The sequence below is a fragment of the Lutra lutra genome, chromosome 8 (genome assembly GCF_902655055.1).
Source record: "Lutra lutra chromosome 8, mLutLut1.2, whole genome shotgun sequence".
In the NCBI taxonomy this organism is placed as follows: Eukaryota; Metazoa; Chordata; class Mammalia; order Carnivora; family Mustelidae; genus Lutra; species Lutra lutra.
Window position 1 is genome coordinate 11,358,776 of NC_062285.1, and position 144,179 is coordinate 11,502,954.

General features: G+C 41.0%; 1 protein-coding gene and 2 long non-coding RNA genes across 3 annotated transcripts; 2 read left to right on the forward strand and 1 right to left on the reverse strand.

Moving 5' to 3' along the window:
- The first annotated feature begins 6,233 nt into the window (after positions 1–6,233).
- Positions 6,234–9,684, forward strand: LOC125107854 (uncharacterized). Its single transcript, XR_007129671.1, has 3 exons — positions 6,234–6,302; positions 8,985–9,204; positions 9,412–9,684. It is a non-coding gene; the product is annotated as an uncharacterized LOC125107854 (long non-coding RNA).
- Positions 9,685–24,867: 15,183 nt separating this feature from the next.
- RAB18 (RAB18, member RAS oncogene family) lies at positions 24,868–64,474 on the forward strand. The gene is made up of 7 exons (XM_047743321.1): positions 24,868–25,098; positions 30,893–30,948; positions 50,557–50,618; positions 54,221–54,293; positions 55,913–56,031; positions 56,104–56,170; positions 60,242–64,474. The coding sequence occupies exons 1-7, from the start codon at positions 25,031–25,033 to the stop codon at positions 60,415–60,417; spliced, it is 621 nt and encodes a 206-aa protein (XP_047599277.1). The 5' UTR covers positions 24,868–25,030; the 3' UTR covers positions 60,418–64,474.
- A 28,943-nt stretch (positions 64,475–93,417) lies between these two features.
- On the reverse strand, positions 93,418–107,593 carry LOC125107856 (uncharacterized). Its single transcript, XR_007129673.1, has 3 exons — positions 107,381–107,593; positions 107,139–107,232; positions 93,418–95,208 (listed from the first exon to the last, which is right to left on the reverse strand). It is a non-coding gene; the product is annotated as an uncharacterized LOC125107856 (long non-coding RNA).
- Positions 107,594–144,179: the final 36,586 nt, after the last annotated feature.

The window sequence follows — 144,179 nt, forward strand, 5'->3', positions numbered from 1 at the left end:
ATTTTTGGTAAAACAATATAATATACAGATGAAATATTAGAGTTGTGTTTTTGGTAAAACAATATAATATACAGATGAAATATTAGAGTTAACAAGGAAGTTGAATGAGATAGAGCTATATAAAATCAATACACAAGTTTCAGTTGTGTTTCCGTAAACCAGAAAATTCTTTTTTGTTGCTCCTAGTGTTCTTTTTTAAAAAGATTTTTATTTATTTATCTTAGAAAGAGAGCGAGTAAGAGAGAGCATGAGAGGGGACAAGGAGCTGGGAGCCCGATACAGGACTCAATCCCAGGACTCTGGGATCGTGACCTGAGCCAAAGGAGGTTGCTTTACCAACTGAGCCACCCAGGTACCCCAAACCAGGAAATTCTTAAAAATATACGATTTCCAATAACATCAGACAGAGTCAATTTTCCAGGAATAGATCTGACTAAAGCTATAGAAAGGGTGTATGTATAGCAAAAATAGCAAACTTAAGAGATATTCACAGATTTAAATATATGAAAAACACCGTGTTCACAGATTAAATCAATAATGCAAAAAGTAAAATTTTCACAGATTTATTTACAGATTTTAAAAAGTCAGTAACTTTTTTCAGTGAAATCTTAAGGAAAGTTCCAAAAGCTTTGTGTGTCTGTGTCTGTGAAACGTGATGAATGGATTCTAAAATGTATGCAAAAAAGACATTTAAAATTCATATGGAATTTAAAGGGCCGAAAGTAGCCCAGATATCCTTGAAAAAGATGTACAAGATGGTAAGATTTCCTCTCCTGGCTATCAAGACATTTCTAAAGCTGTAGTAGTTAAGATTGTCTGATATTAGTAATGCAACGGACAATTAGAGAGTTCAGAGAAGGCTGTGCACGTACACGGACCTTGCTATACGGAAAAAGTGGTAGACAGACTAGTAGGAAAGTTCTTACAATAAAAGTGTTCAGGTAATGGGATGTCCATATGGAACAGAATGAAACTGAACCTCTAACCTCATATCAGATACAAAAGTCAAAACCAATCAGATTAAGGCCAAAATGGAAAGGCAGAACTATAAAGTTTTAGAAGACAATATGGGAGGATCTCTTCCCTGCTGCAGGAAAGGGAAGAATTTCTTAAACATGACCCCCTCCAAAAACGCATAAAAGAAAACACAAGTTGCATTACTCGAAATGAAGAATTTCATTTAAAAACATCATAAAATAAGTGAAAGCACAAGCCATCGTGTATTTTTTTTCTTTTTTCTTTTTTAAAATTTATTTACTTATTTATTTATTTATTCGTTTGACAGACAGAGATCATAAGTAGGCAGAGAGGCAGGCAGAGAGAGAGAGAGAGGAGGAAGCAGGCTCCCCGCTGAGCAGAGAGCCCGATGCGGGGTTCCATCCCAGGACCCTGAGATCATGACCTGAGCCGAAGGCAGAGGCTTTAACCCACTGAGCCACCCAGGCACCCCGCCATCGTGTATTTCAATCGTCACTGACAGAGGACTAGTATTCAGAGCATTTTGAGAACTTACACAATGTAAAAACGATCGAGAACCCTAAAAATAGGCAGAAGACCCCAAATAGGCACTTCACCAAAGGGGAGATCCAAATGCCCATAGATGTGAATAGGTGCTCAATCTCATTAGTGATGGGGGGGTGTAAATTAACAGCATGAGATACTACTTTAGTGTTATTGAACTGGTGCTTTTCTGTTTCATTGTTTATTAGCTTGACTTGTACCTTTTAAATATCTAGACGAGGATGTGGAACTCCACTTGTTGGAAATGTTAGCTGGGATGAAGTGATGAAGTGATGAGACTTTTTTTTAAAGATTTTTTATTTTGGGGAGGGAGGGGCAGAGGGAGAGAGAGAGAGAGATAATGAGAATCTCAAGCTGACTCCTGCTGAGCACAGAGCCACTTGGGGCTCAAATCCTAAGACCCTGAGATTAGGACCTGAGCCAAACCAACAGTTGGACCCTTAACCGACTGGGCCACCCAGACGTCTGGATGAGGACTTTTGGATAAACAATTCTGAATTTCCAGAAAACTTGAAAGAATGGTATCCCCAAAACATTTTTTTTTCCTTGAACCATTTGGTTGCAACAAGTATGTTGCTACATGATTGAAAAAATGTTATGGTCTCACAATATACCAAGAGTTGGCAAAGATGTGGAACTACGAGAACTCATATGTAGCATAAATGAGTGTCTAAATTGGTAGAACTGCATTGGCAGATGGTTTGACACTGTAGGATAATGTTCACAATATGTCTACCCTATGACTCAGAGATTCCACTCCTAGTTATACCTGAGATGTATGTACAAGAATGTTCACAGCAGTTGTTGTATCACAACATTGTTGATAAAATTACCCCAAACTAGGAGCTCCTGGGTGGCTCACTCAGTTAAGCTGCTGCCTTCAGGTCAGGTCCTAATCCCAGTGTCCTGGGATCTAGTCCATCATCTGGCTCCTTGCTCAGTGGGAAACCTGCTTTTCCCTCTGCCTGCTGCCCCCCCCCTCCGCCCCCAGTTGTGCTCCCGCTCACGTGCTCTCTCTCTCTGTCAAATAAATAAATAACATTAAAAAAAATTACCCCAAACTGGAAACAGCCCAAAGAGTCATCATTGTCAGAAAGGATTAATGAAGTGTGGTATTTTTACAAAGTAGAATCTTAGCTAGCAATGAAATTGGATGAATTATAGCTACATACAATATAGATACAGGTTATAAACAAATTAAGAAAAAAAGCAGGACTAAACAGATCATTCCACCTAAGAAATTTAAAGACAGGCAACACTAAACACTTATTTATGGATGGAGGCTTACAGGGTAAAAATATAAAGGAGAATAGGAAATGATTAGCATAAAAGTCCAGTGGGAAGTGATTAGCATAACAGTGGAGATGAGCAGAGCTCTCTCTGGGGGAAGCAGGGTTTAGGGAGTAGGAAGGTCGGCTGGGTGGGTGCTAGTTTCGGAAATTTCTATTTTGTAACCTGTAGGATGGCTGCGCTGGCATACTTTTTTTTTTGCTATTTGTTCAACTATGCACATACCTTTTACATGTGGTAATATTTCACAATAAAGTGTGTGTGCAAGAGAGAAGGAGGGAGGGAGAGAGTGAGGGAGAGGGGGAGAGAGAGGAATGGAGGGAGGGATAGTTGATGGATTCTTGGTTTGATTTAATGTGGTCCCAATAAACTTGTTCGCTGAAGCAGGCATTTGCCAACCACGATAAAATTTTTGCTATCTTAAAAAAAAATGGATTGAGGATGTAAAAATAACCATGTAGTTATGAGAAGTCATTATTGTATAGTTCAAAGATAGGACTGAAATGTTACAGAGTTGGTGAGCTAAAACAAATTGGTTTCATCCAATGACATTCTTGCCTCTCTTGATCTGTGCTAAAGTTTTGTGAGTTCATAGGGACTCCTGAAATGTCTCCCCATTTTCTCCTAGAAGTAAATGATCCCAGAGCAAAATACTTCTGTCCAGCTGCAGCCCCTCTGGGTTAGAGGAAGTGAATGAATCACATCCACTCATTCAGAGTTTTACTCTGTCTTTGAAGTTATGACTTTTCAAAGTATAGTCGTAAAAAGCAGTAACAATATAACTGAATTGTGCTTGTAGAAGTTTAAATGAATATCTTCTTAATTCAGAGCCTATCTACTGCTAGGGGAACACTGCATTCTTGGTTTTGTCCTTCACAGTTAGAAAGACAAGCTATAATTGTGTAGCTATATATAAAAAAAAAAAAAATTCTACCTTTAAATAGTACCAAGAGTTAGTTGCAAAACTTTTAGCTTCCCTGAAAACAAACAAAATGAAACCAGAATGACCTCTGTACACAAAAACACACAAAACCCTCATCGAAATGACTTCCTCTAAGTGGAACAAGTAGGGCTCCACATTCTCAGAAAGAAAAAAAAAAAAAGATCTGTACATTCTGTATACAAACAATTGCGTGAGTATTCAAGTAACAGGAAGTTAAGGGAACTCAAAGATCCTTTCAAGGGAGAATGAATAGTTCAGAGAGTCAATGCAGGGAATTAGTATATGTATTCAGGTCATGACATTGCTCCTTTAGAACAAGCTGTTTTCATATGTTTTTAAAATAATCATCTGGAAGAAAAGCACATTACATCGCAGTAATATAGTTTAAATTAGAGTGCCAGGGTAAAATTAAGCAAGAAAAAATTTGTTTATTATTTTATTTAAAGACTAATTTTGAAAAATCCTCCCAGGATGATTGATTATGGTATGGAAATGACTTTTTAGGAAATAAATGCTTTCCCCAAATATTTTTGTAGGGCTGGTCTTTTTTGGTATGGAGAATACCAGCCGGCTCAAATGTTGTTCTGCAGGAAGATTTCTGCCCCTTTTCTGCAGACTGCAGGCCTGGCTACAACCAGGTTGTATCCCCCAGTTTTCCTTTGTGCTCCTACAACTAAGACAAATCCAGGTAACTGGAAGGAAAGGACCTTAAGGTAGGGTTGATAGTGTGCTTACAGGGTACAGAACTCTGTATTAAGAGCTAGATGATCTGGATCACAGACATTTAATAGTTGAATAATTTAGAGCAAGGCACTCAAACTTTATTGGTCTGGGGATTTTTTGTTTCTTCGTTTCTTGGGGTTTCTTTTTTGTTTGTTTGTTTTGTTTTGCTTTGTTTTGGTTATTTGTTTTTTTCATCTATAGCCTAGGATGAAATTACTTATCTTGCTTACATCACTGGGTTGTTAAAAGGATCAAATAAATAACGTTTTGAAAAATGACAAGTTATGTCTAGAATCTTTTTTTTTAAAGATTTTATTTCTTTATTTGCTAGGGGAGAGAGGACACAAGCGGGGGAGTGGCAGGCAGAGGGAGAAACAGACTCCCCACCGAGCAGGGAGCCTGACAAGGGACTTGATCCTTTGACCCTGGGATCATGACCTGAGCTGAAGGCAGTCGCTTAGCCGACTGAACCACCCAAGCGTCCCTGTAGAATCATCTTTACTGCACTCTAGAACAATTCTGTGCTGCTTGTTCCCCACTCTGTGCCGGCATCCTTTGCCCTTGGCTTGGCTCTGACCTTTCTGTTGAACCTGCAGAGCCTATCATGGAGCCAGTGATAGGATGGCAGCAGTAGAGGCACAGACAATGGGAGAGGAGGAACCTGAACAGAGCAGTCCCAGCCACTCAGTTGCTCCAGGTTATTAGCTACGCTCTTTGTTAGAGACCTAGCTGCTGGGGGGAGGGGGGAGGGGGGGCACACACACTTTCTGAAAAGTAGTGTGCCATGTCAGAAATGTGTCTGAACAATTGTTTCTTCTAGCTCCAAGTCCTTTCACTCTGATCTCTAAAATTAAGATTTAGGGTTGGTATGGAGGAGGGTCTCTTACCTGGGGCAATCACCAGCTGTGCCAGAAAGAGCTCCATCCACATCATGGAATCATGAAATGAGTTGACTATGTTGGAATTTGGTTTACTAAGCGGTGCTTGAGACAGGCGGGACTGTATCAATTTCAAAATGGTAGCACTTGACAGAATGTAATGGATGTTTTAATGGGGTATGGGGGGAGAGTGTGTAGTGACAGTGTTTTCTAGGCTTTTCTGGGGGCAGATCACAAGCTTTGCATTGTTATTACAAGTGCATGGGTTATATGCCTGAACATATAATCATAGGGGTCACTTTAGAGGGGAATTTTCTCATTCTTTATGAGGGTTCACAAGCTAAGGAAGGAATACTTGAAGGTTAAAGAATGTTAATATGTGCGTAGGCATCAATAAAGTTGAAACCAGGACTAACCAGAATAACTTGCCTTACCACCAAAATGGGGTTTCTCAACAATGGTGCTTTTGACATTTTGAGCTGGACAGTTGTTGCAGGAAGCTGTCTTGTGCCTTGAAGGATATTCTGTAGGATCCTTGGCCTCTTGCTTACTAGGTGTTGATAGCACTATCCGGCATTGCCAAATGACCCATGGGGGCAAAATCACTCCAGCTGAAAATCACCGCACTTAAAACCACTAATTAAATTCACTGCACAAAAATATTATTTTGCTCCTGGAAATCTGCTCTTATGAAGGAACATACTTTTCGATAATCAACAAATTTTAGTTCTCAATAATTTCACAAATAATTTTTATGGCTTTATAATTTACAAAATATTTCTATATACAACATTATGGAATTAAAAGAAGGAATCATTATTTATTATTTACCATATGTGATCTGGTGAAGGACTTACTTCAAATACGTTCTTCCATTTAGATCATGGAGTGTTTCTACATGAGAGTCATTTCCTCCATTTTATAGATGATCAACAAGCTTAGAGGTGGTAAGTGGCTTTCCCAAGAAATGTAGTCAGTCCTCTGACTTCAAGTTTTACTACTCTTTATCCCACATCACAGCTGCTAAGGAGGCACTGATCTTTTACATCCCAAGGTGAAATAGCAATTATGATCTATGTGTCAGAATTAGCTATCTCATAAGGGGCCCAAGTCCTTCTTTATAGGAGTGTCACACTTTTCTATTTGGAGTTTGACAGCCCCAAATCTGCCAAGTATCACCATTCAAAGAAAATTCAGTTCTGTGTTTTGCACTGGGCTAGTTAAAATAACCAAATCACTCACGCTCTCTCTGGGTCAGTCAGTTACACTAGCTCTCTATCTGGCTGGTTTGGTTTTATTACAGGGTATGTGGGTAGCAGGATAAGTAGGGTAACAGACATTACTGAGGATTGGGGCAAAGGAGGGTGATTTCCTTGCAGTTGATAAACAATTTGGAATTAAGTATTAGATACTTTCTTTCTTTCTCTCTCTCTCTCTCTCTCTTTTCTTTCTTTCTTTCACATATAATGTATTATTTGCCCCAGGGGTACAGGTCTGTGAATCATCAGGCTTACACACTTCACAGCACTCATCATAGCATATACCCTCCCCAATGTCCATAACCCAGCCACCCTATCCCCACCCCCTGACTCCCCAGCAACCCTCAGTTTGTTTCCTGAGATTAAGAGTCTCTTATGGTTTGTCTCCCTCCCCAGTCCCATCTTGTTTCATTTTTTTCCTTCCCTACCCTCCACAACCCTCTGCCCTGCCTCTCAAATTCCTCATATCAGAGAGATCATATCATAATTGTCTTTCTCTGATTGACTTATTTAGCTCAGTGTAATACCCTCTAGTTCCATCCACATCATTGCAAATGGCAAGATTCCATTTCTTTTGATGGCTGTATAGTGTTCTATTGTGTATATATATGTATACCACATCTTCTTTATCCATTTATCTGTTGATGGACATCTAGGTTCTTTCCATAGTTTGGCTATTATGGACATTGCTGCTATAAACACTGCTATAAACACATTTTCACAATATTTGTTCCAATCCATGAGCAATGGAACATTTTTCCATTTTTTTGTATCTTCCTCAATTTCTTTCATGAGTCCTTTGTAGTTTTCTGAGTACAGATTCTTTGCCTCCTTGGTTAGGTTTATTCCTAGTAGATACCCCTTTTCTTAAAAGTCCATCAGTCACTACATTTCCAGAATGCACCCCATTCTTTCCGGCTTTTGCCCTGTCTCCAATCTGCCATCACACACAGCTTCATCAGTCCTTTCCCTCTAGATACCTTCATCTTTAGCTCTCCCCTAAATTAGATTCCCTTCCCTTATAGGGCAGAGCGATTAGCTCTCCACCCCCTCCTCAGGTTGGGGTCCTCCCCCACCTATGAGAAGATGCATTCATCCCTCTGCTGAACAAAAGGCCATCTCCTCAAATGCTCACCCTTGTGCAGCACTTAAGGACTGGCAGGCTTTACAATTTCTGCTTTTCCTTAGTCTCCACCCCACCCCCATTCTCCTCCTCCCAAGCTCTGTGAGCAGAAGAGGTCAATATAACGTTTATTTTCCCATTGATAAGAACTGTCTAGCCACCCCCATGCACATCTTGGAAGGAAGCAGTAGTCTGTTTTTTAATCTTTTAAAATGCTTTCTATTGAAAAGTACACAATTTCCAAGTGTATATCTCTATTAATTTTTATAATCTGATCACACCCATGTAACCAGCGTCCAGCACAAGACGCAGAACATAACAAGCATTCCGGAAGCCTCTTTGTTCCCTCTACGAACCAGTGTAGGATTTTCTAATAACAAAGTCTGTGCCTGGTAGCACGTGCTCTGTAACCAAGAGCATTGCAGTGAGTAACTGAGTTTTATTACTGTGTTGACATACAATCAGAAGAAGTCACCACATGAACCACGATTGCCTATGTTATTGGTACACAAGTCATTGAGAATGTACTGATGGTGTTAATATCGTGGTTCAGGGGTTCAAGAAGGGGGAGAAACCCCTCATATCCCATTCCTGGGCTTTTTCAGGGCCTTTCCTTTCCTAGATGGAGTTCTCTCCTAGACACCCAAGAAACCCCAATCTTCTTTGGGTTCTACAGATATTACCTATTCTGATAAGTGATTACAGCTCTCCTAGCAGAGTTCACACTACTGCAGGTGAAAATATTACTTTAGAATCACCAACACTGCCACTTGCTACTGTAATGTGTCAGTACATAGGAGACCTGAAGTCATAGAATTCTCTGGCAGCACATTAATACTGAAGAATTCAAACCAAACCAAACCAAACCCAAAACTAACCAGAAAAACTCCCACCAACCAGCCAAAGCTACAGCCCCCACCCCAACTCACATGCACCAATTAGATCAGAATCTCTTGAGGGGTAGGGTCCAGCACTGACATTTCTCATCTTCCAGATATTTCTGAAGGGTTGAACTTTTCAACCTCTCCTTGTAGCACGCCTCTATTTCACTTTTAGGCCTATCAGCAACTCTAATTACGTTCTCAAGGTGATTGAAGATTTACCTCAGACTTGATTCCCTAACTAGCTTTCAAACATAGGGTAGGGCATTTTTTCTTTCTTTTTTCTTTTTTTTCAACCAACGGACTTAAGTTATTGGAAACTGGCAAAACACCTCCACTACCTCCCAGTTTCCTTCCATTGGCCAGATCCGCTGGGATCCCTGTGATGAAGATCTGACCGCTAGAAGCCCTTGCCAGCGGAAGCGGAGTCTACTCTAGCGCGGGAGGTGCCCTCATCGGTCGCTTTCAGTTGGGGACACAAGGTCTCCCTTCACAGACCACGTGTATAAGTGACTCCTGAGTCTCCGAGGGCAGTTTTACTGTCACTACTCACCAGTCACTCACCAGCTACCTTCTGATGGCTTTTGTGAGTCGCACTGGTGATGTGAGGGGGTCCAAGCTGGTGGGAAGGGGCAAGTATTACAGAAATTCAGTTCGGCGAAAGTCTGGTGGGGAGGAGAGGGGTAGGTGTTGGCCAGGCTGTAGAGGATTTCTCTTACAGGAAATAAATCAGTCCCTGTGTCCTTTCATGTCCTCATGTGCCTGCTTTTTCTGACTTTTTCTCCTCCCCTAGGAAGTATTGTGTCCAGAAGATCTTCCTTGGAACCACACCTGGCCTCCACCACCTGAATGCTGCAATAATTAAAGGATGCTCAGTGATTGGAGAAGACATCCCAGAGGTGATTTGTCACCGAGCCTTGTTGGCGGGAGGGGCACACTCAGATATGAAATTAGCCCCAAATGTCTCTGACTCCTATTATACCCTTCTCCCTGAGTTTCAAGTAATTGGAAATTCCACCTTTTCTTTTTGCTCCCTTCTCTTCATACTGACCTAAAAATAATTTTTTTTAAATTTATTCCCCCTTTTCAGTAGTTCTTCATATTCCTTCTTTTTTGGGGGGGGGGGTAGGGAAGGAGGGCTGTTAAAAAGTGGTTTTATTAAAGCACGGGGACAGGGCCTGTGGGCAGAATGAGCTTTCTCTTTCTGTTTCTTCAAACCTAATATTTGAAGGGTAGGAGGATGGAGGTTATCCTGAAGAGTTTGGTCCAAATTCCAGACTTCTAAGAGATGTCTTTGCTGGAGAACAAAGCGTACCCCTTAATAAACTTAAAGCGCCAGTTTTGAAACTGGGCCCCAAGCAAATAGTCCTCAACTCATCCTTCCACAGTAAAATCCCTGGGGAGTTGCCAACTCTAATGGTAGTCCTAACTGATGAGACCGGCTGGATTAATGATAATCATCATCATCATCATCATTATTGAGGATCTGTTGTTCACCAGTCACTGTATATTCATCATGTTACATGATTAACCCTTAAAGGCAGTATAACTCATGTCATTTTACAAATGAAGAAATCAAGGCTTAAAAACTTGAATGACTTACCTCTGATTGCACAGACAGTAAGTGACTGGATGAAGCTTTGAAACCAGGTCTGGCTGATTAGACCCTTGTGGCCTTTCACAGACAACACTGATCTTCCCCATTTCCCCCTGTAAGACGAAGCTGCTAAGCCCTCTCGGGTGCCTGGTGCTCTTAGGCTAAATCTGAATTCAGAATTTCCCCCAGTTATGACCCATTTCAGGCCTGCTGTCCTCCTTCGTAGTCCCATGAAGACAGCTATGTACTGTTCTCCATTTAAAGCTCTTTTTAAAAAAGAAATAGCTACCAAAGTAGGAACAGTTCCATGTTCTATGCAAAATGTCATGAGTTCATTTTTGGTTCTTCTTGGAAAATACCTCTAGTTTATGAGAGCCTTCCAAAAGCAATCCCTTAACCAAGATTGATGCTGATAGTTGGGATTTTAGGCACCTTCAGAAAAGAGCTGTATCTGGGGGAACTTTAGAGGTTTCTTGAATGTGTCAGTTAGGACCCTTTGGTTGGCAAGCAAAGAAAATGCAAACTCAGCGTAGCTTGAAGGAAAAAATGGCATTCTAGTCAAATACCGGAAATATTGGAGAGAGAATGGTGAATACATAGTTTTATGGAATTTAGAATACAGCACTTTAAATGGACTTTAGCTATGCCTCAAAACATAGGTAAATCTCTAAAACAACACTGAATGAAAGTGTCAAGTTGCATTGAGTACCTCTGTAATTTGATAAAATTATAAAGTTTAAAAATCTATAAAACAGGTTTAGGGATATATAACTATGTAGTAAATATATAATGTCATGTTAGGCATGATAAACACTAAATTTATGACAGTTATTATCTGTAGGTCGGAATTGGGATCTAGTAGGAGCATACAGATTGTCTCAAATCTGCAATGTTTAATGCCTTACACGCAGAACACCTAAATTATGATGCTTAATGTATTTGATAAAACTGTATGTTCATTATATTATTTTCTACTCTCATCTGCATGTTTAAAATAATTCATAATTGGGACACCTGTGTGGCTCAGTCAGTTAAGTGTCTGACTCTTGATTTCTGGCCCAGGTTATGATCTCAGGGTCATGAGATCAACCCTCACATCGGGCTCTGTGCTGGGTGTGGAACCTGCTTGATATTCTCTCTCTCCCCCTCTTCCTCTGTCCCCCTCTGCTGTGTTCACTCTCTCTCTCTCAAAAAAAATTAATAAAAATAAAATAATTCATAATTTTCTTTAAAAAAAGGAACCTACTGGCTCGTGTAAGAGAAAGATCTGTGACCATCTGGCTATAAGTCTGACTCAATGCAGAGGATCAACTGGTGGTGGTAGGAGCTCTCTGTCCCTACTTTTTGGCTTTACCTTCTTCCCTTTGGGCTCTGTTCAAATTCTTTTTTTTTAATAATTTTTTATTTTTTTAAATTTTTATATAAACATATAATGTATTTTTATCCCCAGGGGTACAGGTCTGTGAATCGCCAGGTTTACACACTTCACAGCGCTCACCATAGCACATATCCTCCCCAATGTCCATAACCCCACCCCGCTCTCCCAACCCCCCTCCCCCCAGCAACCCTCAGTTTGTTTTGTGAGATTAAGAATCACTTATGGTTTGTCTGGGCTCTGTTCAAATTCTTATTCATGATAGTGAAAGGCCTCCCAGTACCTTCAGGGCCATATCCTAACTTTTCATTATCCCTTGTAAAATTGACTTCTCTCTCTTGACAGTTTTAGTAAGAGTCCTAGAATTTGAATCATGTGCCCATCCATGAATTAAATCATTTTGATTATGGGAGTGAGCTAGGGAACTAGGCCTCAGTTATGAGCCACCCCCTAAGATTGATGAGACAAGAGATCAACTTTTCTCAAATGACATTAAAGGAGGAGTTTCCCAAGGAAGTTAGGAGAGTGCCTAACAAGAAGAGGAGGAGATAGATTTAGGGTAAAAAGAAACATATATACCATAATAAACCCTTCCACAAAGAATGGTATATCTATAATTATCTTAGAATGATCCCTGCTCTGCTTACCCATGTCTAAGTGAAAGTGATTGATGGGAAATATATCTCAGTCTCACTGAGGAATATATTTATATATGCAAACTCATAAATAAAATGCCAGAAAATATAACTGAATAGCATATAAAGGAATAATTTGCCAAAATCAATCAAGCTTTATCTTAGCATAGAATGATATAATAAAATTCATTAATATAATACATTGAATTGATAAGTTATGAGAAATAACAAACAATATGTGAAACTCTATAGGCATTCCCATTAAATTTAGGAACAAGAAAAAATGGTGCTCATTATCACTATTACCTAATTTTTTAATGAAATGCTAATTAATGCAGTAAGGGAGAAAGCAGATATAAAAAGCATTATAGGTAGAAGGTGGGGGAAATGTTCTTACCCATAAAAGACCAAAACTAAGAAAAGTAGACAGATTCGGTCCAGTTTATGAACAAAGAAAACCTGATCTAAAGGATGAGGGCACAAGCTTGCTTTGAAATTGGGGACAGTGGGAGTAGTAGCTAGAGAGCCAGGTTGTTCTAAGAATTATCTTAGAACTAGAGAAAAAGAACAAGATCCAGCCCCCAGGAAATGAGGCTGGCAGGAATGAGGCCGGAAGTAGGTTCCAGCCAGCTGGCTTGGTACCGATATGGCACTGATACCGTAGCACCAAGACTAGGGGAGCCCCTAGTCCTCTAGGGGGAAGAGAGTCAGTCTGAGTCCCAGACTTGCCATTTTGTGTATCTGTCTATACCTCTTGGTATTCTGGAATTATAGACATACTTAACATAAGCATGATTAGGTGAGAGCAGCAGGGCAAGAGATTTTGAAGTGGTGCTGGGTTGGCTCATCATTGGTGGGTGGGGGCAGACAGCCTATTCGTAAATGGATACTTCTTTAGCAGACAAAAATGCTTGGCTGAGAATCATTGGGACAAGCCCTGACAATGCTCTGGGTGTATCAAGGGTTGTGAATGGCATATCATAAAATATATCATTATGTTTTAAATATACTAATGAAAGATATCTGTTGAAGTTTGAATTTTGACATGGTAGATTATCCTTTGTTACTCAATAGATCTGGCCCTCTGAGTAGACTAGAGGGCCAGAAATTCCAAAACTCAAAAGGCACTGGTCAAAGTGTCTGCTTTTAGTTAAGAGGGAACGAGCATACTTCCCTTCTTCTCTCCCACTGAATGAAGCTCTACAACCTGGTAAAAAATGTGTGGAGCAACTGTTTAAGGACTCCGAAAAGTAAATAGCATATGGCTTGAGAAAGAAGACTGGAATCTGAAATACCACGAAACCAGCAGTGTTTATCATTCTTTTTCTTTTTGAAATTTCCTGGCCTCAGCTCAATGTACTGGAAATGGGCAATGGGGCCCCAAAAGAGAATTCTAGGAAAGGTCCTCTGGTGGTGACTTGAGTGGAAAACATAATTTCTAAGCTCAGAGAGAGTATGGAACTTAGCCCCTTTGTCCTCTTTTCAGGCGAAAAAAAGGGGGAAACACTACATATATTGGATATATTAAAAAGGTAGTAACTCTTCACATAAATTCAACAGCTTAGGTGAAATAGACCTATTTAATTCCTCAAAAATCACAAACCTCCTAAACTGACTAAAGCTGAAATATATAACCTGGATATATAAATATATATGTATATATACATACATATACTATATTCAAGTTATCTATCTATATATATGATTTTTATTTATATTATATATACTACTATATATATAAAACTCTGTGTGTGTGTGTGTGTATTTAAAATAATTAATTCTCAGTTAAGATTCTTTTGAAAATCTCCAACCTCAAATAGTTTTATTGGTAAATTCTACCAAATAAGTAAAGAAGAAGTAACACTAACTCTACCTCATATTTAAAATTTTTTTTAAGATTTTATTTATTTGACAGAGAGAGATCACAAGTAGGCAGAGAGGCAGGCAGAGAGAGAGGAAGGGAAGCAGGCTCCCCGCTGAGCAGAGAGCCTGATGTGGGGTTTGATCCCAGGACCCTGGGATCATGACCTGAGCCGAAGGCAGAGGCATTAACCCACTGAGGCATCCAGGCGCCCCTCTACCTCATATTTAAATTAAATAACCTCAAAAATAAAGCACCAGGCTTAGATGGTTTCACTGGTGAATTCTATCAAATATTTAAGGAAGACTTAAGTTTATTATTTATTTATTATATTTTGCCTTTTATTTTTATTATTTTTTATTATGTTATGTTAGTCACCATACAGTACTTCATTAGTTTTTGATGTAGTGTTCCATGATTCATTGTTTGCATATAACATCCAGTGCTCCTTGCAATACATGCCTCCTTAATACTCATCACCGGGCTAACCCATCGCCCACACTCCATGCCTCTCAAACCCTCAGTTTGTTTCCCAGAGTCCATAGTCTCTCATGGTTTGTCTTCCCCTCTGATTCCCCCCCCCCTTTATTTTTCCCTTCCTTCTCCTAATGACCTCTGTGCTACTCCTTATGTTCCACATGTAAGTGACACCATATAATAATTGCCTTTCTCTACTTGACTTATTTTACTTAGCATAATCCCCTCCAGTTCCACCCATGTTGATGCAAATGGTGGGTATTCATCCTTTCTGATGGCTGTGTAATATTCTATTGTATATGTGAACCACATCTTCTTTAACCATTCGTCTGTTGAAGGGCATCTCGCCTCCTTCCAGTTTGGCTACTGTGCACATTGCTGCTATGAACACTGGGGTACATGTGCCCCTTCTTTTCATGACTCTGTATATTTGGGATAAATACCCAGTAGTGCAATTGCAGTCATAGGGTAGCTCTATTTTTAACTTTTTGAGGAACCTCCACACTGTTTTCCAAAGTGGCTGTACCAACTTGCATTACCACCATCAGTGTAAGAGGGTTCCCCTTTTTCTACAACCTCTCCAACATTTGTTGTTTCTTGCCTTGTCAGGTTTTTTTACCATTCTAACTGGTGTAAGGTGCCATCTCAGTGTGGTTTTGATTTGAATTTCCCTGATGGCTAATGATGTTGAACACTTTTTCATGTGTCTGTTAGCCATTTGCATATCTTCTTTGCAGAAGTGTCTGTTCATGTCTTCTGCCTATTTTTTGACTGGATTATTTGTTTTTTGCGTGTTGAGTTTGAGAAGTTCTTTATAGATCTTGGATACCAGCCCTCTCTCTGTAATGTCATTAGCAAGTATCTTCTCTCATTCCGTGGGTTGCCTCTTGGTTTTGTTGATTGTTTCCTTTGTTGTGCAGAAGTGTTTTATCTTGATGAAATCCCAAAGTTCATTTTTGCTTTTATTTCCCTTGGCTTTCAGGACCCATCCGAGTCCTGAAAGAAGTTGCTCTGGTTGATATGGAAGAGGTTACTGCCATGTTCTCCTCTGGGATTTTGATGGATTCCTGTCTCACATTGAGGTCTTTCAACCATTTTGAGTTTGTCTTTGGGTATGGCATAAGAGAATGGTTGAGTCTCATTCTCCTATATTTAACTGTCCAGTTTTCCCAGCACCATTTATTAAAGAGCCTATCTTTTTTCCATTGGATATTTTCTCCTACCTTTGTTGAAGATTAGTTGACCATAGAGTTGAGGGTCCATATCTGGGCTCTCTATTCTATTCCATTGTCTGTTTTTATGACAGTACCATGCTGTGTAGGTGATCACAGCTTTGTAATATAGCATGAAATCAGGCAACATGATGCCCCCAGCTTTGTTGTTGTTTTTTTTTTCAACATTTCCTTGGCAATTCAGGGTCATTTCTGGTCCCATACAAATTTTAGGATTGTTTGTTCCAGCTCTTTGAAAAATGCCATTGGTATTTTGATCGGGATGGCATTGAAAGTATAGATTGCTCTGGGCAGCATAGACATTTTAACAATGTTTATTCATCCAATCCATAAACATGGAATGTTTTTCCATCTTTTTTTGTCTTCTTCAATTTCTTCCATAAGTGTTCTGTAGTTTCTAGAGTACAGATCCTTTACCTCTTTGATTAGGTTTATTCCAAGGTGTGTCATGGCTATTGGTGTTATTGTAAATGGAATCAATTCTCTCATTTTCCTTTCTATATTTTCATTGTTAGTGTACAAGAAAGCAACTCCCCCGTTGACTATAAGAAACTCCCCCATTGACTATAGACTCCCCCATTGAGTATAAGAAAGCAACTGATTTCTGTGCATTGATTTTGTATACTCCCACATTACTGAATTGCTGTATGAGTTCTAGCAATTAGAAGGTGGAGTCTTTTGGGCTTTCCACATAAAGTATCATGTCATCTGTGAAGAGAGAGAGTTTGACTTCTTTGCTGTTTGAATACTTTTTATTTCTTTCTGTTGTCTGATTAGGAAGACTTATTTAAACTGAATTTAATTTGGGGTGCCTGTGTGGCTCAGTTAGTTAAGTGGCTGCCTTCAGCTTAGTTCATGATGTAGGCAGGAAGTCTACTTCTCCTCTGCCTCCCCCCTCATGCTCTCTCTCTCTTTCTCAAATAAATAAATAAAATCTTAATGAAATTGAATTTAGGTAAATTATCCACACCCTTCTAGATAATAGAATACAGACCATTCCTAACTCATTTTTTGAAGCCAGCAAACCCAGACTTGACAAAGATAGTACAGACAAAACTATAGACTTTCAGGTATATCCATACCTGGTTCACCTAGGTTTTAGATTTTCAGATTACATTGATTAATAACTCAGAGCTAACTTTATACCTCTAACACTATATTTTCTCTTGAGGTCCTTTGCTGGCTTATCTCTTCCTGGCTTTTGGGAATTTAAGTTTGTTGTCTATTGACATCATGGTCTTATCATTCACTGTAAATATTACCGATTCACTTAATATGTCTTCATGAAAATCTATGGTCTACTCCATTTTCAAATATCAGAATGCTCACTTGGAGTTTTGAACTGAAAATATCATCAATGTGAAATATCTAAAATGTTCTAGTTAGTAGCAAAAATGAGCTTCATGCAAATACTTGAATAGCAGAGAACTCCTATCCATTTAGTCAGTGTTCCCAGAAGTAAATTTCCTATACCACTGGGTACTGGAATTTGAGGAAATAAACCTTTCCAAGTTTAGCTAAAGTGTACATGTTTATGGTAATGTTATGATGTAAATAATGGAAGTTATCAGGAGATATAATCCTGATTCAATTTTCATACCTGGTGTGTAACCTAGGGCAAATCACTTCAGCTTTGTGACTCAGTTTCTTCTTCCTTTCTTTCTTTCTTTCTTTATTCCTTTCTTGATTTTAGTTCTTTGAGAGAGAGAGAATGTGTGGGAGAGAGGGAGAGACTAGAGAGCATGAACAGGGGGAAGGACAGAGAGAGAGAGAGAGAAGCAGACTCCCTGTTGAGCAGGAAGCCTGATTCTGGGCTCAATCCCAGGACCCTGGGATCATGACCTGAGCCCAAGCCCAATCCACTGAGCCATCAAGGCACCCGTGACTCAATTTCTTTAACTAAAAAATGGGAGTAACATTAAGTGCTTACTTCAGTGAATTGGTGAAGAGAATGGCTGCATCGGTCAAGGTCCCAGCAAGGAACAGAATCTAACTCAGCTGTCTCAAGAAACTATCACCAAGGGACTATTTACAGTAGCACGGTCACATTAGAACAACCAACAAGGGAGGAACTCAGAGATTAATGTAGTGAGAGGACTTTTCCACTCTAGGCCTAAAGGGGAAGAGGCAGGCAGTGATGGTACCAGAGCCCAGTGAGAGCTGGGACTAGAGCAGGTCATCTAGACCTGGGAAGTCAGACAGATGCTCTCTACAGATTATGAATTCTGTGAGAAAAGCAGCATCATTTATAGTTGCAAGTTTCAAGCTTTTACTGAATTCTAAAGGACAGCACACCTTACAGGGTATTGTCCTTATGCTGACATCTAAACTGAGCCTGCCTTCAGCTATTCAGTCTGTCAGACCTGCTGCTTCTGGGTGGGGCATATGATGATAACATCATTCAAGTCCAAGGGCCTGCATGAGCCCTCTGCCACATTGCTTTTGCTGCAAAAATGAATTCTTTGGTAGGGAGTGGTATTGCATGGGTTATAATGGGCTTGGGGTCAAATGGAGAAACCGCGCAGTGGTCCTCTTCTCAGCCTCAGATACCCTGTCCCCTGGGCCCTGAGACAGCCCTGCTAGTATCTAGCTACAAAGCCGAATATGCAATGACATGAATGGAACTAGAGGGTATTAGGCTAAGCGAAATAAGTCCATCAGAGACAGACGATTATCATATGATCTCCCTGATACGTGGAATTTAAGAAACAAGGCAAAGGATCACAGGGGAAGAGAGGGAAAAAAACGAAACAAGAAGAAACCAGAAGAAACCAGAGAAGGAGACAAACCATAAGAGGCCCTTAATCATAGGAAACAAACTGAGGGTTGCTGGCGGGGGTGGGGAGGTAGGTGGATGGGGTGACTGGGTGATGGACATTGGGAGGGTAGGTGTTATAATGAACATTGGGTGCTAGGTAAGACTGACAAATCACAGACCTGTACCCCTGAAACAAATAATACATTATATGTTGATTAATTGAATTTAAATTAAAAAAAATAAAATGAAAAAGGAAAGAATGGAGGGGGGAAGCCTAATATGGCTACTCCAGCTCTTGACACTGACCCCTCTCAGTGTAGGGCTACAGACCAAAGTTCCTGTGCATCGATGGAGACAAGGAAATACCCAGAAGGTGCAGCTGATTTGAGAAACTCTGCTCAGCCAGGGACAAATGGAGCTTGGGGGAGGAGGGAGAGTGGAAAGGGATGATGTGTGACTGCACCAGTAGCACCTGAACTCCAGCCACAAAGGCCTATTGTACTTGGACATAGCAGCCCTGTGCAAACCATGAGTCACAGTGCTCGTGTTGGTGCCTGTTAGAGTGTGCACGTTTTGCAAGCGGCATTTCTCTTCTCTCCACCTCGATGCTGAGAGTCATAGCAAAAAGTTGCAGAAAAGTCAACGGCCCGAATGTGATCTTTTTCCTACTCTGTTGTCCCTTTCTGGCGACATGCTGGGGGCATGTTGGTGGTCAGCACAGACTCAGAAGGCCTTCCCCATCACACTTCCAAGTGGTTTCATACTTACAACCCCTTCCCCTCCATACTGAGCTTCCTCATAGGTCATCTCAAGCTTCAGGTCTTAAGCATCTTGCCTTTGATTGAGCTGATCATATTTTTTGAATATGGCAGAAAGAATTAATATTAGTGTGGAACCATAATAAGGTATGTCTGAAGCCTAAACAAGAACGATTCTTTTTCCAGAGATTTAAGCATAATAGTGTATATGCGGAATAGGGCACCCAGGCCAAATCGTTGGTTGAGAATGTCATTGGCCTGATTGTTCTGTTTTGGTGTCTTGGAATCTGCCCTGAATTTCAGAACCACAGCTCTAAAAGAGTTCAGAAAACTTTGGTGTCAAGGCCCACCTTCATATGAAATTCACCATGGTTGAAACCTAACTCATTTTCCTCCCTCTTTCTGCCTTTTCCTTCTTATGGGTAGTACTAAAACTTAAAATATTAGACAAATGCTTGATATTTTTCTCTTCCCTTTCTTCTCCTCGCCCTTCACCAGTTGCCTCTTGCAATTATCCCTTGTGTCTTTTGTAGACAGCCTTCCTTTTCCAGGCCTCCTGCTACCACCATATTCTCGCCCTTTCCTGAATACTTACTATACATTGCTAGATTTATCCATCTAAAAGATTCTACTTACCTATCATCCCAATGCCTCTGTTTATACTGAATTCATTCTGCCTGAAATGTTGCTCCCTTGCTTGTACTGATCTAAATTCTACATTTTGTCATGTCCTGCTTTCTTTGTGAAGCCTTTTCTGTTCTAAGTTTCAGTGTCCAGTTGCTCTGATCTGACTTTCCAGAACATGTATTGTCTGTATTGGTCATTTAGCGCGTGCGTGCGCACGCGCACGCACACACACACACACACACACACACACACACACACAATGCTACTTTGGCTTATCTGTGCATGAATTCTGGCTTCCTTTCTAGCAGTACTTGGTAGTCGTTGTGCATTAAGAGTTACTGAGGTTTCTCCCTCATATTCAAGATAGAGAGTTAAGAGACATCCCAATTTATATAAAAAGAAACTAACGAGCAGATTTACATCATTCCAATTTCCTAAGGTTGAATTGGGGTTTTTCTATTGATAATTTTTCTGGAGCAACTACTCTATGCCTCTATGCTAGACATTATACTAGATGTTGAAGATGGAACAATGAAGGACAGCAGTCAGTGCTTTCCGGTAACGCACGTTCTGACCAGGGAACAAACAATTCAACACAATTATAACACCGTGGAGTGCACATCACAATAGATGTGTAGGCACTATCAGAACACATAAGAGGAACATGTAATGCCAACCTGGGAGGCCACAGAAGTTGTCCCAGAGAAAGGAATCCCAAAACAGGAACATGGGGAATGAGTAGAAGTTGCCCACGTGAAAGTGCGCGTGAGTGCATGTGCAGTGATGGGGTGGGGAATGGGGGACAGGAGATTACTTCCAGGCAGAAGGAACAACACGTGCAGGGTCCTGGAGACAAGCAAAATTTGGTTTGTTGAAAATACAAAGGGCGTTTAATTTGGCTGGAACACAAAGTACAAGGCATGGGAAAGCAAGAGATGAGGTTGGAGGGACAATCAGGGCTTATGATAAGATAATAAACACTTGTGAGGGCAGTGAGGAGTGGACTGAAGGCTGAGTGACTACATTAGATTCATATTTGGGGAATACCACATTGCTTGCGGCGTAGAGGATAGCCTAAGGGAACAGGAGAGCGGAGGCAGGCAGGCCAGCTGGGCTGCTGATAATGGTAGGTAATCCAGCAAAAAGTTGAGGATGACCTAATCAGAGCAGTGGTGCTGGAGATGAAAAAGTGGATAAATTTCAAGGATGCTTATGGTAGAACTGCGAGGACTAAGTGGGTGTAGGGAGTGAGGGAGAGAGAGAGAGAGTTAAATGGATGCTAGTGCCGTGTCATAAGAAGAAAATCAGGAGTGAGGTGCCTGGGTGGCTCAGTGGGTTAAAGCCTCTACCTTCGGTTTGGGTCATGATTCCAAGGTCCTGGGATCGAGCCCTGCATCGGACTCTCTGCTCAGCAGGGAGCCTGCTTCGTCCTCTCTCTCTCTCTCTCTGCCTGCCTCTCTGCCTACTTGTGACCTGTATTTGTCAAATAAATATATAAAATCTTTAAAAAGAAGAAGAAGAAGAAGGAAATCAGGAGAAAAAGCTAGTCTGGAGGAGAAGATAATGCATTTGGTGTCAGGCGTGTTTAGCTTGGTATTCTGCACCTGGGTAGACCCATGTGGATATGTCGTGGCAGCTGTGTACACTGGTCTAAATCTCAGGACAGAAATCTCGGCCAGAGATGTAACTTCGGGACTACTCCAAGCAAGTGGGATAAGGAAGCTGTATAAGTCCCAGAAGACAGTGTATGTGTAGAGTAGTGTAGAGTAAGAAGTGTGTATAAAGTAAATAGATAAAACCAGACCCAAATCCTAAAACCCAAGGGAACAAAAATGTTTAAAAGACAAGCAAGAGGATGTCATTAAAAAAAAAAAAAACCTGAAAACTGGCCCAGAGGTCGGAGGATATCTAAGAAAACATGGTGTTGCCTAAGTAGGTCAACGATGTTACGTACAATATCAATTAATCCAGGCCTGTTATTTATGAGAAGGTTTTTGGTTTTTACCTTGGTGTGAATACTATAGTGCAACAGTTCTCAAACTTTTTGGTTGTACAAATGATTGTACACTCTTACAAATTATTGAGCACTCAGAGCTGATTTTGTGGCTACATCTATTAATATTTACTCCACTAGAAATTAAAACAAAACTTTAAACATATTAATTAACAAATAATAAACCTATTGATTACTAGTTAATGTGTTTATAAAAGTAACTATTTTAAAACAAAAAACTTAGGACAGTGGCATTATTTTACATTTTGGCAAATCTCTTTAATGTCTGGCTTAATAGAAAACAGCTGGATTCTCCTATCTGGTATGTCTTCAGTCTGTTTTGCTGTCACACGTTTTGTGTAGCCTCTGGAAAATTCTGTTGTATTATCATGAGAGAGCAAGAGCGAGAAAAGTAAGTAACATCTTTTTTTTTTTTACGATTTTATTTGTTTATTTGACAGATAGAGATCACAAGTAGGCAGGGAGGTGGGGAAGCAGGCTCCCTGCTGAGCAGAAAGCCCGATGGCGATGGCAGGGCTCCATCCCAGGACCCTGAGATCATGACCTGAGTCGAAGGCAAAGGCTCAATCAACTGAGCCACCTAGGTGCCCCAAAAGTAAATAACGTCCTAAATAATTATGAAAATAGTTTGACTGCTTCGCAGACTCCTTGAGAGGAACCTCTAGGGCTCTGAAAATTATATTTAACTGCCCCAGAGTGGAAAGCTTGACAATATTGTGAGCTTCAAAAATAAACTCTTGATACTATAGTCAAAATTAAGGCAGATAGAGTCGACTGAGTTTTCAAGGGCTATTTTGTGAGAGGTTGACGTTACCGGGTTGGTACTACCTTCCAAAGTTAGGAATGGATTCAAGAATGTTCATTCAGTGAATTCATTCAACAAATATTTATTTAGGGGTGCCTGGGTAGCTCAGTCGGTTGAGTGTGGGACTCTTGGTTTTGGCTCAGGTCATGGTTGTGGGGTCCTGAGATAGAGTCCTATGTCGGACTCGGTGCTCAGCATGGAATCTGGGATTCTCTCTCCCACGCCCTCCTCTCCCTCTGTACCCCCCTCCCCCCACTCATGCACATACTCTTCTCTCACAAATAAATAAATCTTTTAAATAAACCCAAATATTTATTTAGCACATATTCTATGCCAGTAACTTTCAGATGCAAAAGATATAACAATAAACAGACAAAAACCGCCTTCATGAAGCTTCCTTTCTGTTGGGTAAGACTATACAGTCAACAAAATAGTAAAATATATAGGGCACAGGAGCATGGTAAGGACTCTGCAGAAGAATAATGCAAAGAGGTATAGGGATTGTTGGAAGGATTTGCACATTTCAGTAGTAGGGACAGAGAAGGACTCATTTGAGCAAAGGCAACATTCCAGCAAATACCTGAAGGAAGCGAGGGATCCATTTGGTTGTCTGGCAGAAAAGCTTTTCTAGGTATTTGAAAAAATTAGTTTTTAAATTTTATTCTAAATTTTGTTTATATATTCTCTAATGAGATATCTATTGTATCTGGCATTAGCTGCAAGTATTAAGAAAACAAGATTTGGGGGTGCCTGGGTAGCTCAGTGGGTTAAAGCCTCTGCCTTCAATTTGGGTCATGATCCTAGGGTCCTGGGATCGAGCCCCACATCCGGCTTTCTGCTCAGCGGGGAGCCTGCTTCCCTTCCTCTCTCTCTGCCTGCCTCTCTGCCTACTTGTGATCTCTGTCTGTCAAATAAATAAAATCTTAAAAAAAAAAAAAAAAGAAGATTTGAGAGCTCATGTTCATTTAGTGTCTGCCATGTACCAGGCACTTTGCTAACATATGTGAGGGTTGGTACTTTCACGAAGATTTGCAGATTAGTGAAGAAGACAAAGCATGTACCTACAATCCCTGCAGTTATAGGGGCAGCAGTTCTAATGAGGAGCAGTAGTTGGCTTGAAGTTGCACCAACAGAGGTTTGTATGCACCTGATCTGACATTTACATCTCCCTTCCACAGTGAACGGACATGTGACAGGTACTAGTCTTTAACCTAACAGAAGCTAAGCCAGGAGGTTAATAACACCCGATCGCACCTTTTACAGAGCACTTGAGTTTACAAAGTGTGTTCATTAATTATCTCATTTAATCTTCGTAACAATTTTAAGTCACTATTATTCTAAGAAGTATTATTGGCTTTGTGAGACAGGAAATAGGCTCAGAAGGGTAGATAATGTAACATGGTTGTATGGTATGGTGTGGCGTTTCTGAGCACAACAGTCCAGAGAGAATTCTTGAGGAGTTGTATGGTGAATCGTAAGGAATTTATTTAAGTAGCATAGGGACAGGACCCGTGAGCAGAAAGGGCTGTACTCTTTGCTGTATGATGCTGGTGGTTATATGCTTAGTGCTCCAGGGGGAGGAGAGACGAGCAGAGAATACTAGATCATAAATGTTTTCTTCCTGTTTCTATTCCTGGAACTAGTTTTATAAGATTTCTCTGGTGCTTATCATTCAGTTCAATATTAGCCACCAGTAAGACATTCAGGTAGTCATGAGACTACAACAAGCAGCACATATCTGAACCCTATCAAAACTATGCAGGCCGCAGGTCAGCCTTTTGGTCTGAGGGTGAACATTTTCCTGCTCCGATCCCTCATCAGGTAGCATTGGGACCTAAATTTAAGACATCTGCCTTCAAGCACAAGCTTTTCCTATTGCATTGCACCTGTTACGAGCAGCTGCTGAAATAAAAGAGCGTTATGCTCTGCCAGCTCAGTCCTTTCCCAAGTACACCACTGAAGGAGGGTTAGGTTAGGGCAGGGGAGGCGTAACCGCCTACCAAAGGGCGAAATCACACGCGGCCCTTCCCTTCTGCGCCTGCGCAGAGGATGAATAAGCGCTCCGGAAAGACGCCTGGGACACTGAGTTTGCGCAGACGCAGAGCTTCCCCAAGGCGGAACTGGGGCGACCGGGACTTCTGCAACCTAAACACCCGGGGAGAAAGGAAGGTGGCAGACGTGCAGCGCTGCGCATGCGCGGGCACCTCTCTCCGGTGAAGGGTTGAGAACCGGAACGGGGTGGCCAGCTGGGCTCAGAGCGGAGCGGCGTCAGGATGGACGAGGACGTGCTGACCACCCTGAAGATCCTCATCATCGGCGAGAGTGGCGTGGGCAAGTCTAGGTGAGGCGGGTCTGCGGGCGGTGACGAGGGCGGCGGGGCTCTCTGTGCCTCCGTGGCAGCTGTCTGCTGGGCCGCGTCGGGAACGGTAAAGGCGGCGGCCGGTGCGGGCCGGGCTGTGGGCGGGCTCTGCTGGTTCTCCCGGGTCTCTCCGCCGCGCGGTTCTGCAGCCCCTGCCTCCAGCGCCCCCCTGGTTGTCGGCCCCTGGCAGGCCCGACTTGTCTGGATACGTTCCCGTCCTGTCGTACCAAAGGCAAAAACAATTCCGAGGGCCGCCTCTCGGTCGGCGGCTTCGCGGCCGAGGAGCTCAGGGCGTGGCGGGCGGGTTCGGGCCCGAGTGTGGCAGCGAGCGGAGCCCGGACTCGGCCCTGGGTTCAGGTTCACTGTCACCCCGCGAGTTGAGTTGTAACTTCAGCACTTTGGTTCTTCTGTCAGGCTTTCTCTGACTACGTAGTATTCCACTCAGGAAGTTTCGCGACGCCGTGGGTCGCATTCCTGGCCTGTTTCGGTGCCGCCCATTGCCGCCTCTCTCTCTGCCTCTGAGTCAGCTGTGAAAGAACTCTTGGGTCTTCTGACTCCTTGAGTAATTCGCTTTAGTCGGAGATGCTAGAGGTTAAGCTCCGGACCGCCTTGGAGAATAAAGTGTCATTGTTCCTTCGCATTCTGCCGCATCGTTGAGAGGTGAAAGAGCGAATTAGTGTTTTGTGTATTCTTTCTTGACTTTTTCTGGAGGGAAAAGAATAATTGACAGTAGTGGAGTATCAGGTAAGAACAATGACGCCCAGTGAGTGTTGCAAGCGGGTTGTGATTTCATCCAAGCCTTAGAACAAAGTTCTCCAGGTAAAGTTCTCCTTGCCATCTTATGATGATGATGATGATGGTGATGATGATGATTACTAGGTTATATTCTTGGCTGTCTTGATTGTTAAACAATATTCCAATTCCAGGAGCTGTAATTTCATATTTTAGCTACATCTGCTGCTAAACTTATCTTTCAGATCGCTTCATCAAGTTGTACCTTTTTTTAAAAGAGATTTTGTTTCTCAAGATGGGATCGGGAGGGAGACAAACCATAAGTGACTCTTAAATCTCACAAAACAAACTGAGGGTTGCTGGGGGTAGGGGGTTGGGGGGGGTGGGGTTATGGACACTGGGGAGGGTATGTGCTATGGTGAGTGCTGTGAACTGTGTAAACCTGGCGATTCACAGACCTGTACCCCTGGGGATAAAATTACATTATATGTTTATAAAAAAGGAAAAAAAGATAGGATCAAAACCTTTAAAGTGGGAATAAAATGAAGTTAATAGTTAAAAAAAAAAGATTTTGTTTCTTTATTTGATAGAGACACAGCAAGAGAGGGAGCACAAGCAGGGGGGAGTGGGAGAGGGAGAAGCAGGCTTCCCGCTGAGCAGGGAGCCCTATTAGGGGCTCAGTCCTAGGACCCTGGGGTCATGACTGGATCCGCAGGAAGACGCTTAGCGACTGAGTCACCCAGATGCCCCAAGTTGTACTTCTTTAATTTGAATTTTGTTCTGTAATATGTTCTGCAATTTTTTATACTTTAAAAGTGTGACAGTATGCTTTCTAATTTTCTCATTTAATAATTTTCTAATTTTTCTCATTTACCTCAGTGTGTATTGGAGTGAGGGACTTGTACATAACAAGGAATGAATTAATGAAATACTGTGGGGTAGCAAAATAGTATGGGGAGTGTCTATGTGTGTGTATGTATGCATTATTTAAAGGACTGAATAGGGCACCTGGGTGGCTTAGTTGGTTAAGCGTCTGCCTTGGGCTCAGTCCATGATCCTAGAGTTCTTGATCCCAGAGTTGTGGGATTGGCCTTGCCTTAGGCTTCCTGTTCAGAGGGGAGTCTGCTTCTCTGCCCTACCCCTGGCTCATGTGCTCGTGCGCGTGCGTTCTCTCTCTCTCTCTCAGAGAAATAAATAAAATCTTTAAAAAAATAAAGGACTAAATAAAGTACTTTTCATGATCACTGTTTGAGGGTTAAAAAGTTAATATTTTGAGCATTGCCTTAGTAGGACTTCTACAGCCTCGTGATCTTTCTTTCTTGAGAAGTGACCCTCATTTAGGTTAAGGCATAGGAAATGGCTGATTTTGAGGTCAGGAATGGTTGGATGTCATTTCACGTGGTTCAGCCCAATCCAAGTTTGGTTGGCAGCATTTTCCTAAGGGTATTGGATGGGTGACCAGTTAACTGTGTTAAAATTTTCTGGAAGTTTAGAGTGTTTACGTAATTGAGGTTCTTCCTTTAGTGTTAAATCAGTTAGGCGGATTTATCCGTTTCCTTAGTTCCCTCCCTTCAGACAAACTTGTTTGGATCTAATCTGCTCCAAACTTTTCTCAGTACTTAATGGTGAATTTTCAGCTGCTCACTGCAAAATTTTAACCTTTACCTCTTTCAAGAAAGGATTATGTTAAGGGAGAAAGTTGGCTTATTTTTCTAGCTAGATGACCATTATTGGTGCATGTGCTCTGCTATGGAAAAAACAACCTTGAACACTTATTCTTCTGGGTATGATGAGAATAAATGACTCTACTCACATAGAAGCCTGTTCCTTTTAAGGTGAGTAAGTACACAAACATTTGTCCAGGATATCATCTCTAAGGGTTGTTGTGACCAGTAAGTTTGTTTCTTTACAGATCTAGAGTTGAGGGAAGTGAAATACCATTTGTATTGTTGCACGAGAAAGGACATCTTAAGTAATTCAAATTAGTGGGTTATTTTTCCAGTTTATTTCAGACTGTTGGAGTGTGATGAGCATGTGTGGTAGCAGCCAGGAGATCGAGATTATTAAACTGGTGTTGCCACTTGTGTGACCTTGTGTGTGATACTTGAACACTCTAGGTCTTTTTTATTTGAAAAATGAGGTTGGAATAGAAATCCCTCAAATCTTATCTAACGTTAAATGTGTAAGATGCTTTGATTCTGTGGCTAGCCATGGTGAAGTAAAGAAGTAGCAAAGTGTTTCAGAATCTGGGAGGGATTATAGAGACCTTCTGTTAATTAAATTGCTGTCCTGTGTCTCTGTGTGTCCACATCCTTTTTGGCCAATTTCAGGTGTAAATTAAGAAATGCAGACTATTTATGATCACACTGTTTATTATAAATTTGGTTTCCTCTAAATGATATGGAGGTAGTTACTCCTTCTACCTGTAGCTCTGTGTGGAGAGTGTTTTGTTCCTTTGACTTTGAAAATACGAATGCTTAACTATATATCCTTTAAAGCATGGTTCTTAACCATTTTCTGGTTGTGGAGTCTTTAAAATGTTTAACAGGGAAATAGACTCTCTGCCTAGAAAATAGCATCACATAGAGTTTTGAATACATTTCCAGCTAATAGTATACCCCTGGCTAAGATCTTACATTTAGAGCCAGTATTAAAATTTGTTGCTTTGTACCGTATCAGTTCCCTGCCTTTCCTGACAAAGGACCTTTAATGACGAGGATTATCATAAGGATTAGCAATTATGTAAGAAGAAACGCTGGTTCAAGTGTCTGGCACATTGTTCATGTTCAATAAATAATGGCCAATACCATTGTTATTATTTGTATTATTCTGGTATTATTATTACTACTGCCACTGCTACTCTGCAAGTTTCTTTTATGTGGTACTCTTTAGTGTGGTGACTAAGAATGGGTACTTACCTTTTCCATTCTTAAGTATGAGTAACTAAATTTTTAGTGAAATTTTTACTTTTGTTAATTTAAAAACTTACTGTTGGGAAGAGAAGAAAATTTCTTACAAGTGCCGTCTTTTAAGATTCTTGTTAGTGTTGTCACCTGACTCACATTGGATTAAACAAAGTTCTAGTCAAGAGGGTACAATGTTGGGGCGCCTGGGTGGCTCAGTGGGTTAAGCCGCTGCCTTCGGCTCAGGTCATGATCCCAGGTCCTGGGTTCGAGCCCCGCATCGGGCTTTCTGCTCAGCAGGGAGCCTGCTTCCTCCTCTCTCTCTGCCTGCCTCTCTGCTTACTTGTGATTTCTCTCTGTCAAATAAATAAATAAAATCTTAAAAAAAAAAAAAAAGAGGGTACAATGTTAAGTGGAAAATCTGTTATTTCACTTTTGTGGTGCTGGTTTCATGATAGACACAAGAAAGGAAAACCAAAAAAGGGAGAGTTAATCTTTTAAATACAATTAATGGCACTGGATTTTGAATGGTCAAAAGGCCATTATGTGTTGCATTATACTCTGGGGAAAAAAAAACTCTCTAGCAGTAATAATTACAACCTACAGAAATATGCATAAATTTTTTTTTGCATTTCAGACATCTGATAGCTATATCCTTGATTTTGTTAATGCATGCAGTTCGATAGAACAGTCTTGTCCTATTGAAGGAGATAATGCGAATGAAGATTGATTAATTTTATAAATCTAGGGCTTTAACAAAAGCTTAAACTGCATTTTTGAAGAGCTTCTAATAATTGACACTTCCACCTTATATTAAATAAATAATTCTGGAATATATAAGATCTTTGAGTACTCATATGGTGTCTTTTTAAAAAAATTTTAAATTCAATGAAGTAACATATAATGTATTATTTGTTTAAGGGATACAGGTCTGTGATTCATCAGTCTTATTGTATGTGCTCATTACAGCACATACCTTCCCCAGTGACTCAGTTACCCATCTCCCCATTCCCCTTCTGCCCAGTGAGCCTCAGATTAAGAGTCTCTTATGGTTTGTCCCCCTCTCTGGTTTCTTCTTGTTTCATTTTTTCCTCTCTTCCCCTGTGATCCTCTGTCTTATTTATTAAATTCCTGTTCATATGGTGTCTTTTGCTATTATTTCATCTCTTTCTTTCTAGTTTACTGTTTCCTAGGTTTAGTCCTTCTTACTGTCACCATAACCATGGCAGTTGTCTTCTATTAATTTTCTTGCATTTTTTTTGCTGGCATTAACTTTTCAAAATGTGGCACAGTTCTTTCCATTCTTTTTTTTTTTTTTTTTTTTTTTAAATAAAAGCTTTCAGAACTCCCTGTTCGTACTTGATTTCATACACCCTACCTAGCATTTGCTAGAGTATACCTCCTCTGGCTCTCGTGTGATCTACCTTCACTTTTAACTATATTTTTTCTTCCCGCTTAGGTAGTAGTCCTACTACTACTTGTTACCAGATGATAGATTTTCACAGCTTTCTGTTTCACTTGAATTCAGAGTGTAGTGCGCATCAGATTTAAACAAAAAATTAATTTGTTGCATTCCAAGAGACTGATTTTCACCCCTTCTCTCCATGTTGCAGTATGACATGTTGCTGATTCTATTTTCTCACAAGGATATACCATAACAATTAAAAATCAAACCCAAACCCAAACCCAAATCTTTTCACACTTGGGAATTGTGTAGGAGAGGATGGGGAGTATAGTGAGTAAACTGCTTCGCTCTTGGGAGTCTTTCATTGCCTTTCCAATAATTTAAACCCTCTTTATGTACCTGCAGTGAGGCAGTATCTGTGGGAGCAGACCTACATCCGCTATTCTTATCTGTGTCTAATTTATTTTTTAAAGGAGGCTCTTTTTTCTTTAGATTTTATTTATTTGAGCGAGAGAGCAAGCACAAATGGGGTGAGGGGCAGAGGGAGAAGCAGACTCCCTGCTGAGCAGGGAGCCCAACGTGGGGGTTGATCCCAGAACTCTGGGATCACGACTAAGCCACTCAGGCACCCATTATCTGTGTCTAATTTGTGACAAAATGTAATAATCATGAACATTTGCGAAATGGTTAGGAGAAAAGACAAATTTCTAATATCTCTTTTTAACATCTTTTTTAGCCTGCTCTTGAGGTTCACAGATGATACTTTTGATCCAGAACTTGCCGCAACGATAGGTAAGCCTATGTCTAAAGTTCAGTAGAAATGCTAGGTATTTTCTTGCCTTTGGTATGTTTTACTTAATTTTTTCTACCCTCCATCTCCCACCCCATTGCTTCCATGTCTTTTGAATTCTTTGTCTTTCGAGGCTTAACTAGTTTCATTACATTTCTGGAGTCTTTGTAGATCTCATCAAGCAAAAATAACTCATTTGTTGTTTCATGGCACTTGGTTAACACCGTGGATATTATGATTGTCTGTACATACATTTTTTTCTTGTACTGTGGATTGCCTTTCACTTAGCAACATGCAGTTATCTGAGTATTTATTGTCTGTCAGGCACTCTCCTAAGGGTGGGGTTATAATGATGAATAATATGGACTCGGTGTCTATCATCACGGACCTACCAGTATCACCTAATAGTAGAGTGTGTTAATTCTGCGTTTTTAGCATTTGCTACTATATCCTGCGTATATTGTGAACTCACATATTTACTGACATTAGTTATTAAATATCATTAGGAGCAATAATAACCTAAATGCCTTTTTAAAATGAAATTTAGATTGCTAGAAAGTGGTTTGCCCCATTAGCTCACTAGAATATATGAGAAGATTGAGCTATTTAGTGTGTATACCCATGTTCAGGGAGTAGATGACAATATAAAGGTATCAAGAGACGGCTTGCATTGTGAAGGAGCTGAGTCAGAGTAGGGGAGTGGTCTTGGCTCTGCCTTAAACCAGTTGTCTAGATCTTGAGGAAGTCCTTTAACCTCACTGTTTTCACCGATAAATGGAAGAGTTTTGGTGAGAGACAATGTGTTTTTCTTACAGCTCTAAAATTTCATGATCTGTTGAGTGGAATGTAATAAATGTGATCCTAGCATTATTATTAGGGAAAATAAAGAGTTTCTCTTAACTGGCTTTGTTTTCATTTATTGCGTGTGGGGATTTGTATTTTTTTCTTTTTTTCAAATCTTAGGTAATTTCATACTAGAGAAAAGTTGTAAAAATAGTACAAGAATTCTTATATGTCCCCAAATGTTAATATTTATCACATACGCTTTATCATGCTCTCTACACACACACACACACACACACACACACACACACACACACACACACACAGTGTTCTTGGTTTTTTTTGAATTGAGAGTAAAATTGCAGACAAGGTTAACCTCGAAATACTTTAATGTGTATTTCCTGAATGAACATGGATATAATTCTGCTGTATACAGACAGATTTCATTAATTGTCCCTCTAATGTCTTACTTAGCAAAAGAAAAAAAAAATGTTTCTGGTCCAGGATCCAGTCCATGATCACAACTGAGTAGAGTTGTTATTTCTCGTCAATGTCTTAATCTTGGCAGTTCTTTGATCTTTCTTTGTCTTTCCTGGCCTTGACATTTTTTGAGTACACACCAGCTCAGTTGTGTAGAGCATCCTTCACTTGCATCTGTCAAATATGTCCTTGTGGTTAGGTTTAGTTTATGGATTTTTGGTGGGAATTCCACAAATTGCTTCTCAGAGCATGATGTGTATTTGTACCATATATTTGTACCATGATTTGGTGATGGGACTTTGGTTACTTAAGGTGATATATGCCAAATTTCTTTAAAAAAGTGTTACCCTGTCATTCTAACTATGGTGGTTGTCAAACAGTGATTTTTTAGATTCCATCATTCTGTCTATATTTCTTATTTAGAATTCTGCAAGGAAGAGGTCTTTTTTGTTTCTTTTTATCAATATGAATTCATAGTGCCTCTAAATGTTTAATAGGTAATACCAGGCATTATTTAGCTTTTCTGTGGCATATTAACTTTTACACATTTACATTTATGTGTGTGAAAAGGAATCATTTAAAGCACAAGTAATTTAAAATCTTTTTTAATTCGGCTTTGGTATATTATTTGTTCTTTAAGATTATTATTTTTTTTATTTGACAGAGGTCATAAGCAGGCGGAGAGGTAGGCAGAAAGAGAGAGAGGAGGAAGCAGGCTCCCTGCTGAGCAGGGAGCCCTATTATTTGTTCTTAAACAATTAGTAATAAATCTTCATTTCACTCAGTACATGCCTAGCAATGGATAGCAAGGAGTAGAAGAGTAGTAACTGGCAGGAAAATGAATTTGCCTAGAGTTGAAATTTTACTAAGGGAATGATCAATCTATGATATAAAGTTATCTGTCTTCATTTCAAACCCAGATGAAATCTGGAGAGTTGGACAATGACAAATTATTTATTGTCCTCATTATTAAAAAGGCTTTGTCTGCTTTAAAAATAAATACGAAGATAGTGGCTTACTAATGATGTACATAATTTGTTCCCCAAATGGGCTCTGGGTCTTGGAAGGTATCTTTTACATTTAGGCATCAGATTATTTTCTGCCTGAGGTTATAACTAATATACACATGAACTCTTAAACCAAAACAATTAGTTCAGTTGCTATTGGCCTTGTAAAAATTAGTGTTTTGTGGAAAATTAGTATTTTACTGGTAAAATAGTAAGGAAGGCACACCTTTTTTTTTCTTTTTTCTTTCTTTTTTTAATTATATTTTTAAATTTTATTTTATTTTTTCAGTGTAACAAAATTCATTGTTTATGCACCACACCCAGTGCTCCATGCAATATGTGCCCTCCTTAATACCCACCACCAGGCTCAGCCAACCCTCCACCCTCCCTCCCCTCCAAAACTCTCAGTTTGTTTCTCAGAGTCCACAGTCTCTCATGGTTCGTCTCCCCCTCCTGATTTCCCCAAACTCCCTTCTCCTTTCCTTCTCCCCATGTCCTCCGTGTTATTCCTTATGCTCCACAAGTAAGTGAAACCATATGATAATTGACTCTCTCTGCCTGACTTTTTTCACTCATCTTAATCTCCTCCAGTCCCGTCCATGTTGATACAAACGTTGGGTATTCCCCCTTTTTGATGGAGGCATAATATTCCATTGTATGTATGGACCATATCTTCTTTATCCATTCGTCTGTTGAAGGGCTGCTTGGCTCTTTCCACAGTTTGGCGATTGTGGCCATTGCTGCTATGAACATTGGGGTACAGATGGCCCTTCCTTTCACTACATCTGTTCTTTGGGGTAAATACCCAGTAGTGCAATTGCGGGGTCCTAGGGTAGCCTTATTTTTAATTCCTTAAGGTATCTTCACATTGTTTTCCAAAGTGGCTACACCAACTTGCATTCCCACCAACAGTATAACAGGGTTCCCCTTTCTCCACATCTTCTCCAATGCTTGTCGTTTACTGTCTTGTTGAGTTTGGCCATTCTAACTTGGTGTAAGGTGGTGTCTCAATGTGGTTTTGATTTCAGTCTCCCTAATGGCTAGTGATGATGAACATTTTTTCATGTGTCTGATAGCCATTTGTGTATCTTCTTTGGAGAAGTGTCTGTTCATGTCTTCTGCCCATTTTTTCATATTATTATCTGTTTTGTGGGTGTTGAGTTTGAGGAGTTCTTTATAGATCTTGGATACCAGCCCTTTGTAGTGTCACTTGCGAATATCCTCTCCCATTCCATGGGTTGCCTCTTTGTTTTATTGACTGTTTCCTTTGCTGTGCAGAAGCTTTTTATCTTGATCAAGTCCTAAAAGTTCATTTTTGCTTTTGTTTCCTTTGCCTTTGGAGGTATATCTTAAAGGAAGTTGCTGAGGTCAGTGTCGAAGAGGTTACTGCCTGCGTTCTCCTCTAGGATTTTGATAGATTCCTGCCTCACGTTGAGGTCTTTTATCCATTTCAAGTTTATCTTTGTGTATGGTGTAAGAGAATGGTCAAGCTTCATTCTTCTATACAGAGCTGTCCAATAGGAAAGCACACCTTTATCTTTCAGTAATATAGTGAGACATTCAAGTTTCAATCTTGTATAAAATATTCTTTTAACATAATTGTTGGATTTTGAATCCGAGGACAGTACAGTAAAGTTGGCATTTTCTTCTTTTGCTTTCTGGTGGTTAACTAGAATAACAACAAAGAGAGGGACAAACTAAAACACAAACCCCATATTCCACTAAAATAGAAGAAAGCTAAAAACCCTAGGCCACAAAATAGGTGGAATGGCTGCCAAAGGCAGTGAGTCTAAGCAGGCTGTATGTGGGAAGAAGTAGAGTGAGGATGCCACAACTGCAGAGCCTGGAACCAGCAAGAGGCGCTTCAGGAACCTGAGGGGCCCACCCTGAGATGCAAAGCGTAAATCCCTTGTTTGTGAAAGCAGAATGGGTTTTCTTGTTTGTTTGTTTTGTTTTGTTTTGTTTTTAAGCAAATGGCAGGAGTTTTCCTGCACCTGGTTTGATTCTAAGAAGTTGGGGAGATGAAGCCAAACAAAGAATCACACAAACAAGACATTTTTACATTTGTCTGTCTCTGAAGCAGTAGGGGAAGTAATGGCTTTTCATTGGGAAAACCTCAAGGCTGCCTATCTCCATTGGTTGTTGAAAAGTTAAAAAATAAATAAATAGAAAAACTTAAATGATTCTCATATGAAACCTTGAACCAAAACATAGTTTTGATGGTCAAGAACTAGAACCACTGTAGCCTTCTGCATGAATCTCTTAAAAATAGCTTGTCCAGAAAAACTTCACCTCCTTTAAAGATGAATTACGAAAAGGATTTCAGCTTTAGGCCACCCCGACCACTCAAGAATCAAAAAGAAAGAAAGTAGCAGAAAAACAACAGACAGATGAATACTCAGCAGAAAAAATATTTCTGTAGAAAAGATGAAAATCATGCCTAGCTGTTTTGCTATGAATGTAAAAACAGTTTTGGGAAGTATTTACCACTGAAAGCACAAAGCAGTGGTAAAAGAATTCAGGAAGAGATAGTGAGACTGCATGAGAAAATGCAGTGTAGGCTGATGGAGAGGAAAGAAAAATAAGGTAAGAAAATAAAACCATCACTGAAATAAAGGTGAAATTAGAAGGATCACAAGGGATAGTAGAGACTGTGAAAAACAAAAGACAATAGAAGCTAAAAATGGAAAAAGTGGGTAGAATTTACCAAAATGAATGAAAATGTTAAAACACATTGGAGAGAAAAAATGATACGGAAATTAGAAAAGGAAATTCAGCATAAGTATATTTGAATCTCAGAAGAAGAAATAGAATGAGACAACAAATATTTAAACGTATAATCCAAGATAATATTTCTGACATAAAAATAAATACACACATAGACAACACACACAGACACACACAATTATAAGAATATTTTGACTGGGTTTTTTGTTTTTACTTCAAGGGGATGTTTGGAAAAACAAAAGGCATCAGGTTTCTTTTTCTGCATATGGAAATTAGTTACACTGATTTTATATAAGCTTATTAAATTGGCAAAATTTGCTTCATGTTAAAGTTTTTTTTTTTTTAAGTTTTTAATTTTTTAATGTACCTTGTTTTAGGTGACTGAGAATAAAAAGTGCTTTGAGTAAAACATTTTTCAAATAAAAAAATTAGAAAATTTATTTCTTTAAATTAAAATTTGAAACAAGTTCTCTACTTTTTCTTTAAAGATTTTTTTTATTTGAGAGAGAGAGCAGGTAGAGCACGTGCAAGTGCGGGGAGGAGCAGAGGGAGAGGGAGAAAATCTTAGGCAGGCTCCACACTCAGTACAGAGCCTGATATAGGGCTTGATCTCACAACCCTGATATCATGACCTGAGCTGAAATCAAGAGTTGGACATTAATTGACTGAGCCACCCTGGCACCCTGAGGAATATATTTATTTAATTGTTTGAGAAATTGCTTCATTCTTTACTTTCTCTCCTTTCTACTTTTGGCTTGTTGTTTTTTTTTTTTTAAGATTATTTATTTATTTATTTGACAGAGAGAGAGAGAGAAAGAACACGAGCAAGGGAAGTAGAGAGGGAGAAGTAGGCTTCCTGCTGAACAGGGAGCTCGATGGGGGGCTCAGTCCGAAGACCCTAGGATCATGACCTGAGTCGAAGGCAGATGCCTAACAACTGAGCTACCCAGGCGCCCCTCCCTAAACCTTTATCTCGCTGTTACTTTTTGCCATAAAACCATCATACTGTATATCTCCCTTTAAGTAGTCATCAAAAAAGCCCTGGCTTCCCACGTTATTCTTCATCTCAAAAACTTTAACCTTCATAAGGTTTTGTACATCTTTTCTCACACCCAGCTTTCCCTCCTTCTCAACTATTAAAATATATTTACTCTGTCCTCTGGGGTAGCAGAGCCCTTACCTCATTTTATAGTTGATACTTTTAAAGTTTGTAAACTCAGTTTTGGGGATCTAGGTCCTCATAATCGTTTCTCCATGGGATCCTTAAAGCTTTTATAGTACCCCTCTTGATGTCATCTTACCCCGATGTTCTCACCCTCCCTCCTTCCAAAATAACTAGCAGGTAAAGCAGGAATTTTTATATTCCTTGATGAGAAGGAGGAAACTGACTTAAGGAGGTTAGGCTTCTGCCTATCTAGACCTCAGTAAGAGAGCAGATACTAAACCCAGCCTCCTAACTTCTAACTTGGTGTTCTTTTAATCACGACGTAGTAATACAGAAATAAAAAGGATCAAACACAGATTTGAACAGAATGTCAAAAATGTTGAACAGAAGAAGGAAGCAACAGAATTAAAATATATGTTAATTACATGTGAATAGGTCCAATTCTAGTAACTCACATTGTCAGATGGACTTGAAGAGTACTTAAATAATGAAAGGTTGAAAATAAAGGGATGAGCTAGGCAAATGCAAGCAATATAAAAACAGAGGTGGTAATATAATGTAATTTAGAGTAGAATTTAAGGTTAATGCACTGGATATAATGAAATAAGATAGTATGTAATAAAGAGAGGCCCAGTTTATTAACAAAGTAGCTGTAACAATCTTAACAAGTAGGCACCAAACATAGATGTTATGTATAAGAGCAAAACCTGTTCAAAACATGAGAGTTTGATGAAAATACAGTTATATTAGGAGACTTGTTAAATCTCTTTCATAATTAAATAGATCCAAAAGACACAAATGAGACCATAGGAAAATAGAATAACACAATTGATAAACTTTTTTTTTTTTTTTTAAGATTTTAAAAATCCCTACATTCACCGTGGGGCTTGAACTTGCCATTCCAAGGTCAGGAGTTGCATGATCTATTGACAGAGCCAGCCAGACACCCCTTAGTCAACCCTTTTTTTTTTTTTAAAGATTTATTTATTTAATCGAGATAGAGATCCTGGCTGGGGTAGGGGGATAGGATGGGGGTGGAAGAGGCAGAAGGAGAGGGAAAGGGTCTTAAGCAGACTCTGTGCTAAATGTGGAGTCTGACACAAGGCTCAAATCTCATGACCCTGAGATCATGACCTGAGCGGGAACCAAGAGTTGGTCGCTTAACCAACTGGGCCATCAAGGTGCCCCAATCAAATCTCTTGAGTGAAGAACTCATTACTTCAAAAGCACATGGAACAGTTTTACAGAATCAGTCTTGGACTTAGTAGCAAAGTAAATCGTAAATCAGAAAGAAGCAGAAATTTTGTAATACATGTTCTCTGGTAATTTATTCTTTTAGAAAATATTTATTATTGGGGCACCTGGGTGGCTCAGTGGTTAAGCCTCTGCCTTCAGCTCAGGTCATGATCTCAGGGGCCTGGGATCGAGTCCCACATCGGGCTCTCTGCTCTGCAGGGAGCCTGCTTCCTCCTCTCTCTCTCTCTGCTTGCCTGTCTGCCCACTTGTGATCTCTCTCTGTCAGATAAATAAAATCTTTAAGAAAAAAAAATATTTATTATTATTATTTTTTTAATTTTTTTTATTTTTTAAAGATTTTATTTATTTATTTATTTGACAGACAGAGATCACAAGCAGGCAGAGAGGCAGGCAGAGAGAGAGGAGGAAGCAGGCTCCCTGTTGAGCAGAGAGCCCGATGCGGGGCTCGATCCCAGGACCCTGAGATCATGACCTGAGCCGAAGGCAGCGGCTTAACCCACTGAGCCACCCAGGCGCCCCTAGAAAATATTTTTTATATTTTATATTCCTAGCATAAGAGTAGACAGTGTTTTTGTTTTTTTTTTTTAATTACCATACAGTAAAATTGACCCCTTTCTGTTATATAGTTTTTTGAATTTTAACATGTGTTATATAAATGTATATAGTTATTTAATCATTACTACAGTCAGGATATGAAGCAGTTCCATAATTCTAAAAAACAAGTGTCTTTTTAGTCATACTTTTCCCCTGCCTCTAGCCTCAGGCAACCACTGGCGAATCTTCATCACTATAACTTTATCTTTTTGAGAATGTCCTATAATGGAATATCTAATGTAAGCTTTTCAGACTTTTTTTCACTTAGCATATTGCCTTTGAGCTGTATCCATGCTCTTGCATGCCAGTAGTTTGTTTCTTTTTTCTGCTGGGTTATATTCCATTCTGTGGATGTTTCACATACACTTTTTATAGGACATTGGATTGTTTCCAGTTTTTGGTGGTTATGAATAGACCTGTAGTAAATATTTAGCTACAGGATTTTATATGAATATTAATTTTTATTTCTTTAGAGTAAATACCCAGCAATAGGATTGCTGGATCATATGGTAAGTGCATGTTTCAGTTTGGAAAATAGTTCATCCATTCCTTAATAAAGTGATTGTGTCATTTTACATATCCACTAGCAGTATATAAAAGTTTCTGTTTCCACATCCTCACCTGTTACACCTAGCATGATTAGACTTTAAAAATTTAACCATTCTTATAGGTATGTATGTGTTGGTAGTCTCATTGTGGTTTAATTTGCATTGTCTAATGACCAGTGATGTTGAGTGTCTTTAAAGTTCTTATTTGCTGGGGTGCCTGGTTGGCTCAGTCCGTTAAAGAGTCTGTCTTCAGCTCAGGTCATGATCCCAGGGTCCTGGGATCAAGCCCTGCATCGGGCTCCCTGCTCATAGGGAGCCTGCTTGTCCCTCTCCCTCTGTCTGCTGCTCTGCCAGCTTGTATTCTGTCTCTCTCTGTCAAACAAGTAAATAAGTAAAAATAAAAATAAAAGTCTTTTTAAAAAGTTCTTATTTGCTATCTATTGAGCTATATTTTGAGTTTGTGTGATGTGGATAAATCTTTTGTTCATTTTTTATTTTTTCTTATTGTTGAGTTTTGAGAGTTTATTATGCATATGAACCCCTTATTACATGATATATGCTTTGCTGATATTTTCTTGGACTGTGGCTCCTCTTGTCATTCTCTTTAACAGTTTATTTCTAAAAGCAGAAGTTTATTATTTTGATGAATCCAATTTGTCAATTTTTTCTAATGTTTTCAGTGTTATATTTTCTGCTTAACAGAGCATTGCAGTGATTTTTCTCTATATTTTCCTCTGGAAGTTGTATAGTTTCATGTGTTACATTAGGTCTGTGATTCATTTTGAATTAATTTTTGTATACAGTGTAAAGCATATGAATCAAAGTTCTTTTCCCTTTTTTTTCCCCTTATATGTTCTAAAACTATTCATTGAAAAGACAGTCCTTTCTGCACTGCATAGCTTTTGCGCCTTTCTAAAAACTTGGTTGTTTATATGTGGTGAATCTATTTCTGGACTCTATTCTATCCCATTAATCTATTTGTCTATGTCAGTACCTCATTGTCCTGATTTCTGTAGCTTTATAGTAGGCCTAGAAGTCATGTATTCTTAGTCTACCAATTCTGTTACTTTTTTCAGAGTTATTTTGATTCTAGTATCTGTATTTCCCAAAGACTTTTAGAATCAGTTTGTTGATTTAAAAATAAAAGCCTTCTAGGATTTTTTATAGGGGTTGCATTGACTCTATATAGATCAATTTGGGGGAGAATTGACCTTTTAACAACATTGAGTCTTAGAATCACAGAACAAATTGTGTGTCTCCAATCATTTGGGTCTTTAAAAATTTCTTTCAGAGTGGTTATATGTCTTTTACATCTTTTGTCAGATTTAGCCCTAAATATTTAATAGAGTTTTATTAAAAATGTTAAAATTTTAAAAAATCCTTTGTCCACTGATGATATATAGAAATACAGTAGATTTTTTTTAAACATTTAGTTTGTATCCTCCAACCTTGCTAAACTTAATAGTTCTAGGAGTTTTTTTATTTAATTTTTTTTAATCCTGTAGGTTCCATTGAATTTCTACATTTTTTTTCTTTCCAATCTGGGTTCTTTTTATTTCTTGTCTTCCTGCCCTGGCTTTTAAAAAAAAAAAATTTTTTTTTTTTTCCTTAAAAAAGTGAAGAGGGCTGGTATTTGTCTTTTGTTACTGGTATGAAGAGGAAAAATATTCAGTCTTTTACCATTAAGTATGATGTTATCTGTATGTTTTTCATAGATGCCCTTTATCAGGTTGAGAAATTTCCCTTCTGTTTCTAGTTTGCTGAGAGGTGTTATCAGGAATGCATGTTGGATTTTGTTAAGTGCATTTCCTGCATTTGATGAGGATCATATAAAGTTTGTTTTTTTAATGTAGTAAAGTCCCTATTGATTTTTTTCAGTGTTAAGTCAACCTTTTGTTCCTAGGATAACACCCACTTGGTTGTGATGTGTTGTTCTTTAATACATATTTGGATTAGTTATGATAAAATTTTGTTTAGGATTTTCATCTGAGTCATGAAGAATATTAGTCTATATAGCTTTTAATTATAATGTCTTTGGTTTTGGTATCAGGGTAATGTACAATTGATAGAATGGCTAAGAAAGTATTCACTCTTCTTCACGTTTCTGGAGGAGTTTGTTTAGAATGGATTATTGTTTAAATGTTCAGTAGAATTCACTCTGGGCCTGAAGTTTTTTTCACGGAAAGGTTTTTAATCATAGATTAAATTTCTTTAATAGATGCAGGACTCTCCAGTTACCTATTTATTTTTTATTGTGGTAAAATAAACATAAAATTTACCACTTTAATCATTTTTAAGTTTACAGTTCAGTGGCAGTAAGTACATTTGCTTTGTTTTGCAACCATCACGACTATCCATTTTCAGAACTTTTTCATCACCTCAGACAGGAACTCTACACCAATTAAACAATAGCTTTCACTCCACTTTCCCCTCAGCCTATGGTAACCTTTATTCTGTCTTCTGCTTTTATGAATTTGCCTATTCTAGAATTATACAATATTTGTCCTTTTATGAGTAGCTTATTTCACTTAGCTTAATGTTTTCAAGGTTCATCTATGTTGTAGCATATATCAGAATTTCATTCCATTTTATGACTGAATAATGTTCCATGATATGTAAAAACCACATTTGTTTATCTTCATCTGTTCAGGAGCACTTGAGTTGCTTCAGCCTTGTGGTGTGAAGTATCTGTTTTGTTATCAGCATTGTTACGCAAGTATCTGTTTGAGTTTCTGCTATTACTTCTTTTGGGTATATACCTAAGAGTGGAATTGCTGCATGATATGGTAATTGTATTTTTAGCTTTTTGAGGAAACATCAAACTATTTTTCACAGTGACTCTACCATTTTACATTCCAACAAGCAAGGCACAGGGGTTCCAGTTTCTCTATATCCTTGTCACCTTTTGTTATTTTTTTTTAATAGCTATCTTAATGGGTATGAAGAATGGTATCTCATGTAGTTTTGATTTTTGATTTGCATTTTCCTAATGGATAATGATGTTTAGCATCTTTTCATGTGCTTATTGGCCATTTGTATATATGTCTATTCAAATCCTTTCCCCATTTTTGAATTAGGTTATTTTGTTATTGTTTTTGAATTATAGTTCTTCATATACTAGTGATACTAATCCCTTATCAGCTGTATGATTTGCAAATAGTTCCTACTCCATGGTTTGTCTTGTCCTCTTGATAGTGTCTTCTGATGCACATAAGTTTGTAAATTTGATGAAGTCCAGTTTATCTGTTTTTTGTTGTTGATGTTGTTGCCTGTGCTTTTGTTGTCATACCCAAAAAATCAGTTCTGCATCCTGTGTCATGAAAAATTTTCCAATAATTTCTTTTAAGAATTTTAAAGATATAGTTCTTACGTTCATGTCTTTGTTCATTTTGTGTAAACTTTTGTGTGTGGTAGAAGGTAAGGGTCCAACTTCATTCTTTTATATATGGATATTCACTGTTGCCAGGATCATTTGTTGAAAAGACCATACTTTCCCCTTTGAATGGTCTTGGCTCCTTTGCTGGAAATCAATTGGCTTTCTATGTTAGGGTTTATTTCTAGGCTATCTCTTCTGTTCTGTTGGTTTAAATGTCTGTCCTTATGCTAGTACCATCTGCTTTAATTATTGTAGATGTGTAGTAAGTTTTGAGGTTGGAAAGTGTGAGTCTTTAGACTTCATTCTTCTTTTTTAGTATTGTTTTGCTATTTAGTACTGCTTGTTTTATATAAATTTGAATATCAGTTTTTTCTTCTCTGCAAAAAAAATTGTTGGAATTTTTATAGGTATTGTGTTGAAACTGTAGATTGCTTTGGGTAGTATTGTCATCTTAACAATATTTAGTCTTCCAACTCATAAATACACTTTTCCACTTATGTCTTCTTTTATTTCTTTCAGCAGTGTTTTGTAGTTTTCAGTGTACAGGCCTAAAAGTCCTTGGTTAAATTTATTCCCAATTATTTTCTTTTTGATGCTATTGTAAATGGAATGGTTTTTTAAATTTTTCTTTTTGGATTGTTCATTGCTAGTATATAGAAATGCAATTGATTTTTGCATGTTGACTTTATATCCTGCAACTTTGCTAAATTCATTTGTTCTAACACGTTTTTTGTTTGTTTGGGGTGTGTGTTTGTGTGTGTGTGTGTGTATGTATGTATGTATTAGAATTAGGATTTTCTGTATATAAGATCATGTTTTTGAACAGAAGTCATTTTATTTTTTCCTTTCCAATACGGATGCCTTTTATTTCCTTTTCTTGCCTGATTGCTCTGATGAGAACTTCCAGTACTCTGTAAAATAGAAGAGGTGAGAGTAGATGTCCTTGTCTTGTTCTGATCTGTGGGGAAAGCTGTCAGCCCTTCACCAGTGAATATGTTAGTTATGAGTTTTATATAGTCTTTATCATGTTAGGGAAATTTTGTTCTGTTCTTAGTTTGTTGGTTGTTTTTTTTTAAAATCATAAAAGGATGTTGAGTTCTGTCAGATGCTTTTTCTGCATGAATTGAGATGATCGTGTATTTTTCCCCCCATTCATTCTTTAATGGGATATATTATTTTGATTGATTTGCTCGTAATCTACCAGTCTTAAGTTACAAAAGTACAACTCACTTTATCATGGTGTGTAATCCTTTTAATAGGCTGCTCAATTAAGTTTGCTAGTATTTTACTGGGGATTTTTGCATCAGTATTCCTCTGGGATATTGGTCTGTAGTTTTCTTTATTTGTAACATCTTTGTCTGGTTCTGGTATCAGAATAGTGCTAGCCTCTTAGAATGAGCTTGAAAGTGTTCCTTTCCCTTCTGTTTTTTGAAAAGCGAGAATTGGTGTTAACTCTTTAAATATTTGGTGGAATTTGTCAGTGAAACTTTCTGGTCCTGGGCTTTTCTTTGTTGGGATGTTTTTGATTACTAATGGTCTCTTCAGATTTTCTTTTCCTTGATAAGTCAATTTTGTCAATTATGTGTTTTCAGGAATTTGTTCATCTAGTTTATCCAGCTTATTGGTATATAATTGTCCATAATATTCTCTTATAATCTTTTTTGTCTGTAGAATTAGTAGTAATGTCCCCATTTTCATATCTGAGTTTTGTAATTGGAATCTTCTTTTCCTTAGTCTAGTTAAAAGCTTGTCAGTTTTGTTGATCTTTTTGTAAAAACAAACCAAAAAAAACCCAGCCCTTGGTCATGGATTTTTCTCTATTGTGTATCAGTTCCCGTTGTCCTTTATCTTGGTTCTGATCTTTATTATTTCCTTCCTTTTATAGCACTTAGTTTGCTCTTCTTTTCTAGTTCCTTAAGGTATAAACTTAGGTTATTGATTTGAGATATTTCTTCTCTTATAATGTATGTGCTTATAGCTATAAGTTTCCCTCTTAGCACTGCTTTTGCTGCATCTCAAGTTTTGGTGTACTGTGTTTTCATTTGTCTCAAAGTAGTCTCTAATTTTTCTTATGATTTCTTCTTTAGTCTATTAGTTGTTGTTTAAAAGGGTGTTATTTAATGTGTGCATGTTTGTGAATTTCCCAGTTTTCTTTCTGTTACCAGTTTCTAGTTTCATTATATTATGATAAAAAATACTTCATATGAGTTTAGTCTTTTAAAATTTATTTATTTTTTGTTTTTTTAAAGATTTTATTTATTTATTTGACAGGCAGAGATCACAAGTAGGTAGAGAGGTAGGCAGAGAGAGAGGGAGGAAACAGGCTCCCTGCCGAGCAGAGAGCCTGATGCGGGGCTCCACCCCAGGACCCTGGCTGGGATCGTGACCTGAGCTGAAGGCAGAGGCTTTAACTCACTGAGCCACCCAGGCGCCCCTCTTTTAAAATTTATTAATACTTGTTTTGTAGACAACATGTGGTCTGTCCTGGAGAATGTTTCATGTGCGCTTGAGAAAACTTTATTCTGATGTTGTTGGGTAGAATGTTCTATTGGGTCTTACTGGTTTGTATTGTTGTTCAAAAATCCTATTTCTGTCTTATCTCTCTGGTTGTTTTATCTATTATTGAAAGTGGTATATTAAAATCTAAAACTAATACTGTATTTCTCCTTTCAGTTATGTAAATGTTTGCTTCATATTTATTAGGATCTTTCCTTTGGTGTGTGAGTCTCTTATAGACAGCATACAGTTGGATCTTATGTATATTTATGTATATATTTATATATTATATTTATATATATTCTGCTAATCTCTGCCTTTATTATAATTACGATTAGGAGGATTTACTTCTGAACTTTTGATGTTTGTTTTCTGTGTGTCTTACACACTTTTTTCCCTTGTTTCCTCCATTACTGGTGCCTTTTGGGTTTAGCTGATTTTTTATAGTGACATGTTTTGATTTCCTTTTGTTTATATTCTTTAGGTATTTTGTTTATGGTCTGTTTCTTTTTGAGTCAGTTCTGATAGTTTTTAATCTTTGAAGGAATCAAATTGACATTTGATTGAATGAAATTGAATGATGAAATTGACATTTCATCTGGATTGTCAAATTTTTTGGTATGAACTTGTTTATAACATTTCCTTGGTAGCTTTTTAACCTCTGTGCAATCTGTAGTGATGTGATCTTTCTCATTCTTTATAATGGCAGTTTTTGTTTTTGTTTCTCCCGATCACTTTGGCTAGAATTTATCAGTGTATTGATTTTTTCCTTATAGAACCAATTATTTTTGTTTCATTGATTTTGATTTTTACTCATTTATTTAAAAATATTTTATGTATTTATTTGAGAGTGAGGGAGTACAAGCTGGGGGGAGGGGCAGAGAGCTAGGGAGAAGCACGATCCCCACTGAGTCGGGAGCCTGACATGGGGCTTGCTCCCAAACCCCAGGATCATAACTTGAGCCGAAGGCCGCTGCTAAACTGACTGAGCCATCCAGGCACTCATTGCTGTGTCTTCATATTCACTTATGTTTTCTTCTTTGATGTCTGATTTTTGTTAATCTCATCCCATGTAATTTACATCTCAGACATTGTCATTTCATCTCTAGATGTTTGATTTGGGTCTTTTCAATCTCTCATGTCTACTTCACTTTTTCAACACGGGCTATCCATTTAAACTAGTTTTTAACTTCTTGTTTGCTAATTCTAGCATCTTTGGTTTTTTTTTTTTAAGATTTTATTTATTTGACAGAGAGAGAGAGAGAGAGAGATCACAAGTAGGCAGAGAGGCAGGCAGAGAAAAGGGGGAAGCAGGCTCCCTGCTGAGCAGAGAGCCTGATGTGGGGCTCAATCCCAGGACCCTGAGATCACTACCTGAGCCGAAGGCAGAGGCTTAACCCACTGAGCCACCTAGGCACCCCATTTTTGTTAGTTTTGAGTTAGTTTCTTTTGATTGCTTTTTAATTCTGACATGGCATATGATTCCATTGATGTGTTCTGATGTCTCACTGATGAGTGTCTCTGTATAATACAGTTGATATTATCTTTGGTAAACTTTCATGTTCCATTTACTGCTTGTTTTAAAGGTTTTATTGACAGTAATGTCTAGTTTTAACCGAAATACTCATCTGCCTTAAAAAGATTACTGTAAAAAGCCTGAATTAACTATTAAAAGTGCAAGCCCAAATGAACAACAAGAAAAAGCCAAAATTACAATTCTTCTGTGGATATTTTGATTTATAAGAAATATATATTTGGTTCTTGGCACAGTTTTTAAAACCCTTTGATTTTCTTAACTGATCAAAGCAGTAAAGATGTCTTTTGTTTTTCATAACTAGCCCCTTTCAGTGATTCCTGAGTTTCTGTTGGTGCTGTGACTTCTGGAAAGCCTCTAAGGGTGGAGGCTGGTTGCCTGAAGAATCAACCATGTGATTAGGGGGTTGGGATTTTTAGTCCCCCTCTTTCCTCTCCTACTTCAGGGGAGGGGAGAGGGATGAGGGCTGGGAGATTTTATTCAGTCACTGAAGGACGATGATTTAACCAGTCTTGCCTAAATAATGAAACCTTCATAAAAATGCTAAGTTTACGGGTTCTGAGAATTCTGTTTTGGCAAACACATGGAAGTTCTGGGAAGATGGCATACTTGGAGAGGGCATGGGAGCTTTGTGCCTTCCCCATAGTTTTTCTTATTTGTCTCTTCCATCTGGCTGTTCCTGGGTTATATCCTTTTATAATAAAAAGATACTCGAATAAGGAGCTTTTCCTGAATTCTGTGAGCCACAAATTAATCCAGTCAAAGGAGGGGATTGTGGGAAGCTTTGATTAATAGCCAGGTGGTCAGAAGCACAGGTAACAACCTGGATTTGGGATAGCATCTGAAATGGGAGGGCATTAGTCTTATAGGACTTAGTATTAATTAGCCCTTCCCCTGTGGGATCTGACTCTATCAGACTGAATTGAATTATAAGACACCGATGTCCCTGGAGAGTCGAGAATTGCTTGTGGGAAAACCTCTCACAATATGGTCACAGAAGTGTTCAGTGTTGTAGGAGAGTAGAAGAAATATACAGGAGTGTTGTTGTTTTTTTTTCCCTAGACATTCAGCTTCTGTTACAAGCTGCTTGTCATCCACATGAGGAAGTTGAAAAGATAATCAAATCTAGTAAGAAGTTGGCAAAATCAGATTTATTATAAAGATTCCCAGTGTGGCTATCATTAAAAGGAAGTTAAGAGCCACTTGCAAAACAGAAGAACCAGACTTGGTGAAGAAGCAGTTTGAGCAGATGAAAGCTAAAGTTTGCGTAGGAGATTCCCCAGAGGGATGAAGGAAAGATGAAATGGGGGACTTGCAGGGCCTGGGTCCAGATGAGGTGCCCTTTCAGGCTACCTGTGTATATTGACTTTGATGATAGGACATCAGTGGGCATTGTTTCCTAAGGATGTTATCTGTAACTTTCAGATTTAATATCCCAGAAGAGTAACTTGGAAACAGTTAACAACACATAAATGATACATATGACAGAGACTGTCATTAGACTGTCAAGAAACATGAAAAACAGGAAATTGTGAAAGAGAAGAAGGAGATTGGGAGAGGGGAGGTGAACACAAACATTTTGGAAACAGTGAGTTTCTTTTCTTGGGTGCATTAGCTGGTAGCTGGCAAAAAGCCAGTCTGCCCTTGAGCATGTTGTCTGGAGTAATTAGGGGAAAAAAGATTCTTTATTCTCTGAAAAACTTGGAGAATTTAACTGGAGAGTATGTTTGATGGATTATTTCTATGTATTGTCTACAGTGGCCTTAATTTAGTACCTGTACCAAGTCAGAACCATTTCCCTCATATGAATTTTCTCAGGTTTGGTTTTGTTTTTAAAGTATTACAAATAAAATGTAAATAATTTCCTACTTTTTAAAGAAAGATTTTATTTTTATTTTATTCATGAGAGACAAAGAGAGAGGGCAGAGGAAGATGCAGGCTCCCCACAGAGCAGGGAGCCCGATGTGGGACTCGATCCCTGGACCCTGGGAACATGACCTGAGCCGAAGGCAGATGCTTAACTGACTGAGCCATCCAGGCGCCCTTCATACTTTTTTTTTTTTTTTTTTTTTAAAGATTTTATTTATTTATTTGACAGAGAGAAATCACAAGTAGGCAGATAGGCAGGCAGAGAGAGAGAGGAGGAAGCAGGCCTCCCGCTGAGCAGAAAGCCCGATGTGGGGCTCGAACCCAGAACCTGGGATCATGACCTGAGCCGAAGGCAGCGGCTTAACCCACTGAGCCACCCAGGCGCCCCCATACTTTTTATATAAGTGGTGTGGCATAGTATTTCATTATCTAGATCTAATGATACAAGATTATTTAATAGGAGATTTTTTTATATGTTTCGCTACAAAGAAACTTCAGGTTTTCCTTGGACTATGTTATTAGCACTGTCCTCTAACGAACAATGGCCCATGATTCTGGGTGTGTCTTTATCAGCTGCTTTATCACTCTAGCCCCAAACACCAAACTTTCTTTTTTTCTTAATCTTTGGCATACAGGAGGACCTGATATAGTGCATATTTGAAATGCATTTTTATTACCTACTTTGTGTTTGTAATGGATCACCTGAAATCATCCAAGAATTACTGATGTATTTCCATATTGGTGACAGGTGTTCTCGTAAGCATTTAGTATATGAGGGTGCTGTTCATCTTAGTTGTGGCTGTTCTGAATTGTGACAAGCTAATAAGATCTCACAGTTTCTTTCCAAGCTTCTTGAGCTAATGCTTTCCCTCTGGCCAGTGGGGTAGCCTGCACATTAATTTTGATACTCTTTAAAGACATGTGGGCAGTTACTGTTCATTTAAGCCAAATGGCTTGTGTCAACTCCTTTTCCTGGAAAGGGTTTTTTTTTTTTTTTTTTTTTTTTTTTTGGAGGTGGGGGCATTGTAGTAAAACCTTATGTGTCTTCTTATGGAACTCTTCTCTTTACATAAATTAGTATTTACAGCAGATTTTCATAGCACTTTGAGCACTCCTCCTTTTCACTTACGAAGATTCTTAGAGGATTGGGCACAGATGTTTTTGTGTGTAAATTCTTTTGCAGTTGTGCAGTAGCAAGGGATCATTGATAAAGTTCTATAGTATGAATACTTTTTTTTAAGGATAAAAACAACAACAACAAAAAAGACAAGGAGTAAGTGGCCTTTTTGTGTTTTTACCAAGCTGCTTACAGTCAGAATCTGAGTTAGGGGATGGGCTGGCTGTGGACAGCACCTTAATGACGGAGTGTAGATGGCGTTTGGAGCCCCTTAGAAAATGGCCCTGATCCAGGGTCAGCCTGGATAGTCTTCTCTGCGTGCACTCTGTGAATTCCAGCACTTGGCTTCTAATATGCATCGTTAATCACCTTACATTGAAGTTTATTTTTTCCATTAAAGTGTTTATTTTTTTTTTCAAGCAAGTATGGGTAGGTAAGTGTTTGAATTCTGCAAGCATTTGGCTTTCATTTATCCTGATTAAATCCTAAGCTGCTGAACTTTAGGCACACTTTTCTTTAAATTTTCACATTCATATCTCCAAGAATTTGGGGTATGAATTTGAGTGTTTGATAAAGTGGCTTTTCTGTTTTCTTGGTAATTGATTTTAAAAGTGTTATTTTACTGGGATGCTTATCAACGTTTTCATTTTTTTCAAGGTGTTGACTTTAAGGTGAAAACAATTTCAGTGGATGGAAATAAGGCTAAACTTGCAATCTGGGTAAGAGTTTTAAAAATGTGTTTTGTGTAAATATTCAGCTTGTATTTTTTAAAGAAGCAGAAATTAATGTGTATAGAGTTCTAGAGGTAAATAATTTATACTAAATAACTTGGACAATTTGTTGGTTAAGGGAAAAACAATAAATGGTTATGTCTTATAATTGGGTAATGAAGCAGAGACTTGTTTTACTTACCCCAAATTTTAAAGTGTGTAATCAATCCCTCAAGAATATTTAAAACCAGAATGTAGAAAAATCATCTTGTCTGCCAGAGAGGATTGTTGTTATTGAATATGTTTCTTTAAAGTTTTGAAGAAGACAGTGTATACTCAGCTCAGACTGATGGCATTTGTTGGGGAGAAGAGGATGAAGTGATGCTCAGGAAAAAAAGTATTTTTCCTGTTTGTTAGTATAAAGATTTTTGAAATTTGATTTTGTCAACTTTGGATTTATTTTTTAATATCAGTGCCCAGTCTTTACTTACTTCCTTTTCATTTGCCTGAGAACCCAAACATTCTGATGCATGTTGCTTTCCTAACTAGACCTTTTCATGATAGTGCTGACTGAATAAAGTAGCATTAATTGTCAAAAACATCCACGATGCTCAGTGTCTCTCTCTGTCTGCCTGTCTCTCCCCAACTCTTATCTACCTGCCTACTTCTCTCTATATATCTAAATGATTGCTAATATATTATATTACATATATAATTTATAAAAATATGCTCTTATATATCTGATTCCCACCTGTACTATGATAATTAAATATATAAATATGTTTTTATTACCTGTGATAATATTAGAACTGGTTCTAATAAATATTAGAATGTTGAGATGTACTTCAACATGGTGATTAAATAGTAAATGTGTGGGCATCAGTTACAGATTGAAACAGCAACTGTTCATGCACTGTATGATCTGATTCATCCTCCTGGCATTCTCTGAACAGCATATTATTTCTAATACACATTTTATCCCAAATAACATGGAACTGTGTAAATGTGTCTCATGTTTTTCTATTAATTTTTTTCTAACATATAGTACTTCATATGATTGGTAGCCTATTTGCCCCCTCCCCAAAATATAATTATGATATCAATCAGAATAGTAATGTCTAACAGAAAACAATTTGGAAAGTGTTGTACTAGACCATAATAAAATATATTGAACAATTTAAGAATGTTGGCTTCTTCCTGTACAAAAGTGGGGACCTGATTTTCCATATACTTTTCATGGTTGAATTTATCACTTCTTTCTGCCTTTGCTACTGTTTTGTGAGATATGCGTGTTAGAGTTGGATCTAAGGCTTGTTGGTTTCCATGAGATCTTTCTTTTATGCAAGAGGTTTTTAAAATTTACTTTTTAGTTCCTGTGTAATAAAAAGGTTGGCAGGTATTACCGAAGTGACATCCTTATCATAGACATATAAATATTTTTTAAGTAAGAGGCTAAATCTCACAACCCCGAGATCATGACCTGAGCTGAAATCAAGAGTCAGACGCTCAACCAGCTGAGCCATGCAGGTGCTTCAGAGGTTAATGTTTGTATGCGCGCACGTTCGCGATACCAACTCTGTCGTATGCTGCAAATGTTTTTTCCTGTTTGTCATTTGCCTTCAAAGCTTGTTTAGGATGAGAGTGTATATGGGGTATGGATGGGTTCAAGAAGGATGTTCTTGCTATACCAAAGCTCTAATATTTATGTGGTCAAACCCTTTTTTCCCCATGAATTTGGGTGTTAGGTCATATTTAGGAAGACCTCCTCACTCATTAATAGAAATACATGAAACCATTGCTTCCTCTGGTTCTTCTGTGTTTTTTTTAATATATATGTAAAATCAGTTCCTCTCCAGCTTGGGCACTCCTCCTAAGATCAGTCAAATAGAGTAGTCAAGTACAGCCCGAGTACAGTACCCCACTAGAAAGTGCTGCACACACATCATGACCTACTTGGCTCCTCTAAAGCTTTCTCTGTATCCTGCCTTCACTTCCACTCCCACATTTTAATATTTAGCCTTTCCAGATCCTTCCTAGTCTTTTATTCATTTCTATCTTTAATAATCTCTTTCCTCCTTTCCTGTCAGAGAAGAAAACCACAGATAATAAGCTCACTTTTCTTACCTACCAGGGATGCTTTTATAGTTACTGCAAATTCCTGTCTTGAAAACAAACACGAGCAAATATTAACTTTTGACTATTTAAGCATATAAATTTTATAGGTGTTATAAATCCTGATCCAGTATTGTGGCGCAGGGTTTTTGCCCAAATTATCATACCTACTCAAACATTTTATAAGTGGATCAAAAAAAAAATCACTCCGCATAACTGGACTGAGTTAGATATTTGTGTGTAAAGTGTGAATTGTGCAGTATTTTATTTTATTTTAACATTAAAACATTTTTTTGCTCTAGTCTTTTTTTTTTTTTTTTTTAAGATTTTATTTATGAGAGAGAGAGCAAGAAAGCATGAACAGGGAGGGGTAAAGGCGATGGAGAAACAGACTCACCACTGAGCATGGAGCCTGACATGGGACTCGATCCCAGGATCCTGCACTTCCTGGCTGGTGTACATCTTATGTTCCTCTCCCCCAGTATGAGTCAGAAATATGTGATAGCAAGTGGTTTGGTTTTATGCATTTTCCTAAAAGAAGATACACCGAAAATACTTTCCAACCTAAAAATTGCTTACCTAAAATAAGATACTCCTGTAATTCTCTTTTTAAAAAAAAGTTAAGTGGTTTTTAACCTTGATTCTACAGTAGAATCACCTGGGGAGACTTTGAAAATTTTTGTCTTTATCATAGACCAGTGAAACCAGAATCACTGGGGGTTGGAATTTTTCATTTCCAGGAAATTTCATTGTGCTTCTGAAGTTGAGAGCCATGGGTTTCATGTGTAATAAACAGGTTTCATGTGTGATAAAAATCTTAAAAAATACCCCTTTACTGACATGTGTTTTTCTAGAGATGAGTCAGTATTTCTTTATTTTATGTAACACTTGTCAGTAAGAGAACACATCTATTTTAAATTTCAAGTTTTACAATTTTTTAAAAAAGATTTTATGTATTTATTTGATAGAGACAGAGCGAGAGAGGGAACACAAGCAGGGGGAATGGGAGAGGGAAAAGCAGACTTCTAGCCCGATGCGGGGCTCAATCCCAGGACCCTGGGATCATGACTTGAGCTGAAGGCAGATGCTTAATGACTAAGCCACCCAGGCGCCGCTAATTTCAAGTTTTTTTTTTTTTTTTAATAATTTTTTTTAAGATTTTATTTATTTGTTAGAGAGAGAGAGAGAGAGAGCATGAGCACAGGCAGACAGAGTGGTAGGCAGAGGCAGAGGGAGAAGCAGGCTCCCCGCCGAGCAAGGAGCCCGATGTGGGACTCGATCCCAGGACGCTGGGATCATGACCTGAGCCGAAGGCAGCCGCTTAACCAACTGAGCCACCCAGGCGTCCCTAATTTCAAGTTTTAAATGAGCTTGTACATGGATATTTTTAATAATGCAGTTTGACATTCTACTCTTGATATGTTGACTATCTTTTTTTTTAATACTTCTTTTTTTATACTTTTATACTTCTTGAATTTAATAATAATTGTCACTTTTAGGATACTGCTGGTCAAGAGAGGTTCAGAACATTAACTCCCAGCTATTACAGAGGTGCGCAGGGTGTTATATTAGGTAAGGTTTTACTTTATGATACTGCTTTAAATATTGTTGTTTTATTATTGCAATTTCTGATTTCAGTAAGTTTTTATTTTTCTTCAGGGTCCCTTTATTAACTTGAAGTTATATTAACTTCATTTAATATTAATGAATACTTAAACTTTCAAAATTTCTTTTCAGTTCTTTGTCTAGCGATTGAAAGATAAAGATCAATTTATTTGGTTTTAAAAGCACATGTTGATGAGGATATAATTGAGGATTAATCCACAAATAATTGTCTGTCTTAAGAGTGTTACCAGGAACTGATCTTCAGTCAGCAGTGTATTAACATTTGCTGTGCGTTTATAAAGGAAGAAGTGTGCTAGTTGCTTAGTTGAATCTCTTTTATTAGTCCTAAAGAGTATCACAAAGCACTTAACATTGTTGGTCCATAATCATACAGAATTTAAATTCCAAATATGGGTTCTCACTGTAAGTTGTTGAAAAGTACTTGTTGTTAATATTCCTGGGAAACTTCTTAAAAATAAATATTGATCAATTTCAGGGAAAATTGTCTTTTTATATTATGTCATTAATTGTGAGGTTTTAGGTTCATTTTATCAGTTTAACAGCAACTCTTATTTTGGTTCAGCATCTTTAAGTTTAGAAAACATTTTTTTTTTTTTTTTGAAGATTTTATTTATTTGACAGAGAGAGAGTAGGAGAGCACTGACTGGGGAAGTGGCAGAGGGAGAGGGAGAAGCAGGCTGAGCAGGGAGCCAGATCCAGGACTCAATCCCAGAACCCTGGGATCATGACCTTAGCTGAAGGCAGTCACTTAACCAACTGAGTCACCCAGGCACCCCTAGAAAACACTTTAAATTAATAAGGTCTTTATATTAATAAGCTCTTTACATATTAAAATGCAGTGGGATGTAAGATGAAAGTGATAACACGGAGACAATCAGGATCCTGTCCATTAAGTTTTCATATTTTTTAAGAAGTTGCAAATTCTGGTTCTTATAAGAAAAGTTAACAGAGTTATAGATGTTTTTTGTTTTTTGTTGTTTTTTTTTTAAGATTTTATTTATTTATTTGTCAGAGAGAGTGAGCACAGGCAGACAGAGGGGCAGGCAGAGGCAGAGGGAGAAGCAAGCTCCCTGCTGAGCAGGGAGCCCAGTGTGGGACTCGATCCCAGGACGCTGGGATCATGACCTGAGCCGAAGGCAGCCGCTTAACCAACGGAGCCACCCAGGAGTCCCAGGGTCATAGATGTTTAAATCCATGGAAGAAATTTGGTATTTTGCCACAGATTTGGATCTGAATGTTTTGGTTTTTGGATCAGTGTCTTTTAGTTACCAATGGGAACAGCTGTTGTTTTGCTTAAGTTAATTTTCAGTTATTGCACAGGATATAATTTAATTTCTCTCAAAGTGTGTCTTAATAAAATTGAAATGTGTGTCTGTGTATGTTTATTATTATTTTTTAACACACTTGTTTCTTCCATCTGGGTGAGTAGATACTGATAAACATTTGAAGGCTTAGAAACAGACTTACCTACATAGAAATATTAGCTCTTAGTCACATATCAGAAATATAATGTCATTGCTTCTTATTTTTAATGCTTATTTAATAAGTGACCCTTTTTATTTCAGTTTATGATGTCACAAGAAGAGATACCTTTGTTAAATTGGATAATTGGTTAAATGAATTGGAAACATACTGCACGAGAAATGACATAGTAAACATGCTAGTTGGAAACAAAATTGATAAGGTAAGAAGTCAGACACTTGGCATCTTGACTGTATTTTGGTAGCTTTTCTTAATCTTTATATTTACCTTTCAGGAAAATCGTGAAGTTGATAGAAACGAAGGCCTGAAATTTGCACGAAAGCATTCCATGTTATTTATAGGTAGGTGTGTGAACATTTATCCTTTCATTATTAAAGAGGAATTTTAAAATGGAGTTTTTGCTACATTTTTCTCTTTATGAACTGTGAAATGCATGTACTTAGTTCATCATTTTCTTGTGCTGTGAAATCTAACTATAGAGTCAGGTTCATTTTTCCTTCTGTTAAAAAAAAAAAACAGGTCTCATTATGTGAAGTTGCATAGGACACAGATCCTTCCTCTCCAGATATGATGGCATTCAGTAAAGGCAGGCACCCAGCCCTGTAGTTGTACCGTGTGGTCCTTGTGCTGGCAGCAGTGATACCACCTGGAAGTTTGTTAGAAATGCTTCATTTCAGCCCAACTCAGCTTTTCTTTGAATTAGAACCTCTATTTTGACAAGATCTTCATGTGGTTTGTATGCACATTAATACTTGAGAAGCACGGTGAAGTGTAGGGTTCAGCAAACTATAGCACGGGGCCAAATCTGGTTCCATCATTTGTATTGGAGGACAGCCTTACCTACCCGGTCATCTACACGCTGTCTGTGGCTGCTTTTGTGCTTCCTGGCAGAGTTCAGTAGTTATGGCAGAAACCCTAAGGCATTCAAAGCCTAAAATATTTACCATCTGGCTCTTTACAGGAAAAGTTTGTTTGACCCCCTGTCTAGAAAAGTGGACAGACTATATCACTTTGGAACTTTTTTAACATTACAGGTTCCCTGGAACCTTTTCACAGGTCTGAAACGGGGCCTGGAAGACAGTTTCTAAAGACACCCTAGTTGATTCTAATGTGAAGCCAGCTTTAGGAATTACTGATTGAGCTATTCCACTGTTAGAATCTTCTAGGAATTAAGAAATGGAAATAAAAGAACATCATCTATAGATAGAAGCTGGGTGCTATAAGTGGAAGGTAATAGGGAATTTTAGAAAGGAATTGAGTACTACCTCTTCTGCTTACTTGCTGGGTGTCCTTCATTTTGATACATTAGTTCAGAAAACACTTATTGGACTCTGAGAATATAACAAACAGATGAGCAAAATGGACAATGTCCCTGACCTCATGAAGCTTACATTCTAGTAGAGGAAACAGACTTAAGTAGTGCTGCGAAGGAGAGAGAGTATGACGGGGGGTGGGAGGTAATTCGGGAAAGTTCTTTGAGGTGTGCCATTCGAACTAGAATCCATAATATGAAGATCTAGAGGGAGGACATCTCAGGTTGAGAGAATAGCAAATACTTCCTGAGGTGGGAATGAGTTTAGTGTGTTTAAGGAACAGGAAGAAAGCTTATGGGCTGGAGTATAGTGTATGTTGGGGGGAAAGGTGGTGATAACGGGAGATGAAGTTTAAAAGGTCATGTTGGGCCTTATAGGGTATGGTAAAGAAATGAATTTTATTCTAAGTGTGGAAAGCAGGGGAGTGGTGCTGTGATCTGATTTTCTTTTAAAAAGACCTGTTTGTACAGAAAATGGCCCCTGAGAAGCAGAAGCAAGAGGCTTGTCATTCTCTCATAGTAGCCCAGATGAATAATGCTGGTGCCTTTGACTGTGGGAGTGGTTGTGGGTAGCTTCTGGAAGGTTGGCAGATCAAGGAGATATTTGGATGGTAAAGGTGACAGGCTCTGCTGATAGACTGGGTATTGAGGATGAGGAGAGAGAGCAATCAGAGATAACTCTGAGTCTCTGGCATGAGCAAACTAGGTGAACTGTGCTGCCATTAGCTGTGTGTGAGAGCATGAGGTAAGAACAGGTTTGGGTAAGGGAGTGGGGAATCAGGAATTCTGCTTAGCATAAGGATAAACCATTTTTTGGAGAACCCGTGGACATGCTGGTCATTGGCATTTAGGTGGTATTTTAAGTCATGGAATTAAAGTGGTCACAGGAGTAACTGGGAGGAAAACAGCTGAAGATTGAAGCCTGGGGTGCTCCAACAGTTAGAGGTCAGCAGAAAGAGGAGGAGTCAGCCAACAAGGCTGTGAATGACATGTCGGTGAGAGGCGGAATCCGAGGAGTGTTCAGTGTCCTTCCTGAAAGTCAAGTGAACAAAGTATTTAAAGGGGGAAAGTGATCAGCTGTATCAACTGCTAGAAGATGTTGAATAAGAGGAGGACAGTAGATTTGACGAGATGGAGAACGTTGGTATTTTTTAAAAGAAAATGTCAATGGAGTAGTGAGAACAAAAACCTAGAGTACAGTTGACCTTTGGACAATGAGGGGTTAGAGGTCCTGACCTTGAAAATCTGCATATGACTTTTGCCTCCCCCAAAACTGAGCTCTAATAGCCTCCTCCTGATCTGAAGCCTTATTGATAAACAGTCTGTTAACGCCTGCTTCGTACCTATGTTCTGTCTTACATACTGTATTCTTAAAGTGAAGTAAACTAGAGAAAATATTATTAAAATCATGAGGAGGAGAAAATACCTTTACAGTACTGTATTGTATTTATTGAAAAAAATCCATGTGTAAGTGAAACAGCACAGTTCAAACTGGTGTTGTTCAAGGTTGTTTAGAGTTTGAAGAAAAAATGTGAGAAAAGAAAGGGGAAATAGCTTACGTAGGTGACTCTTTTTTTTTTTTTATTTCTTTTCAGTGTAACAGAATTCATTGTTTATGCACCACACCCAGTGCTCCATGCAATCCGTGCCCTCCGTAATACCCACCACCTGGCTCCCCCAACCTCCCACCCCCCACCCCTTCAAAACCCTCAGATTGTTTTTCAGAGTCCATAGTCTCTCATGGTTCACCTCCCCTTCCAGTTTCCTTCAACTCCCTTCACCTCTCCATCTCCCCTTGTCCTCCATGCTATTTGTTATGCTCCACAAATCAGTGAAACCGTATGATAAGTGACTCTCTCTACTTGACTTATTTCACTTAGCATAATCTCTTCCAGTCCCGTCCATGTTGCTACAAAAGTTGGGGATTCATCCTTTCTGATGGAGGCATAATACTCCATAGTGTATATGGACCACATCTTCCTTATCCATTCGTCCATTGAAGGGCATTTTGGTTTCCACAGTTTGGAGACCGTGGCCATTGCTGCTATGAACATTGGGGTGCAGATGGCCCTTCTTTTCACTACATCTGTATCTTTGGGGTAAATACCCAGTAGTGCAATTGCAGGGTCATAGGGAAGCTCTATTTTTAATTTCTTAAGGAATCTCCACACTGTTCTCCAAAGTGGCTGCACCAACTTGTAGGTTAACTCTTGATGACAGTTTTGCTTTGAAAGAGATTAGAGAGCCGGGGTGGCTGCTAGTCGGGTGTGTGGGCTGGAATGCAGGGTGGTTGGTTGCTTGGTTGGTTAGTAAGATAGACAGTAATTTCGGTGGGCTTTTGGGCTGACTGATACGATCCAGGAGTGAGGGCCCATGATTCTTCAGTGACCAAGAAGGGGTGGGATCCGAGGAGCTAGGAAAGGGGATGCGGCTAGACCGCAGCAGGGGACAGTTCATCCGCTGTCACAGGAGCGAAGACAGAGCCTAAGGTTACAAGTGCAGGCAGGTTGGTGAACCTCTTGGTAGGAAGATCAGTAGCTCCTGTCAGATCGTTTCTCTTTTTCTCAACATAAAATTAGGTGAAGAGCTGAGATAGAGGAGTTTTATGATAGAGGAGTAAGAGGGTCATCTCAGATAGTCAAAAAGGTAATGACGAGGGAAAGGTAGGCTTGGGGGGCAGGACTCACTGTCCCACATGAGTTTCATGGGGGCCATAAATGCTCTTTTAAGGAGATCTGTGTCTCATTGCCAGCACAGAACAGCCAGACTGTTCAGCTGGGAGCCTGGATTTCCTTATTCTGAAATGGGAATAATAATCTGTTTTTTGGGGGTTGGCTTTAAGAACTAACTGAAAAATTAAGAAGGAACTTTGGCATATCACAAAATTCCGGGCTCATATACCACTATTCTTGTAGATAGAATTGAATAGCTCAACTTTGAGAGTTGGGGGAGGGTCACGAATATTAAACCTGTGGAGGGAACTGCTGATTTGCCTCTGTGTATACTACCGACTGATATTTATGCCATAATAATTTTCCAGAAAGGCATAGGAGTAGGACTGTAAAAGAGTAGACTCTCACATTTTTTTCTTGACTTTCAGAGGCAAGTGCAAAAACCTGTGATGGTGTACAGTGTGCCTTTGAGGAACTTGTTGAAAAGATCATTCAGACGCCTGGACTGTGGGAAAGTGAGAACCAGAATAAAGGAGTCAAACTGACACACAGGGAAGAAGGCCCTGGAGGAGGAGCCTGTGGTGGTTACTGCTCTATGTTATAAACTCTGGGAAACTCCATCTCTTGCATATTTGATCAGATAGTGACATCTTTCTGTATATAAACTCTAACTGCTATTTTAGGGACCTTGCAGTTTGCACATATTTGTTTTGTATCATGGCAGTAAATATTTGCAAGAAATCCCACTCATCAGCTTTCCCAGGTACAATGTTATGGTAAGCATGCGCAGTTTGCAGTCCACAGTTTTTTATGTAACATAAAATAGGTGTACTTTTTAAAGTACATTTGATTTTATGATTTACATTTATCATGTGATTAAAAAATCCACCTATCTAGTCTATGTTGATACAAGGTCTACTTTTGGTCTCCTCTTTGCTTAACTACTCCTCTATCAATTACTGAATTAATTGGTATGTAGAACTCCCAGAACCACTGGGAGATATTCAGGTATCATCAAACCTGGCAGATTTCCTTTCAGGAATAACACAGAGCATGATTCCACAGCTTTTGTAGGATGTTTGCTGACAGATTCTCTTTTAGTACTAAGCAAAATTCTCTACAGGGTGCAGTTTAGGCCAATTTATAATTAAATCTCTGTTTGTTCTGATGCTGCTTCTAAAACAGCATTGATGTGTTAAGAAGTTTGGTCTTACTTTTGAATTTTCTTCAATGAGTAGCACAGTTGTTAACTGGAGTTTTAACTCTGTGACATGTACATTGGACTCTGACCCTTTGCGCAGCGTTTTTAGTTATGTGGTGTTTGGCAGAATGGCAATAAGGTTTTCCCCCATTTTGGTTTTGGAAGGACAAGAATAGTGTGTTTATGTAACCCATGTAGTACTTACCACTTTAAAAACCAACACCTTTTTCCATAAATGTTGGTGGCGTTTGTCCGGGTATGTCCGTTGTAGCTTGTGTAATGTTTATGAACATCTGTATCTTATGACTTCCCTAAATGGCTAGTTGATATTCAGAAACCTATATCTGTGTTTTGAGGGTTGGGAAAAATAGAACACTAAATGACAATATGAGAAAGACGTATTGCTTCCAGATTTTGATGTGTGTGGGAAAATACTGTTGCATTGAAAATCTTGGTAATTTACTGTAACAAGTAGCCAATAGTTTATCAAAACCAACTTGTACAGACTAATAAATCTTTTCCACAGTATTCACTTTTCTAACCTCTTGCTATTATACATTACATATTTCTTTCACTCGTATGTTACTTAATTTACATTGATACCGGCTATATGAAGCCCCCAAGTAAGTTATTTGTCCTTTCAGGCAGGTTACCATGATAGCCTTCAGTAAGATTTCTGATACTAATTTCTGGGCAGTTCGTTCTTTGTATACGTTGCAAATGATAGACTTTTTCTGGGTCACCTTTGCAATAACTTGTGGTAGTGGGTTTACTTCAAGTTGGGTCCTTTATGAACTGTACATCTCCCACGTAAGAAAACCTTGCATTCTACTTGGTTCACGCTTGTGAGACTACATGTGATTAAAGGTTTTATACATTATCTATGTATTCACTAAATATAAAGCATTACTGTTGGAGAAAGGTAGCTAACACATGTACTTACGATTTGTTTGTGTTACATTAAAGCTGTAGATTTGTATATTTATGTTGTGTCTGTATTGACAAGACATTTATTTCTGTTTATTGCTTTTTGCTCCTTGAGCTATATAATAATCTTTTTGTGCATTGGATTGTTGTGTTGATTTGGTCAAAATTTGGATACATATGAGTCACTTTTAAAAAACTAATTTTGTTTGATAGATTTATATTGTAACCTTTTATAGTTTTCGAAATAAATATAGCCTGCTTTCCCTAGATGCATTTGTGCAGGAGGTATTCTCCGTTTCCCTGTTACTCTCATGCGCTGAAGAACATCTGAATATAGTGTTACTCAGATTCTCATCTGTTATATGGCTTTCACTCTATTGTTTTGATGCAAGCTTATTTCCTAGTGGAGGTTTCCTAACTGAAGTAGTTATGATATGTGAATTAGTCACTTGGATAGCTGAGGATTTTGTTAATTCTTCATTTCCAAATTATTTGAAGTAGTTTAAAAGTGCCTTTTGCAGATGGTGCAAATTGGAACAATTGGAGTGTCGTGTTTTGAACTGTAGGAGTACTGACACAGACCTAAACGAACAAATAAATACTCCATTTATATTAGATTAATAGTTAACATTTTGGAAGCTTCCTTAGTGCAGGTGTTGTTCCAAGAGCTGGATTATTTTTATTTCATTAAGCCTCACAGCAACCTTAAGAGATTGCTTTGTACACCTACTATGCTCATTTTAAAGATGAGGATAATGACACTTAGGTTTGCTAGGTAACTCCCCAGAGATCACAAAGCTTCATCAGTGATGGAGCTGGATTCCAGTGAAGGCATTTTTCATATGTCCGTGGTCTCAACCACCGTTCCTTTTGCTAAGGCTGCCTACTAGCCCTTTTGTTTAAACACAACAGGATTAAACACATTCTGTCATGTTTTTTTAGTCATTTTTTTGTTACGTGTAATAAGAGTAGGTCAGATTTCTTGGTTATAAAGTAAATTCCACTGATGTAAACTAACCAGGTAAGTCATTTTATCTAAAAGTTAAGGGAGTAGAGAGACTAGTCTCTTAGTCCTTTTCCTTCTTGGAATGGAAAGAAAATCCCTGACTTCGGAAAGATACAAAATCAGGAGATGTATGGGACCTTAACTTTGTAATTGGACCTGAGAAAAATTAAATCTGGGAATAGTCTCTTTTTTGTTTGTTTGTTTAGAATAGTCTTTTGCTCAAAATTGAAATCTGGGGGGCTGGGGGAAGTTTTCATTTGAAGTACTTAATCGCCATGTCTACAGATTCGCACTTGGAGTTGACTTTATAATTGAACACAGTGGAACTGAACTTGATTTTGATTCATTGTACTTAGCATATTCAAAGAAGTATATGTGATTCTGCGCAAGTTTGGAACTGTGACCCCATAGTTCATAAAAAGAATCCTTATATCACTACCTTTTCTCTCTGTGGGATGGCACAGACCTACCTCATTTCCATAATATCTTTAAACACAATTTAGTGTATAGTTTTTGTATTTTCAAGCAAACTGGGATAGTCCTCTAGGTACTCTGGATTGTAGTTCTTCTTAAGTATTATGCTTCTTTATCTTGGGTTCCATTTCATTAGTCATACTTTGAAAGTTTTTAAGATAGAGGGAAAAAGCCTTTAATCCGTTTCCGGAAGACATTACCCTAGTTCTGACCCCACCTATTCCTTTGGTAATTAACTAGAGACTCTATCTTGGGTTTTGTCTAAGAATGTTGAAAGAAGTAAATAGGAAGAAACAGGCTAAGTCAAGACTTGGAGCTAAGGAATATAAATACAGATTTGCCCAGGGATCTCTGATTTTTTTTTCCCCCCAAATGGGAGCATCCAGTTTGAACAACAACAACAACAACAACAAAGGAGTCAACTTATGTTGGGGCATTAAATTTTACTATTTGTTATTAGCTTTTTGTTTCATATTTAGGAATCCATGTTGTTTCTGATTGTGGTATAAAGTTGTAGAGCTGTTGTGTTACACATACATTTCCAACTGTGTACACACCTGTTCTTAGTCTTGCACACGCCCCCACATCTCTCACACTTAATTCTTTTTTTTTAATTAACCTGTGATAAGAGACAAAGTATGTAATTTATTTGTATTTCTTTGATTACTAGTGAGATTGACACTTTCAGTATTTTATTGGATGTTTGTATTTTCTTCAATTCCTTGCTCCTATATGTTGTGGTCGCCCATCTAACATTCACTTCCACCCACGTTTTCTTTGGATAATGGGCTTGCCACACCCTCAGTTCTAGGTAGGGCTGGCCTGGTTACCTTTGACCATTGCTACTAACTGTCCCTCTTCCCCCACCCCCCAAAATAAATGATTCAAGGATAGGCACCTGACCCAGCTCAGACTGCTTAGATACAAGAGGCTTCCTTAGGAACGGCTGAAAGAAGACACCTTCTTGGAAGATAGTGTGGTGTGAAGATTCACATTTGAACTTGCTGCAACTAGTTTTTCTAATACAAAAGGAGCCGGCCTCAGGGCTGTACCCCCCCCCCCCCCCCAATGAGATGGAGTCTAAATTGGAGCCCTGATGCAATCTGGAACGTTTGGATCAAGTTGGACCTGAAATCAGCCCTACTTATGGACCTTTTACTGATGTAAGTCAATAAATTCCATTTTTGTTTAAGCCAGTGTGAGTTGGATTTTCTTTTTTCTTGCAACCAAATGTATGCCACATAGGTATATATGTTCTTACTTTGTAAGGGCTCTCCATGAACCGAGTTCAGTATGTTGATACTTATTTGCATAGGGAAGAAGAAAGTAACGCTATCACTTGAAAAGCTATTACTCTTAAATAACAATATTTTAGTGAGGTTACTTTCATATATTTCTTTATAGACATTCATATAAATGAGTTGTATTCATACATGTGATTTTAAGGACCTCTTGGTTTATAGGGTCTCGTGTTTTTTTGGTTTAGTTTCCTTTGTCACATGAATACCCAGCTCTTACCTCTCCTCCCTGAGCTAATCTGTTAGAACCTGGCATGTATCCCCTTTTGCATTTCTCCATGCCTCCATAGTTGCCTCCAAAATCATATGCAATATGTATATATACATTGTTATACAACAAATGGCATCATCTGTGTATTTACCCCGTTTCCTTTCTTACTTTACCATAGATTGTGAAAATCCCTGCAGACCAGTTGATATGCATCTAACGTCTATTTCAGTGATTGTGCAATATTAATATTCCATGGTTGGGGTATGGATTACCAGGGTGTAACTGCTGCTGTAGTGATGGGCGTTCATATTGTTTCCATTTATCGCTTTTGCAGATGGTAGCAATAAATATTCTGTGCACAGATCTTTTTGTTTCTGTGGGATATGTATCTAAGAGTTGGATCCGTGGGTCAAACAAAATTGTATTTTTTAGTTTCGATACATTCTATAGATGGCTTTCCAAAAATGTGTAACAAAGAACATTTCCACCAGCATTCCCCATCAGCCACAGGAGGTGCTCTCAAATTTTAATTTTTGTTACCTAGTATTTGCAAGGTGTAACTTACTTTAGTTCACATTTTCTGTAGAGCATGTTTTCGTGTCTGCGGGCCATTTGGATTTGCTCTTTTTTGAAATGATTATTCATATTTGCCAGTTTTTCTGTCAGTTCGGGGGGTTTTATCTTCCATAAGCTCTTTGTGTAGTATAGCTATTAACCCATATGTGTATGTTTTAAGCATTTTTTTTTCTGACCTGTGTTTGTTTTTTCGCTCTCATGATGCTGTGGTTTTTCATACAAGTTGCTATTATTATTATTATTATTATTATTATTTTTGTATTTTACACCTTCTGGGTTCTCCAGCTCTCAGATTGTACATGCAGTCTCCTTAGCCTCTTCTGAGATCATGGTTTTCTTTTTTCTTTCTGAACCACTAAAAACTTGGAATTACTTTTGCTTATGTCATAAGATAGGGAGCCATCGTATTCTCCATATGGATATCCAATGTGCCTGCACTACACATTAAATGCATTTTATTTTCCCCACTGAGCTGAAATACCAGTTTTGTCCTAGATTAAATTCCCTTAAGTACTGGAATCTTCTTTGGCCTATTCTAGGGTCTCTTAACCTTAGAAGTTAATGCATTTCGGTGTAATTGGTTTTCTTTAATCCTGTGCATATTGTTTCGTGCTTTAAAAAAACATTCTTAGAAGGGCTCTGCAGCTTTCATCAGACTGTCTCAGGGGTCTGGTGAAACAATAGTTTTGATGTTAATGGCTCTTTAATGTGTTTTTGGCTAGTAGGGTGAGCCTTTTCTCATTCTTTTTCAATTTGTTTTTTACATATGAGTCTTAAAGATCACTTTATCTTTTGCCCATTTTTCCTTTTTGTAGTTTTTTTTTTTAAATAACGGAGTTTTTTTTTTTCCTAAAATATGATATAGATACTAATCCTTTACCATTAATATATATTGCTGAAGTCTTCTCTCAAGTCATGATTTCTCTTTTGGATTTGTTTGAAATACTGCATAATTAAAATATTTTAAACCAGGAATTTAGTCGTTTTCATCAATGTTTTAAAAACTGGGAATCTAATTGGAATCACATTTTTACTTGCCATTAGGAAACACAAGGATATCTTTATGTCCAGATTTTTTACCGTTTTAAAAACTGATAGTTTTCTTTGCATAAGTCCTGAACTTTCTTAAAAGTTATTCTCAGGAATTCTTTTTTTCATTAGTGTGAATAGAATTGGTTTTCTCATTTCAGAATCTGTGTAGTTGATTTTCTGTCTATCCAGGTGCCAAATCAGCTTGCTCCTTTGGTTTAAACTAGAGCTTCTATTTTTTTCTTTTTTTTAGGTAGACTAACAATTACATAATTTATTTTTAAATGTATATTATCTAGAGGAAGCTGCAGGCATCTTGTTTTGATACTTTGAGTCCGTGCCCTGACAAAGTGGGTAGAGAAAACCTCCCATTTCACACCAGCTGTTAAGGTTTGCATACCCCAGCCTTCTGTAGAGGCCACTCCTGTGCTGCTCCCTGGCCAGCACTGCCCAGATCTCCCAGCTGTCTCCAGGCCATAGCTTTTCTTGGATTTCCCTGGGCCAAGCTCTCCCTGGGGTCCACCATTTTGACTTTTTCTAATGTAGTAATAGTGAGACTGGGCTGTCCTTTCTGTTGTTGATAACTTTGTGTTTTGTGAGATTCATAAAGTTGGGAAGATTTTCCTATGTTTTTCTACATGCTGAAATACTTAATTTTAAAAAGGGATATTTCCTGTTCATTGCAGGATTCCTAGAAGTCACTATAGCAAACTGGTTAAGGGTGTGGCCACTTGGCATCAGAGTATGTTCATATTCCAGCTCCGTTATTTTACTGCTGAATGATCTTGGACCAATTACTTAACCTTTTGGGGTCTCATTTTCTTCATACTGAAATTGGGATGGGGGCACCTGGGTGGCTCAGCTGGTTAAACATTCGACTCTTGATTTCTGCTTAGGTTATGATCTTAGAGTTGTGAGGTCAAACTTCACACTGGGCTGCACTGGGTGTAGAGTCTGCTGGGATTCTCTCTCTCTTTGCCCCTCCCTCAGTGTGTGTGTGGGCTCTCAAAAAAAAAGAAGAAGAAGAAGAAGAAGAAGAAGAAAATGGGGGTAATAGTCTCCACAACTATGTTGGGTTGTAAGCATTAAATGAACAAGGGAGTATAAAGCCTTTTAAAAAAATTTTTTTATTAACATATAATGTATTATTTGCTTCAAGAGTACAGGTCTGTGATTCATCAGTCCTACACAATTCACAACACTCCCCATAGCACATACCCTCCCCAATGTCTATAACCCAACCATCCTATCCACCACCACCACCCGCTCCCCCCGCCCCCCCCGCAACAACTCTCAGTTTCTTTACTGAGAATAAGAGTCTCTTATGGTCTGTCTCCCTCCTTGGTCACATCTTGTTTCATTTTTTCCCTCCCTACACCCCATGAACCCATGCCCTGCCTCTCAAATTCCTCATAAAAGAGAGATCATACGATAATTGTCTTTCTCTAATTGACTTATTTTGCTTAGCATAATACCGTCTAGTTCCATCCACGTCGTTGCAAATGGCAAGATTTCGTGTATTTTGGTGGCTGCATAGTACTCCATTGTGTGTGTGTGTGTGTGTGTGTGTGTGTATGTGTGTGTGTGTGTGCGCGCGCACGTGCGCATGCCACATCTTCTTTATCCATTCATCTGTTGATGGACATCTAGGTTCTTTCCATAGTTTGGCTATTGTGGGCATTGCTGCTATAAACATTCAGGTGAACGTGCCACTTCGGATCACTACATTTGTATCTTTAGGGTAAATACCCAGTAGTGCGATTGCTGGGTCATAGGATAGCTCTATTTTCAACTTTGTGAGGAACCTCCATGCTGTTTTCCCAAGTGGTTGCACCAGCTTGCATTCCCACCAACAGTGTAGGAGGGTTCCCCTTTCTCCACATCCTCCCAACACCTGTCATTTCCTGACTTGTTAATTTTAGCCATTCTGACAGGTGTGAGGTGGTATCTCCTGTGGTTTTGATTTGTATTTCCCTGATGCCAAGTGATGTTGAGTACTTTGTCATGTATCTTTTGGCCATCTGAATGTCTTTGCAGAAATATCTGTCGATGTCTTCTGCCCATTCCCTGATTGGATTATTTGTTCTTTGGGTGTTGAGTTTGATAAGTTCTTTATAGATTTTGGATACTACCCCTTTATCTGATATGCATTTGCAAATGTCTTCTCCCATTCTGTCAGTTGTCTTTTGGTTTTGTTAACTGTTTCCTTTGCTGTGCAAAAGCTTTTGATCTTGATGAAGTCCCAATAGTTCATTTTTGCCCTTGCTCCCCTTGCCTTTGGAGATGTTTCTAGGAAGAAGTCGCTGCAGCTGAGGTTAAAGAGGTTGCTGCCTGTGTTCTCTTCAAGGATTTTGATGGATTCCTGTCTCACATTGAGGTCTTTCATCCATTTGGAGTCTATTTTTGTGTGTGGTGTAAGAAAATGGTCCAATTTCATTCTTCTGCATGTGGCTGTCCAATTTTCCCAACACCATTTGTTGAAGAGGCTGTCTTTTTTCCATTGGACATTCTTTCCTGCTTTATCAAAGATTAGTTGACCATAGAGTCGAGGGTCCATTTCTGGACTCTCTGTTCTGTTCCATTGATCTATGTGTCAGTTTTTATGCCAGTACTGTACTGTCTTGATGATGACAGCTTTGTCATAGAGCTTGAAGTCTGGAATTGTGATGCTGCCAACTTTGGTTTTCTTCTTCAACCTTCCTCTGGCTATTCAGGGTCTTTTCTGGTTCCATATAAATTTTAGGATTATTTGTTCCATTTCTTTGAAAAATAAATTGATGATGTTTTGATAAGAGTTGCATTAAATATGTAGATTGCTTTAGGTAGCAGACATTTTCACAGTATTTGCTATTCCAATCCATGAGCATGAAATATTTTTCCATTTCTTTGTGTCTTCCTCAATTTCCTTCATGGGTACTTTATAATTTTCTGAGTACAGATTTTTTGCCTCTTTGGTTAGGTTTATTCCTAGGTATCTTATGGTTTTGGGTGCAAGTGTAACTGGGATCGACTCCTTAATTTTTCTTTCTTCTGTCTTGTTGTTGGTGTATAGAAATGCAACTGATTTCCATGCATTGATTTTATATCCTGACACTTTACTAAATTCCTCTATGTGTTCCTTTTTTTTTTTTTAGAAAATCCTTTTTATTTTTTTTTTAAGATTTTTATTTATTTATTTGACAGAGAGAGATCACAAGTAGGCAGAGAGGCAGGCAGAGAGAGAGGAAGGGAAGCAGGCTCCCTGCTGAGCAGAGAGCCTGATGTGGGCCTCGATCCCAGGACCCTGGGATCATGACCTGAGCTGAAGGCAGAGGTCCAACCCACTGAGCCACCCAGGCGCCCCTCCTATATGAGTTCTAACAGTTTTGCAGTGGAGTCTTTTGGGTTTTCCACATAAAGTATCATATCATCTGCAAAGAATTAGAGTTTGACTTCTTCTTTGCCAGTTTGGATTCCTTTTATTTCTTTTTGTTGTTTGATTGCTGAGGCTAAGACTTCTAGTACTATGTTGAATAGCAGTGGTGGTAGTGGACAGCCCTGCCATGTTCCTGACCTTAGGGGAAAAACTCTCAGTTTTTCCCCATTGAGAATGATATTTGTAGATGGCTTTTATGATATTGACATATGTACCCTCTAACCCTACGCTGTGAAGAATTTTGATCAAGAAAGGATGCTGTACTTTCTTGTCAAATGGTTTTTCTGCATCTGTTGAGAGTATCATATGATTCTTGTCCTTTCTTTTATTAATGTATTGTGTCACACTGATTGGTTTGCAGATGTTGAACCATCCTTGCAGCCCAGGAATAAATCCCACTTGGTCGTGGTGAATAATCCTTTTAATGTACTGTTGGATCCTATTGGCTAGTATTTTGGTGAGAATTTTCACATTGGTGTTCATCAAGGATATTGGTCTGTAATTCTATTTGATGGGGTCTTTGTCTGGTTTTGGGATCAAGGTAATGCTGGCCTCATAAAATGAGTTTGGAAGTTTTCCTTCCATTTCTGTTTTTTGGAACAGTTTCGGGAGAATAGGAATTAATTCTTCTTTAAGTGTTTTGTAGAATTCCCCTGAGAAGCCATCTGGCCCTGGGCTCTTGTTTGTTGGGAGATTTTTGATGACAGCTTCAATGTCCTTAGTGGTTATGGGTCTGTTCAGGTTTTCTGTTTCTTCCTGGTTCAGTTTTGGTAGTTTATATGTCTCTAGGAATGCATCCATTTCTTCCTGATTGTCAAATTTGCTGGTGTATAGTTGCTCATAATATGTTCTTATAGTTGTTTGTATTTCTCTGGTGTTAGTTGTGATCTCTCCTCTTTCATTCATGATTTTATTAATCTGGGTCCTTTCTCTTTTCTTTTTTATAACTCTGGCCAGGGCTTTATCAATCCTATTAATTCTTTCAAGGAACTAGCTCCTAGTTTCGTTGATTTGTTCTAGCATTCTTTAGGTTTCTATCTCATTGATTTCTGCTCTGATCTTTATGATTTCTCTCCTCCTGCTGGGTTTAGGCTTTCTTTACTGTCCTTTCTCCAGCTCCTTTAGGTGTAGGGTTAGGTTGTGTACTAGAGATCTTCTTGTTTCTTGAGAAAGGCTTGTATAGTTATATATTTCCTCTCAGGACCACGTTTGCTGTGTCCCAAAGATTTTGAACAGTTGTGCTTTCATTTTCATTTGTTTCTATGGATTTTTTAAAACTCTTCTTTAATTTCCTGGTTGACCCATTTATTATTTAGTAGGATGCTCTTTAGCCTCCATATATTTGAGTTCTTTCAAACTCTCCTCTTGTGGTTGAGTTCTAGTTTCAAGACATTGTGGTTTGAAAATATGCAGGGAATGATCTCATTCTTTTGGTACCACTTGAGACCTCATTTGTGACCCAGGATGTGATCTATTCTGGAGAATGTTCCATGTGCACTAGAGAAGAATGTATATTCTGTTCCTTTGGGATGGAATGTTCTGAGTATATCTGTGATGTCCATTTGGTCCAGTGTGTCATTTAAAGCCTTTATTTCCTTGTTGTTTTTTTCTTAGATGATCTGTCCATTTCAGTGAGGGGGGGTGTTAAAGTCCCCTACTATTATTGTATTATTGTTGATGTGTTTCTTTGATTTTGTTATCAATTGGTTTATATAATTGGGTGCTCCCTTGTTAGGGGCATAGATATTTACAATTGTTAGATCTTCTTGTTCGACAGACCCTTTAAGTATGATAGAGTGCCCTCCCTCATCTCTTACTATAGTCTTTGGCTTAAAACCTAATTTATCTGATGTAAGGATTGCCACCCCAGCCTCCATTTTTTATTGTACCTCATTAATAGCTTTTTTGATTTCAGCCTGGTTAGATTTTGGTTTTTTTGTTTCTCCAGAGATGGATTTATTTCTCCAGAAAGGGATTCTCTAGTATCTTCCATGCTTTTTTTGAGCCCAGCTAGCACCTTGATAACCATCATTCTGAACTCTAGATCTGACATCTTATTAATATTTGTATTGATTAGGTCCCTATCTGTTGGTCCTGCCTCTTGTTTTTGTTTTGGTTTTTTGGTGTTTTTTTTTTTTTTTTTTTTTTTTTTTTTTTTTGAGGTGAGTGTTTCTGCCTTGTTATTTTATCCAGATAGGAAAGATGAATGAGAGAACAAAATACTAAAAGGGTAGCAACAACCACAGAAGTATATACACTATCCAACCTGGAAGAGACCTGAAACTGGGCGGAGAAGAAAGAAGAGAAAGAAAAAAAACATTTATATTATAAAATACACACACGGGGCACCTTGGTGGCTCAGTGGGTTAAGCCACTGCCTTTGGCTCAGGTCATGATCTCAGGGTCCTGGGATCAAGTCCTGCATCAGGCTCTCTGCTCAGCAGGGAGCCTGCTTCCCATTCTCTCTCTCTCTCTCTCTCTCTCTCTCTCTCTCTCTGCCTGCCTCTCTGTCTACTTGTGATCTTTCTCTGTCAAATAAATAAATAAAATCTTTAAAAATAAATAAATAAAATACACACACACATATGTGACTGGCGAATAGAACAGAGCCACACCCTTGATTTTGGGTGTATTTTAGTCTCTTAGAAGAAACTACCTCCCAAAATTTTAAAGAAAGAAAAACATATATATATATATACACACATACACACACACACACATACACACACAAATAAGGGTAAACAGGGATGAAGGGATGGAATATGTAAAGATGAAAATTTATAAAGATTCAAAAAAAAGGAATGATAAGTTGGTTGAAAAAAGAAAAAAAAAGGAAAGAATGTGATCAGGCTGGAAACTAGTACAAAGCCATGCACTAGACTTAGGGTATATTTTGATGTATTAGAAGAAACTGTATCTCAAAAAAATTTTTTTTAATATTTTATTTATTTATTTGAGAGAGAGATCACAAGTAGACAGAGAGGCAGGCAGAGAGACAGAGAGGGAAGCAGGCTCCCTGCTGAGCAGAGAGCCCGATGCGGGACTCAATCCCAGGACCCTGAGATCATGACCTGAGCCGAAGGCAGAGGCTTAACCCACCGAGCCACCCAGGCGCCCCTGTATCTCAAAATTTTAAAGAAAGAAAAACCTATATGTAAACAAAAAATAGGGTTAAATACAATGAAAGGATAGAATATGACTATAACCATGCAAATTTAAAAAGATTTTTTAAAAAGGTATTGATAAGATAAAATAGTTAAGAAAAGGTTAAAATAGGAATGAGGGAAAATAAAAAAAATTGAGTAAGAAAAATAATTTTTTTTAATTTAACTTTGAAAGACTAAAGAGTCATGGGGAAAAAAGCTATGAATTCTATGTGTTGCTTTCCCCTAACTCTCATTGATTGGTGAATTTGGGCTCAGCTGGATGTTCTTGCTGATGTTCTCCGGAAGGGGCCTATTGCCCTGATTGTCAAATGCCTTTGCCTGAGGTGGAATTGACCCGCCCTTGCCAGGGGCCCGGCTAAGTCATCTGTTCAGTTTTGGTCTTGTAGCTTTTGTTCCCTGAGCACTTTCCGTAGAGCTTTGGAGGATGGGAAGGAAGATGGCGGCTCTGCAATCTCCGGCCCTGGAGGAGCCAAGAGCTTGGGACCCCCCTCCTCAGTGCGCCCTCAGAGATAAGCAGTCAGTCCTTCCCAGCTCCCTTGTCTCCGGCCACACTCCGAGCTCCCCCAGCCTGTGACCAAGCATTTCTGTCTCCAGCGCGGCCCCGTTTGGAGTCTCCAAATCCAGCCCATTCCTGCCACATGCTCGAGCTGTCCTCCCGGAAGAGGAAGGAAGGTGAGTCTCCCCGGATCTACCACTTATGTGGTCTCTGCTCGAAGAGCAGCCTGGACTGTGCCTCGGATCACGGTTTAAGGTAAGGCTGAGCTGAGAGCCCCGTCTCGGCTCTGATACCTGGGAGCTTTGCCACACTCAGACTCCCCTGGTCTTTCTGTGACCCCATGGGACCTGAGACCACACTGTCCCTGTGAGGGCCCCACCCCCTGCTTAGCCTCCAGAGCGAAGTCCCTCAGTGGAGCCGACTGTAAACGTTCTGATGTTGTGCCCCACCGCTCCACTGCTTCCCGGGAGCCAGCCCCTCCCCCCACAGTCTCTCTTCCCCATGTCTTGGATTCTCTTCTCTGCACGTCCTATGTTCCAGAAAGTGGTCGCTTTTCTGTTCCTAGAATTGCTGCTCTTCTTCTCTTTGATCTCCTGTTGAGTGTGTAGGTGCTCAGAATGGCTTGATAACCATCCAGCTCCTGGGACCGTTGATATGAGGGCTCCTCCGCCACCGCCATCTTGCTCCTCCCCTTGGAAGTATAAACCTTGACACAGTGTGATTCAAGAAGTGTTAGCTCTTACTATAGCATATCCTAGTTGTTAGCTGCCTCAGTTTTTCTGTTGTTCCTTAAATCATTTTTTTGTATTTCCCAGAGAGAAAACAATACATTTTTTTCTTTTGAGGGTTAAAACATTTTTGGAACTAATTTGGACATACTCATGTGAAAATTATTTTTCTGAAATTACAGTTTCTCATTCATGTGTATTTTCCTTTTTTGTTTTGCAAGCATTTTGTCTCTATGGTTTTTTGGTGTTTTGTTTGTTTGTTTTTAAAATTTCATTTATTTATTTGAGAGAGAGCAATAGGGAGCAAGATCACAGAGGGAGAGGGAGAAGCAGACTCACCGCTGAGCAGAGTGCCTGATGCAGGGCTCCATCCCAGGACCCTGGGATTATGACCTGAGCTAAAGGCAGACACGTAACTCACTGAGCCACCCAGGTGCCCCTCTGTGGTCTTTTAAAACAGGCAAAACAGTAGTCTACGACAGTGAACAGGAAATAAATGACATAATTATTTCTAGGTAGAGTAGATAAATGCAGATAAGGTACTTACTCGGAACACTGACAGGTTCTTCTATTGCCAACGCCTATGGAGGCCTTCTATTGACAGGCCTCCCCTCAGGCTACACGACGTCACCTGTGTCTACACCCACCACAGGAGCTCCAAGCATTCAACTTGCCATGCCTCCTGCCACAAGACATTTGTTCTTTTTAGCTTCATGTTCCTTTAGCCATAATTTCCTCACGAGGAATTTTAAGCTGGTTAAATATTCCCACATGTCACACTCATACCACCTATTTTAGGTTAAACACAACTGACATCCAAGTTTTCTGTAATGCAACACTAATAAATCTTGTACCAGATAACTTAACCATGTACATTCATAAACTTGTCTGTTGACACTTACCTCTTGCACAGCTCACTTCACAGTAATGGAAATACGATTAAATCACTCTTACGAAATGGTTGGAGTTACAATACCAATAGAATTACCAGTCAGAAACCGGCTAAGAGAGAGTAGAGCTTCATTAGCATTCTTTTTGTCCTTCCGTGTAATTTCGCCATGGACATACAATCAAGTGTTCACATTACTTGAATACTTCCCTCTACGGTTTATTAGGGATTAGGCTTATTATCTGTTTGATACAAGTTCCTTTGCTCCTATTTATATTCAATTTTAGGGCTTTCTTTTTCATCCTTCTTTTGATTTTTTCCTATTCTTATGGATGCCATCCTGATCTCATGCCCTCACCATATGCAGTCATTATTACTAAGTTCTGATTTATTCCTCCAGTGTTTCTTTAATACTCTATGCAGTATTCTTTTCCCCCCATTTCTTCTTCTTTTTTTTTTAACTATTTTATTTATTTATCTGACAGAGAAATCACAAGTAGGCAGAGAGGCAGGCAGAGAATGAGGGGGAAGCAGGCCCCCTGCTGAGCAGAGAGCCCGATGTGGGGCTTGACCCCAGGACCCCAAGATCATGACCTGAGCTGAAGGCAGAGGCTTAACCCATTGAGCCACCCAGGCACACCCCCCACCATTTCTTAGAGAAAAGGTAGCATACAACATACACTCTTTTGAATCTTCCTTTTTAACCTAACAATGTAACCTGAAGAAATCTTTCTACATATCATTGATCCATGGAGCTCTTCCTCATTCTCTCTCTCTCTCTCTCTCCTTTTTTTTTTAAGATTTTATTTATTTATTTATTTATTTTTTAAAGATTTTATTTATTGATTTGACAGAGAGAGATCACAAGTAGACAGAGAGGCAGGCAGAGAGAGAGAGAGGGAAGCAGGCTCCCTGCCGAGCAGAGAGCCCGATGCTGGACTCTATCCCAGGACCCTGAGATCATGACCTGAGCCGAAGGCAGCGGCTTAACCCACTGAGCCACCCAGGCGCCCTAAGATTTTATTTTTATTTATTGGACAGAGAGAGGGATCACAAGTAGGCAGAGAGGCAGGCAGAGAGAGAGGAGGAAGTAGGCTCCCCGCTGAGCAGAGAGCCCGATGCGGGGCTCGATCCCAGCATCCTGGGATCATGACCTGAGCCGAAGGCAGAGGCTTAACCCACTGAGCCACCCAGGTGCCCCATCTCTCTCTCTCTTTTTAATGGTTGCCAGTACTCTGTTACAGATTGCACAGCTTGTTCAACCTGTGGCCCATGAATGAACAGTGAATAACTATGCATTTCATTTCTCTGGGTAGCTTCCTAAGTCAATTTTTAAAAATGCTTATTGAAGTATATTTTACATAATATGAAAAGCACTCATTTTAGGATCACATTTTGATGAGTTTTAATAGATACATACGCTTGTATAATCACTATCACGATAAAGATCTGGAACATGCGTATTACCAAAAAGTCCTCTTGTATATAATGTCTGGTTCCCTTCTTCCCACTTCCAACATACCCAGTGCTGCTTGGGGCTTTCTCTGTGGACCCCAGGTGGATGGGCTCTGGCCTCTCTTACAGTCTATACCTGGATATTCTAGACTTCCTTTTCCTCTCCTTTTATCCATTAAAGGCATCCAGCTTTTCTCCATTTTGCATAGATCTGCAGAAATATGATAATGTACTTCCCTGCCTTCAGTATTAAGATTTATTCTTTAATTCCTTTATTTTTAAGATGTTCTTGAGAGGGCAGAGAAACATGTGCTTGTACGTATATCTCCTAAGCTAGAGCAGTCATTGGTCCTTTAACTAGTGAGGTCAACAAGAAATTGTTGACAGGAAAATAAAAAGGTAGAATCAAGAGGGGGGCCTATGAAGGTAAGTGAGCTAGAAAGATAGGCAATGTCAGAGAAATGCTTGACTTTGAGATTTGGGGAGTAAATCAAGATTATAACCATGTGTGGACACCTAAGGGAGTGGAAGAATAGATAGTTGGAGGTGGGGAAGCCACGATGCTAGATGGATCATGGATTTTTTTCAGTCAATAGATAAAGTTTAATCTATTTCTAGATTTGATTCTGTTCCAACGATGTAGTGCTATGCCAAAGTCAACCATTTAGATTTACAGAATGTAAATCAAGTTCTCCCCCTCACTTTTTTTTTTTTAACAACTTATTTTGCCCATCATTTTATCCAGGTACAAAATAAAATCTTTTGGAATTCTGATGTGAGCTGTATTAAATATATGTATTAATTTATAAACTCGCATTTTAAAAAGTCTTCCTACCCAGACACATGGTGTATCTTTCCATTGTTTCAGTTCTTATTTTACATCCTTCAGTATAATTTTAGAATCTGCTTCATATATATCCTTTAGCTACATTTGTTAATATATTGCTGGGCAAGGGTGTCTGGGTAGATCAGTTGGTTAAGTGGCTGCCTTTGGCTTGGGTCATGATCCCAGGCTCCTGGGATCGAGCCCCACGTCAGGCTTCCTGCTAATCAGGGAGCCTGCTTTTCCCTCTGCCTCTGCTACTCCCCCTGTTTATGCTTTCTGTGAAATAAATAAAGGCAATCTTCAAAAAAGTTTAAAAAAATATATTCCTGGGCATTTCATCATTTTTATTATTACTACAGTATACCAAGTGTTTTTAATATTTTTCATTTTTCATTAATTGTTCTCAGTAATGAATAAAAATCAGTGCATATGTATATATATATATATATATATATATATATATATATATATATTTTAAGATTTTATTTGTCAGAGAGAGAGGAGAGCGAGCGAGCACAGGCAGACAGAATGGCAGGCAGAGGCAGAGGGAGAAGCAGGTTCCCCGCCAAGCAAGGAGCCCGATGTGGGACTCGATCCCAGGACGCTGGGATCATGACCTGAGCCGAAGGCAGCTGCTTAACCAACTGAGCCACCCAGGCATCCCCAGTGCATATTTTTCTTATAAATAGCATCTTACCAAATTTCCTATTAATACTCATCTCTTTAGTGTATTTCTAGATTCATAATTATATGTGTGAGTAAAGATAATTTTGTTACTGATTTTATGGCAATAGCTTTACTGTTTTGCCTTTTAATGTACTATTTGCTTTCTGACTTCAAGAAACAGTCTTTCTATTTTAGAATGTTGATGTGGCTTCATTCTTTTAATATTTTACCTCAATCTTATTTGGAATGGCAGCTGAATTTTTTTTCAAATTATTTTTTTTTAACCACCTAGTAATATAAGTAAATTTTTTTGTTGTTGCTTGGTTTAATATAATGAATTATGTTGAGATTTCCTATTGCAAAACCATCTTCATAATCTTGGAATATGTATTACTTGTCAGAAGTGTTTTGTTAAAAAATATTCTACTGGATTCAATTTATATGTTTACTTATAACTTTTGCATCTGTAAGTGACATGAAGATATGGACAATGCTTGTGAATTTATCTGTCTTTAGAAAATTGAAAAGGGCAGTTCATACATTCAATTAAGCTTCTCTCCTCTGCCCTGTAGACCTCTAGGTATTCCATTGTGTTTTATGGAAATGGATTCAGGGAGCACAACTCCATGGCCATCCAGGGAAACACTCTATAGAAAAGTGACTCATAATAGATCATTTTACTCTAATTTTCAAGTTAATTGCTAATTAAGATCTCTTAATTCCTTCTGTATTTGGGAATATACCTTGTTTCTTATTCTTGTTTCTTATTCTTAATTGTATATTTTTATTTACTTCCTTTTTCCCTCTTGGTCAGATTTAGGTATTTATTTTATTTGTATTTTCAAAGAACAAGAATTTATTTTTATTTTTTATTTTAAAATTTCATTCTTTTTTTTTTTCTTCTTACACTTTTTGTTTTAGAATAATTATAGATTTGCAAGTAGTTGTGAAGATAGTGAAGACGGGTCCCTTGTACCCTTCACCTAGTTTCCCCCCAGTGGTTATATCTCATGTTACTATGGTACAATATCAAAAGCAGGAGATTTACATCGGTTATATGCATGTGTATATATTTCTATGCTACATTATCATGTGGGAATTGATGTACCCACCATATCGAAGATGTGGACAATTCTATCCTACAAAGATCTCTCTTGTTCTGTCCCATTATGTCATAGTTGCCCGCTTTCCCCCACCACCCCTGACCCCTTGCGACCAGTTCTTTGTTCTCCATCTACAGAATTTTGTCATTGCAAGAATGTTATATAAATGGACTCATATCGTATGTGACCTTTTAAGATTAGCTTTTTTTTTCATTCTGCATCGGCCCTTCATCTATGTGAGTCATTGTAGGCATCAGAAGTTCTTTCATTTTCCTTGCTGAGTAGTAACAGTGCGCACGTGCACACTTGATCGATTAACCTGCTGTAGGGCATTTTAATCATTTGCAGTTTCAGGCTATGCTGCCGTGAACAATTGTTTACACTCTGTGTGGACGGAAGTGTCAAAGAGCGTGGGTGCTTTGTCGTCCTTGATTCATAATTCTCTGTGACTCTTGTTTTGTTATAATATTTAAAACTGTTCTTTAGTTGCATACTTATTTTATTGGCAATCTCTAAGTAATAGAAACATGTAAGCTTTTTTCTCCTGTGGATGGTTTATTTTGATATCAATTTATTCTTTTTATTTGTAATATTAGTTTTAATTATGTCTTTGGGTAAGAGCTAGTTCAAGGAGTGTGACTTGATTTCATATTTAAGGACTCTTTTCTTTCTTTCCCTGGAGGTTATTTTTTCATCTTCTTGTAAACTTCTAGTTTATAATTCAATTATGGTTAGAGAATATAGAAATATTCTCTATATCTAAATATAGAATATACAAATCTCTCTTACTTTTTGGAATTCATTAGGGTTTTCTTGATGACCAAGAATCTGACTCATTTTTTCTGGTTGGTTTATATTTTATCATTACTATTTTTTTTTTAAATTTATTTGACAGAGAGAGATCACAAGTAGGCAGAGAGGCAGGCAGAGAGAGAGGAGGAAGCAGGCTCCCTGCCAAGCAGAGAGCCCCATGTGGGGCTCGATCCCAGGACCCTGGGACCATGACCTGAGCCGAAGGCAGAGGCTTGAACCCACTGAGCCACCCAGGCGCCCCTAGACCTTTCTTGTTTCTTGAGAAAGGCTTGTTCATTACTATTTTAATGATAGACCAGGGCAGCCAAGGGCAAGAGCAGTTAGGTCATCGGGCATGCGGCAACGATGCACTCTGCTGGGTTGTTCACTTTGGGGCATCTGAAGTTTTTCTAAGTAGAGAAGAGCTGTCCTAGGAAGAGGGGCCAAAAGGTGCTTAGTACTCAAGTCAGGGAAGATGGAGACCAAGAAGAAACATAATTACAGAGAGAAAAAACACTACTATTTACCGTCTCAGAGATCCTAACTCCCGTGCTTGGCTTTCGGTTGTACTAATCATTAGGCCTTTAATTGTGTTCACCACGCTGTACTGTCTGGAATACATTATGTTAAAACACGTGTATTAAAGATGTTTATAGGAGCACTAGATAAACAAATCATTACACTCTTAAAATCCAGTGAGTAGGTGTGAAAATTTTTATTTTACAGAGAAGGGAATGGAAACTCAGATTAAGTAACTTCCAGGGTCACAAAGCTAATAAAGAGAGTTGGGATTTTAGTTGATTTTTTAAAATATTTCACGGATATAAGATATTTAGAATAATTTGTAGAAAACAAAGTTTTATACATATGCTTCTATTACGTAAGATGTGTATCACTCACATCTTCTATGGCATTGCTGTTATTTTGTCTATTTGAGCTGTCAAATTCTAAAAGAGTGGTATTATGTATATTATCATGATGGATGGTTTTAGCAAGTTCCTATAACTAACTCTAGAAGTTTTAGCTTTATGCTCAGTTCATAAGGAAATACAGTGTATATAATCTTTATGATTCTATCTTTTATCCTTGTGTAATACTCCCTTTTTGTCCTGTTTAGTTAGTTGAGGTCTTGAGTTTTGGCAAATTTGATTTGATTCTTATATGTTTAGTTCATTACTTTTTTTCCATCTTCATAATAAAGAATCTAGATAATGTAGTTATGTTATAAAGAATAATATGAATGCATGTTCAAGTCCTACTAGTTGTGTGTGTGGGAGTATAATTTAATTTTGGAAATTCCAATTTTTTTATACATCAGCCTTGGTGATAAAACAGAAGCAAGAATTTACCTTTAGATTTTTGCTTCCAAGTTTGGAAAAACTTGAAGAACATGCAAAATACAGAAATTCAGATTTGTTTTCAAATGGGTTTCATGTCTAAATGAGCTCAAAAGTGTACGGGATTAGGAGCGAGGCCAAAGATAGCTGAACAATATTATAAAAATCTTACTTTTATATACAAATTTAATGGAGAAAAGGAAGTGGTTAAAACACTCAAAGGGAAGGACATAAAAATACTGAAAGTTACTTAGTTCCAAATAATTAAGATGCAACTATTGAAATACCATTTCAGTCTCCACAGATTAATGTAATTTCTATAAATTATATCTTAGATATGTCAATTAGATAGGAATACTTTCACAATGTATATGTATACCAACTCATCATGATGTATGCTTTAAATATCTTTATTAGCCAATTATACCTCAATAAAGTGGAGTAAAAAACTTTTCTTTTTTTCAAGAATGGGTCTTGACTTATAAAGGATAAATATTACTGTTCCTAGGTTAGTATTTGAAAACAGAGTTGAAATAAATGCAGTAGCTTCGAAAGCTATATTGAATTCTAGATTCTTTTTGATTTTAAAAGAAAGCCAATCTTATATTTTGGATGGGTAGAGAAATTTCCATCCACATAGCATCAAATGTTTTGGTAAACGTGGGGATGTGAGGAAATTTTGGAAATTTTAATCCAGTAGTTGCTGGATTCAAAAAAAATGGCAGTTCCTGTGTAAACCAGTTTTAATTTTCTCACTCACAAATATTTTAATTTTTTTATTTAAAAAATTTTTAAGAAATATTTTTAATTGCCTATAACCCAGGACAAGACAGACAAGTTCCTTACATTCATGGAATTTATATTCTTATGGGACAAGATAAATGATTAAAAAAGTACATTTGGGCTTTGACATCACTTTTTTCTTTATCAAAATCCACACTATTGCATGTTCTCCTGCAAAAAAGGGCACACTGTTTGCCACATGCCACTAAAACGTGAAAGTTTCTTGGAAATGAATTTATTATTGTATGTTAACTCTTGAGCCTGACCATTTCTATGGCTAGGATTGCATGGCTTGAGATAAAACCCAAAATTGGAGAGACAGAATACAAAAAAATAAGGAAAGAGAGCAGATTTTCAGTGAGGATGTTGCAGGGAGGGTAGACATGGAGCACCAAGATAATTTTGACTTTGCTGTTCTCTCGATTTTGAAACTGAGCTATTAAGATTTGTAAAGTGTGTGTTCAGGACAAAATTGTAGCCTGCCATGTCAATTTCTCTGCATAGTCATGTTTGAAGAACAGAATTTGATGATACATCTAAATCCAAGTAACGATAACTTAAAGTGAGACTCAGTATTTTATTCCTTTCATATGTATACACTATGTAACTATGTAACTATGGCCATCAAAATTTGAACCAGTTATTTTATTAAAAAAAATTTTTTTTAAAGTTTTATTTATTTGAGAGAGTAGGAGTGGGAGGAGGGTCAGAGAGAGATAGAGGGAAAGGGACAAGCAGATTCCCTGCTGAGCAGGGAGCCCATCAATGGGGCTGGATCCCAGGACCCCAAGACCATGACCTGAGCTGGTCAGACTTTTAACCACCTGAACCACCCAGGTGCCCGGAACCAGTTGCTTTTAAAGGAAAATTATTTATCAAGAAGAATGGCCATTTTCTATAAGAAATGTTTGTGTGGTTGCTTTTTAAGGAAAGAGCTCATTAAAAGAGAAGAGGCGATATGTAAATGTGTGACGGCAGCATCAAGATCTCTAAATGAGATCTTCCAGTTGGCCATGAGGTGGCAGCAGCCCTTCAGTTTTCTGAGAAATCCCGCCGTGCCGGTCACATTCAAACCCTCAGGAGGCTGTAACTGTCCAACTGAGAATTTTTACAGGTTGCGCTTTTTTGTTGTTGCCAGATTTCTTCTCTTGTCCTTTCTTTGCTCTGTCTCTCTTTCTCATTCTTGCTTTTTTTTTTTTTTTTGGCAAAGTTCAGCCATGGATCACCTTTTTATTAGCTCTGAGCCTTCCTCTTCTGAAATGGCCCAGTTATGGGGAAGTCAACAGGCAGACTTCAAAACAGTCCTCAGGGTCAAATTACATACAGTTCAGCTTCCACAGAGGTTGACTTGGCTGGAGACTGAGAAAATGGAAACATAATTGATCTTGCATTTTAGAGGAGAGGATTGCTTCCTTCCGGGGATATGCGTTTATCTTTTTAAAGAGAAGTTTCTGAGGATTAGATAGAGGCATTACAGATAAAATGTGGATGCCAAAAAAAAAAAAAAAATGTGGATGCCAGCGATGTTTTGTTAAACAGTTAACTTAAGGCTTGAAAATGATTTATTTACTTTTATATTTTTTGCTTTAAAATCATTTCAGAGATTAAAATTTAGATTATATTAGTCTTTTTGTGAGGAAAGAACTGTTTTCTGGAAATACTCAGTTAAAATAAAGGATTTAAAATTGCACTTCATTTTCCACCAAACTTTTAAAACTAAATTGTTCGAAGATTTTGACTATAGTATACTGAATACATTTAATTCTAATAGACTTCCTTCCCCAAATGTTTCAAATTATGAGACAATTCTGTCATTGTATTCTTCATCAGAATCTGGCACTACCTCTCTTTCTCTGCTTACTTTGCTTAAATGACACTATTTCTGGCCTGAGTAATGACAGACGTGCTTGATATAAATATGCGTTCATAATGGTAGAGTCATTTTTCGATGCTTTAGAAGTCTTTTTTCCATTAATGTTCTTGATCAACTTGCCACTTGCAAGGTGTTGGTTTTATTGATAACGTCTACATTTTTATCAGTAACATTTCTACTTAATTTTTGCTTCTATATTAACTCTTCCCTCTACTTTTAAGAAGTAGACTTCGTTTTTTTAGCACTCGTAAGTTCAGAGCAAAATTGAGTCAAAGAACAGGGTTCCCATACAGGCTCTGTCCTACATATACACAACCTCCCCCACTATCAACATCCCACACCAGCTGTTTTCCCATTATTGATTTTTTTTTTAAAGATTTTATTTATTTATTTGACAAAAGCAGGAGGAGCAGCAGAGGGAGAAGGAGAAGAAGGAGAAGGAGAAGTGGGCTCCTGGCTGAGCGGAGAGGACATGGGGCTCGGTCCCAGGACCCTGGGATCACGACCTGAGCTGAAGGCAGATGCTTAACTGACTGAGCCACCCAGGTGCCCTTCCTATTATTGATTTCCAGATTAATACCGTTGTCATCTGAGAGCATATATATTTCTATTCTCTCAGATTTGTTATGGTCTCTTTTTGTGGCTCAGAATATCTAAGTTGATGAATGTTCCACATAAGTTTGAGGAGAATATATGTATTTCATTGTTGGGCGAAGTGGTCTACAGTCAGTTATAACCAGTTGACTGATGGTTCTGTTGAGTTCAGCTGTGTTTTGTGTGCTCTACCTGCTGATCTATTTCTGATGCAGGGATGCTGAGAGCTCCGCTATGATTGTGAATTCACCTATTTCTCCTTGCAAATCTACCAGTTTTTGGCTCATGCATTTCAATATTGTGTTGTCAGGTACATACACATTAAGAATTGTTATGTCTTCTTAAAGAACTGACTCCCCTGTTATTATTTAATATCCCTATTTATCCTTAATAACTTTTCTTACTCTGGGAAGACTGATCTGTCTGAAATTAATAAAACTACTCCCATTTTTTTAATTAGTGTTAACTATGTCTCTCTTTTTTAAAGATTTTATTTTTAAGTAATCCTTACACCTAACATAAGGCTGAAATTCAACCCCAAGATCAAGAGTCACATGTTCTACTAAGTCAGCAGGCAGCCCTGTGTCTTTACCTTTAAAGAGGGTCACTTGCAGACAACACAAAGTTGGGTTTTGTTTTTGATCCACTCTGACAACTCTGTGTAGTAGTACATTTAGATTATTGGCATTTAAAGCAATTATTGATACAGTTTCATGTCTGTATATTTGTACTGTTTTCTATTTGTTGCCCTGGCTCTTTGTTCTTACTTTCCTTTCATTCTTTTTCTGCCTTTTGTGGGCTTAATTGAACATTTTATATGATTCCATTTTCTCTCCTTTCTTAGCCTTTCAATTATACTTTATTAAAAGATTATTTTATTTTAAATTCCAGTCTAATTAATATACAGTGTCATGTTAGTTTCAGGTGTACAATATAGTGATTCTGCAGTGCTGTACATTACTCAGTGCTCCGCATAAGTGTACTCTTTTTGTTGTTGTTGTTGTTACTGTTTTTAGGTGAGCTCTATGCCCAACACTAGGCTCAAATTCATAACCCTGAGATCAAGAGTCACATGCTCTACCAACTGAGCCCTAATTATGCTTTTGTAAAAAAATCTTTTTAGTGTTTGCCCTAGAGTTTGTAATATACACTTACAACTAATCCAAGTCCACCTTTGAATAATATTGTACCACTTATAAGTAGTACAAGTATTTTATTTTACTTATTTTTTTTTAAAGATTTTATTTATTTATTCGACAGAGATCACAAGTAGGCAGAGAGGCAGGCAGAGAAAGATGGGGAAAAACAGGCTCCCTGCTCAGCAGAGAGCCCAATGTGGGGCTCGATCCCAGGACCCTGAGATTATGACCTGAGCCGAAGGCTGGGGCTTAACCCACTGAGCCACCCAGGTGCCCCACAAGTATTTTATAAAAACAAAATATTCCCAATTCTTTGCTCTCATCCCTGTGTCACTGCTGTCATTCATTTCACTTAAACACAAGTATACACAGAAGCATACATAATCAAATAAATACATTGTTGCTATTATGATTTTGAACAAATGTTCCTATTAGAATAAGAATAAAAAAATGAAAGTTTTTATTTTACCTGCACGTATTCATTCTCTGATTTCTTCCTTTCTTTATGTAGAACTTACTTACTTACTTGGTTTTTTTAAATTTAAGCCCTATGCTCAACATGGGGCTTGAACTCACAACCTCAAGATCAAGAGTGGCATGCTGTACTGACTGAGCCAGCCAGGCATCCCTGTAGATCTGTTTGCAACCCACAATATTTTTTCTTTCTTTCTAAAGAACTTCTTTCATTTCTGGCAGGCAGGTCTACTGGCAACAGATTCTCTCAATTTCTGTTTGAAAAAGTTCTGTTTTCCCAGCACTTTTAAAGGATAATTTTACAAGATACACAATTGTGAGTGGTGGTGTTTTCTTTCAACGCTGTAAATATTTCACTCTATTATCTTCTTGTTTGCATGGTTTCTGAGGAGAAGTTGATTTAATTCTTACCTTTGCTCCTTTATAGGTAAGGTTTTTCCTTCTGATTTCTTTCAAGATTTTATCTTGAAAATTTTATCTTCTTTTTTAATTTCTGCAGTTTGAAAGTGATATAGCGAGGTATAGTTAGCTTTTGTTATTGTTGTTTTATTTTTGCATTTATTCTGCCTGCTGTTGTTGAGTTTCCTGATCCGTGGTTTGATGTCTGACTTTAATTTGGGAAAAGTTTTGGTCATTATTGTTTCAGATATTTCTTCTGTACCGCTCTCTCTCTTCTCCTACAGTATTTCCACTATGTGTGTGTTATACTTATTCATCCCACAGTTTATTTCATTATTTTTTCTCTTTGTTTTTGTGTTTTGGCAGTTTCTATTGACATATCCTCAAGCTCAGTGATTCTTTTCTCTGAATTTAGTCTCAGTGTCTAGTCTACTAATGAACACATCAAAGGCATTATTTCCGTTACGGTGTTTTGTTTTGTTTTGTTTTTTTAAAGATTTTATTTATTTATTTGTCAGAGAGAGAGAGAGGGGAGAGAGAGCGAGCACAGGCAGACAGAATGGCAGGCAGAGGCAGAGGGAGAAGCAGGTTCCTTGAGGAGCAAGGAGCCCGATGTGGGACTCGATCCCAGGACGCTGGGATCATGACCTGAGCCGAAGGCAGCTGCTTAACCAACTGAGCCACCCAGGTGTCCTGGTTACGGTGTTTTTGATCTTTAGCTTTTTTTGGTTTTGTTATATTTGATTAATTATAAAGGAAACTGAGCATTTTTTAAAATTTCTTTTTCAATTTCATTGTGGTAAAATATACATAACATAAAATTTACCAACTTAACCCTTTTTAAGTATAGAGTTTAGTAGTATTAATTACATTCATAATGTTGTGTAACATAATTACCATTCATCTCCACAACACTTTCCATCTTATAATACTGAAGTCCTATATCCATTAAATAGTAACTCCTCATTCCTGACAACCCACTTTCCCCAGTCCTAGCAATCACCATTCTAATTTCTGTCTCTATGATTTTGACTATTTTAATTAACATAAGTGAAATCATACAGTATTTGTCTTTTTTTGACTGGCATATTTTACTTAGCAAAATGTCCTCAAGGTTCATTCATGTTAGAGCACATTACAGAATTTCCTTCCTTGTTAAGTCTGAATAATATTCCATTATGTAGGTGTACCGCATTATATTTATCCATTTATTTGCCAGTGAACACATTGGTTTTTCCAAGTTTTAGCTTATTGTAACTAATGTTGCTATTAACATGAATCTACAAATGTCTCTTTAATACCCTACTTTCAATTCTTCTGGGTATATACTGAGAACTGGAATTGCTAGAAAATATGGTAATTCTATTTTTAATTTTTGAGGAACCACCATATTGTTTTCTACAATGGCTATTCCCCATTATCCATGCACAAGGGTTTCAATGTCTCCACATCATTGTCAACACTTAATTTCTGTTTTTTGAATACTAGACATCTTAATGGGTGTTAAGTGGCATCTCATTTTAGTTTTGATTTGTATTTCCCTGATGATTAGTGATGGTGAGCATATTTTCATGTGTTTATTGGTTATTTGTCTGTCTTCTTCAGAGAATGTCAATTCAAGTCTTTTGCCCATTGTTGAATCATGTTGTTTCATTTTATATTGTTGAATTTTAGGAGTTCAGAATATATTCTGGATATTAATTCCTTATCAGATTTTTGACTTGCAGATATTTCCTCTCATTCTGTTAGCTTTTTACTCTATCAATAATGTCTTTTGATCCATAAATTTTTATATTTTTCACAAAGTTCAATTTACATATTTTCTTTTGTTGCCTGTGCCTTTGGTGTTATATTCAAGAAATCATTGCTAAATCCAGTGTTGATAAGGTTTTGCCCTATGTTTTTTCTCAGTTTTATAGTATTAGATCTTCATTTAGGGTTTTGATCCATTTTGAGTTTATTTTTGTATATGATGTTAGGTAAGGGTCCAACTATTCTTTTGCATGTAGATATTCAATTTTCCCAGCACCTTTTTTTTTTTTTTTTTTTTAATTTGTTAGAGCACAAGCAAGGGGGAATGGCAGGCAGACAGAGAAGCAGGCTCCCCAGTTAGCAAGGAGCCCGATGCGGGACTTTATCCCAGGACCTAGGGATCACCACCCAAGCCGAAAACAGCCACTTACTCTACTGAGCCACGGAGGCGTCCCTCCCAGCATCATTTATTAAAAAGACTGTCTTGGGGGGGCACCTGGGTGGCTCAGTTGGTTAAGCGACTGCCTTCGGCTCAGGTCATGATCCTGGAGTCCCGGGATCGAGTCCCACATTGGGCTCCCAGCTCCATGGGGAGTCTGCTTCTTCCCCCAACCTTCTCCCCCTCTCATTCTCTCTCTCTCTCAAATAAATAAATAAAATCTTAAAAAAAAAAAAAAAAAAGACTGTCTTGGGACACCTGGTGGCTCAGTCAATTAAGCCTCTGACTCGGTTTTGCCTCAGGTCATGATCTCAGGCTTGTGGTGAGATTGAGCCCCACCTTGGGCTCTGCTCAGCAGGGAGTCTGCTTGAGAATCTTTCCCCAACTTCCTCCCTTCCCCTCTGCTTCTCTCCCTGCTTGTGCCCATGGTCTCTCTCTCTCTTTCTCAAAAAAATACATAAAATCTTAAAAAAAAAAAAAAAGACTTTTATTCCCCATTGAATGTTCTTGGCAGCTCTGTCAAAAATCATTTGCTCATATATGCAAGGGTTTATTTTTGGGCTCTCTATTCTACATGTCTGTTTTTATGCCAGTACCAGGCTGCTTTGATTACTGTACCTTTGTAGTAAGCTTTGAAATCAGGAAGTGTGAGTCCTATAGCTTTGTTCTTTTAAACGATTGTTTTGGCTATGTGAGGTCCCTTGAGTGGTTATAGGAATTTTAGGATAAGTTTTTCTTTTTCTACAAAAAATGACTTCAGGATTTTGATGGGGATTGCACTGAATCTGTCTATTGCTTTGGGTGGTATTGTCGTCTTAACAATATTAGGTTTTGTTATCCATGAATATGGAATATATCTCCATTTATTTATATCTTTACCTTCTTTCAACAATATTTTATAGTTTTCATTGTAAAAGTCTTTCATCTTCTTGGTTAATTCCTAAGAATTTTATTCTTCTTGATGTTTGAAAATGGAATAGTTTTTATAATTTCCATTTCAGATTTTTCATTGCTTATATGTAGAATACAACTGCTTTCTGTGTTAACTCTATACATTTATTCAGTTCCTTACTGAATTCATTTATTTTAATAGCTTGGTGTGTGAGTGCACGTGTAAAATCTTCAGGGTTTTCTACATAGAAGATCATATCATCTGTGAACAGAAATACTTTTACTTTTTCCTTTCAATTTGAACACTATTTATTTATTTATTTACTTTTGCCTAATTGCTCTGGCTAGAACTTACAGTACTATGTAGAACAGAAGTGGTAAAAATGGGCATCTCTGCCTTGTTCCTGTTCAAGGGTATGATGTTCGCTGTGGATTTTTCACAGATGGCTTTGATTATGTTGAGATAGTTTCCTTCCATTCCTAGTTTGTTGAGTGTGTGTGTTTTCTCATGAAAGGGTACTGAATTTTTTCGAAAGCTTTTGCCGCATCAATTGAGATGATCATATGAGTTTTGTCTTTCATTTTGTTAATGTAGTGTATTATATTGATCAATTTTTGTATTCTGAACATCTTTACACCCAAGAATAAATACCACTTGGTCATGGTGTATAATCCTTTTAGTCTACTGCTGCATTTGGTTTGCTGGTATTTTGCGGGGGATAGGCACATCAATGTTCATAAAGGATATGGGTCTGTAGTTTTCTTGTAGTGTCTTTATCTGACTTTGGTGTCAGAGTAATGCTGGCTTTACAGAATGAGCTTGGAAGTGTCTTCACTTTTTTGGAGAAGTTTGAGAAGTACTGATGTTGTTCTTTAAATGTTGGTAGAATTCACCAGTGAAGCCATCTGTTCCTGGGCTTTTCCTTGGCAGATTTTGGATTACTGAGTCAATCTTTTTACTAGTAATAGGTCTATTCAGATTTTCTATGTCTCATAAGGTAGACTTGGTAGGTTTTATGTTTCTAGGAATTTGTCTATTTCATTTAGGTTATCCAGTTTGTTGTATAGTTGTTCAGAGTACTCTGTAGAATTGGTAGTGATGTTCCCACTTTCATTTCTGATCTTAATAATTTGAGTCTTCCCTCTTTTTTTCTTAGCCCATCTAGCCAAAGGTTTGTTAATTTTGTTGATTTTTTTCAAAGAACTGATTTTTTGTTAGGTTGACTTTCTCTATTTTTTTTTCTATTCTCTATTTTATTGTTCTCTGCTCCAATATTTATTATTTCCTTCTGCTAGCTCAGTGTTTAGTTTTTTCTTTTTTTAATTTCTTAAATGGTAGTTCTATTAGAGAACATCTAGTAGAGAAGTTCTATGTGTTTATTTCTGCAGCACCAGCAGCAACTTTGAGCTCCAGCTCTTGAATAAGTGGCATCTGAGTAAATATACACAATTACAGTATTTAGATAATGCTCTCCATGCTTTTATTTTAATGCCAATTCTCCAAAGAAAAGTGCCTTCTAAATTAGATTGTTGATTTGAGATCTTATATTTTTTTTTAAAGATTTTTATTTATTTATTTGACAGACAGTGAGAGAGGTAAGAGGGAGTGGGAGAGGGAGAAGCAGGCTTCCTGCTGAGCAGGGAGCCTGATGCAGGGCTTGATCCCAGGACCCTGAGATCATGACCTGAGCTGAAGGCAGAGGCTTAACAACTGAGCCACCCAGGTGCCCCTCCTGTATATTTTAATGTTAGCATTTATAACTATAAATTTCCCCCCTTAATGCTCTCTCACTGTGTCAGATTTTGGTAAGTTCTGTTTTCATTTACATTTGCCTCTATTCTATAGCAGTTTCAGCTCAGGTCATGATCTCAGGGTCATGAGATTGAGCCCTGCACCAGGCTCTGCACTTAGCGTGTTCTGCTTGAGAGTCTCTCTCTCTCTCTCCCTCTGCCCCTCCCCCCACTCACACGTGCACTCTCTTTCAAAATACAATCTTTAAAAAAGAAACCCAGATGGAATAGTCACCAAAAATGGATCATATCCTGAGCCATGAAACAAGACTCAGTGGATTTCAAGAGAATGAAATCTTACAGACTATGTTTTCAGTGATCTCAGTAGAAGAAAAACACAAATCAGTAAGACCGCATTAAAAGTGATCTCTCTCTTTTCTCACATAAAACCGCTCAGCCTAAATTCCTTAGTAGGACATAGGCTGTAATTATCTGCCTATATCCTTTCAGCCACCTCCCCCTGCAGTGGGAACCTTCCTAGTGTGCCACTGGTGTGTGGAGAACTCCTCACTTTTTTGTCCTCATTTGCCCACTGGTAACTTGTTTCACAGAGCTTCCTGTTCTTTTTACTTTATGACTCTCCATGTTACGCAGAAGGCACTTCTCTTATTTGTATCTTTTAAACAAAATGTGTTTTCTGCTTTGATTATGTTTACGCTGACATTAATAGTGCCAGAGTGTGAGCAGTCACTTCGTTTATCAATTTCAACTCTGTTATCTTCCGTTTTTGTGTCATTTTGATTTATGGTGCATTTTCTGTAAACAGCATACAGCTGAATTTAATTTGTTTCTATTTTTTAGGTTTTTTTTTTTTTTGCTGGATTTAACCCATTCATTTTTACTGCAGTAATTGATGTAGTCTTATAGCTCTGACCTTGGTGTATGTTTCCCATTTATTGTACTTTCTTTTTAACCTATCAATCAAGTACTCTTATTTCTTATCCTGTCTCCTTTTTCCCTCTCCCCCATCCCTTCATCACTCTTGTCCTTCCTTTTAAAATACTTTTGTGATTTGAAAGTTATAGATCTTCTTCTTCTTTAAATTGGTAACCTTATATTTTTCTATCACTATTGTGAATCCATCTTTTTTACCTGCCTCTTTTATAGCCTGAAAAGTCAGGGATCTTAGTGTAGTTCAATATCCCTCTTTGCCTACCCACTGAATTTACTTTCCATGAAATTGTAGTTGCAGAGTTTTATTATTTAAAACCATGATTCCTCTACTTTTAGGGAAATGGTTTCTTAAGTATATATAGTATAGAATGAAATGTCTTAAAAAATTTTACTGGTTTCTTACTTTCCATTATTATATAAAAAAGCCATGATGGCTTTTTTCCAACTTTTTTGGTTAATTTTTAGTGAAGTATGGCATCTAGTAATTCCTTAGGAATGTGTTCCATGAGAAGTAAACTTTCAGAATCTTTGTAATTTGAAAATATCTTTTTCTTTGGCTTTTAAAATTATATGATGGTTTGGTTTTATATTTGATTCTAAATTTAAAATTATTTTACTACAGAGATAATATTACTCTGATTCCTTGTAGATATATCATCTTAGGCAAGTGTACTTCTTTCTATACCTTAATAAGTAACTTACTTTGCACTTTGTTTGCCCTCCCTCCCTCTCTCCCCTCCCCTTTCTTCCTTCCTCCCTCCCTTCCCTTTTCTTCCTTCACACCTAAATAACTTTATCCTCATCAAAATTTTCAACTAGCTATATCTAGTATGCTATCCACCCCCACAACTCCTCCTAGACTCCTCCTCCCCATAATTCATTACTTATTTTGCACTCTATTCCAGAGGAATCCCCAGCTTGCATTTCCAGGTTACCAGTTTAATTACTTATTTCTATTAATTCCAGCTCACATACTGAAATTTATTTGTGGAGTTGAGGGATGACAGTTGTTTCAACTACTCTGATCACTTTTTTCTACAAACTTTGGCTTGTGATAGCCTCTCATCTCTCTGAGGGTCCTAATGGCTATTTTGTAGTTTCCTCTGATCTTTACAAATTCTGTTTTCTCATGTTAGTTCTTTTCACATTGTTGATTTTTTTCCCTCAGGTATCTGGTTGTTCTTAGAGATATGTTTAAATTTATGAGGAGAGATTTTTATTTCAGTGCTTTTAGATGAAAGGTATTCCTTCAGCAAGTTGAGCATTCTTATCGTCCTGGAAGTGAATACAGATTCCCAAGGTTGTACAGGAAAGACAAGGAGGATGTACGTGCAAGAGGGTTTTTCTTACTGTAAGGGGTTACCTTGTCTTGTAGGTGCAGGGCTCCCATCCTTATCAGCTGCCATGTGTGTGGGCTATTACTCCATTTCTGTGGTGCTCAGAGAGTCTTTCATATCAGAACTCATAATTTATTTAGAGCAGTGTACTCTCAGCATATTACAAACACACACAAACTTTCCTCATAGTCACCTATGAAACACAAGCCTTCAACACTGGAAGGGCTATCAAGATTGGAATGAGCAGAATTATCCATCAGTAAGTTTTCACTAGGGTAATGAGGCGTACTGATTTTTTATTATTGCCATAACAAATTACCACAAATTTAGTGGCTTAAAACAACCCGGGTTTGTTAGAGTTTTAGAGGCCAGAAGTCCTGAAATCAAGTTATCAACAGGGCTGTGTTCCTTCTGGAGGCTGTAAGAGGAATCCATTTCCTTGCTCTTTGCTGGCTTCTATAGGCTGGCTGCATCCCTTGGCTCATGGCCCCTCTTCCATGTATAGAGCCAACATCTCTCTCTCTGACCCTGCTTCTGTCGTTACATCTCCTTCTGTGAGTCTGACCCTCCTGCCTCTCATATAAAGAACCCTGTGATTACATTGGGCCCATTTGCATCATCTAAGATTATCTTTTCATCCCAAGATTCTTAAATGAATCAATTTTGCAAAGTCCTCTTTGCCATGTAAGATGACATATTCATGGTTCTGGAAATTAGAATATGGACATCTTTGGAAAGGGGCCATTATTCTGCCTTCCTTAGGAAGCTAAGAGTTTTGTGCCTCTCTTTAGTGAGGCATAGCAGTGGGTGGTCTCAGAGAAGATAAGGAGAAGGCATCCTTGGTTTGGAGTAGATTCCTTAATGGTCCTTCTGCCCTTTCCCTGTTGGTCCCCCACTCCCTACTGAAACCATCTCCTCCTTTTCCTACTCCTTCCCACTCCTTAACACGGATAACTCAAAGTCACCTCAGGGATGCAGAAGCCATTCCACCCAATTAACACAATTCAAAGGATAAATGTCAACATTTATACACAATATTGTCAGAAAAGGTATAAAAAGTAGGGAAGGATTCTTTACAGATTCTGTAAAGGCCTTTAAAAATCCAATTTATGTACCAGAAATGACTACATAGGTTATATAGTCGAAATACCTCTACCGAATCCTGAAATGTATATGTGTTGGGCCTGCGTTTAATCTTGGGTCGTCTCTTTAGATTATTATGTGAAATGCACTTCTGAGGTCTTTGATGAGAACCACATGGAGGAGCTTTCCCGCTGAGCTGTAGTACGGGGTAGGTGCTCTGCCCGCACAATGCATCCTGTGTAGCTCTCGTGTTTGATGGATGGCCCACTCTTCTGCGAATGTCACAGACGCATCTTTCTGAAACAGTGAAATCTGATCATAGAGCCCATATTTAATATATTGGACCTGAGCTGTTGAGAGAATTAAACACATTTCAGCTGAGGATATGGCTCTTTCCCTTTGTCTGAAACAGAGTATTTGTTATTGTTGTTCCTGTTGAACACTGTGCCCCCAAGAAAGGGCAGACAAGCAAAATAACAGATAAAGCATGGAGTAGTAGGGAGTGGGGTCAAGACCTGGCAAATTCATTAATCACAGTTAATGAGGGCCTGGAGGCCATCTAAAGTTTAATTTTGTGATTCTTAATAAGACCGTATATAATAAACAATTTAATAGAATAAACATTATTTCATAAAAGCTTCTGGTTGAAACACATTTTTCTCTTACAAATATTTTTCACATTATGAAATACTTCAGACACACAGAAAACAGAGAACAGAACATCTATGCATTTAAGATCCAGATTTAACAAATGTTAACACTCACTTTGTTTACTTTAAATATTGAAAAAAAAAATACAGGGGTGCGTGGGTGGCTCAGTCGGTTAAGCATCTGCCTTCAGCTCAGATCATGATCCAGAAGTCCCTGGATCTAGCCCTGAGTCAGGTTCTCTGACCAATGGGGAGTCTGCTTCTCCCCAGCCTCCTCCTCTTGCTTGTGCTCTCTCTGGCTCTCTGGCTCTCAAATAAATAAAATCTTAATAAATCAATCAATTTTTTTTTTTAGATTTTATTTATTTGGTAGAGAGAGCACAAGCAGAGGAGCAGCAGGCAGAGAGAGGGGGAGAAGCAGGCCGGGAGCCCAACACAGGGCTCGATCCCAGGACCCTAGCTAGGATTATGACCTGATCCGAAAGCAGACACTTAACTGGCTAAGCCACCCAGGTGCCCCAATAAGTAAGTATTTTTTAAAAATATAGACCAGATATAGTCAAAGCCCCATTTCAAGTCTCTCCCTGACCTCACTCCCCCTCTCCTCCTCCCGCCTCCATGGAGCTAGCCACTCCTCAAGTTGGTAAATATCTTTCTCATCCAGTCTTTTGTTCTTCCAAAATTTCTGCGTAGTCACAAAATACACATTTTGGTTTGATGTGTTTGGAACTTCATATACGTGGTATCATAGCACACATCATTTTGCAACTTGATTTTGTCCCTCAACATCACTTTTGAGATTGATTCCCAAAGACACCTGTGGCTCCAGTAACGGCATTTAAACAGTGTCATTCTGTCCCACTGTATTAACACACCACATTTTATTTGTCTCTTATCAACAGATACAGAAATTGTTTCTACCGTTTTGTTATTTCATAAAAGGGGAGGCGGCTGCAACAGTCACAGCTTTTGCCTTTCTTGTTTTTGTGTTTTTTTGTAGGTTTGCTTTCTAGTTTATTTCTATTTTTGCCTATTTTTAAAAAAGTATATCAATCTTGCCCTTGCCCTTTGTGTGTGGAAAGCTCCTGTGTCTCCTCTCAAGTCTACTCACGCTCCACACTTCTGTGACTTGACAGATGCCAACGTGATCTTCCCACATCAAGCAATTCAGTGATTGCAGTGGGGCGTCCTATCCTCTGGTTTGGAGTTAGTCCCATCTGGAGTCAGCAACAGGACTCAGTCCCACAAGTCAAATATCAAAACTGGTCTCTAGTGAAATCATAAAGCTTCACCCGGTTCCCTGACTCCTGCTACTGTGTGGCAGTAGGTGGGCTCTGTCTCCCAACTCTCAAAAAGCAGAAAAGTAAGAAAAACCAGCATCTTGGGTTCGTGTAGCTCTTACAATGCTCAGGTCTAAGTGTTGAGAGGAAGTAAACACCCCGTGAGTATTTACTTGCCTTGTTTTTTGAAACTTTCCCCCAAATTTCACTGAGCCTCTTGCACTTCTGGCAACTTCTATGTCTGCATGATTTAGTGAGATTTGACGTTGTTGGGAAGACCTACTATTGGTGGAGTGCAAAATTCAGAAGAGCAAAGTAAGAATATGAGCTTTTCAGAGCAACTGCCACCATATTTTTCAGCTCTGCAACCCAGAAACACAAGATTGTCATATAAGAGACACAAGTAAGAGATTTTCTCTGGAAACCAATAACAATAACAACAAAAATCCCTTAAGCTGTGAAAAATTAAATAGATTATAATTAAGGAAATATTTTAAACAAAATCCAGCTGTTAATCTACATTGATGGTGTTTTTATTCTGTTTCCAATAGCTTTGGATTGAGAAGACGCGAAGAGAATGCTTTAGGATAGAATAAAACTTACTGGTGGTATTATTTTCACCTATATCCTCTCTGAGCAGAGGTACATCCTGTTTGGCTCATATACTTGTCATCCTCATAGTAAAGGAGTGTAAGAGGCTCTATTTATTTTCATAATTAAAAAAAAATTTTAATAAACATATAATCTATTATTAGCCCCAGGGGTACAGGTCTGTGAATCACCAGGTTTACACACTTCACAGCACTCACCATAAGAGGCTCTATTTAAACCAACAATTCCAACTTAGCTCATCTTATTCTAGAACATTAGATAAGCTCAAATGTTTGCCGCAAGAACTGCTTGCTTGGAATATATACTAGGATGAAATGTAATGACATTTATTTTAAAATAAATTTAGGTGAAAAATATTTTTGAATTACACAAACAATATGATTTTAGGAACATTAGAAAGTTTAGATACTGAGGAATATGGATATATAAATACAGGCTTACGTATTACTGATTCCCATTCTTGACCACAAACTGCTCTCAAAGGAAAGACTAATGACATAAAATAAAAAATAAGACAAATCTTCAATTTAGGAAAAATGCCAACTACCTTGTATGAACATCATGGAATTCCTGCCAATACATTACAGGTTGGACTCAGTGAAGGAAGCCATGGAATTATGAGTTATGGGGGTCTTCTTTATCTGACAGAGCAGTGCAGCATTTCTGGAGGCAAGAAAAGGACATTCTGATAGGGGGGTGGGGACAACACTGGAAGGGCCAAGTCTGAAAGCACTGGGGGGATCAGGAGTGCCTGGCACGCTATGGCCCCATCTCCCTGCTACAGATCATGGAGAAGTTAAGAGTCTATAAATGAGGGGCACCTGGGTGGCTCAGTGGTTAAAGCCTCTGCCTTCGGCTCCGGTCATGATCCCAGGATCCTGGGATCGAGCCCCACATCGGGCTCTCTGCTCAGCGGGGAGCCTGCTTCCTCCTCTCTCTCTTCCTGCTTCTCTGCCTACTTGTGATCTCTGTCAGATAAATAAAATCTTAAAAAAAAAAAAAAGTCTATAAATGAAGCTGATGGCCAGGAAGCAAGAGGCTCGTCCTTACTATTTTCCTATGATCTGGTGATTTCTTCAAAGGATACAGGCTCCTTATGACTTGGGGATGTCCCTAATCTTTAGGGGATGAGTTTTTAAGATAAAAAAGAATAGTAGGAGGAAGAGCAAGATGGCAGAGGAGTAGGAGACCCAACTGCATCAGGTCCCAGGAGTTCAGCTAGATAGTTATCAAACCATTCTGAACACCTACATACTCAACAGGAGATTGAAGAGAAGAAGCACAGCAATTCTGCGAACAGAAAAGTGACACTTTCTGGAAGTCATATTCTATCCCTTCATTGTATTTAGCCTTATTTTCAGTATACATATGTTTTTCTTTCTTTAAAATTTTGGGATACAGTTTTGTCTAACAGATCAAAATATACCCTTAATCTAGTGCATGGCTTTGTTTTAGTCTGCAGCATGATCACATTCTTTCCTTTTTTTTTCTTTTTTCAACCTACTTTTTATCAATTCCTTTTTTTAGAATATTTTTAAATTTTCGTCTTTACAGTCATTTTCTATCCCTTCATCGTTTTTACCCTTATTTTTGTATATATATATGTTTTTCTTTCTTTAAAATTTTGGGAACAGACCAAAATACACCCAAAATCAAGAATCAAGTCTGTGGCTCTATTCTATTCACCAGTCTAATATATGTATGTATGTATGTGTGTGTGTGTGTGTGCGTGTGTGTGTGTGTAAATATAGATATAAATATATACTATATAATTTATATTTATGTAAATATATATAATTATATATAATATATAGTATGTCATAAGTATTATATGTAATATTTTTAATATATATAAATTTCTTTTTCCCTCCTTTCTTCTCCTGGTTTCAGGTCTCTTCCAATTTGGTTAGCGTATATTTTTCTGGGGTCATTGCTACCCTTTTAATATTTTGTTCTCTCATTCATCTATTATCTGGATAAAATGACAAGGCAGAAAAACTCACCTCAAAAAAAAAAAAAAAAAAAAAACCAAAAAGCAGGACCGACGGCTAGGGACCTAATAAATACAGACATTAGTACGATGTCAGATCCAGAGCTCAGAATAATTATCAAGGTGCTAGCTGGGCTTGAAAAAAGCATGGAAGATGTTAGAGAATCCCTTTCTGGAGAAATAAATCTATCTCTGGAGAGAGAAAAGAACCAAAATCTAACCAAGTTGAAATCAAATAAGCTATTAATGAGGTGCAATAAAAAAATGGAGGCTCTTACCACTAGGATAAATGAGGCAGGAGAGAGAATTAGTGATATAGAAGATCCAATAGTGGAGAATAAAGAAGCTGTGAAAAAGACAAACTACTGGACCATGAGGGGAGAATTCGAGAGATAAAGTGGTACAATAAGATGAACAATGTTAGAATAATTGGGATTCCAGAAGAAGAAAAAGATGGGCAGAAGATATATTTGGAGCAAATTATAGCAGAGAATTTCCCTAATTTGGTGAAGGAAACAATCATCAAAATTCAGGAGGCAAGAACTCCCCTCAAAATCAATAAAAATAGGTCCACACCTCATCATCTAATAGTAAAACATACAAGCCTCAATGACAAAGAGAAAATCCTGAAACCAGCTTGGGACAAGAGGTTTGTAACATACAATGGCAGAAATATTACATTGCTAGCAGACCTATCCACAGACAACTGGAGGGACAAAAAGAACTGGCATGATATATTTAGAGCACTACATGAGAAAAATATGCAGCAAATAATACTATATCCAGCTAAGCTGTCATTGAAAATAGAAGGAGAGATAAAAAGCTTCCAGGACAAACAGAAGCTAAAGAATTTGTAAACACCAGATCAATCAATGTGACACAATACAGTAATAAAAAAAAAGAACAAGAACCATGTGATACTCTCAATAGATGCTGAAAAAGCATTTGACAAAGTACAGCATCCTCTCTTGATCAAAACTCTGCAAAGTGTAGGCATAGAGGGTATATACATCAGTATCATCAAAGCCACCTATGAAAAACCCCCAGCAAATATCATTCTCAATGGAAAAAAACTGAGAATTTCTGCTACAGTCAGGAACACAGCATGGATGTCCATTATCACCAATGGATGTCCATTATGCTATTCAACATAGTACTATAAGTCCCAGCCTCAGCAATCAGACAACAAAAAGAAATTAAAGGCATCCAAATCAGCAAGAAGTCGTCAAACTCTTGCTCTTTGCAGATGATATGATACTTTATGTGGAAAACCCAAAAGACTCTACTGCAAAACTGCTAGAACTCATACAGGAATTTAGTAAAGTGTCAGGATATAAAATCAATACACAGAAATCAGTTGCATTTCTATACACCAGCAACAAGACAGAAGAAAGAGATATTAAGGAGTCAATCCCACTACAACTGCACCCCAAACCATAAGATACCTAAGAATAAGCCTAACCAAAGAGGCAAAGAATCTGTACTCAGAAAACTATAAAGTACTCATGAAAGAAATTGAGGAAGACACCAAAAGAAATGGAAAAACATTCCATGTTCATGGATTGGAAGAACAAATATTGTGAAAATATCTATGCTACCTAAGCCATCTACACATTTAATGCAATCCCTATCAAAATACTATTAATATTTTTTCAAAGAAATGGAACAAATAATTCTAAAATTTATATGGAACCAGAAAAGACCTCAAATAGCTAGAGGAAGGTTGAAAAAGAAAAGTTGGTGGCATCACAATTCCAGACTTCAAGCTCTATTACAAAACTGTCATCATCAAGACAGTATGGTACTGGCACAAAAAATAGACACACAGATCAATGGAATAGAGAGGCCAGAAATAGACCCTCAACTCTACAGTCAACTAATCTTTGACAAAGCAGGAAGGAATGTCCAATGGAAAAAAGATAATCTCTTCAACAAATGGTCTTGGGAAAATTGAACAGACACATGCAGAAGAATGAAATTGGACCATTCCCTTACACCGCACACAAAAATACACTCAAATTGGATGAAAGACCTCAGTGTGGGAAAGGAATCCATCAAAATCCTTGAGGAGAACATGGGCAGCAACCTCTTCGACCTCAGCCACAGCAACTTCTTAGAAACATCACCAAAGGCAAGGGAAGCAAGGGCAAAAATGAACTACTAGAACTTCATCAAGATCAAAAGCTTTTGGACAGCAAAGGAAAGAGTCAACACAACCAAAAGACAACTGACAGAATGGGAGAAGACACTTGCAAATGACATATCAGATAAAGGGGTAGCATCCAAAATCTATAAATAACTTATCAAACTCAACATCCAAAGAACAAATAATCCAATCAGGAAATGGGCAGAGGACATGAACAGACATTTCTGCAAAGAAGACATCCAGATGGCCAATAGACACATGGAAAAGTTCTCAACATCACTTGACATTAGGGAAATACAAACCAAAAGCACAATGAGATACCACCTCACACCAGTCAGAATGGCTAAAATTAACAAGTGAGGAAATGACAGATGTTGGCAAGGATGTGGAGAAAGGGGAACCCTCTTACACTGTTGGTGGGAATGCAGGTTGGTGTAACCACTCTGGAAAACAGTATGGAGGGTCCTCAAGAAGTTGAAAATAGAGCTACCCTATGACCCAGCAATCGCACTGCTGGGTATTCACCCTAAAGATACAAATGTAGTTATCCAAAGGGGCACGTGTACCTGAATGTTTATAGCAGCAATGTCCACAATAGCCAAACTGTGGAGAAAACCTAGATGTCCATCAACAGATGAATGGATCAAGAAGATGTGGTATGTATGTATGTATGTGTGTGTATACACTCATACAAAATGGAATACCATGGAGCCATCAAAAGAAATGAAATCCTGCCATTTGCAATAACGTGGATGGAACTAGAGGGTATTATGCTCTGCAGAATAAGTCAGTCAGAGAAAGACAAGTATCATACGATCACTCTGAAATGAGGAGTTTGAGAGGCAGGGCGGGGGGATCGTGGCAGGTAGTGAGGGCAAAAAATGAAATAAGATGGGATCGGGGGAGACAAACCATAAGAGACTCTTAATCTCAGGAAACAAACTGAGGGTTGCTGGAGGGGAGGTGGGGGGAGGGATGGGGTGGCTGGGTGATGGACATTGGGGAGGGTAGGTGCTACGGTGAGTGCTATGAATTGTATAAGACTGATGGTTCACAGACAAGTACCCCTGAAGCAAATAATACATTATGTGTTAATAATTAAAAAAAAAATTCTTGTAACCATATAAACAAAAGTAGAAAGAAGGAGATGAAATTAAGTTTCGTATGTTGTATGTAATCTAACATATCAAAAGTAATATCATTATACCATGTAATAATTACTAAAAAAATTTTTAAAAAATAGACCAGAGAAGAAACAGTCATATTCATTTGGGGTTATTTCCATAGCTTTGGGCCAACAGCAGTGAAAGGAAGAGAAGGAAGAAAGCTATGAATACCTGAAGGGTTTTGTTTTGTTTCAATCCTAAAGTTCTTGGCAATGTGGCTGGCTAACACCATTGCAGGGAAACAAATTGAAGTCACAGCCCCTGGTAAGGCCACTGTACCCCACCAGGACGCCAGTCCTCCACCAGGAATGTGGTTATAAGAAACCAAACAAATGGGGCTCCTGGGCGGCTCAGTGGGTTAAAGCCTCTGCCTTAGCTCAGGTCATGATCCCAGGGTTCTGGGATCGAGCCCCACATCAGGCTCTCTGCTCAGCAGGGAGCCTGCTTCCTCCTTTCTCTCTCTCCGCCTGCCTCTCTGCCTGCTTGTGATCTCTGTCTGTCAAATAAAATAAAATCTTAAAAAAAAAAAAAGAAACCAAACAAATGAGAACAAACAGTAACATCAACACCTGAAATTATTGTATGTCAACTACATGGAACTAACAGGGGCACCTGGGTGGCTCAGTGGGTTCAGTTCTGCCTTCTGCTCTGGTCGTGGTCTCAGGGTCCTGGAATTGAGTCCCGTGTCTGGCTCCCTGCTCAGCAGGGAGTCTGCTTCTCCTTCTGCTGCTCCACTTGCTTGTGCTCTCACTCTCTCCCTCAAATAAATAAATAAAATCTTAGGGGAAAAAAAAAAACCCTATACTGAAGTAACAAACAAATAATAAGGTCAAAAACAGAAATCGGGCGCCTGGGTGGCTCAGTTGGTTAAGCGACTGCCTTCGGCTCAGGTCATGATCTCGGGGTCCTGGGATCGAGTCCACGTTGGGTTCTCTGCTCGGCAGATAGCCTGCTTCCCTTTCTCTCTCTCTGCCTGCCTCTCTGCCTACTTAGGACCTCTACCTGTCAAATAAATAAATAAAATCTTTAAAAAAAAAAAAAAAAAAGGTTGGGGGACGCCTGGGTGGCTCAGTTGGTTAAGCAGCTGCCTTCGGCTCAGGTCATGATCCCAGCGTCCTGGGATCGAGTCCCACATCCGGTTCCTTGCTTGGCGGAGAGCCTGCTTCTCCCTCTGCCTCTGCCTGCCATTCTGTCTGCCTGTGCTCGCTCTCTGACAAATAAAAACTTTAAAAAAAAAATGGTTGGAAACAGTTTGTCTGGAAACAGAAGTTTGCCTACAAAAATTAGGTTAAAAACAATTGTGATCTGTTCTTATAACCAGCAAGAAGTATTTATAATCTATACTTATAGGCATTAATATAGATGAAAATCCCAAAAGGTTAATTTTCATGTTATTTCATCTAGACTAGTCTGAAATTATGTACTATGGAATAATATACTGCTTCGCATTTCAGTGTGGGAAGGGGGTCAAGAAAAGCCAGGGGGGGCTAGCCCCAGAATTCGGGGTTGTAGGAAGGGGATGAGGTCAGAGGAGTAATCATGTTTCCATCTTTTTTTTTTTTTTTTAGATTTTATTATTTGACAGAGCGAGCACAAGCAGGGGGAGCAGCAGAGGGAGAGGGAGAAGCAGACTCCCCACTAAGCAGGGAGCCTGAAGAGGGGCTCGAACCCAGGACCCTGGGATCAGGGCCTGAGCTGAAAACAGAGGCTTTACTGACTGAGCCACCCAGGCATCTCTGTTTCCATCTTTTTACCTCGGGGCAGGCTGGCTGTAGGGTACAGTAGAATTCTACAATGGACCCAGTGATCTCTGTTCCCTACTTACACCTGCAATGATGTCACTTAATATTGCAAAAGGGATTTTACAGATACAATCAAGGTAATTTATCAGTTGATTTTCAGTTAATCCAAAGGGAGATTGCCTGGGTGGGTTTAACTTGATCAGAGAAACGCTTCAAAAGCAGACTTTCTTCCAGCTAGTTGCAGAATAGGAAGCCAGAGATTCAAAGTGGGAGAAGGATGTGACTGGCATGCCATTGTTGGCTTGAAGATAGGGGTGCCATAGGTCAAAAACCTCAGGACTTAAATTCTTCAACTGCAAGGAACTGAGTTCTGCCAGTAAGACTAACTGGATGCTGTTTCTTCCCTAGAACTTCCAATGAGAATTCAAGATGGCCATCAGCTTTTTCTTCTTTTTTTAAAGATTTTATTTGAGAGAGAGACAGAGAGAGAGCATGAGCAGGCGGGGGGAAGGACAGAGGGAGAGGGAAAAGCAGGCTCCCTGCTGAGCAGGGATTTTCCCCATTCGGGGACTTGATCCCAGGACTCTGGGATTACGACCTGAGCTGAAGGCAGACGCTTAGCCAACTGAGCCACCCAGACGCCCCAAGCTGGCCATCATTTCGACTTCATCATTTCGACTTGGACTTTACCCCATCCCACCCTGCTGGACTTCCTACACACAGAGCCCTGAGCTGTGAATGGGTGTCGTCTTAAGCAGCGATGTGTTACAGAAACAATGGAAACGGATACACATGGGTATTTATATTGTTGTAGCTGTACCTTTTACATATGCTATCAATATTCTTTGGTGTGATTTCCTTATTTAATAAGTCTTTTTGTTGTTTGCGGAATATTTTTCAAAATTTATTTTTAATGAGATGTAATTGACGTGTGTTGACTGGATACATTTGTAGGTTAAAGAGAAAATCAGCAATGAATTCTATTGACTTCAGTGTGCCTTCAACAATGTAGATGTGATGGGGGAGGAGGGAGGGAGGCATCTGTAAAAAGAATGTAAAAATCTGACCCTTGCGATAATGACAATATGGCTTCCAGACAAATCATGGGGTCATGGGCCCTTTTTTTATGATAAGTCTTTTAGTAGACTGCATAGAGTTACCAAGCAAAGATTACAACGCTGGGCCAAGAATGCTGACTACTATTTATGGAGGCCTAGAATTTGGGAAATGATTCAGGCCTGTTTATTCTATGTAATGATGTTATTGTTGAACTAAACATAGGGGTTGTAAAGTGATTCTGTATGTTGGTCTAAATGTGTAAATATTTCTGTTATGGTATCCATATGTACACTGACCATGAATATTTTATTTTGTGGTGTGCTTGAATTAAATCCATTACAATCAAAGAAGGCATTTGAACCTGGAGTGAAGCTGGCATGGCTGCCATATCCTGAACCCAGGAGGCATGAAATTGCGACAAATAATACAAGGAAATATGGGCATAAGACCCGAAGCCTTAAGAAGGCAATGCTATCACCTCTAAAAAACAATTTAGCAGATTTTAACAGATGTGCGATGAATGGCACCGGATAAATGAAACCAAATGTAAATAATCAGCCACAAGATGGCATTTGAATACTGATGAATTTAAAGTTTGGGACTGTATTGTGACTTAAACAGATATTTGTCTCAACCTCTTCCCTCCTCTGGTCACTTTTTCTCATATCACCTTGTCATAAGACCATCAGGCTTATTTTTTCTATAGCCTAACAGTCCTAAAATACTTATTTTTCAGCTTTTTAAAAATCTCTTGTTAGTGGTTAGTTTTATGTCAGGTTGAGCCATGACATGCCCAGATATTTGGTCAGACATGACTGTGGATATCTCTGTGAGGATATTTTTGAATGAGATTAACATTTGAATTGGTACACTGCGTAAAGAAGATTGCGCTCTATACTGTGGGTGGGCCCCATCTAATCAGTTGAAGGCCTGAACCTTCTCCAACCTTCTCCTGTCTGATACCCTTCAACTGTACCACTGGCTCTCCCTGGTTCTCTGGTAGCCTACCAGTCTTCAGACTCAAAGTGGGACGTGGGTCCTGCAGATTTTGGACTTAATTATGTGAATCAGTTCCTTATAACAAATCTATCATCTCTTTCTCTTTCTCTCCTTTCTCTCTCTCTCTCTCTCTCATCAGATTTATCAGTCTGTCATCTATCTATCTGTCCCACTGGTTTGATTTTTCTGGAGAATCCTGCCTACTATATCTCTCAATTTATTATTGACAAACTCCCCACTATTATGAAAGTTCCATAAAGGCAAGGGCTTTGTTTCATTTGATTTTATAACCCTGGTGGCCAGATGGGTCCTTAAAAATCATACAGACAATATTTGCTGAGTGAAAGTATCTCCTTGGGGGAAGCCTGATGCATTTATATATTCTCGGGTGGCACTGAAGGGGACACATATGTCAGCTCGAGAAACCAGTGTCTCCTTGGGTGAGTGGTGAAACTTGTCCTGTTGTTGCAAAAAATAAAAGGGAAGAGAATTTTTAGGAGTCAAAGCATATTATTACTCAAAGGGGAAGTTTATATAAATTCTGCTAAAAAGCAGGGATAATCTATCCATGAATTTTAAATATCATGTAGATATTTGGAAATCATGTACGTTGATAAAGAAAAATGAGACTCTTACCCCGCAGCTTTGGCCAGGGCTGGAATCTCCAATCATATGGTTCTATTGCCCCGGAGATCGTCCGTGTTGACCATGTCATTCAGCTGAAAGCAAACTGCAACGAGAACAGTGTCGGTCATGACTACAAATCTCAGTTGTACAGAAACCATTGCCGCAGGCTGTGGGCACTATGGATGTGAGCCAAGAGGCTTATGCGTCACGCCTGTGACCTGCGCATTCCATGACAAATCACCATGTCTCACCGCAGTGCGTTGCTATGATAAAACAGGTAGTCCTCTCCTGGGAGCAGTCTCCCAAAGTTTTGGGGGAAAAAAAAAAAATCAGGTGAGAAATATATCCTGCCCGACTTATTGACTGGACTGAACAGAGTCAGGGTCCGATCAGGAAACGCACTATTTTTCTCTCGCGCTGCCTTCAGACAAGCTCTTCCTGGCCTCCTTTCCCTGGTCCCCACTGGCAGCTGGCGTATGCACTTTCAGCGGGGAGCTGTCAGGAGTTGGACGTCCAGTCCACTGTAACCCAAAACTGCCCCTTGGCTCCAATACCAGCCACTCGTCTCCTTCCCCTCCTGCCTGCAAGCTGTGGTTCAGGAATCTGCGGTGGGGTCAGGTGAGTTCGCACTCTCTGTGACCATCCCCAGTGTAACCTGAAACTGGCCGCTGGACACGGGAGGCAGGGAAGGCAGACAGAGACGGAAGAAAGAGGAAAGTCCCCCCATATTCATAAGCAAGGAAACTTATTTAGGAGGCTTGTCTTGGCGGCGACAAGAGGAACAGATCTCCGCACCTGCCTGGCAGAATCTTAAGTTTATGCGGCGTCTATGACTGGGTCCAGTCAGGTATCCAGTCGAGGGTTCTGTCTCAACACCACATTTCTGTCGCAATGCTGTATCCTTGGAGCAGCTCTGGGAACATTCCAAGCGGACGGGGGAGAGGCTGGGGAGTCTCCAATTGCCTGGGTCCTGCTCAAGGGTCACCTGGCGGGGACGGGTATATTATAGAATGTTTTATTCTTTTTGTTGTTAACTTATTGAGATATAATTGACATACAGCATTATATTAGTTTCAGGCGTTCTACAACATGATTTGACATTTGTGTACATTACCAGACGGTCACTGCAGTGTCTGTCACCTTACAAAGTGAACGCAGTGTTCCAGACAGTATGCCCAGGACGGACACGGTCACAGCTTCTTGAGGACCTCCTCCCACAACGCAGCGCTTTCCTGAATGCTCCACTCTGACCTCACACTTCTCCATTAACTACTGTTTTCCTAGGTGGGGTGGGACAAGGAATGAGAAGAAGGGGAGACAGAAAAGGGACAATGTTCTCTTCACGGGGATGGCGGTGTTTCTCCTTCTCCGGGCAGCGTCACATCGCCCTCTGTGAGTTGGACCCCCCAGTGCTGGCTCTTGGGAGGCATATTAGCAGATCCTCAGAGAAGCCCAATGGGGAGCTCTGCCCTGTGCTCTCCCGACCCCTCCCACCTTCACCTTACTTCATTTCCTGCTTGCCTGTCACAACTGCCCACCCCCGCCGGCTTTCTTCAAAGTCTCTTCATCCTGACTGGGAGCCCCCTTGGTGGCCGGGGTGGGAGCCTGTGGAAGCTCGCTCATGCTCAGTCACCTGCCACAGAACCCTTAGCCCATGCAACTCGTGCTTCTGTGCCCGCTCCTCCTCAAACGGGGCAAGTACAGCTGGCTAGACGCCTGTCCCCTGCAGCCTTTGGCCTCCAGGACCCTGTGGGTGGCTTCAGGATCTTCCAGCTGGGAAGCCGGCACCCCCATCTGAGTGTTTCTCCATGGAGCCGCCCTCACCTGCTTTGGCGACATTACTGCCCACCTTCCCCAGCTGCAGGGCTGCACGGGGAGGGTGCACCCCCCACCCTTCCCCTTTGACTAAGCACCAACCCGTTCTCCGTCCAGGCCTGGGGAGGCACCTGTGCCATGGTTTTACTGGATCATCTGAGTTTCAGCATTTGCACAGGTAATAGAATTTTTTTTTTAAAGGGAGCCTTCCAATTGCATATACCTAAGTCTCACAAAACCTGGTTACCCCACCTCCTGAGGGAAACTGCTCAGACTAAGTGATTGTCCTCCCTGACAATTCAAGGGACACCAAGGGTGGGAGAATAAAATGGGACAGGCAGCCCCTGACCTGCCAGTTTGGTTAGAAACTGGCTTTCAGGGCTCCATTTGAGCCATACATTAAGTTAAAATCTGGGGAAGCGTGTTTTGCCCTCATTATTCGAGGTGACTCCAGGGTCAGTAGAACACATACCTGTTGATCTATCTAGTCTATCAACACAGACACTTTAAAAAACAAAGTGAGCGCATACATGTAATTCTTCAATTTTCTTCTTATTTAACACATTACAGGCATTTCCTTGTCTCTCTGTATAAATCTATCTCATTCTGCTTACCATCAGAGTGCATGATAATTTTTAGTCCCTATTAATTGACATTTATTCTAATTTTTCTTTATTAGAAACATACTTTTATGTAATGTTACTGTCCAGAAAGGTCATACAAGCACCCACCGGGACTGCGCGACAATACCCATCCACCCCTGAGAAGGACAGGTGCTATAAATCTTCATTTTTGCCAAATGTAGAGGCTCTGAACTTATCTCCTCCCTTCAGTTTGAAAAAATAGATTACAAATGAAGTTGAACATCTTTACCTATGTATATTCACCTTTTAACTTATTTAATTTCTTCTATAGCGAATTAATACTTTATGTTCTTCTATCTTTTAGTTTTGACTCTGGATGCCCATTAGGTCCATGTTAATACCGACTGCACGGGATGTTAAATATCAAGAGCTTGTCGTGGCATTACCCCCGGGGGCAGGTAACTGTACTTCGTGTGGAGCTATCACTGACAAGGGACACCTTTTCTATAGATAAGCAGTTGCACAGTGTTCCTCGGGGCTGAGATTACTTAGTGCAGCTGGTGTGTGGGCCGTGGGCTTGACCCAGACAGCAGGTGGGCAGGCTGCAGTGCAGGGAAGGGTTTAAGACTAAGGTTGTTGCCGCATGACCTTGATTTTCACAGTCCTCAAGATTGGGGTGGGATTAGACCTCTTCGGCCATTGGTGGTGGGAATAGTGTTTACTGCTCTTGAACTCAAGTAAGCGGAGTTCGGACTGCTCAAGAGAGCCCTAGTAAGGGTCTTGGCTAAGGTGGCCGCCAGGCCTGGATAGGCAGCACCAGATCAGTCAGCCCCAAATGTCATTTTCCGTTCAGGGCAAGGAAGAAAGCATGGGGGCAGGGGCCAATCTTGAATTTAAGTGGCTGCCCTCAGGCTGAAGAGTCCCCCCCATCATGTGGCTTCCAGTTAGCTCCAGAGAAGGGCTTCCAGACTGGCAAATAAATAAATCGGATGTCCAGTTAAGTTTGAATTTTAGATAAACAAATTTTTTGAAAGATTTTATTTGAGAGAGAGAGCATGAGCAAGGGGAAGAGTAGAGGGAGGGAGAGACTCCCCACTGAGCAGGGAGCCTGATGCGGGCTCCATCTGGGCACTTTGGGATCATGACCTGAGCTGAAGGCAGACACTCAACTGAGTCACCCAGGCACCCCCACAAAACAAATTTCAGTACTGAAGTATATTTTATGCAATATTTGGGATATACTAAAAAGTATTTGTTGTGGGGCGCCTGGGTTGCTCAATTGTTAAGCATCTGCCTTTGGTTCAGGTCATGATCCCAGGGTCCTGGGATCAAGCCCCATGTCGGGCTCCCTGCTCAGCAGGAGCCTGCTTCTCCCTCTCCCACTCCCCCTGCTTATATTCCTGCTCTTGCTGTCTCTGTCAAATAAATAAAATCTTTAAAAAAAAAGTATTTGTTGTTTATGTGTAATTGATATTTCACGGAGTATGCGGTGTTGTAGCTGGATACCCTTTTCTAGATTGATGAGTTACCTTGAACATAGCTCCGGGTGCCCAGGATCCAAATTGTACAGCATATTGTATTAAGGACCGGCCCCATGGTAGAAGGGCTCTAGGAGCCCAAACTTCACAATTAGCAAGAGCAGCTTTGATCTTCCAGCAGAAACAGACTTGGGGAATGAAAGAGAGCGCATCCCTGGCATTCTCCTGGTAAGTTTCACAGGCTTCCGCAGAGAAGCCACAGGGTACCCAGCATCAAAAATGCCAGTTCACACAAGAGAGTTCCGTATTTCCCAGGGTAGAGCCTCACTCACCGCAGCATCGAGTTGCCAGAAACGTGAGACCCAGAGAAAAACAGTAATTCAGCTGACTGAATATGGTGAATGGAAAATGAAGGCTTAGTGCCTGGAACTGTATCACTGTAGAGGTAATTAGCAAGAACAGAGCATGTTTAAGAATGCCGCTTTCTGAAGGGGGATCCAGTACGTACAGGAAACTTTCTCCCCTGTGTATTAATGCATAGTGCCCAGTTTAACTTCTTGGTGGAAGATCTCTTCAAATGGAGTTTAAATTCCTAAATTGTGGACTCTGGACAACTGATGGAGATTAACCAGTATCTTGGTGACTTGAATCACGATCTTCTCCATTCTTTCCTTCAGACACCAATGACTTTTTGCCTTGTACTTCACAACTGTCTTAAACTACCTGAAAACATAATTTTATCTGGGATAATTGCATATAGGGTCTGCAAATTGGCTTGCTTCCTAAATTTGGTAGCTATAAAGCTGATGTTAGGATATTCTTACCTTTCTTTGAACACACTGGACTTGTTAAAGCCAGGGTGTATGGGAGGCTGGAAGTTCAACTTCTCTGGTCCAGAAGGAATTACACCTTTCCAGAGAGCAACCCGTCTACTGCTGATGAGTAATGCTCTCTCCACCCAAGCATCGAGGGAGGTCTAGAGATCATGAGCAAAATCAAACATGACAGAGGAGGAGGAATATTAAACCTCAATTTCTTTGGGTTTTTAACTCACCAGGGCAGAAGCTTTGGGATGTTATATCTTTTAGATTGTAGTTTAAGAATTTTGGATTTTGAAATTGGAGGGGGAGACGAAGCATGAGAGACTGTGGACTCTGACAAACAAACAGGTTTTTGGAGGAAGGGGGTGGCGGGATGGGTAAGCCTGGGGTAGGTATTAAGGAGGGCATATATTACATGGAGCACTGGGTGTAATACACAAACAATGAATCTTGGAACCCTGAAAAAAATAAAAATAAGGAATAAAAGCATTAAAATAAAAAAAAAGAATTTTGGATTTTGTAATCCTAAAATTTGTATGGAACCAGAAAAGACCCCAAATAGCCAGAGGAATGGTGAAAAAGAAAGTCAAAGCCGGTGGCATCAGAATACCAGACTTCAAGCTCTATGACAAAGCTGTCATCATCAAGACAGTATGGTACTAGCAAAAAAACAGACACATAATCAATAGAACAGAATAGAGAGCCCAGAAACGGACCCTTAACTCTATGGCCAACTAATCTGCGACAAAGCAGGAAAGAATGTCCAATGGAAAAAAGAGAGTCTCTTCAACAAATAGTGTTGGGAAAATTGGACAGCCACATGCAGAAGAATGAAATTGGACCATTTCCTTACACCACACATGAAAATAGACTCAAAATGGATGAAGGATCTCAATGTGAGAAAGGAATCCATCCAAATCCTTGAGGAGAACACAGGCAGCAACCTCTTTAACCTTAGCTGCAGCAACTTCTTCCTAGAAACATCACCAAAAGCAAGAGAAGCAAGGGCAAAAATGAACTATTAGAACTTCATCAAGATTAAAAGCTTTTGCACAGCAAAGGAAACAGTCAACAACACCAAAGACAAATGACAGAATAGGAGAAGATATTTGCAAATGACATATCAGATAAAGGGCTCGTATCCAAAATCTATAAAGAACTTATCAAACTCAACACCCAAAGGACAAATAATCCAATCAAGAAATGGGCAGAAGACATGAACAGACATTTCTGCAAAGACATCCAAATGGCCAACAGACACATGACAAAGTGTTCCACATCATCTGGCATCAGGGAAATACAAATCAAAACCACAGTGAGATACCACCTCACACCAGTCAGAATGGCTAAAATTAACAACACAGGAACCAAATGTTGGTGAGGATGCAGAGAAAGGGGAATCTCCTTATACTGTTGGTGAGAATGCAAGCTGGTGCAGCCACTCTGGAAAACAGTATGGAGGTTCCTCAAAAAGTTGAAAATAGAATTAACCTAGGGCCCAGCAATTGCTCTATTGGGTATTTACCCCAAAGACAAAAATGTAGTGATCCAAAGGGACATGTGCACCTGAATGTTTATAGCAGCAATGTCCACAATAGCCAAATGATGGAATGAACCTCGATGTCCATCAACAGATGAATGGATAAAGAAGATGTGGTATATATACACAATGGAATATTATGCAGCCATCAAAATTGAAATCCTGCCATTTCCAACAACATGGATGGAACTAGAGGGTATTATTCTAAGCAAAATAAGTCAATCAGAGAAAGACAATTGTCATATGATCTCACTGATAAGAGAAATTTGAGAAACAAGACAGAAGATCATAGGGGAAGGGAGGGGCAAGATGAAACCAGAGAGGGAGACAAACCATGAGAAACTCAATCTCAGGAAACAAACTGAGGGTTGCTGGAATGGAGGGTGTGTGGGAGGATAAGGAGAGGGTGGTTGGGTGATGGACATTGGGGAGGGTATATGCTATGGTGAGTGTTGTGAATTATGTAAGGTTGATGAATCACAGACCTATACCTGTGAAACAAATAATACATTATATGTTAATAAAAAAAAGAATTCTGGATTTTGACTGATTGATTTGCTGTGTTGTTGGAATAGTTCTGTATCTTTAAATTTTTAAGTACTTACTTTTTAATTTAAATTTTAGTTAACATATTGGTGTGATACTGGTTTCTTGAGGTGAATTCCAGTAATCTCCAGTGCTCATCACAAATGCCCTCTTAAATGCCCATCACCCATCTAGTCATCCTCTATCTTCTTCCCTCCATCAACCCTCAGTGTGTTCTCTATAATTGAGAGTCTCTTATGCTTTGTTTCCCTCTCTCTTTGCCCTTCCCATATGTTCATCTGTTTTCCTTCTTAAATTCCACATATAGTGAAATCATATATGGTATTTGTCTTTCTCTGACCTACTTCATTTAGCATGATACTCTCTAGCTCCATCCACATTGTTGCAAATGGCAGGACTTCATTTTTTTGATGGTTGAATAATATTCCATTGTATATATACGCCACATTATCTTTATCCATTCCTCAGTGAATGGACATTTGGGCTCTTCCATCTTTTGGCTATTGTTGATAATGCTACTATAAATATGAGGGTGCACATACCCCTTCGAATCTGTATTTTTGCATCTTTTGTGTAAATACCCAGTAGTGCAATTGTTGGATTGTAGAGTAGTTCTATTTTTAACTTTTTGAGGAATTGGATTTTGATCTCTTTAAAAGTTAATCTTCAAATTTTAATTTCTCAGGAAGAAATTCATAATGGGAAGGGGGTGTTCATTCAAATGTGAAGTAACTTTATGTTGTTGGAATTTTATTAACTTAAATAACAAAAAATTTAATATAAACAGTTTTGGATTAGCTCATTACCATGAAGAAACTCTGACAATATGGCCGGATGTAATTAGGTTGAAAAATAGAATAGGGAGGGTTTAGCCTTGATTACAGATTGGCTCAAGGAAAGAAATTAATGTGTTTGCATGATTCCAGACCATATTAAAGGATGCAAAACTTGCTATTTTATGAAGATAGCATTATCTTAATACCAAAATCTGATATAAAGATAACAGATAAAAACATACAGTGGTCCTCCTTTATCCAGGGGGATACACTGAGACCCCCAGTGGACACCTGAAACTGCATAGTGCTTAACCCTAAATATATTATGTTTTTTCCTATATATACATACCTATGATAAAGTTTTATTTATAAATTAGGCACAGATTAACAACAATAAAATAGAGCAATTATAACAATGTACTGCAATCCAAGTTATGTGAATGTGGTCTCTCTCAAGATACCTTAATTCTACTGTACTCATTCATCCTTCTAATTGTGATGATATGAGATGATGAAATGTCTGGGTGTTAAGAGGAGGTGAGGTAAGCGATGTTGGCATGTGATGTAGTGTTAGGCTGCTGTCAATCTTTTTTTTTTTTTTTTTTAAGATTTTATTTATTTGTCAGAAAGAGAGAGCACAAGCAGAGGGGAGCAGCAGCAGGCAGAGGGAGAACCAGGCTCCCAGCCAAGCAAGCTCAGTGCTCAGAATGAGGGCCATCTGCTTCTGGACCATGGCTGACCATGGGTCACTGAAACTGGGGACAGTGAAACCATGAATAAGGGGGACTATTGTACAGCTAGTTCATGTTACTCGTGGGAGTTCTGTTCCATACAACTGCCATAGACCCTGAATTTGTGAATACTGACCCATCGCTCCTAGGGGAAATACACAGGTTCCCGCAAGCTTTTGGTCATAGTATTTTCATCAACCAACTACTGCATAACCTTTGTTTCATGTGTGTTTCTGTTTAGAGACACTTGTTTGTTGTATATAGCTCTTCAGGAACATTGAGCACATGGCCAAGCCATGCCTATAAGCCATGCTTCAATGAAGCTTTCCTAAGACACATATTTTCTCCCAAAGGCACATCACAGTCTTTTTACACATAGGCACACTGGACAATACCTCAACACTGTGGCTATGGGCCATTTCAACCATTGTAATCACTAACGAAAAGCACAAAAATGGAAAAAACATAGCCCTAAATATACCATGAGCTGGACACTTGCTTACAGTATGAAAATTGAAACGAAAAGGCAGAGAATTGTCTCAGCTGGGGACGCGCACATGAGCTGACGCAGATGTGTCTCCTTCTCTGCCCAGGCGCGTGAACGACAGTGAAAGCACGGAAGGTATGGATTTGGGGTTACATATGTGTTTCCACCACGAGGCAAATTTGCAAATATAGAATCTGCGAATGATGAGCATTGCCTGCCTGGCAAAATTGCATTCACAGCAGCAACACAGTTCTAACTGTGGACTATGAACCCAAATGACGGCAATGGTAAAATAGCATTAAAGGGCATTAGACAAGACTTGACTAGATGGATAGACCCACTGTTTCTGGATGGGAAGACTCAATCATATAAGATGTAGTCAAATTGCATTCACAGCAGCAACACAGTTCTAACTGTGGACTATGAATCAAATGACGGCAATGGTAAAATAGCATTAAAGGGCATTAGACAAGACTTGACTAGATGGATAGACCCACTGTTTCTGGATGGGAAGAGTCAATCATATAAGATGTAGTCAAATTGCATTCACAGCAGCAACACAGTTCTAACTGTGGACTATGAACCCAAATGACGGCAATGGTAAAATAGCATTAAAGGGCATTAGACAAGACTTGACTAGATGGATAGACCCACTGTTTCTGGATGGGAAGACTCAATCATATAAGATGTAGTCAAAATTACAGTGGGTAGTTTTATACATAACTTTTTTTTTTTTTTTTTTGAGAGAAAGAGGGTGCATGAGTTGGGGGGTAAAGGAGCAGAGGGAGAGGGGAAAAGAGAATCTTAAGGAGACTCCATCCCAAGTGCAGAGCCTAACACAGAGCTCGATCCCATGACCCTGAGATCATGACCTGAGCTGATACCAAGAGTTGGCTGCTTAACCAAATGAGCCACCCAGGCATCCATTTTTTTTTTTTAAAGACAAATCATTTTAAAGTTTTTGTGTAAAAAATAGCTATGTAAGAGTTGCCCAAATATTTTTAGAAATAATAGAGAATATAAAATTTACTATGAAAGAATGTCTTCTATGACCACACATTGTTTCAGTTCAGCAGAGGATAGGGTGTATGCCTGTATTTAAGTGTTGGAAGAGAACACCGAGACCCGAACCTCACAGGATATATACAAAAATGCCTTTCAAATGGGTGAGTGAACGTTCTTGACCTTTTTAACTGTAGGAATTTTAAAGAAAATTTAAGACGCAGGTTTCATCACCTTGGGTGGCATCAGCCTTTAGGAAGAGTTGACTACCTAACAATTAAGAATCTCTGTGTGTCAAAGGACAAGATTAAGAACAAAGCTAAAAGACAAACAAGTCTGGAGATAAAACTTATTAACACATGTGAAAGACCAAGTGTTAATGTAATTCAGCTTCTACAGATGCCTAAGAAACAGACCCTATGTGACAAAGGCTGTGAACAGGCATTCGCAGGAGAGAAGAGGCCCCAAAAAACACACTCAGGTAAAACTCAGCATGAAACATGGACATGCAAACAGAAATAATAAAATCCTCTGATGCTCACAGAGTTTGGGAAGAAGGAGGGAAAGCAACCTGTGCTCACAAAAGTGTGGGAAAACCAACATTTGTATCTACTTCTAGATACAAGACTTGTTAGCATAATAAGACTCATTAGCATAATTTTTGAAATAATATGCCAATATACTTAAATGTCCAATGTCCATGCCTGTAAATACTCAACCCATCGACAGTATGTGTAGGAAACTATCCTTCAGAAATCAAAGCACCATTTTAACACTTATTCACATACATTCATTGACTGCAGCATTGTTTGTAACAGAAGAAAAAAAAAATGGAAACATTCTGAGTGTCGACCATCAACAAGTGTAGCCAGATCATGGAATAGTCTGCATCTGTGAAAATGGATGTTATAGTTTTCCTGTTCGTGTGGTGGCTTTTTTCCCCCCAAGACAATGTCTTTACGACCCTGTGAGATCTTGCTCTAAATTTCTCTAGAAATTCTCTAGGCTTCACAGCGCTGGCCGAGCTTCAGGTAAGATAGTGTTACAGAAAAATTTGTGCTTGTGATCTTGCATTGAGCAGCAAAACAGGTGTCCCTCTCTGGGGCCACCCACATGATCCTGCTTATGTACTTAACAGGTTCACAGCTTTCTCCCCTCTCCCCACGAGAGGCAGAGGAAATCGCATCATCCTTCTACCAAACCGATTCGGGTTTCACTGGCCCGGTGCGATCTGTCCCAGACCATTAGAAATATGACCCTTTGGGTGGAACCACATTAAAAAAAGTTTTTTAAAAAATGATTTCAGAAAACCCTGGGGACGGGGTAGGTGGGGATAAAAAACACAATATGGGTTTTTCAGTAACATCTTGAACTTATAACTCTGTGAAATATTGTCTTTGAGCCATTAATGAGACCCACATTGCACCAGTGGCCTTGATGTTGCACACGGCGGGGGCGGGCCATGGCATTCCCTGTCCTCTGGCTCTGTGCTCCTCATTACGGCCTTGTTCCTTTTTATTCTTGAAGATAACTTCTGGGGTGCCCATGGCCTCTGCGACATTTCTCCTGGGAAGAACTGGTTTAGAAATTCAAGCAATGCTTGACTCTATGTCCCATGTCTGACAATGCCAGCTGCATAGCCTGAATAACTCTGGGGCGGTGGGCCCTGGCCTGCTCTCCTCAGTTTGAGTTGATGAGCACCCCCTTGGCGCCTAAACCTTTAAAGTCTGCCCAGGAGAACAGTAGTCCTACAAATTAGCAGAGGGGCACAGGGCCTGAAGGAAATGGGAAATCTTAGAAATTACATTATTTCTAGGCTGGTAGAAACTTTAGAAGTGTGTGTGTTTAAATCCGCCCCCATTTACAGACTGAAAGGAAATAGAATTTCAAGAAAGGAAGACTTCAAAAGCTTCAGAGAGTTGCTCTGGACCTGGGTGTCCCTCAACTAGTTCTTCTCGGAGTGTGGTCTGTGGACAAGTTGCTCCAAATCACCTGGGAGCTCATTAAAAATGGAGACTTCGGGCGCCCGGGTGGCTAAGTTGGTTAAGGGTCTGCCTTCAGCTCAGGTCATGATCCCATCCCAGGGTCCTGGGATCGAGTCCGGCATCGGGCTCAGCTTCTCCCTCTCTCTCTGGCCCTCTTCCCTGCTCGTATGGGCTCTCTCTTTCTGCCAAATAAATAAAAAATAGTCTTCTAAAAAATGCAGAATTCACCGAGATTCCAATTCAATAGTTCTAGAAGGGGGACTTAGAAATCTGGATTTTAAAGTCTTCCCAGCAAATTTGTGCATTCTCTAGGACATAAGAACCAGTGCACTACGCTCAGTCTACCTACCCGGGGCAGGCCGTTTCTGCTGAGAAGGCAGGCGGCCAGGTGCACCCGAAATGGTGAGACAGCCCCGATTTAGAAATCGAGCCTGTAAGCCCCCAAGACAATCTCACGGAAAGACAGAGCTTGTCCTTCCGGATCACTGAAAGGATGAGGATTTCTAATACTGCTAATATAGGATGTTACAGTACTGTAACTTTGTGTGTGGGTTTTTTTTTTTTTTTTAAGATTTTATTTATTTGATGGAGAACACGAGCAGGGGAGCAGCAAGTAGAGGAAGAGGGAGAAGCAGGCTCCCCGCTGAGCTCCCCAGATCAGGGGCTCAATCCCAGGACCCCGGAATCATGACCTGAGCCAAAGGCAGATGCTCAACCGGCTGAGCCACCCAGGCACCCCTAATATTGTAACTTCTAATACTGCTAATTAAAGCTGACGCTTTGTCTTGTTTCTATGCTGACAAAAGCCAGTCAGGGATTGTGGCCATCTGGAGAGTAGGTGGAGCTCCTTGGGTGCAGGGGATTCAATCCTTCCTACTTCCTAAAGTGCTTCCTTTGGCTTGTGGAAGGTACAAGATGCTGACATCTGGCAAAGCTAGGAAAGAACAGGCCAGAAGGGCTGACGTTCTCTCCATGGGACTGTAGATCTTTTCTGAATCTAGGGGACACTGTGCCCCTCCTCCACAGAAACACTTACACAAACTTGCGCAGAAATTTCTGAAAACACATGGACTCTCTGAACTCAAAAACCCCCAGTAGAGACAGAGAAAATCTATTCTACTTTAATTGACTCCAAGAACTCCCCAGAGGTATATTCTGGGGGATCTGGAATATAAAGTATCTGATTTTTCAAGAAAAGTGGAGAACAGCAAATTTTGTAAGGGGCTGAGAATAAAGTTGGGTGAGAGTTGTAGCAGGGTGCATTAATATGCTTTCTTCAGGGTATGAAACTCTGTAACAGAAAATGGAAACAGATTGAAATATCAAGTTCTCTTCTATTCATTTACATCTGGTTGTCTCTGTTACCAAGGGAATCTGGGATGCCAGTGGAATATCGGTGGGGACCAGTGAAGTCACACTGATAAACATTCCCCAGGGGTGCCTGGGTGGCTCAGTGGGTTAAAGCCTCTGCCTTTGAATCAGGTCATGATCCCAGGGTCCTGGGATCGAGCCCCGCATCAGACTCTCTGCTCAGCAGGGAACCTGCTTCTCCATCCATCTCTCTCTGCCTGCCTCTCCGCCTACTTGTGATCTCTGTCTGTCAAGTAAATAAAATCTTTAAAAACAACAACAAAAAAAAAATCCCCCAAATTTTGCAGCTATAAAAAAAATTCCCTATTATACACCAAATGCCAGGCTTTCCCTTGTAATTTATCATCTGTTCTATTTTCCGTGGGGACTCCTATCAGTCGGGTCTTGCCACAAATGGCTGCATAACACACCATCCCCAAACGTGGTAGCATAAAAAAAAAAAAATTATCTGGGCTCACATCTCACATTTCTGCTGGTCAGCTGGGCAGACCGGCTCTGAGCGAGAGGCTGACCGGGGCAGCTCTGATGATTCCCGCATGTTCCAGCATGTGCTAAGTGCTCCTCATTTTCCTGGGCTTGTTCATCTCCCCAAGGCATGCTCCTCCAGAGAGGCTGAAAAGGGCAAGACCCTCCCTGCATTATGTTCCTAATACCCTGTCAGACAAAGCAAGACACCTAGTAAAACCCAAAGTCAAGGGGAGGAGAAGAACACAGCAGCAGAGGGAAGAGTTACAAAGTCCCCAGTCCCCTGTCACAGGGGCAGGAGAGGGGATGGTCAGTAATCTCTTCACCATCCGGCTAGTCCACTGGATTTTCCACCTCCAGTAAAGAGAACGGTAACTTTCCCTGGGTATCTAAAGTGAGCCAGGCCTCTGTCACCCAGGCTGGTCTCCCCGCGGAGGGGCCCATGGGAAACCATCTCCCTGATGAGGAAAATAAGTCTGTGTTGTGAGGCGGCTGACCAATCCCGCAGGGGAATCCCAGTCCCGGCCTCAGGGCCATTGCACTTTCCCCTGCCCCGTCAGCAGCAGCCGCAAGAGGGGCGCAGAGACAAAGCACAAGTGTACAAACTACCCCTGAGTCTGTGCTCAGGGCTCAGACCCAGAGAGATTACGCTCTCCTGGGCCCCCGGCATGAAATAATCCTCCGATCCACCAAGGTCTCTGAGGCCGCTTGGACTTTTTGGCCAGGATCCAGTCCGAGATCTGTAACATCTGATTCCCTGACCAGGAAACCCAACCACGCTGGCCCATTGCGCTCACCGGTTTGGGGTCAACCGCAGGGCGGTGACCAAATGAGGGGTCAGAGGGAGAAGGTGTGTCCTGCCTAATCTTTGGCAGTTTCCCACCTGGTTGCCTGGGACCGGCCCCCCTCTACTGTTCCCACCCGACTCAAAGGAGACTTGGCAGGTGTGGACCTGGTTCCGACGTCGGATTCCGGTGCGGCCTGGGGCCCCAGGACCAGTCAGACCCACGTGTCAGGGTGGAAGCAGGAGACCTGCAAGGTCTCACAGGTAGGACTTCCCAGAGAGGGAGGTCACTCAGGTCAGAAACCCCCTCGAAAAGGGGATCAGAAAGGAACTTCCGAAAGGAATTCCACAGCTCAGGGCCTCTTGGGGGTGGGCTGTAGTAACTTCGGTGTGACTGCCTGAGTGAACGTGCACTTGGACCTGGCTTGTCAGGCGGACTGATTCTGTGGGTTCCCGGTCTTGAGACCATGGAGTCCGAGTGGGCTCCAACCCGTTTCCATCGTGACCTTGTAGGGTCTAATACGAGCCCTTGGCATGCCAGTCCGGGGTTTATACGGACTCCCTATGGCTAAGAGGTCCCCAAGTCTCCTCTGGGAAGGTGGACAGGCGGGCATCTGCCTGGTCTTTCCTCAGGAGGAGTGCCCACCTTGTCGGTCTCTGTGCCACCACACAAGGCAGAGCAAACCTAGGGTCCTAGATGGTCTGAGTAGTTTCAGGAAGGGGTTTTCAGAAGACTATGCAGTTAAGAAGCATCCTGGCAGGGACGCCTGGGTGGCTCAGTTGGTTAAGCAGCTGCCTTCGGCTCAGGTCATGATCCCAGCGTCCTGGGATCGAGTCCCACATCGGGCTCCTTGCTCATCAGGGAGCCTGCTTCTCCCTCTGCCTCTGCCTGCCATTCTGTCTGCCTGTGCTCGCTCTCTCTCCCTCTCTCTCTGACAAATAAATAAATAAAATCTTTAAAAAAAAAAAAAAAAAAGAAAGAAAAGAAGCATCCCGGCAAACGGAGAACCCTGTGTGAGTTACAGTGGCCCATGTTTAATGTTTAATGTGTTCCTTCAGAAGGGACACTGGCTGTCTCAGCCGTTCATCGAGTGTGACAAGTTGTTGTAACAGGGGAGCCAGAACACCCCAACTAGTTTCCATACATGGACTCCTGGCTTGGAATTGCCCAGACCAACCGCCCCCCCCAACCTTGAGTGTAATTCACTTGCAATAGGCAGGGACAGGCCAGGGTCTTGACGGCCTCATCCGCGTGGCCCCAAAACACCACAGAAGCCCCAGCCTCCACAGACCCCGAGGCTAAACCGATCCTGCTCCCTCCGTCTGCACCCCCAAGGCCGTCCTCACCTTGCCCCCTCCAGTTCCAGACGCTCCACCGCCATTCGTCTCCCCAGAACCCAAGCCCAGAGGATCCACTTTCTCCAGGACCAGCAGCCAGGCTGTGCCCCAGGCTGGGCCAAGCGCCCTCCAAATGCCCGTATGAGCGCAGCGAGAACCGAGAGGCACAGTAAAGACAGAGTAGTCTGGCCCGGCCGTCGCATGCTGTATTATCAACATTCCTCCACTGCCGACCCCCTCGACTGGACGCAGGAGCCCATGTGTTCATGCTGGGGAAGTTTGCAAAGTGGCCCTGTGGGCGTTCTATAAGACAGAGAGCCCCCAAGCATGGAAGGGGGGGGGGGACCCAGAACCCCGTTGGCCAGTGATCAATGTGCCTACTGCAAAGAAAAGAGGCATTAAAAAAAAAAAAAAAAGTATGTCCCAGCTGGGGAAAGGCTCAAAACCCCAGCTTCTACAAGGAAAAATCCTGGAAAGAGGACCTTATAGGCCTTTTGGAAACAGACTCAGACTGAAGGGAACCAGGCTCTCTTCTTTTTAAAAGGCCCCCAGGAGCCCGTGGTCAAAATAAAAATAGGGGACCAGTGATTTCATGGTTCATACTGGGGCTGAGCACTCTGTTGTCACCTCCCCAGTGGCCCCTTTCAGCAAAAGGACTGTGACCACCCTTGGGGCTACCAGGACATGGGCAAATACAACAACCCTTTTGCCAGGCCCATCAGTGTAAACTCGGGGATTACAGGGTCCGACATGAATTCCTTTATCTACCTGATAGCCCCATCCCCCTCTTGGGCTGAGATATACTCTCTAAGCTTGGCGCTCAGATAACATTTGAGCCTACCGGGAACACCAGCCTCCGATTAAACCCAGGGCAAAAGGAGACGGGGTCTTTAGCAATTACCACACCAAGAAAGAAATGGAAGCCATTCTGCACCCAGGCCCAGCTGAACGGGCCACCAGAGTTCAGGCTCATGTTCAGTATGGGCTAAAGATAACCCACCTGCACTAGCCCGGACTTGGGCCCCAATCATCATTAAACCGATCCCGGGAGCCCAACCCCAGAGGCAAAGCAATCCCCCTTCCCCCAAGAAGCTAAGATTGCATTCAAGAACATCCGGCCGGACTTAAAAAAGCATGTATCCTAATAGAGTGCTAGTCCACTTGAAATAGTCCCACTCCTCCAGTTAAGAAGACAGGAGGAGGATATCGACCAGTCCAAGACCTGTGGGCCATCAACAAGGTAGTCGTCTCCCTCCACCCAGTGGTCCTAAATCCATGCACCCTCCTCCAGGATGTGGATGACCTCCTCCTCACCAGGGACACACAAGAAGACTGCACAAAAGGCACAAAGGCCCTCCGACAGCTCCTGTCGGACTTGGGATACCAAGTCTCATGGAAAAAGGCACGTATCTGCCAACAATGGGTCTGTTATCTCAGTTTCCTCCTTACCCAAGGGAGAAGAGAACTAGGACCAGAGGGGGAAAAAAAAGCAATCATCCCCTTGCCACAGCCCCAGACAAAAAGGGGCCTACAAGCATTCCTGGGGGCTACAGGATTCTGTTGCATCCGGATTCCTGGGTTTTCGGCAACAGCAAGACCCCTCTATAATCCCTTGGGGGGAACCAAACCGGGAACCCCCTGCCTGGACTGAAAAAGCAGAAGCCGCCTTCACAGAGATAAAGGCTGCCCTGAGGTGGGCTCCGGCCCTGGGCCTACCAAACACAGAAAAATCCTCCAATCTCTTTGCATGTGAAAAAATAGCGCCCGGGGGTACTCACGGCTGACTGCTGGGCCCAGACAACGGCCAGTTACAGATCTGTAAGAGGGACTGGACTCCGTGGCAGCAGGATGGCCCCCGTGCCTCAGGGTGCTGGCAGGGAGGGAGACAAGCTCACCCTGGGACAAGAACTTAACGTCAACATCCCTCATGAACACACAGGGATACCGCTTCCTTTCCAGCTCTCGGCTAGCACAGTACCCAGGGCTCCTCTGCCAGAATCCATGGGTCACCCTTGAAACAGGACATTAAACCCAACAACCATCCTCCCCACGGAAGAGGGGGAAACTAGACCATGACTGCTCCAAAGTAACAGATAGTTTATGCGGGCTGCCCAGACTTACGGGATCTAGCCGTAAGAAATTCAGAACTCACACTGTTCAGTGATTGCAGCATTTATCTACAAGGTGTCTGAAAAGCAGGTTACACAGTGACCACGACCACTAAAGTCCTAGAAGCGAAGGCATCACCAGAAGGATGGTGAGCACAACGGGCTGAACTACACGCCTTAGTCAAGCCCTCACCCTCAGTGAAGGCAAGTGGGTCAGCTTCCACACGGACACTCAGGAAGCCTTTGCTCCTGTGTCTATCCAGGGGGCCATCTACAAAGAGAGGGGCCTCCTCACCGCTGCAGAAAAGCCTATCAGAAGGTCTGACTTCCAGAGGACGTAGCAATCCTGCAGGGAAGGGACACCAGAAAGGAGACGACCCCATAGCGCAGAGGAGGCTGCCAAGACCACAGTCAGTGAGGACACGGACAGAGCCCTCACCATGGCCCTGATACCCCCGGAAGAAGTTCCTCTGCCCAGTGACACTAAAAAGAGGAGGGGAATAGCCCCTCTCGGTGATCTAGAAATAGACTTCGCAGACGCGCAGTCGAGCAGGGGTTCAGATGGCTCCCAGCGCGGATGCACCCATTCTCTGGATGGGTCCAGGCCTTCCCCACCATGACGGAGTGAAGCTGGGAAGCAGCCAAAGTCCTCTTGTGGGAGCCTGTGCCCCGGTTTGGCCCGCCATCAACGCTCCAGAGTGACGATGGGCCCGCATTTGTAGCGGACCCTGTGCTGTCTTGACCAAGTCTCCCAGCATCACCTGGATGGAGGCTCCACACTGCCCCCCAGGCCCCGACACTCAGGGATGGTAAAGTGAAGGAACCGCACCCTCAAGGGAGCCTCAGCACAGGTGTGTCGGGAGACTCGCCTCCCACGGTCAGATCCGCTGCCCCGGCCTCCTGTGGGCCCGCTGCACCCCCGGGACGCTGGGTTACTCCAAATTAGTGTAAGGACGACCTCCCCCGTGCCTGGGGAGCCTTCCAGGAAACTTATATCAGACAGGGGGATAAAGAGAAAGATGACTTCACACCCTGGAGCCCACCCAACATAAATGACAAAGGCACACCATTAAGAGGACCCCAATCTCCTTAGGCTCCCAGGTGCACTCCTTCCAGGCAGGAGACCCAGTCTGGCTCAAAAATTGGGAAAAGTGGTTTTGAAACCACTTTTCAAACCACAGTGGACAGGGCCTCCCTCTGTTGTCCCAACCACCCCTCCTGCCCTTAAGGTCTCTGGTGTCACCCCATGGGCCCACCACTCCAGAGCAAAAAAGCCCAGACCTGGACAAGAAGCCAGGCCACTGGAAAGTCCGGCCAAACCCGCAGACCCGCTCTGGCTTGGCCTCTGCTGAGTCCCCACCCACGGATGGACACCTGCTCGCCGTGGTCCCTGGTTCTCACTGGCATGATAGCCCTCATCCTGGAGGTCCGACACGTTGCCCCTTCTGACTGGGCTTCCCCCCAGAGACTTGCCATTGCTGTTGTTTATTGGGTGACCCTAGGGTGTTTTCCTGCCTTTACTTGTCCACAGGCTTTATCTGTAGTCGGCCTAGCCACGATGGCGCCCTCTAACTACAGGTGTGGACCCCACTTTTGGAGGCCCTCTGCCGTCTACTCCTAAGGACCTTTCACTACGGTTTTCCCGACCCCAGTCAGTCCTGGTCTTCTGCTACCCTCCTCCCTGCCTCCAGCTTGCCCGACCCCACAGGATCACACCACCTGTCAGTACCTTACCCGATCTTTCAGTCCTCCCCGGGAGCGACGCTCCATTTACAAGAAAAGCCAGCCACCCCGACGCTCCCCCACGGCCATTCCCCCCCTCGTGAGCCTGCTGGCCGCGGTGGGAGCTGCCCTGGGCACCACGGGCGTGGGGAGGTCACAGGTTCGGCACCAGGGGCAGCTCAGCAGCTCAGGGCGCATTTTCCTGCCCTTGCTCAGCCCCCGACCCACAGCGCCAGCCCAACTGAGTGGCCTCGGGGTCCCCCAGAACAGGCGCGCACTCCACGGACTCCCAGCCGCACAAGGGGGGGCTCTGCCTCTTCTCACAGGACTGTAGCTTCTGTACTAGTAAGTTGGGGGCATCCAAGAAACCCTCACCCAATTGCAGGGGCAAGTAAAGGCCGGCGGGGAGGCCCTCCAGCGGGCCCCCCTGCGAGATTCCCTCCCACGACAGCTCCCTTGGCTCGCCCCCTCGCCGGCCCCCTCCTTAAGCTCCTCACAGTAGCATTTGGTCCTTGTATCTTAACGCCCTCACCAGCTGCATCACTGCACCAAGTGCCAAGGCCAGAGTCGGGTCGCTCCTCACTCGCTATAATAAACACGAGGCTCTCAACCAGGTGTTTAAAGAGGCAGCAAGGGGGAGGAGGATAAGGAAAACCTGAGCTGTGAGGCGGCTGACAATCCCGCAGGGGAATCCCAGTCCCAGGCCCGTTCCCGCTGTCCCCTGCCCCGCCGGCCGCAGCCGCAAGAGGCGCAGAGACGAAGTACAAGTGTACAAACTACCCCTTGGTCTGCGCTGGGGCTCAGCCCGGGAGAGATTACGCTCTCCTGGGCCCGCGGGCGTGAAGTAAACCTCCCATCCTCCAAGGTCTCTGACGACGCTTGGTTTTTTTGGCCGGGATCCAGGCCCCGATCGGTAACATCCCCAGTCCAGATTTCGCCCAGTTTGGGTGGGACTATTTCCAGCCCTGGCTCTCCAATCTCCTAAAATTATTACGTCAGGGATGAGACGGTTCTACTATGTGAAATCCCAAAGGCTGTCAAATTGGATCCAGACATCTAAGGGATAAACAGGCATATTAATAGGATGGACTTATATTTTTATTATTCATATTTACACTGATATAGGTGAAACCCCACCAGGTCTGTCAGGAACTCATGAAGTTGGAACAAACCAGCTTCCATGTCCCAAGAAGCTTGGAAACTTACCCTCTGTTAAGGGACATTGTGAGAGAAAACTACTCTCCTCTGGTAACGTGGTTTTCCTGTAAGGCCACATGAGAAAAAGCCCCAAACTTTAAACCTGAAATTAAAGTGAAAGGTATATTTATAATTTTTTTGGTTCTACAATCTTTCCCAGTTAATGAAAAGATTTTTAGTCACCAGGAAGCTAAGCTAACCCCCCTCAGAAAACCCTCCTCAAAAAGGAAAAAAAAAAAAAAAAAGGTAATTTTCCTTAGGTGCCTTGCTGTTCCAGGATTCCTCACCCGATAAATTCTTACCTTTGAGTAAGGACAGGATGAGCCTCTGGGCTCAAAGTGTAGAAAGGGCGTTCTCTTCCAACATGGAACATGAGGCTTGTTTGTCCTGTGCCTTTAGGGGAAAACTGTGATAGGTTGAAAGCAAAAATGATCGGGATTCACCACCTCCCCCCTGGACCCACACCCTTTATTGTGCAATTTAGAATTGCCTCCCACCAAGGGGTGGAGCCCGTTTCTCTACCTCTCAAAGCTGGGCCAACCATGTGATTTGTTTCGGCCAACAGAATGCCCTAGAAGAATACTGCACCGTGCGTGAATCTAAGCCAAACGAGGCTTCGTGGACTTCGGCTCTCATTTTAAACCCCGTGGGCGGCCACGTTGCCAAACCTGGTGCACCTGCTGGGGGCTAGGGGGCGGGGCAGAGGTGGCTCCTCCCAGCTGGCCCCCAGCTGCCTCGCCAGCCAACCATGAGATCTGGCTAAAATCAGCCGAGCCTGCCCTGGTCAGCAAAACTGCCGGGGGGAACCCACAGCACTCAGCAGCAAGGCGCCGGCTGTTCTGCCGTTGTGGTTTCGTGTAATGATGAAGGGATATGGCAGGGGTGGGGGAGCTCAGGAAGACTGGAGCCTGCTGAACCCAGGGAGTCATCTCCACTCCCTGGGGAGATTGGGTGACAGTGGGGACTAGCCTGCAAAGGAGGATGGCAGTGGAGAGGAAGTGAATTCGTCTGTTTGATCATGTCCCTCCAGCTGGCTAAGAACGATACACTGCCGGAACAGCGGACGATTTACTCCACGGTGTTCGACAAATATTGTGGTGTTGGCATTCTCAGATGAAGGAAAACTCAAGCAGGTGGGAGCCAATGTGCTGGTTTCCCGACAGGCTGCAGGTGGGAAGGGTGGTGATGTGGGGGGGAGGGGAGCTTTGGCTCACACCTAAGCCCCCCTGAAGATTCCCTCTTCCATCTCCAACAGGTGTGTCATGAGAGGCCGAGAGGGTTCTTTCAACGGACTCTTGGCACCTGGGAGACTCTTCACCAGGGGGGGCCACGAGTGCCTCCTTCTTTATGGGCACCTGTCTCCAATATGGTGATGGGATCTGGCTCCAGAAATGATGGACAGTGGCAAGAGATCGGGTGTTTTCTTCCCCAAATAATTATTCCAAAGGCGAGTCAACTTCTCTAGCTTTTCTTGACAACGGAAGATTCATGGGTCTGGTTGCCATTCTAGCAAGTTAGGCTTTTTCGGAGTGTCGACTGTGGAAGAGGCAGGCTGCTACGGGGGAAGACCCCTGACGCCCCTGCACCCCCCACCCCAAGGTCCCGACCCGCCAGAGCAGCTAGCTACGCGCAAATGCACATCAGCCCCTCTCTTCATGTGTGGCCTTCCGTCCCATACTGGCCTTCAAGAGAAACTTGGAAGAAGCCTGCTCTCCCGCGCCCTCCACACTCCCGCCCACCCTCCGCCTTGGGCTGCCTCCCATAGTCTGGGAACAAGACATTTCTTATGATTTTAAGGCACTTCTTGCTCTAAAATACTCTTCGTGCCTTCATTTCTTAAGTTGTTTTATCTTAAACGTTGAGATGATTCACTAGGAAAACAAAGGTCTTTTCCTCCTTTATAGACTGGGGAAACACAAGAGCTCAGGGGTGACCCCAGGAGTCTGGTGACTAACACCCAGCCGGATTCCTGTATGACCGACTGACAGACCTCTTGTCCGTGCTACACGGACTCTGATCCTAAATTTCTTGGCCCTGCTGTCAGGAAATGGCAGCGGCTGACATCTTCCCAGAGCACCAGAACCTTCCTGGAGCAGCTCTTTTACTTTGCTAATTTTGCTAATTGGAAGCTTTCTGTGCCAAGGCCTTAAAGCAGAAAGAGGGGGAAAGTGTATTTTCATGCTGCTGAGTCTAAGACAAGGAATCAGTTCCACAGGTACCGTTTTCATTGACCTTTTTCCACAAGGTGCTCTCAGGAAATTCCATTACTATTGATCCCCTCCAATTGTCATGCTCTAATGACGCTGTTTCCATTCACAAGGGAAATGATTATGGACACTCTGAGTTGTGTGAATGCATTCGATGTATTTATCTACATATCTTTGCTGCTCTAGTAAAGTTCTCAATGCAGTTAAATGGTTTGTGAATATCTTTCCTAACCCCCCTCCAGATGTGTCAAGCAGCATACGTAAAGTCAGACTTTTCTTCTGTTTGTTGGTTGGTATGGTTTGAACGTGCCAAGCATTTCATATTATACAAAAGAGAGATGACTCTAGAAGAGGTTTGTTCTCCTCCTCTTCTCTCCCCCAAAGCTGCCACCTCAAAGAACTCCTTTTCAACGTAAGAAGTCAAAAGCTTCCTGTGTTATTCTTTGGATCTCTCCCTACAACATTCAAGCCTTTGTCTGGTCCAGAGGAAGAGTCGAGGAGGCTCCCTCCAGATTGGCAGCCAGCTTCCAGAGTCTCCCCTTTCCAAGTGGAGAAATAAATTAAAGCTGACACTTGGAGCGTGTGTACGCTTGCTGCCTTTAGATTTGCGCTCGCGAGAGCTTATTTATTTTTGCTCCATTGCAAAAAGATTTATGACCCCTAATTATGAATTCTGACACTCTTGCGCTACATGGATGCACTTACGTTGCTTTTCACTTTCTGATGGCTTTCAAAAGCCTTCCTTTTCAACTCTCAACTCTCAGGGGCAACAAGGGTCCCTTTTGAAAGAGGGTCTGGCCAGTGCCACTGCCTACAAAGGCTGTGTTTGCGTGGCTGGGGTTTCATCAGGGCTCCGGGATTGATGGATGGGCAGTAACCTGGGCCGCTGCTTTATTTACTCTTTCTTGGCCCCTGTCTCTTCTGGAGAATTGAAGTGAATGTATAAAAAATGTGTTTCTAAATAAAAGCCAGCAAGCAGAGTGTTGGCCTGGAAAGAACCTTTTTTCTTCCTTCTTTTCCTCCTTTCTTTCTGAGATTTCATTTATTTATTTGACAGGGAGAGACACAGTGAGAGAGGGAACAGGAGCAGGGGGAGTGGGAGAGGGAGAAGCAGGCTTCCTGCCGAGCAGGAGCCCGATGTGGGGCTCGATCCCAGGACCCTGAGATCACGACCTGAGCCGAAGGCAGATGTTTAACGACTGAGCCACCCAGGCTCCCCCTGGAAATAAGCTTTTCAAGCCATTTCAGAAAAGCATGAGTACTTCATTATTTGAAGTTTATTCTGAAAAGGTAATAGTTGATGGCCGATTTGGCTGGGACTGTCTTGTTGGCCCAGCAAGTGAAAAACTGCATTGATTATGCAAAACAGAAAAACTGACTCGAACTTTACAGACAATTCATCCCAAGTGCCCTCGGAGGATGGGAAGGAGCCTTTGGTCTCTTCAGCTAATGCGCAGCTCTGGGCATTTCCTCAGAAGCAGGCAAGAAAAGAGGTCGATCTGATGGGCGGAGCAGTACTTATGAGACCTGGAATCAGCCCAGGCCCCAAGTGGCCTGAGGGAGGTACAGGGGTTCACCCCGGTGGCAGGTGTGTATCGAAGGGTTTCAACAGCATCTGAAAATCCAGGCACCTTCTGGAACCTGGGCAGGATTCTTAGCTCTTCCTTTCCTGGCTCCCTTCCTTCGGCCCAGACCCCATCAACTACTCTTCTCGTGTGTGGACCTGATGCTTAGGGTGTGGGGCGGCAGCGGGGCTGGTGACGGGCTGGGAACCTCTCCTCTCCTGCTGGATAGCAGGCTCTCCAGGGGGATGGCAGCAATGTGTGGGGTCGCCCGAGACATCCTGAGGGGTTGGGAATTTTTTCTTTATCTTCCGGAAAATGGCGAGGGAGAAGCCAAAGAAATTAATTGATAAGCTGTTTTAAAACACCATAATCTCTAAATTTGAGAACAAACCCAGGTATATTACGGAATGGGAAGTTAAATTGACATAACCCTTGATACGGTCTTAGCCTCTGAGAAGAGGCTCCTTTCCCCGGGGCCCCCACTCACCCCTGAGTTAGAGCCCTTTGCGGGTAACGTAGAGGAGGCATGGTCTATGGCTGTTCTCCCAACCCTGTGACATGAAGAGAGTTGAAGTAAATCTCCTTCCTCCCAGAGTTGACAAAAATAACTAGATTTTGTTGGTAAATTTAGCCTTGTAGGAAGGGAGCATATTCAACAACCCCAACTAAAGAAACCATCTTCTTCTTCTTCCTCCTCTCCTCACATTTTCTGTCCTGAGTTACTGTGGGGCCACAGTGGGGGTTCTCCCAACTGCCTGGGCCACAGTCATTCAGTCCGGACCCCCGGTTCCTGAAGGCTTGCCCCGCCCAGCGGGATTTCTGCCCACCTGGCCCCAAAGATCCCTCCACATGAAGCAGTCGCCATGAAGAGCTATTTTGAAGACCCTCTACTAACCGCAGCAGGGAGTTTAAACACCGCAAGAACAAAGAAGCCTTTTTCTGCTCCGTACGACATGGGATCTCCAGTGCTGGCATGGATCCTGTCCCATGAGAGGAGCTTGGTGAATGTTTGTTGAGTGAATGAATGAGTGAATGAAGTGAATGAATGAATCAATGTGTCAGGCACGCTGCTGGTGGTGGAGGGGAAACTGAATGAGAGTTGACCCCCCCCCCCACCTCCATGGGGCTTGCAGGCCAGTGGAGGAGACGAGAAATGGAAAGTGACCCCCGGGCTGTCCCACGGGAAGTGCCGTGAGGGTAAGCCTCAGGGCCAAGGACAGACTTGGGTGGGAGGGATCAGGGGGCCTCCCCAGGGAGGTGATAGGAGCTGAAGCAGGAGAAGAGTTTTCCACTTGATAATTTGGTGTTAATTTGGTAATTAGCCTGGCTCCCAGAAGATATCAGAGTAAGAGATAAGCATCATGGTGGGAGTGAGCGGCAGCCCAGAAGGGCCTCTGCAAGGCCAGGGGATTTCGTTCACATCTTTTTATACCCGAATCCGCTGACGCTCTCCCTTTCCTTTTCCTCTCTCTCTCCTTTTCGTTTTTTGAGAAGTGTTAAAGTCTCTTCACAAAATACACTGATTTTTTTTCCACCTACAATTGCTTCCCCTCGACCCCCACCCCCTAGTTGTTTATGATTCCAACTCAGTGGCCTTGCAAATGTCTTTTCTTAAGCATTTTGATCTTTTCTGTCAGACAGCGATGATTTCCTGCGTGTGTGATTGGCCTGGAGCTGCTCCTCCTTCTTCCAAAGCTGGTCCCAGCACCGCGTGTCCCAGCTGTCCCTTGTCACTCAGGAGTAGGCTGGAGCAAGAGGGCCACAGGCTTTTTAAAAGTATAATAAATCAGAACGTAACCAGGCTCTGCCGGGCACCTTCTCGTTTCTCCTGAAATTCTGTGCGTGCTCCGAAGGAAATTTCTTCTGCCGCTTCCCCCTTTTTTTGAATCAGCTCCTGAAAGTGGTGGTTCTTAGAGCCACTGCAAGCTCAGCAAGTCTCTGCCCCTTTCACCTTCCCAGTGGAGTCTAGAGACTTCGGAGCCGCGTGAGGTTTCAGATGCTCCCATCTGGGGCGGGGGAACCGAGCTGTTCTTTACTTCCCGCTCAGGGCGGTGCTCCTGGGGGTGAGTCTTCCTTTCAGCCGTTTCCACCTCAAAGTGAAGGAAGCAGGGAGGTGACCCAGTCCCCCCACAAATCAAGGAAGGGACTTCCTGTCCTCCATCAGAGAGTTTTCCCTTATGGCCAGTTAGAGCCCACGGCCGCCCTCCAGGTGCATGGAGGACAGAGCCCTGGAGCTCTGGCCGCGTCTGACGAAGGTGCCGAGAGCCACATACCAGATGGTCCCATGCTCTCAGGACACCGAGGTCCCCATGTGCCTCTTAAATACAAAGAGCAAAAGTCCCTTCTAGGAGCTTACGGGGAAGCATGCTGAGCGCAAACCCCTCCACAGCCCCAGGAAAGGATGATGACTGTTTAAAAGCCTGTGAACTTTGAACAATTAATTGAATATAAAGTTGATGTTAATCTGAGAAATACATTTCCAGGTAAAAGGGTTAGATGTCTGTAGGCAGTGATTATTACAAACAAAATGATCCCGCTTTGTGGGTAAGGGTGTTTGGAAATCGAGAAGAGGAAACATTTTGGGCTCAAATTTTTTCCTGAGATGGTCTTTTGAGTAAAAATTGGTCCTTGCTTTAGGTAAAAGTTCAGATGGAAAGAAAAACCTATCCAGGGAAACAAAAAAGCTTACAACAGGGTTTTGGAAGTGAGGTCTTTTTAGACAGATGGATGTAGTTTTGGAATTGTGTTTTGAAAATTGTTTTTTAACTCACTGACCTGAAGTTCTGCTTGAAATTCTGCAGAGGGCTGAATCCTTTGGGTGTCAGTTGTATCATGTCCTGAGAAGAATTCAGTCTTTATTTTGTCAAGAGATCTATTTGATCTAAGAAGATAAGAATATTTCCTTTTCTTACAGTTTCTTCACACTGGGAGAAGCTGGATTCAGTTGAAATGAAAGAAAACTGTGGTGTTCACCCTTGCGGGGAGAGCAGCCTTATTTAACGATGCTAGTGGTTTCTCCCGATTTTGGAAGGTGTGCGTTAGGCCACTTTGCTCTTAGGGAGGACCTACAATAGTATCTGTTTCTGAGAAACCACAGAAATCTAGAGGATTTTTGCTTTTAGAAAAAAAAAGAGGAAAAGTGAAAATAGCAGCCACTCGGGTCCCACTGATCTCCTTCCCCAGGAACCCCACTCCACACCTCAGGCCCAAGTGGCCACTGCTCTGACCTGTGTTCATGAGCATCTGTGCTTTTACCTTGATTTATTTTGTGCATCTGCTAGCAAGATGTGTCCTAAGGTATCAGTTAAGTCCAAAAGAGGTTATCTTGGGGGTCTGAGAACGCTCAACAACTTTTCCGTGTAAATGAATGGTAATTGTTTCTTTGCTTTACGCCATTCCTAGGAACACGTGGCCTTCACATGGTGGAGGGAAGCCTGCACCTCAAATCAAGAACTGAGCGCACAGGTAGGAAGAAAGGGATGACAAACGTTCTTTAAACTCTAGGTTCAGGACGAAGTTACATTCCTCGCCCTAGGAATCAGTCCTCCATTCTTTGCTTCAGAAATTAATCACCCCAGAAGTCTGGTATCTCTGAGCAGTGCAGTGGCCATTTTCAATGGATTTAAAAAATTCTGTTGAACTCCTCCCTCACACTACTAGGTCCTTCACTCTGTGTTTCTTGTTAGATGGACGCAGTATGTTTCAGCTTTTGCTTGTGAAAGTTATTTACACGGCCTAAGGTCAAATGGTGTTGTTTCACATTTTGCTTGGCGGAAATGGCACGGGACTCTGTTGTTTTTACAGGGAAAGATCAGTTTCAATGAGGTGGTGGAGAACTTCACTTCGAACGTGTCTGTTTAGCGGTACCTTCCCCAGGCATTCGAATCTTCTGGAGAAGATATAAAACAATGAGGTCTGGATCCGGAGTTTCAGTGTGGTGGTTCCTGATCCGCACTGGGCTGGTTCGCACGTTGTCAGGCTCACACACCAGCAAGGGAGAAGGTCAAATGCAACATTCTTTCCAACAGAGGCAATGGAGCGGTGGCTTTGCTCGCTCGAGAATTATGTAAGAAATTGAGATGTCTGGAGGTCATCGGTGGTAACCGGAGGAGAAAATTGAACTGAACAGGCTGCTTCCACTTAGTGAGCCTCCTCTAGGAGATTATTTACAAGCCTCAGAGTCCAGCTCTCGTAGAGCTCAGTTTCACAGAGTTAGAGAAAAGCTGTAAAATAAGCTTAAATCAGCCCATCCAACATTTGAAAGGGCAAGGGACGGGGGGGGGGGGGGGGGAAGAAGGAACAAAGGGGTAGGGAAGAAAGAGGATTCTTCCAAAATCCGCTTAATTTATTCCTTCCCTCTTCGTCTTTGTCTCCTTGGCTCTCATCTCTTTCACCACGAAGTCTGTAAGTAGAGCAAAGGGGGGTGAGTAGCCAAAATGGTAGCCATCTCTGCTCTTCTGGTAGCAAAGCCTCTGGACTTAGGCGGCCATTTTCCCTTGGATCATGGATGTCCAAAGTCACATTCTATTAGCTCAGCAGCACATGCAAAATAATAACCATAAACCCAGAAATGTGCTGTGGAATTTTCTCCAGCTCTCTTAACGAGCTTTGCAAAGCTCCTCTGTCAAGGAGAGCAGGGAATGTGTAATTTCAAACACATTTTTAATAGTTTCTCTTGGCTCTCTCCAAAGAAGAGGGAGGCATGCTGACGCGGCTGTCGGAGAGGCAGCAACTTTACAAGAGTAATGTTAAACAAATCACCCAGGTGCTAGTAGTACTTGGAAAGCACAGGGAGCTGCCTGGGAAGCGGGGCTCATCCGGCGGAACACAGCGCTGGAGTCTGACGGGTGGTTCTAGCAGTGAAACTGGTGTGGCATATGGCAGGTACAAATGAAGACAGGCACCTTCAGAGCACTCTGTCCAAATTGTTCTCAGGTGCTTCCACCTCCCAAAGTCTGTTTTCCTCTTATACCCAAGCAAGATTTTGTAAAACAGACGAAAGTGGTAGAAAGACTGGAAAATGGTAGCAGGTGCCAGACCACCAAGGAGCATCAGTTAGGATGCCCGGAACTCTCGGTCCTTGGCTATAGCAGCAGCTAGATCCATGGTGTAACTCAGTTCTTAGACACATTGCTGAGAACTCTGAACTCTTGGAGATGGGGCGGAGGAGGCATATGACTCTTGGGCTTCTCTTGCTCAAGAACCCCAAAAGGACTTATCAGAAAGACATGAAGAACTGACAAAAAAAATTTTTTATGCTCTAGATAAAAAGTCACAGGAAGAATTCTGCGCCTTCCTGCCCCTTTCCATTCCCCCACCAGCATTTGTAAGTACCTGACCACAGCTTCCTCACCGAAAATCAGAACTCGTAGTAAGACAGCAGGTGGGAACATCTGAAATCGAGACAATTTTGAAGAAAAACTGTGACTACGGTTACTGTAATACAGATCTCATTCAATGAATCTACTGAAGTCATTATGCCTATCAAATCAGGAAGTTTTAACTTGAAAAAAGTCCTGTCCTATTTTTTAATCCAGTAACCAGTAATGGCAAAGTTAGTTCCTCGGGATCAGTTTCAGTGTTTTTAAGGGAGAGAGGAAATGGAGGTTTATTGAATCAGGGGCTGAAAAAGATGCTTGGGGGTCATCTGTTCCAAGCCCCTCATTTTGCAGACGGGCGAGACTGGAGATGACAACATCGGGGGCTGAGAAACTCAGGGCCCCCCATTTCCAAGCTTGGTGTTATCTCAACCACCTTCTGCTGCCCATTGTATATGCACTTTATGGGGCCCAATCTGACTGGAGGGGTTCTGCTCCCGGCCGTCCATCCTCACCCATTTCTGTCTGTGATGGGAAGACAGTGAGCTTCTTCCTCGACTCCCAGACTCTAAGCGGCATTGCAGGTCAAGTGGGATCCCAAGGAAGGAAAATTCTGAGTGGGGTCTGGCCTTGGTACAAGTAGGCTAATCACGGCGAGTGGCCAGTAGGAGCTGGGAGAAAGACATGAGCTCCCAGCAGTACCATTTTCCTCCCAGCCCCGAGCTTACCCTTCCAGTCTCCTTTAGGTCATCTATTTATTCCCCGACAAAAACATCTGGTTGTTTCCAAACTGAAATTTTTATGCATTTCAACTCATGTAGGAATGTCGAGAAGCTGTTCTGAAAAACACAGCTCCTCCCTGTGCCAAACCAGTTGGGCTGGAATGAACAACTGTTGTTTTAAATCTCCACTCTGCCTCTTCGACGGCCCCAGAAGGTACAAAATAGAATGTTTCATGAGACTGGCCAGACAGTTCGAATGAAACCTGCCCAGAGGAGCCCTGTGCGTGAAGGCTATGGAAACACCCCTTTCTCTCCTCTTTCCTCCATCCTCGGACTCTCTCTTTCAGATAATTTCTGGAACGGCTGGCAGGAGGACAGCATGTCAGGGTTCTCTGTGTTCACCACAAATTCTTTTGTGTCCTTAAGTGGAAAAATATTTTATGACATGGCAGAACAGCTGCTTGTTCTATGAGTGATTCACAAAGAAAACTCAGCGACCTAATGATGTGTGTCCTCGCCAAGACCCAGACAGGGAAGGGGATAAAAAAAAAAAAAATTTTTTTTAAAGTGGCTCAGAATCAAAAGGCTGAGAGGTATTTTGGAAGTCACTGAGGATACGAGGCCACCTTTCCACTGAGATTCCCACTGTGGGCTGTGCAGCCGCCCCACTGGCTGCTTGTCATTTCACACCCGTTCTAGAGGGATCCTCGTCCGTGGTATGACACACCGTGGTATGACACACCTGCCCCCGAATTCCATGCACAAGACCTCCGGTCCACTTGGGCCTTGTTTGTGTGGTTTGCTCACCATTTCCTAGCCGTGTGTGCTCTCATCAAGATGATCTGTTGAGCTCTTAAGGGCTAGAAATTAAGGGTCCTCTTGATCCTAGAATCAGAGGGCATGGACCAGATGGAGGACACTGGAGGAATCAACTAGCTCATTTACCACACACTGCAGGGTTTCTTTCCACAAAGTATCTGTCTGCAGATGACTTTGACAGGGTCTCGCCCCCACAGGGAGCTTGCTACCCCACAAGACAGCCGGTGTCATTGCTAAAGGGCTGTATTGCTAAGAAGCGCTTCGTTCTCTTATTGAACAAGGCTGTCTCCCTGTCCCTTGGACTTCCTTCTGCAGCATGTCCTCCTCCTTTTTGACAAATGGCCCTTTCAGCATTTGAAGAGAGCATCACAGTTCTCCGGCTTTATCTTCCAAGCGACATGTCCTACTTTTGCAGCCATTCCTCATTTTCTTCAGAACTCTGCTCAGTCTTCCATCTCTGCTTACCTTCTAGTCATTCTTAATTCTCTGATCTCTTTCCATAGGAAATCACGCCAGCACAAATCTCCTGCATTCTGTTCTTCTGTGGTTTATTTTTGGAGACGAAATCTACGGCTTTACCTTCTTTACCTCCCCTGTGTTAAGTAAGGTTCATGCCACCAGTTTCGGGCCAATATTCAAGATGTTTGATGGCGTGTTGAATCCTGCATCTGTTGTCTACAGCACTGGCTATCTCTCCTGATTGGTTTCCACGAGCAACGCTGAAATTGTCTTTCTTCATAAAGTCACTGATGAAGAGAGTGAACTCTCTAGATGCTGTCAGGCCGTGACTCACTCTTCAGATTCAATTGTTCACCAGTTTCAGGTCCTCATCCAGCCTCCTTCTCACTGTCTTGTCTTTTCTTCTTTCATTTTTTTTAAAGGTTTTATTTATTTATTTGAAAGAAAGCACAGAAGTTGGAGGGGCCAAGGGAGAGGGAGAGAGAGAAACTCAAGCAGATCCCTCAGTGAGTGGGGAGCATGTCAAGGGGCTTGATCTCAGGACCTTGAGATCCTGACCTGAGCTGAAACCAAGAGTTGGACGTTTAATTGACTGCGCCACCCAGGCACCCCTTCACCATATTTTCTATACAAATCTTGCTGGGTATTTTGTCACATGTTTTGCTGAAACCACACAGCATGTCCACTGCAGTTTCCTCCTCTATCAGCCCATAGACACTGTCAAAAATGGAACTAAATCTAGCCCAGGAACCTCTCCCATCAATGCTGTAGAAGCTTTCCCTTCTAAACGCCCTTCTTGTGAGACTGTTTGCTTAGCTACCTTTGCTGCTGCTCTCCTCCTTGAATTCCTTTTGGGGACCCCTTTCTTCTGCATTGAGAACACCAAGATGCCTTTTATGGACCATCAAAAGGATTCACCTAAACCATCCCCTAAAACCACAGTGGGGTTGCCTTTCAGGAAAACATCTGCATTTCAAGGGCAGCCCTCTGTGCCTCAACCCAAGAGAGAAAAAGGAAATTTTATGATGACACCCAGGACTGGTGTGATCATACCTGGAGTCTGCCGACTCTGTAAAGCTGGCCTTCACATCACAATCTCTTTGTGCCTCTGGCAACTCTCCCTGTACAACCAAACCTCTCACCTCAACATGGCCAACAGGCACGCTGGCCACACAATGGGAATCTTCCATGAGGCTCAAGACAGGTTTCTTTTAGCCAGTACTGAAAATGGCCTCAAGGGATTATTTCCCCTCCTCTCAGTTCTTTTCTAAATCATGCTAAGCCAAGTTAGGCCAGCAGGGTTTTAAAAATCTCCCCCTCTTTTTTTTCCTTATCTTTTCCAACACTCTTCTTTCTTAGAGGCAAGCAGAGGGGTTGTTCATTCATTCATTCATTCAATCAAAGAGTTGTTAAGCCCCTACTATGCGCCAGTCTGAGGTAGGCCCTGGGGATTCAGAGGGGGCTGTGCACAGCGAACCCTGCCCATGGGGAGTCGCCAGTCCGACCAGGAAGGAACCGTGTGAGATGGGTTATGGGAAGGCGAGGGCCACCTCTCAGTCTAGAGGTCAGAGCAGTGATGTGGGCCAGAACAGGATGGTGATGACCTGAGTGCATCTCAAAGCCCAAGAGAAGACAGCCATCCCTGGGAACCTGCCCAGAGTTATGTCCCTCAAAACACTTCCAAATTTCTCCAAAGTTGGGGGTCCTGTCTGTATTTTGGGAAAGGAATCTAATCGGATCTCCTTGCATCCCCATCTCATTTTAAGCCCCGGGGCTGTCACGGCCTGTTTATCTACAGAATATTCACCTCCCTGTGAGGTGGTTTTTCTCTGTAGGGGACTGTGTGGAAAGCGTTTCTCTCATTGCTGCAATTGCCAGGTTACCCCCTTCCTGCCCCCAAGTCTCCCCTTCCTCTTCAAAACACCAGCTATGCCTACAAGTGCCCCAAAGATGCCTGTTGGAATTAGAATTCCTGGTTGTTCTATCCCAAGGGCTTTGGATTTGAGAAACTAGGGCCGGAAAATGTGCTTTTGACCTCCATAAGCAAAGCTCCATTCCCAATGCCCAGCAGGACCACCTTCCAACCCTGTTTTCTGGGGGGCGGCGAGGGGTCCGGGTCTGGCTGGCCTCCTGGCACATGGGCCTCTGGGACCTGCAGAGCCTGCACAGCCAGAAGAAAGGAAGGTGAAAAGCAGTACAATGAGCAGCGTGTTCTCAGCCTTGTCTGTCTTGGGCAGGGGGGCTGCACTCCTGAGGACCAGCCTCGGCCCTGTCCTGCCCCTGCCTCCATCCCTTCCTCTCCCTGCACAAGGTGCATTGCTGGCACAGCCCCTCTGTCTTCCTGCGGGGTGTCTCTTCATTCCCCTGTCCCAGGCCATGCCAGGGTTCCTTCCCTCCAGAAGCCCCTCGAACGGGAGTCAGAGGCTTTACGGAGGCTTTGCACAGCAACTTGGAGCTGGAGCGCGCCGGACCGCCTCTGCAAACGTGGAAAATTTCCCTGTTGCCTTCTCCCTAAACATTTGACAAGAATTAAAGCTTCCCCCGGGGGGACCCCATTTCACATATTGAAACCAAAATTTTTTCCTTCTTAGAGTCTCTCTCTCAGCCCCAGATTCAGAAGGAATGATTTCCTCGGAAAGAAAGCCACTGGTGCTCACGGGGCCGTGGTCAACCCCGCCTGCCCGGGCTGCCCGGTTTAAATTAGGGCGCCGCGGCCAGCGCTCACGTTCACTGTTCTGAATGTGTTTCAGGGCTGTCACAACTCATATCCTACCAGGGCCAAACCTGTTTTCCCTGGAAAAATAATAAAACGTGGAGCCGGTTGCTTTTAAAATGGCTTCTGTTTCACAATTCAAGTTGAGTTTTCTGTCGGGAAATGATTAGCCATTAAGGCTTTTAAGGTGGAGGAGGGGGGAGGGCAGGCGGAGGGGAGGGGGCAGGCGGAGAAGGCAGAATGGAAAGGGTCTGTTCGGTCCTCCGCCCGAGTCAGGCTGGCTTGGGCTGGACCGGGGAGGCAGGCCCTTCACGGGTTCCTCGGAGTCTGACAGCGTGGAATCATCGAGGCATGGCCCAACCTCAGCTCAGGACAAAGAGGCCGCTCGCTATCCTACTCTTCTGTCTGCGGGAGGGTCATTTCTGCAGATCTGGGCAGGACTCCTTCCAGAAGGGACAGGGACCAGCATAACCAGACGGAATATACATCTGTAATGAAGCCAAGCAGCCACTGGATGTCAGCAGCCAGTGTCATTTTAGGACCACGGGGATGGGTCCGTGAAAATCCCAGGCGGCCCTAGACGGGTGTTGGCTGCCAGGAAAACAAGAATGGAAATAGGGGGCATGGGGCTGTGGAGAGGGGGGCCCAGGCAGCCTGGAGAAGGGGCGCAGCCATAAATATGCATGTCTGGCCAGTGCGGAGTGCAAATTGAATGTTAACGGACGGACACAGGGCGCACTGGGGCATGTCTGTGAGCATCCCCTCAAGGGCGGGGAGCTCAAACACACACTTGGAATGTTCATTGGAAACACATGCACAATTAGCAAAAATGAAAGCATAACTTAGCAAAAGTGAACTTGCACCTAGGCAATTAGCAAGCTGGTTCATTTTGATGTGCTCCGTTGTGAGGCTCAAATCACCCACCCCTGATGCCGCTGCAGGAGGGGCAGAAGTCTAGCAGGTTTTCAGATACGTTTAGGCCTGCAGAAGGCTGTCCAGATTCATGCTGCGGCTGGAGGGTGGGACGAAGGCTGGGCTTTTCAGATTTATCACCTTGTGATTCCCAAGTTATTCAGTTTGGAAAAGGGATTGAGAAAGTATTCATCGTATTTTTAAACTTTTTATGATACACATACAGAGAAGCAGGTCTCCTAGCTCAGCGAGTTTTCTCAAACTGAACACATCTGTGTAGCCAGCACCCAGCTTGCAGGAAGGCCCCCCAGCCGCCCCCCAGGAGACCAACTCAGCTCCCTTCCAGGCCCTGCCATCTCCCTCTTAGTCACTGCAGTTTAAATGACACATTTCTTGTCAGCCCCTAGGATGATGATGATTTAACTTGTGCCCGAACTTCAGGGCAGAGCACGCCCAGGTCAGGGACAGGCCGGGTACCCCAGAGCCCACCTCACACTCCCCTGGCCATGCCTCCACTTCCCTCCAACTCCCCAGTATTACCCAGAGTCTGGTTCAAATATCATCTCCTTCAAATCTCTCCAGATTTCTACCTCGTCGATTTCAGTGGCTCTGGGAATTGTGAAGTCACTCAGCTTAGATACCGACTAAGTCCATTAGGGCTCCAGTATGGATGTCATAGACTGGGTGGCTTGTAAACAACAGAATTTTTTTCCCACAGTTCTGGGAGCTGGGAAGTCTGGGACCAAGGTGCCAGCATATCTGGTGTCCGGTGAGGACCTGACTCATGGTTCATAGATGGTTGTCTTCTCCCTGTTTCCCCGAGTGGAGGAAGGAGTGAAAGAGGTCTCTATTACAAGGCACTAATCCCATTCATAACGGTCCCAGTTATGTGACCTAATTGCTTGCCAGAGGCCCATCTCCTCATACCATCCCCTTGGGGGTTAGGATTTTAACATATGAATTTGGGGAGGATACAAAGGTTCCCTCCCGTCCAAACATATTGAGAGCCAACCAGTACCAGGATCTCTGGTCCTGAAGAGCTTAGGAACCCGTGTGGGGGGAAGAAAGACTAGTCAACAATAAGGTGTGGTCACTGCTAAGGCCATAGTCAGCATAGGGGGCGGAAGAGGATCCAAAAGGGAGCATTTAGCTTGGTCTTCAGAGGTCTAGGAAGGCTTCCTAGAAGAGGAGGAGCCTAAGCAGGGACCTGGAGGAGCTCAGAGCTTTCCCCGTGAAGGAGCAGGTGGTAAGGAGAATGACGCTCAAAGCAGTGAGAACACCACATGCAAAATGGGAGAAAGGTGGGAGGTGATGTGAGAGAGATGAGCCGGGACTGGCTCATGAAGGTCCTTTATGCTCTGGGTGACCTCATGTCCCAGTCTGTTCTCGGGTAATCGCTACCTACACGTGTTGTCCCAGCAGGAAGGCCCCTCGGCCCCTCCCTCACTCTCAGTAGTGATTGGCTTGGATGAAAAAGTGAGATGGTCCCCCGATGAAGCCGCATCAAAGAATCCAAATTCCATCCTGAAGATCCAAGGAGCCAGCAACGGCCTCTGAGGAGGGCGGAAACATGACCCCATCTGCT

Coding starts and splice junctions, on each gene's coding strand:
- RAB18 (XM_047743321.1), top strand. CDS start 25,031: ATGGACGAGGACGTGCTGACCACCCTGAAGATCCTCATCATCGGCGAG. Junction 25,099..30,892: donor AGTGGCGTGGGCAAGTCTAG/GTGAGGCGGGTC, acceptor CATCTTTTTTAG/CCTGCTCTTGAGGTTCACAG. Junction 54,294..55,912: donor TGCGCAGGGTGTTATATTAG/GTAAGGTTTTAC, acceptor TTTTTATTTCAG/TTTATGATGTCACAAGAAGA.